At 43.0% G+C, this 144,179-nt stretch overlaps 1 protein-coding gene across 1 annotated transcript; it reads left to right on the plus strand.

Moving 5' to 3' along the window:
* Positions 1–20,533: 20,533 nt before the first annotated feature.
* Positions 20,534–81,302, plus strand: LOC147621451 (uncharacterized). Its single transcript, XM_086824189.1, has 7 exons — positions 20,534–20,876; positions 34,968–35,067; positions 35,209–35,304; positions 35,455–35,507; positions 80,655–80,703; positions 80,822–80,869; positions 80,984–81,302. Exons 1-7 carry the CDS (start codon positions 20,608–20,610, stop codon positions 81,077–81,079), a joined length of 711 nt encoding a protein of 236 aa, XP_086680315.1. The 5' UTR covers positions 20,534–20,607; the 3' UTR covers positions 81,080–81,302.
* Positions 81,303–144,179: the final 62,877 nt, after the last annotated feature.

Consider the following 144,179-nt stretch of genomic DNA (forward strand, 5'->3'; position numbering starts at 1 on the left):
GAGAGAGAGAGAGAGAGAAAGAGAGAGAGAGAGAGAGAGAGAGAGAGAGAGAGAGAGAAGAAATCTCTATGTCAGTGCTATGTCTGGAATGGTAATTTTTTAAAACTTAAGCTTAATGTTCAATTTTTGAGCCTATCCAACACGGTTTTGACATGGCATATTGTCATGTTTCTCTTTGTTATTGTAGATCTTCTACCCATGGGAGAGGCAAGCATGGAAGGGGTTCTCGTTGGTTGAGGATCTACCTTGGGTGAGAATATTGACCAAGTAAGTGTTGTCGTGGAGATCGATATGCAAGTAGACTCTCACACATAGGCAGATGAGGCTCAAAGTCAGGATATGAGGATAGGAGCAATTCATGAGGTGGATAATACTCTAGGCCCTCAAGAGGCTTGCTTACATATTATCTCATTTTTTGTTCAGCCAGAGATACCTCCGAGATTTGATGCCGAGGATGAAAACAAGATTTACATGGATGGGGGAGAAGACCTATTTCATAAAACTAGGATGTTTAGCTGTTTTGAATATCCTCCCATCCCATTGTGCAAGCTCATCCTATATGCTAAAGTTCGTGGATCGCATGATGATGTCTTGGGATTGAAGACAGCTTTTGGAAAAGAGGGTTATGTCGACACCCTATTTGGCTAAAGTTCGAGGATCGCATGATGATGTCTCGAGATTGAAGACACCCTATTTGGCAAGAGCCACACGGAGTTTGAAGCGGAGATAGAGGAAAGACCAGAACTCCATGTGTTATCAAATAGGAGGGCAACCATAGGATAGTTGCATGATGGCAATCCGCAATAAGGGAAAGGTTCTCTCAAAAAAAAGACAAGCATTGCAGAGTTTTGTGTACCGTGATCGACCCAACAAGAGTACCTCAGATTGCTTTGCTATCAAGTCTGCAACAAATAAACTTGTGAGTGCTTTTTGGGAAATAATTAAGTCTACACATTGCGTATGTCTATCTAGTTAAAAATTAAAAATGAATGCACTTGTTTTGTTTTCTTTTGTTTCAAGTTTTAACACCCATGCACTACTAGCCACTAGCCTAAGAGATGAGATTATAAAGTGTGCCAACATTTGTGTGGCAAGCTATAGTGACTACATGGATGGTTTGCTAGAGAGGGACATGAGGTTGATTGCTCAAATTAGAAAGAAGTATACAAAAGGGTCAAAGCCATGGTAACCTCTTACAAGGAGGTATTTGGACAAACTAGTTTATAATGTAAGTTTACGTGGTACGAACATTGATGCATAACAATGTTTTCTATTGTTTCCATGATAAAAGTAGTTGATTGTTGTCAATTTTTTACTTGGACTTTTTATGCCAGGTTCAAATGACTCAAGCTCTTAATAAGAAGCTTGAGCAAGAAAGGCACAGTATGTCAGAGGAGGAGTTGAAAATGTTAGAGGACAAGGAGCTCGGCAAGCTTGCATCTAGGTTTGGTGACCATATTGGGAAGGTATGTAACTATTAGCTCTTGCAAAATATAAGCATGACTATGTGATATGAGAATGTGTCATAATTATGTAGACATGGTTTGTAGATACTCAACATTATTGATCCTAAGCTTGGTGATGAATGGTGGATGAAAGTTTGGGCTTTGAAATGGGGACACGATAGATTCACGACTTTGGAGAAGCTAAATATGTTGGCCTTGTGTGATGCTTCAATTGAAATAAAGGTGTTTTGGTTGTCTCTTTTAGAGGCTAATAAGGTAACAAAGGCAACTTATAGGCTTACTCGTGGAGATCATGTATTTAGAAAGTAAGTATCTTAATCATTAAAGTGTGTTTGAAAATCATTGCTTGACTTATAAATTGTCAATTTCTCAATGAGATTCTGCATTTGATGTAGTTGGTTATACGAAGGGAGGTATTGCTTAACAAAGTGTATCAAAGAGCACAACATGTTGGTGATTATGTCAATGTGCTTAAAGGAATTATTATTCCACAAGATTGCCCTATGTTTGGCTATTTTGAAGAGGTGAAGCTTGAGGCTAGGAACCACATTTTTCCTATTAAGGGTAGAATTGAGATAAAGGAAAAGAGCCTTGAATTGAGAGCTCTTAAGAAGCTTGACCTCATTCAAATGGCAGCTCAAAGGCTAGTTTATAGGTACTTTTTTTGCTATGGTAACCTAATGAGTCATGTGCATCTTTATGGCAACTCAGTGGATTGTTTCGCATATTGTGTAGATTCTTTTTGTGGTTGAAAGAAAAGAGCCACATTTCCTCAGTTCCTGTTAGAGAAAGAAAATGGATCTTTCTCAATAACGAGGAGTGTATGTATCCACCACCCATGCACAACCTCTCTCATTTTGGGAGTGGATAACTGCCCATGGTGGATAAATATGGTGCTGGGGCATGTGCTTGAGAGAGAGAGGGAGCTTCATGACCAAATGAAGCACAATAACTCCATTGAAGAGCCTACTACAAGGATACATACTCCTCAAGATACAAGTTTTATAAATTCTTATTTCATGAGGTTTCTTATTTCATGAGGTTTCTTATTTCTTGTTTTGGTGTTGGTTGTATGTTTAAAAGGATGATGTGTGTGATTTCAAGGTCTTGGGGGCAAGGTGAAGCTCGCCCGTCTCTTCGTCTTTTGCAGAGCATCACGTTCGATGATGTGCCACCTCCAGATGGTATTGCTATCATGATTTATCGTATTGCTATGTGTTTATGTGATTGTGTTTCAATTCTTTTTGGGGTCTTGCCCTTCTTGTAAGATTCCTCCCCAGCCTCTCAGGAATGTCCAGTATCTTCCCCTATAGTCAAATCTCTCTTCAGAAATATAAAAGATCTTATTTCTACCAGTTTTAGCCTAGAGAGAGAAAATCTTCTAGAGAGTGGTAATTCAGTTTTTAAATATTTTTGGATAGAAAAATATCTCATCTTATTAAAATAAGTTTCCCTGAAACAGAAGTTCAAAAAGAATTTCAGAAGGTGCATTAGAAATTAAGTATAATCTGTTCAAGAGGCATTATCCTAGGGGTGAAGATTTTTTCGAAATTTTAAATTAAGGTTCCTATGGACCAATAAGATTCATCCAAATGTAGGGAGGAGATAAATGAAGAAATAAAAGGAAAATCCCTCAAAAATGAGTAAATACTTACATAAGATGAAGAGTTGACTAAGGACAAGGTTAATAGTTAAAAAAGAGATATTTGGAAGTAATGATGCATTTTTGACACCTCTACATGGGGGAATTACCCTCATGAAGGAGACGTCTATTTCACATGCTTGAATGAGTTTTAAACTCCTAAATAATGAGATATTTTTATCTCTCCTCTCTTCTGTTTCAACTAGATCCAAAAAGTGAGCAAAACTGACCTAAAAATGGTCAAAAAATGACCAAACTGATCTGAAAAATTCTAGAATCAGTTGGCTTGGTTAGAAGCTCACTTTTTCCTATAAATAGAAGCTTCCCCTTTGTTGAAACTTAATAGTGTTTTGCACTATTACCATGTCTCTCCCAAGTGCCAAAAATAGTGAATTGTATTCATAATTCATTAGTTTTTGACCTTCCTTCTTCTAGAAGATTGGTGGCCACTCTTGCCTCAAACAAGAGTTGAACCCTCAAACCATCAAGCCAAAGGAAAGCTCTCAAATTATCAATGTAAGTTGGAGATTCTTCTCTTTTATATTCTTTTTATGGTTTTCTTTATGATTTTTGTCTTCTCTACATTACAAATGATGTTATGCCTCATTGCAAAAGGCATTCCCCTCTCTTCTCTAGTAAATCCAACCATTCTTTATCCTAGGTGAATTATTAATGAATAAAATCAAGTTTTCATAATGTTTCTCTTAAATAAGTAGAAAAATGTTACTTTAGAATGATTTAAATACTCTTGATGCATTTCTAATTATTTTTAGAGACTTAAAATTAAAAAATGGTCAAGGTTATGGTGAAATTTTTAAAAAAAATAAAAATAAGTATTATCTTTCATTATTCTAAAAGAGTAATCCTTATGATTTCTATATTTTAAAATTTGATTTTCATGCATAGAAGTATGCATAAAAGATTATTTTTTTAGTGTTACTTTTATCATATTTGATTTTCATGCATAGAAGTATGCATAAAAGATTATGTTTTGTTATAAAAGTGTTACTTTTATCATAATTGATTTTCATGCATAGAAGTATGCATAAAAGATTATTTTTTTATTATAAAAGTGTTACTTTTATCATATTTGATTTTCATGCATAGAAGTATTCATAAAAGATTATTTTTTTATTATAAAAGTGTTACTTTTATCATATTTGATTTTCATGCATAGAAGTATGCATAAAAGATTATTTTTTTATTATAAAAGTGTTACTTTTATCATAAATGATTTTATGCATAAATTAGATGGATAAAAGAAATTCTTTTATATTAAAAGAGTGATTTTCATCCATAAATGATTGTATGCATAATCATATACATAGAAGATATTTTTTTATATTGAAAGTGTGATTTTTATCATAAAAGATTTTTATGCATAAACATATGCATAGAAGATATTTTTATATATATTAAAAGTGTGATTTTCATCATAAAAGATTTTTATGCATAAACATATGCATAGAAGATATTTTTTTATATTAAAAGTGTGATTTTCATCATAAAAGATTTTTATGCATAAACATATGCATAGAAGATATTTTTATATATATTAAAAGTGTGATTTTTATCATAAAAGATTTTTATGCATAAACATATGCATAGAAGATATTTTTTTATATTAAAAGTGTGATTTTCATCATAAATGATTTTTATGCATAAATGGGTGCATAGAAGATATTTTTTTTAATTTAAAAAATATGATTTTCATCATAAATGGATTTTATGCATAAATTAGATGCATAAGAGAAATTCTTTTATTCTAAAAGTGTAATTCCTACTAAATTGGATTTATGCATGGAAAGATGCATAAAGAATTTATTTTAATCCAAAAGTGTCATTCTCATTTAAAATGAATTTATGTATAGGAAGATGCATAAAAGATTGATTTTTATTTCGAAAGTGTTATTCTCCTTAAAATGGAATTTATGCATAAATAGATGCGTAAAGAAATCTTAAATCAAAAATAAGAATTCTCTTGTATTCTATAAATAGATATGAGGATGTGAAACGAATCAGATAGATGAAAATGAACAAGGAATAGATGGAGATGTATGAATGTGGATGTGGATGTGGATGTATGAACGTGAACACGAATGTGAATGTATGATATAGATGTATGGATGTGAATGTGGATGTGGCTGTGTGGATGTACGAATGTGAACGCGGATGTGAATGTATGATATAGATGTATGGATGTGAATGTGGATGTGGATGTGGATGTATGGATGTGGATGTATGAATGTGAACGCGGATGTGAATGTATGATATAGATGTATGGATGTGAATGTGGATGTGGATGTGGATGTGGATGTATGGATGTAGATATATGAATGTGAATGTGGATGTGAATGTGAATGTGGATGTAAATGTGAATGTGGATGTAGATGCGGATGTGGATGTATGAATGAAGATGTGAAAATGGATGTATGAATGTGAATGTGGATGTGGATATATGAATGTGGAATGTGGATATGGATGTATGAATGTGAATGTGGATGTGGATGTGTGAATGTGTGAATGTGGAATGTGGAATGTTGATATGGATGTATGAATGTGGAATGTGGATATGGATACATGGGTGTGAATGTGAATGAATGTGGATATGGATATATGGGTGTGAATGTGAATGTGGATGTATAGATGTAGATGTGAATGCGGATGTACAAATGTGGATGTGTAGGTGGAATAATGAATACAAATATGTATGTGAATGGATATGAAGTCGATATGAGCGAATGGATGAGATGAGATGTCATGTGAATCAGAATGTGAATGAATAGTGAATGAATAATATAAGATCTGAACGAATGAGACGTAATGTAAATTAAGAAAGATAGGAATGGATGTTATGTGAAGTGAATGAATCTGATCTGATGGGATGGAAAATGATGTATCTGGTCAAGAATGGATACACATATGATTTGGATTTGGATTAAGTAATATGGATTGATTTGGAACAATCTAGAAAGATGTGAGTTCATTATAGAAACTGTATTTGTGAGTTGTTTGTAAATGACTGTTTTATGTCAAGAATGCTGGGAAAGCATTTTGACTGTCTTGAGAATGTGGTCGTGGAGACCTACCTAATAAAGTTGCAATAGCTGACAGAGAGTCAACGGAGGATGTCTCACGTAGCAAGGTCGGCCGAGGTCTTGACCAGCCTCGGTTCGATTTAAATGGTGAGCTTCCGGTACGGTGGATGAGGGACCAAGGAAGCGGCCTATGAGTGAAGCGCTAGGTGACCTGCGAAGGGTCCTAGACGGTACTGACCATACGGTACTCGGGCTCTGGGTCGCCGAAGATACCCACACGTTTATGATCAGTAACACTATGATTTCATAAAATGACTGAATTAAATACATTTGAATCTAGGAAAAAGGCAATTTCATATTGGGTGTGTAAGTGGTGTGACTGGAGTTAAATTTGCTTGAAAATCCGACTAGGGGACCTGGGAACTCTTTTCCCTGGTACCCGGGACAAAACCTAACCAAATTCCTAATTGGATCCCATCACTACAGTGGTTGGGTGGTTAGCTAACCCATGGGACTGGATGGGGTTAGGCTGGACTAATGGATCCGTAAATCGAGACTCAAATTTTATTTAGTTCGATAGATGAAGTAAATCCCGGACAAAAATTGTTCTATTGAAAAGAATCAACGGCTGTGCCTCTCAATGAGGAAAAAAGCGTTAGTCTCTATGATCCAAGTACAGTCTTTTTCCCTGATCTGACTATGGGACTTACGGGTTCGGTCAGATGAGCTCAGTTAGTTAAGGCTTTTGACTACGTTAGGGAAAAGTTATCCTGGTGGAATCGCCCGTGCTTTCCGGGCAAGAGAAGTTTTTCCGAGTTTGGTTTGGAAGAATCGAGGAATTAGTCACCTATCCGGATATCCATGGGCGAGGCCCCGAGTGTGGGACCCTGCCCCATACAAGATGTACTACTTCCGCTGCTAGCACCCCGAATCCATTGCGCGGTGGGGACAGGGATCTTACACTTCTAGGTTATTTTGTTTTTATGTAGGCCTTAAAGGTAGCATCGTTAATTCTAGGTTATTGCCCCATCGTTGTTAAAAAGTGTTCTTATTTTATATTTGTCGAAGCTTCCATATGGTGATCTACAAGTACTTGAAGATGCCAAGTGCATAGCGAGCCAACTACATTGCTACAAGTCGTGATTTTGTGTTCAGTGCGTGAGAAACCTTGGATGGGCGCCGATACATAAGCATATGATCAAAACTAAGCCAAAAGGCATAGAGTACATTAGGAAGGGGAGGCCGATGGGTTGGGTTGTAGATTTCATCTTCTTGGACCTCCTATTTAGAGGGGTGCATCATGCACCAACCACACACCCTATTTGGGATGTATGTACAGAGGCCTTTTTTGTTTTGACACTATCAAACTCTAGTTGGTTGCTTATTATGGAATCATTGGGAGTTTGTTTTGACACTATCAAACTCTAGTTGGTTGCTTATTATGGAATCATTGGGAGATACGTCTATAAATTTTGTTTGGAAATTGAGTGTATTTGATATTGTGTCCACATGAATCATCGCTCCTCTCACTTTGCCATAGGAGATTCGATAGGGTGGGTGGAGAGGTTCTGTCGAGTTTCAGACTTGGTGATAGTATGTCACGTTGTTGTGCTTCACCACAATGCATATGGCTACATTGAGACTGTTGGGCTACGTACCAAGGCAAGATTGGTGTGTGCTTGTTTGCATGTTGTGTTAAAAATGTGTTAGTTGGAATCATGCTAATATTCATTATGTTGCTTGATATTTCAGTGTGACACTTATGTGCTTTTGATGGTGCATCATCATGGGATGCATCTGACATCTTACATTGGTGATATTTTGCCCTACTTTGATTGCTTACGCATGTAGCCTACAGACATGGTGTTGCATCACTACATGCCGGATGCATATATGGCATTGGCCCCCTCAAGAGAGCCATGTTGATGGAGTCTTGAGAGGAGCCAGATCTTTCTTGCTTGTTTTCTGGAGTTGTTGTGCCGACGAGGAGGTATTTGCCTTGAGTTGACACCAGCTAAGCTGAGGGACTAACAAGATTATATATGCTATCCCAAATAAAACTATTGAAGCTACACACAATGCATAGACATAATAGAAGTTACTAGTAGCTTTAAGTGGGAGCCTACAAGATATAAGGTAGCAGTTAACCATTCAACTTGACCACTATAGATTAAATACAACAATTTCAATGTATAGGAATAACAAGATTATATATGCTATCCCAAATAAAGCTATTGAAGCTTCACACAATGCATAGAAATAATAGAAGTTACTAGTAGCTTTAAGTGGGAGCCTACAAGATATAAGGTGGCAGTTAACACGCAGCACCATTCAACTTGACCTCTATAGATTAAATACAACAATTTCAATGTATAGGAATAACAAAACTTACCAGTAGCTTTAAGTGGGCCAATACAATAGCCTACACAAGGTACAATGTAGCAATTAACACAACACCATTCAACTTAACCTCTATGGATTAAATACAACAATGCCTATGCATAGGAATAATAAAAGTTATCAATAGCTTTAAGTGGGCCAATGAAACAACCTACAAGGTTTAAGGTAGCTGTTTACACAACATCATTCAACTTGACCTCTATAGATTAAATGTAATAATGATCATGGAATTCTTAGTACCAAGCCTAAGAATCATGGTCAAGGAAGGCTTATTAGAACCGTCTTAATCGAGCATCTCTTTGAGTTAGAGAATCATGAAGAAGCCAAAGTCCCAACTAGCTCAAAGACAAAGATGTGGAGGAAGGAGACATAAAGAAGCACAATGAAGCTAGACTCTGAGCAGTCTTGAATTATTATGGAGAAACTAAAGTGCAAGCAGTGGTTTGACAACTAGCTCAAAGATAAATGCATTAAGGAAGGAGACATGGTCATCATGTATATAACTTAAAATAAAAATTTAAACTCAAATACATAGGACTAGGCCCAAATACATAGGACTAGGCCCTATAAATTTTTTAAATTACCTCCCAAGGTGTGGTGTGCATTAAAACGCTAGATGTTGTGGAGGTCGAGGGGTAATTTCAATGCTAGCAAGCTACAATGTGCTACTATGGACCCTAATAACAAAACATTCCCTAAGGGCTATCCACCTCAAGAAAGAGGAGAAAAAGATAGAAACTGAGATAAAACAGGTAGGCCAGTGAGAACTAGTAAGAATCCAAAGAGAAACAAAAGAAGCTCCAAAAATGTGGCATCTCCACCCGAGTGCCATAGAATTTGCCAAAAGATGAGAAGAATGTCAACATTTCACTATCCCACAACAAAGGGAAAAGATGCTGCTAGCCCCCATCATTGTAAGACAACCGTTCGAGAAATGGGAGGTAGATTTTGTGGGACCTATTAGTCCAGCGGCACATCCATCCCAAGCTCGATATATAATCGTATAGCCACTGACTATTTCACAAAATGGGTAGAAGCCAGAGCCTCAAAGAGAGCTGATGCACAAACAACAGCAAGATTTACATACGAGCAAATCATCTCAAGGTTTGGATGTCCGTTAGAATTAGTCAGTGATCGCGGCTCACATTTTATCAATGAGGTGATTGATCATTTACTTGTAGGGTTCCTAGTAATCCATCGAAAATCGTCACCTTGTATTACCCACAGGCCAATGGTCAAGCAGAGAGTACAAACAAGATTTTGTGTACTATCTTGACAAAAACATTGGAAGCAAATCAAACAAACTGGGAGCATAAACTGACAGTAGCCCTTTGGGCCTATCGCACATCATATAAGGTAGTGAGGGGATATACTCCCTTTCGTCTAGCTTATGGGGTTGAAGCAATTGTGCCCATGGAATACCTAGTCCCAAGCTTAAGGATTGCCATACAAGAGCGTCTAACGAAGAATGCATTAGCCAAAAGACTAACTGACTTGGAAAAGCTAGATGAGACCAGGTTGATGGCATCACATGGGCTCATGGTTAAAAAACTACGCGCAAGAAACATTGGTTCGACAAAAACCTTAAGCAAAAAGAACTAGAAACGGGGGACCTTGTCCTCATGTATGGTTTCAGTAGTGCCAGAAAAAAGAAACTTAAATACCGAGGCCTGGGACCGTTCCGAGTGTCATAAATCACACGTCAAGGGTTTGTCTGAATTGAAACAATTGACGGCATCCAAATGGAGGGTTATGTCACTGGAAGTAAACTAAAAAAATATTTTGGACCACTGACCCAAGAGATGCTCTTCCAAGAACATCTCCTAAAACAATAGAAACAGCTTGCAAAAGAAAAAATCCAGTTCGCGTAAGAAGAGGCTAAGGCTAGGGAGGCCAAGGCCAAACAATTAATGCACAAAAGACTGATACATGTCAACATGGCATCGATGACCCTTTTGGACGAAGGGGAACTGAATATTGGGCCAGCGCGCACTTATTGGTAAGCACAAGGCTACTATCGAGGCAATGCAACAATATGGGTAAACCCAATCCAGTGGCTAATACCATAAACAGTTCGAATCATCAACAAGAGGGTGGTAATAGTATGCAACATCAGTTCCCAGTCGCCCAAGCTAGCACCACACCAACTCTTGTGTGGAGGAAGAAGAAAAATCAGCCAATTGGGATGAGGAGGGACAAAGCAACAGAAGAACCTACCCTAGCTATAGAGATGAACAAAGAATCCAAAGATAAAGGCAAGGAAGTTCAACATGGAGATATAGATAGAAGCCCAGAAGTTCAACAGGGAGATGCAAATAGATGCCCTCCACAACCAGAAACAGTGACAACATTGTTCAGTTGGGTGGAAGGATCAATAAAAAACTCCCACATGGAACTAGAATGATTGTATATCAAACAATGAATGCCCATGTGCATGATTGATTACTTGAGCATAACGAAAAAAAGAGAAAAATTTGATCTTATGCACTTCCACGTGAAATTGCAGAAAATGGTTCACGCCATGAAAAAATTCTGACGTGAAACTGCAGAAAATGGTTTCACGCTGTGAAAAAGTCCAACGTGAAACTGTAGAAAATGGTTTCACGCCGTGAAAAAAAGTTCAAAATAATTCACGCCGTGAAATGGTAATTTTTACAAATCCACTCACGTAGCGCCATGTGGCTTTCTTTCATTAAGGTAGCCACCCTGTTGTCCGACGACTGTGTTATGAAATCGATTTTTCTTTCTTCTTTCGTCATTTCACAATCGTTTACGATAATCGATCCTCTACATTTCTTGCCCATCCTCCTTTACGACCTTCTCGACCATTTCCTTCAAGGTGGGAGCTTGACTTTCTTATTTTCTTTTCTTTTCTTTTTTGTCGTCTTTATTCTTTGTTGTTAAGGAATCATAGGCATAAAGGAAAATTGTGGAAATCATCATTAATTGCTTCTCACTCTTTCACGAACGCATCACATATGCACAAGACAAAATCACACAAGTATAAATACACTATCTGTAGATTCACGAACATCGAATCTGTGGTTTCATGATAGTTATGACCCCTTTTCATAGGTCTGCACTTTCATGGGTTTGCGCTTTCACGACCCCACCATTTCACGCCCTAACCAGTTCACAGCCCCACCATTTCATGGCCTATCCATTCATGGCCGGAACCATCTCACGACCTAAGGGTTTCACGGGTCTGCACTTTCACGACCCCACCATTTCTTGGGTCAACCAGTTCACGGCCCCACCATTTCACGGCCTATCCAGTTCACGGCCAAACCATCTCATAACCTAAGGGTTTCACGGGTCTGCACTTTCACAGGTCTGCGCTTTGACGACCCCACCATTTCATGGGTCAACCATTTCACGGCCCCACCATTGCACAGCCTATCCAGTTCACAGAGCTGAACCATCTCACGACCTAAGTGTTTCACGACTCTGCACTTTCACGGGTCTGCGCTTTCATGACCCCACCATTTCACGGCCCCACCATTTCATGGCCTAAACCAGTTCATGGCCCCACCAGTTCACGGCGTAAAGGTTTCACGGGTCTGCACTTTCACGGGTCAACCCTCATCCTCCCCTCTTCGCACCCTGCTGATTCACGCCATATGCTGACTACTAACATACAATTACTTCTACACTAACGAACTCTCTAACCTCTTCCCCATTACAATATATATAAAAATATATGTATATACAAAAAAAAAAAGGTGGTATCAAGCCCCACCAGTCATGAGAGTGATCCCTTGTGTGACTGATATAGATGTCAGCCTCGGAGTCCAAAGCACACGAGACCCCAGCCGCGCAACACAAGCTAGAAGTGCTACGGGATCCCCAGCCAGCCAAAGAAAAAAGACATCGTATCGACCAAACCGAAATTTCTTGGGTCCCTATTCCCAAGCTTTCTAGGGGACCATCATCACCAGCGAAATTCATACGCCCCATGGAAAGGTAGCTCTCTACTACCACAGCCTCGAATGTCTGTAGATACTGGAGGAAGCTGAAGTTCAGGCAAAGCTAGAAAAAGTTAGCCTAAGTGTGATGGCACAAGTACTCCCCTGAACAATCGACACAGAATTATGTGCAGAGTACCTAAAGACCTACAACAAGGGGACCAAGAGAGGGAGAATCACAAAGGCAAATGGCACCACTAAAGAGCTCCTCATCACCAAGGACTTGATAAGAGAAGCCCTGCACCTTCTAGAGCTGCTGCAACTAGACACCATCCACATAGCATTGACAAGATGCCATTGGAGGCCATGCTCAAGAAGACATCATACAATTCAAATGGTGCTGAGTATGAGAATATTAGAGATAAGGCAACAGTGAAAGCTTGCATAGAAATATCTTTGATGCTGCAAATAAAGCCAGTAGACAGATACAACGAGGTAAACCTCAACAGAATTGCCAGGGTATATGAGGAGAAAGAGGATGATTAGGCATATTACCTACACAAGGAGATGGAGAACTATTTAAAAGCCCACCAGTCAAAGATAAGTAACCCATACCTCCTCACACAAGTCCTCAACCTTGTAGCAAAAAGGCCTCTCAAGGAGCCCAAGCCAGAAGAACGAATGCAGTTAGCACTACTACAGGACCAGCCCTAAGTAACAACTCGAACTAAAGAAGAAGGGCAAGCCATCTTGATGGTGGAGACACAGGACATCATCAAGCAGATCAAGAAATACCACAAAAAGAAAACATATAAAAAGATGAGGGGGTACTCTTTGATGTTGCAGCAGAGTCACAAAGACTAGAGGAGGAAGTAGCCACCGATCTAGACTTACCAGGAGAGGCACTGAAGGAAAATCTATTCACTCAGATATAACACACGATCCCCAGCAATAACTTACTCCCCCAGCAAGCCCCGCCCAACTTATATTTACTGCCTTATCTCCTCTCAAGGATTCCACATTGGCAGACACACCAATTGAAATAGCTCCAGAACCAGCAACACTCATACAAGTTGAAGAAACAAGAATTGAAGAGGTAGCAGCCCACAACCCAAGCACCAGAATCTGAGGTACCCACCATGAAAGCAAGCAAACGACAAAGAACTCCAGAGTCGTGAAGTCCAAGCAGGAGGAGACGACTAGAAGAGGAAAAAGGGCTACCACAGCTTGCCTCCTTGCACAATATTGATTACCAATAATTTGTGCAAGAGACTGTTGAGGGACTCGACGAGCTACTCAATCAACCACTAACTGGGCTGGAGACAAAATCAGGAACCGATACGCTGAGGGAGCAAGAGCAGAAAGTTTGGCGATGCCATCTCCTAACAACCCATATGCTCCATGACCGCAACAATGCACTTTGGAAGCAAGTCAAAGATACATCAGCACAAGTGCAAAAGTTAAAGGCAAACCTAGAAGCAATAGAGTCAACACACAAGGAAGTCATTATGAAGCGTTTGAAGGCTACAGAAGAGCAGGAAAAAAGGTACAACTCCCTGGAAAATAATAACCTTGTGTTAAGCCAGACAATAGTCCAAAAGATCAAAGAGAATGCTGATCTCAAAGCCAAGCTGGAACAAGCAAAGGAACAACTCTAGTAAGAAGTAAACTATACAAAAGAAATCACAACACTACATGAGCAACAAACACAGGTCTTCCAAAACAATGCCAGGGCCAAGGAAGAAGCGCTGCAAAACCAAATCATGCAGCTAACAACATAGCTCAAAGCAGAGGAGGAGAGGGCAAATCATCTACAACAAGAAAGGGAACAAACCAATAAGGCTCATGCAGAGAAGATTCGAGCCCTTAATGAAGCCATAAGCGCAAGATAGGCAGAAGCACACACAAAAGAGTTGGCACACCAAGAGACAGTGACATTGCTCACTCAACAACTCCAAGACGCTTAGAGGCTGGCATCCCAAAGACTCCAAGAGATTACCGAAGCTCAGGAAAGGGAAGCAATCACCCGACGGGCCCAAGAAGCTGCCATAAGGTGATTCGAAGACTTAGATGCTGCAAGGATGGTCATAGAAACGGCCATTTCAAACCTCCTTAGCAACATGGACTCCTACCTGTAAGAGCTCGAACACTAGCAGCAATCCAAGAAAGGCATCAAAGGCAGGAGCCGAGCGATGATCTTCATCTCCTCCTCCTTGAGCGTGCCTCCGAGTTGGGTCAGCTCTGCCAGTAACTCCTCGGGTCCTTCCTCAGACTCTTTCTTTACTTCAGTATGATATAAACCCTCTCTTTACTTCAGTATGATATAAACCTCACTGAAGATATAGGCCTCGGTGAACTAACATTAATCAAACAAAATACTGAAAGAGATACTCACCCCACCGTAATCATGGGAGTTTTGCGAGGTGACTTAGTATTGACTAACCCTCAAGATAATTTTCTATCCCCTCCACCCTATCGTCTTAAACCTTCGTAGTTGGTGTCGTGTGCTCCAAAACTCAAAAATTCTGGACAACAATGTCGAAAAATTAGACTTGTTTGTCCTAGATGACACCCAGAGACGCCCGCCAACTATAAAGTCGTAACACAAAGTTACCAGTGGGTCATAAGTCTGGTTAGAGGTCTATAATACTCACCATCATCTAAACCTCTGTGAGTCCACTCTATATAACCCTTATGGTATTCTAAAACTCTACAGTAATATTTACAAATATTTAGAAGCCATGATGACAATTGTACAGTACAATCTTGATGCTACCCATATAGAGTATCCAACTCTAAACGAAGAGGAAATTCTAGACTTGAGGGAATTTATTAAATCTCATAAGCCTAGCCACCCACCGCCTAGCACAGAACAGGGTCAAGAAGAAACCTCTTCATTCTTAAAATCCACTTACCCTGTCTACGCTAATGTCACCAGTAAACTACTTAACCCCTATCATCCTACCTTGCAACCTACTAACACCTCTCAGGTAGAATGCATCTTCTCATCTATTTATCCTCGAGACTGATTTTCCCACTAACACTCTTGCCCCCGAGGAGGTACGGGCAACTACCCCATCTCCAACACGGCACGCTCAAGAGGTAAGACAAACTACACCACAAGATAATCTTCAGCCATTTACTAATGAAACAGTCTTGGATGATTTGTCAGCTTGCAGAATACGAGGGACTTATAAGAGCAGGCAATCCGCTTTTGAAGCCCAAACTGATGTTCAAAGCACTAATGCAGACTATTCCCTTTGAGCCTACCCGACGGATCATGCCGGCGGAAGCATACTCAGAGGTCACTCCACAAAGCAACATAATGTACCATACACTCTCCGCGCACCACGACCTGATCTCGATGAACTGCTTCCATTGGCGTGGGAGAGGGTACTTTATGGGCAAATGTGGCCAAGCACACAAAGCTCGCCAACCCACAATTTGATGACTTACTGGAGATCTGAATAGTCACATTTATGATCAGCTATTGTTTCCATAGGTGGCGAAAAGCAAACCCCGTACACACCAGAGGTGGCTACACCACCATCACCACTACTAAAGAGCACCCCCGCCTGGAGGATTTTGGAATTCAACCCGATGGAGGAAGGAGTACCTTTTGATTCTAGAATATAGCCAGGTGTACATGACTGCGCCACCCACATTGCGGGTCGATCCATTGTACATGCCAATCAAGAGAAGATGGACTTCGTTCGAGTGTCACGAAGCCAAAAGACATGACTCTCATGTGTGCTACAACTTCCCAATCTTTGTACCAATGACTTTTGGACACATATAGAAACAAAGACAACTATTATTAACATGGATCCGGGCATGGCCCAACATTCCTGACCCCACCATGGTAGCCAATGTCAAATTTTTGAAGCTAGTGGTGGTCCTCATAGACCAACCAAAGGAACATTATGATGGCCATGACGCGGACAACTTGAGGTTTGACATGAACCAAGGCCCATTAGATAGAGGGATCATGCTTTATTACCATTGTCTTTCAGGCTACATGCACATCACGTTTGAAGATATGGTAGATATTGGTTTTTGGAGGTCCCATTCAGCTTTCAGATGAACACTTAAAAAGCTTCAATCTAGAAGAGATTTTTATCGACATGAGTTCAGTGACTAGGTCTTCCGACCTAGGTAGCAAGTTTTGAGGACAGAGCCTACATGAGAAAGGGGGGGATGTTAATCCCATTTTGGATTAACAAACATGATCCTCAATTGAGGACATTAATAAGTGTCATGAAATGGCACTATAAAAGTCGTACATTATGAGATATTGGCCACCCAAGGCCTTGCAAGTAAGTTTTGGGTGCCCAAGTGTGAATAAGGGCCAATTGTCTATAAGGCATTTTCTCATAATGAAGAGACACAATCCCCTTTGTGCTATTAAGAGTTCTCCCTTTGTATCTTGAGAGAGATTGAAGGAGTGAGAGCATTCTAGCATTGTGCCTCTTTTATGCTTGTATGATTCATGCTTGTGTGAGAGAGTGAGAGAGAGAGTGATTATCCTATGCAAGGGTGTGAGCGACTCCATGGTGATAGCATGGAGGTGGAGCTTGGAGTTTGGAGCTTAATGAGCAAGCTTGGAGGCCTCAAGGGACTCAAGATCGAAGCATTGGTAAGTACCCTACGATAGTTTGTGATCTATTGCTTACCCATTAGGTGAATGTGTAGAGTTCCCTCTTGGAGGTGTGGTAGCCCATAACAGTGCCTATGCAAAATAAGTGGGATATATCTCCTATATTTCTTTAACTATATAATCATAGTGATGGGTTGTATATTCATTATATCTCAACCTATCTCAATAGGGTATCCAGCTTGGTATCCAGCTTGAGTAGACTTGTGTACAACATGATCACTATCCTCAAAATAGCCCTGGGTTCTCCATGCATATAGAGAATAACCATCGATGGAATGCCAAGCTCCTCATCAAGGCCTTTCTTCGATCCACTATAGTCACTACCCTATAAGAGTGGCCTGCTCATAGATTAGGCACAAAAGGTTAATCTACCTTTTTTTCCCCTTTACATGATATATGTGTACTAGCACTTGTAGTACCACGAGATGATGCATCTACATTCCTTGCATCTATCCTCAACTTTCTTGACCATGGACTAAAAATGGGTCCACTACTAAAGGACTCTCTAAGTTCACTAAGCACTTGTGATTGCTATAACTCTATATGTGGGACATCATCATTACTTCTTACATCTGCATCTTTAGTATACTAGCCACTCATCTCATCAACAAAGCTAATATCTCTACTTACCTGCATCTCACGCAAGCGGTAGGGTTATAGCATATATAACCTTTATACTCGAAAACATAACCAATGAAGATGCATTTCTTTGCCTTTGGATCCAACTTGGTTCTTACTTTATTAGGAACATGCACATATACAATACATTCACACACTTTCAAGTGAGACACATCTGGGTTTATGCCTGTAAACTTCTATTCAACCGTCATGCCATGAACATTGGTAGTGTGGGTCTTGTTCATAATATAAACTGTAGTTGCTATTACTTCAGTCCCAAAAAAAATCTGACAAATTCATTTCATACATCAAGGCATGAGCAACTTCTGTAATGTCTGTTTTCCTTTCTGCAACACCATTCTATTACGAAGTACCTGTATGTAAATTGCCTCTTGATTTCATGATTTCTTATGAAATCTCTAAACTCATTGGAAAAATATTCTCTCCCCACCATCCAATCTTTAGGCATTTGATTTGTATATCTTTTTCCTTATCAAGTAAGGCTTTAAATCTCTGAAAGTGAGTAAACACCTCACTTAGCTCCTTCATGAAGTAAACCCACACTTTCTTAGTGTGATCATCAAAGTGAATGTAACATAGTACTTGCTACAACCTATAATTGTTGCAATCTTGGTTGGTTCCCATATATTAGAATGTATAACATCCAATGACGTTGCATGGATGTGCTTTTTCATGTGGGAAATCATGTTTGACCTGCTTACTAAGCTGGCATGCTTTAAATACTTTCTACATACAATCTATCTTAAACTTTAACAAACGTATGACAATATTTTGGGCTTGCATAGACTTCAACCTTGTATCCTCACAGGATCTGCTTCTCAGTTGGTCATTCATGTTCAATCTTAGCTTTCACAGTAGTTTGAGATGACTGATCTTGGATTACTTCATTACTTTCTTGGTCTTGAAGTATGGCAACTTGATGATTGCAATTTTATTTCTCAGGAGAAGTAAGTGCACAAATTTCTTTCTCTTTATGGTTTGATAGATTGTACTTCGCTCTCTTGTCCCACGGATCCTAGTTCCAAGCTTTCAAAGGATGATGATTCTCCTTTGGTTGATTCTAGTGAGTACTTGCAGTTGGTTGGTTCATTGCTCTACCTTAACAACACTCGTCTGGATATCTCTATGCCTTGAGTATTCTCAGTCAATTCTCCTCTGTGGCTCGATGGTCTCACTGGAAAGCTGCTTTGCGGGTTCTTTGGTATTTTTGTGGCACATCCAGTTTATTCTAGTGGTTCTGATTTGGTGGGATTCAGGGATGCTAATTGGGCCGATTGTGTTGATTCTCGGCGATCTACTTCTGGATATTGTTTTCTGCTTGGATTTGGAATGGTTTCTTGGAAGTCTCAGAAACAGAGGACTATTGCTACATCATCTACTAAGGCTGAGTATAAGTCCTACCTTCTCTCCATAATTGAAGCTTTGTGGATTCATTAGATTTTGGAACATTTATGCTGCGCACAAGATTCTCCGGTCACAATTTTCTCGGACTCCCAGAGTGCTATTGCTTTGGCATAGAACTCAGTGATTCATGGTTGATCCAAACATATCGAAGTGCATTATCATGTTGTTTGAGATTGGATCAAGCTTGGTCTTTTTGACTTGGTATATTGTTCTACCACCACAGACAACCTTACAGACCTCTTCACCAAACCACTTCCTCGTGCGTCTTTGTAGGTCTTACTTTAGCATGCTAGCGTTGGTTTGCCCATCTGCCACTAAAGAGGAGGTGTTGGAAATATTGTTTATCCCTAGATGGACTTTCTACATTCTTGTATCTGGCCCATTTATACAAGGCCCTTACATTGCATATTTTGTCTGCTATTTTTGCACCATTTATTATAGGTGCCCTTTTTTAAAAGCATTTTATGGATTTTTGTCCATTTCGGCCTATAGGACTTGGTCGATTAGCTCATCAGGACCTATATAAATAGGTGCCTCATTCGCACGTCATTTCATCTCTGATTTCAGCCCTTACCAACACTCACGGGCCTCCTTCATGCTTTACCTTGATTCATATTTAGGTTTTTGATCATCTATAGTCTACTGTCTACATATATATGCTGTTTTATTCTCTGTTTTTAGATTTACAGCAATAGCACAGATTTCTCACAGGAATTAACATAAGCTTTTTAATATGTGATGTTCTGATCATTTCTTGAATGGTAGAGCAAGAATCTCATTCTAGTGAAATACTGATTGATTTGACTTAGATCACATATCCTTGCATTGAGAAACTCTTACTCAGAAAACTCCATGTCATCATCACAACGAAGCCAACCCATTCTGTTAAGATAACCAATTTTGCTACTAGTCTCATACCCCAATCAACTTCTTGTCCCTCTGGTGCCCCTTGTAAGATCTTCAAAGATGGCTTGCTATTTTTGGGTAGTGACATTGGTTTGTCACCATTCATTTAGAATTCCTGAAAATCCGAATGTGATCAACTTGGCACAATCTAAGTTGGTCCTCTTGTAGTATAGTTATTGATACACACTCCAAGGGTAAAAATAGGTTTTACTATTTTCTCGGTACTGGCTGTGTCAAAATTGTAATTAATGAAGGATCCATTTTGGAAATAGTGGATGGCTCTGGATCATGGCACTTGTTCCAAGCTCCTCCTTGACCTTAGTTGATGTGTTGTATATGTATGCTCTCTCTCTCTCTCTCACACACACACACACACACACACACACACACACACAAGTTTAGCTTCTCCTCCTCCTCCTCCACCCTAGACATTGAGATTGAGGTAAGACTTTCATCAATAGCTCGACCCTTATATTTTCTTTTACACCATTTTGTAGACAAGTGAGCATAGCGACACGTGGAGGTTCGGAAATTGGTTTGATTAAGGTGCATGATGATGATGATGTGTGCCTCCTCAGCTATGGCAATGGTGGCTTCTCATCACAATACAGCAACACAACCAAGCTTTGCCATCGCCCACCTCCCTTGTGCACGCCCTTCTTCGTGTCTCAAGACGCACCTCTCGCCTGCAAAGACGTCCTCTTCATTCCATTTCCCATCTTTTGTTCCCGTGGGCTTCCGAAGTTTCCAGAAGGGCAGACCTGCCTGCCTTATCTCCAATGGTACCCGTTGGACTGCTGGCCAGTGGCTTGATAGCACGTATGGTCTTTCCCTTTCACCTTCAATTTGTAGCATTTCAGATGTTCATTGTGTTTTGCCGTACCATGATGTGTCTGCCATGCTAAATGTCATGAAGATTTCTCCATAAGGTTCTACCTTATGCCATGCCAAATTCACATGAAGGTCATAATCTTGCTTCTTTTGCCTTACGTGAAGCTCATAATCTTGCTTCTTTTGCCCATTTTCATGCCATGCCACACCTGTTTTGTTACATGATCTAATACCACTGTTAAGGTGTATGATTAGCTGCTTTGGTGCATTAACTGAAGAGAAGAGAGGATGAGTGAGTGTATATATGATGAAATCCAGTACAAGAGCTTAGTGTGAGACTCTGAAGGAGCAGAACGGCCGAGCCTTCAAAGCTTAAAGTTCTATCACAATGGCCTCTTCCTTGCGAGCACTAGCAGCCCGTGTTGGGGGCAAGGGTTCAAATTGGTCTTGGGGGAAGAGGTGAATGCCTAGAGACCAGGAAGTGGGGGAGGTTCACGTTAATGGCGCTGCAAGTTATGCCCATACACATGAACAAGTGGGGCAAACAAGGTGAGAGCTCACCTTCTCCATGAGTCTGGGCATGAGATGCAGTTTTGCCCAAATGTAAGCCAAGAGAAGAGGACAGAGCTCTTAGAGCGGGCTGTAGCACAAGCATCTCTCTTTACAGCAAGGAGGGCGGCACGTCCTATGGCAGTTGACCCTGCAGCATTTGTGAGGCCACCTGTATCGGAGGCATGTAGTAGAGGCTCTAGAGTTTCTGCATTAGCATCAGCTAGCCATACATCGTCCACACCACATCATGCGTCCTTTAGCATGCCATCCACAGTTCCTGCACGTCGACAGAGCACCCTTGATAAAAAATGGGATCCCAACAGAAGGGAGGATGTTGATACGGCAGTGGCTTGCTTCTTTTTTCATGATCATATTGCCTTCCATGCTGCCAGATCTGAGTACTTCAAGGTTATGGTGAGGAAGATTGGCGAGTATGGTCCATCTTACCATAGTTGTTACGAGGCGTGCCTCTAACAGTTCGAGGCGTACGAGGCGTACGACTGCCTGATCGAGGCGTCCACAAATTATTATTTTTTTGCTGGTGTGAGTCTTTAGACAGAGGCTTTAAGGGCCCAAGGCAGCCCCTCTCACACACACTCTCTCTCCCTCATTCTCTCCCTCCCTCCCTTAAGCCTTTCTCAAGACCCAAAGTTCAAAGTTCAAACTTCAAACACACTAGGATGATGATGTTTTTTATACCCACTTTTGGAGCTCTCTCTATACTCTACTGGTTCATTTCAATTCATTTCATTTTACTTTGTCTTGAATCTTGATGATATATCCAGATGATGAGGATGGATTATTTTGGTCTCATAGGTCATTTTGGCCTTTTGCAAACGTTTAATACAACTTTCTTTCTTTCACACACACACTCTCTCTCCCTCTCTCATACACACCCTCCCTCAAGGCTCATACATACACACTCTAGTCTCTCTCTCTCTCTCTCTCTCTCTCTCAACTTTCACTATATATATATATATATATATGTAAATATAAGAGACTCTCTAACACGCCTCTAACGTCTCTAAAAAATACGAGTCTTTCGAGGCGCGTACCATACCCGCCTCGTACCAAACGCCTCTGACGCCTCTAACAACCTTGCATCTTACACTCCCCCATCCTCAAAGACTTTGCATACCACTCTTCTTGAGAAAGAGAGGCGTGCTGTAGAGCAAGTTGCAGAGAACACAAAGCATATGTGGAAAAAGAATGGAGTCTCTCTCATCACTGATGGATGGAGCGATACACAAAAGAGGTCTATCCATGGGGTAGTGGCCTATTCTCGAGGAGAGATGTATTTCATTTCATCGCATGATGTATCAGGGACTGGGAAGAGTGCTGATGTGGAGTGGAGAGAGGCAATAGAGTTTGTTGGTAGTGACCTTGTTATGGGATTTGTTGTGGATGGTGAGGCCGCCAACAGGGCAGCAGGTGCCATTGTTGAAGGGATGTATCCACATGTGACAATGTCATTTGCATGGCACATTGCCCCAATAATTTGCTGAAGGATATAGGGAAGTTGCCTTGAATTGCGCCGATCATTGAGAGGGAAAGTCACATGGTCACAGAATGATTGAGCAATTGAAAGAGCTCATGAAAGAGCAAGAGCAATTTGATCATGATGATGAGGATGAGGAGGACACTCTCAAGAGCAAGTATGAGATGGTTCAGGATCTTTGTGTCAAAAGATGGAACTGTTAAAATTTTTTGCATGCATCTCAAGTGAGGTCGGCCAAGTCCATTTGTGGATATATAAGCACCCTAGCTCCATTGTAAAAATTCATCTAATTCATTGCTGTTGTGTTGGTTCGAATACTCTCTCTCTCTCTCTCTCTCTCTCTCTCTCTCTCTCTCTCTCTAGCGTTTGTGAACCCTCTCTCTCCCTTCTCTGCCAGCGTTTTCTCTCATCCTTTCTCCCTTAGCGTTTTCTCACTAACGCAATACTGCTTCCGCATCGCCAACTTTGACATGGTATCAGAGCCAAGGCACGTCAACGCCTAGGGGACCGGAGTGCGAGGAGAAGGCAGATCTCGGCTGTGTTTTTTCAGCTGGCAGGAGAGCGACAAACACGTAACTTGTGCCAGCCAAAAACAAAACCATGTATCATTCTACATATGACAAACATATGCATGACACATATATGCATTCGTAAACAATATGCTCCTCAAGATGCTCTACCTACTCCAAAGTAACAGTCTCAGGGTTGCTCGCAAGCCTTACGCCCATGGGCATCCCGCAGGACCCACGACTGATGGTACAACATGAGCATATGAAAGCACTCAATGCATCCAAAAAATACATCCACTAAGTACTTTCCACATATGTCCCTCTTGATGCTTTACCCACTCTGTTTATGGCCATCCCGCAGGAGCCACACTCAGTGATGCATCCATGAACATAATAAAGTACTTAATGTATCATACCAATATACATGCATCTCATCCTGACACATCCAGAGTATTACCCATGTATTCTCAAGGGTACAGGGATCCAATGGCACCAGAATACAATAATACCTCAAAAAGTGTATAAATACATGCACAGATAGAGTTCGATCCATATATCCATGAACCAAACCAACTCTAGGATTGCTCACAAGACTTATGCCCTTCATAGAGTCTCGAAGTGTTATCTCAGGTTGCTGCAGACTTTGAACTAAACCAAACCATGCCATTCCAAAGGAAACCAACTCCAGAAATAGCATCATCTCATGTGACTAGTACACAATATCATAGAAGTCCCGTAAGCAGATGTACTGTCAGCCTCAGTACCTCGGGTGAATACAAAGATGTCACCAAGCGACTCCTAGATGAAAAACTGAGCCTGTCTGTAACAAGGGAGTGGAGGTGCTACCCCCCTCTTGAGCATCAGGCAATGCTCCAGACCCATGCTCTGCTGAACCTGAATGAGCCGTCACAAGAGTCGGCTCCAACTCAAAGGCATCAAGATAAAGCTGCAATTCCTGAGGTGAATTTGCTAAGTCACCCTCCTCCATCCACTTCGCATCCATCGGTGAATAGTTCTTTAAACTTCACAAGATGGCGATGGGAAACTTTACCTTGTACCTTTCTTTCCTTATGGGCTAGTATCTGCTCGGGAATAAGAACCTCATCAAGTTTCTCCGCTTCCGTCTGAGCCTCATCTGATACATCCTCGGGCACCCAAATCTCTTTTGCACTCCATCCAAATGGTAAGCACAAGTCCCTAATGAAGCATAGTAGACCACCACTGCTAAACATAGAAAGAAACTGTCTTCCGAATCAATGAAGCCTCCGTGAAGATACCACTGGTGACAAAGTGTGGAAAACCACAGCCTTCAATCCATCTTTTGCACCACAACACTTCAATTGCTTCTTGTTCCTGGCTGACTACTTCCTGTCCTTGGTGTCTTTTCTCCTGAGCTTCGCTTTTGCTCTTCACCTCATATAGACAAAGACACACAATCCTGCATTGTCTCATGTACTTTCTTTCCACTTTCCTCATGTAGAAGCTTTTGATGTGACAACCACGGGCTCGCCTCCTTGAGAAAGTTGACGATATCTTGGCAATGGAACCATGAAACCAGCCTTCAAAAATTTGACGGGTGGTGAAACAAACACTCGCACACAAAACACTACATCACCCATGGGGATCTGGAAAAGGAAACAAACAGGGGGAGCTAGAGTGCTCCTGCAAAAATTACACGGACATCGATTGGCCCCAAAACGCAGTGGCGCCCCTTGTGGTATTTCTTTACTTGATCAAAAATTTGAGTACAAAGTACATCTTGTAGAATCCTCTACCAATAGGATCCCTCGAAGCTTTTCACCCAGGACTTCCAAAAGAAAACTCTCGTTATTACAGCAAAGCATTCCATAGAGAAGGCACACCTGTACAACGCCTCCCTGCTTGAAAAGGTCTTCTCCATTGCTACCATGGATCTCTCAAACCCTTTCCCAAACAGCAGTAGGGCTGAACCAAACCATATGTCCTTTCCTACAGTCACAGCTTGCATGTAACGTGGAGAAAACTACAACCTATTCACATGAATCCAGAGACATGCTTTCCACATGAAACCAAAGACCTGTATGTCTGATAAACCATAGACCTGTATCCCATAAACCATAGGCCTGTTTCCTCGATATTAAAGTCCTGTTTTCCTCTTGAAAAACCAATGTCCTGTTTTCCTCTTGAAAAACCAATGTCCTGTTTTCATGACAGATATACCATCCAAGCATGGTTGCCAAAACCTAGAGAGAGAAAGATAGAGGACGTGTCAAGCAATCCCTAAATACACATAAGTCCCAGACGAAGAGCAACACACATCTCTTCCAAGAACATCATCCTGTGCATCTTAACTTGATCCTTTGTATCCCAATCTCGTAAACAAGGCCTGCAATCCACGATGAGAGGAGAGAGAAAACACAGGGTTGTAACACTTCCCATGATCTAAGCTTCTCCATGAGCCACCAATGGGCAATAGTGTCTTTCATGCACATGCTTACATGCCGGATCATGGATTTTTGAGTGAAATCCTCATCACTAAAAGCAATATCAAACTGGGCAATAAAAGTAGGTGCGTTTGAAGTATCATATTCCCCATGATATGCATCAAACTTCACAGATTTGTCTCCGGCTTTGAAATCACGAGACTTTGATGCATTAGCCTGCATTGTAACAAGCGTTGCTGAAGTGTGTTCATGATTAACGCTAATCCAATGTTTAGCAAAGACACAGAACAGAAGGAGAGAGAGACCTAATCTACTGTATATTGCCAAAATATGCTATATATACAATGATCTTGCTGATTCACAGCTTCATGATGCATACCAAAGATCCCTGCAACCCTCTGCTTGCAATCGGACAAGAGAAGCTCATGTTGATCCACCACTGTGTCCTTGCTGCCTCATAGACTCTGACAAATGGATCCTCTTGATCTTTGAATGATGATTCTAATGAATGCCTAATAATCCTATTTATAGGAAAAAGATATGAATTCGTAATCAAGTCGGTTTTGTCTATTTTACCCACAAAACATTGTCCGAAAAGTCATATTTTGTGTCCAAACTATGCCCAAAAGGTGTCCCAACCAGTGAGCTATGTCTTGGGAACTTCCCAGAGCCTGTAGGAGGACTGCAAAATCTGCCCCTAAATCTGCCCATATATTTGCTAATGAGAATATCCATGTCTATGAGCATCGGGATTAACAGATCCACATGATAATCCCTCCCTGCTAAGCTTGGAGCACTAGGGTTGCCCATACACCTTTGCTCCGATTCCGTTCTGGTCCAATTGAAGATTGCACTTCATATCCATCGGCTCAATCCCCAAGCTCTTTGACTTGGTCTTCAAGTTCTCTGGCTCAGTCTCTAGATCTTCTGAAAACTCCTCTGAAAATGTCGTGAGTGACGACCTCATCCTCCTCCAAATAGGATTTGGAGAGATCCACCTTCTTGGGAACTATCGGGTTGACCTCATCCTCCTCCAAATAAGATTTGGAAAGATCCACCTACTCGATCTGCGGTTCTGGTTCTAGTTTGGCTTGAGGCTTTAGCTTTGGCTCTGGCTCTAGTTTTGATTTTGGTTCTGACACGTGCATCCCGGGTAATGGCACCTCCTCAGAAACACCTTCTCCCGAGAACTCGTCTTAGAAGCTCTCTTTTCGTTGGGTAAACGCGCTCGATCATGGGCTGCTTCACAACCCTAGGTGATTCCTTCTTGGCCTTTGTTGATGCTGCCATGAACTGTGCCCATGTCTCCTCGACTTGTGCCCATCTTTGCTCGTCCAGAAGTTGGCCTTGACGCGCCTCTTCCTGAAGCTTTACTTTATGTGCTTCTTTCTCACGCTGCCGACGGTCCTCTTCTATGAGTTGTTGCCTAAACCCGGCCCCAGCGATGATTTGTGCATACTGGGCATAGCATTCTTGTTCCCTTTTGTATCGTTCTTCATCTTCACGTCTCCAACAACTCTGCGAAGTCTTGAGAAAGGCATCGTCCATTGCCTTTGGACTCATGATATCGTTTTGCTATTTTTTTTGTTGTAATCAGAAACCCAAAAACCTTAACTCTAGAGTTCTACATGCTTTCTAAACTCCCTAGGATCATGCTAGGCTGAAATCTAGACTTTCTAACACTATAGTATGCTGAAAATGAGCAAAACGCGGATTTAACGCAAAAACGCAAACCCTTATTCAACATGCACAAAACATAAGCTAATGACTTTCCTATGATGACCTAAGCTCTGATACCAATGTAACATGCGTTGCGGATGCATGTTTATGATTAACGCTAAGCAAAGAAGATTAACACTAATCCTATGTTTTGCAATGACACTGTATATTGCCAAAACATGCTATATATACAATGATCTTGCTGATTCATAGCTTCATGATGCAGACCAAAGATTCCTGCCCTCTACTTGCAATTGAATAAGAGAAGCTCTTGCTGATCCACCACTATGTCCTTGCTGCCTTGCAAGCTCTGACAAATGGATCCTCTTGATCTTTGAATGATGATTCTAATGAATGCCTAATGATCCTATTTACAAGAAAAAGGTATGAATTCGTATCAAGTCGGTTTTGTCTATTTTACCCATAAAACATTGTCCAAAAAGTCATATTTTGTGTCCAAACTATGCCCAAAAGGTGTCCCAACCATTGAGCTATGTCTTGGGCACTTCCTAGAGCCTGTAGGGCTGCAAAATTTGCCCCTAAATCTGCCCATATATTTACTAATGAGAATATCCATGTCTATGAGCATCGAGATTAACGGATGCACATGACATCCCCTCCTGCTAAGCTTGGAGCACTGGGGTAATCCATACACCTTTGCTCCGATTCCGTTCTGGTCCAATTGAAGATTGGATTTCATATCCATCGGCTGAATCCCCAATTCAAGTTCTCTAGCTCGGTCTCTTGATCTTCTGAAAACTCCTCGGAAAATGTCGAGACAACCTCATTCTCCTCCAAATAGGATTTCGAGAGATCCACCTCCTTGGGAACTATCGGGTTGACCTCATTCTCCTCCAAATAGGATTTGGAAAGATCCACCTCCTCAATCTGTGGTTCTGGTTCTGGTTTGGCTTCAGACTCTAGCTTTGGCTCTAGTTCTTGTTTTGGTTCTGGTTTTGGCACGTGCATCCAGGTAATGGCATCTCCTTGAAAACACCTTCTCCCGAGAACTCGTCTTAGAAGCTCTCTTTTCGTTGGGTAAACACTCTCAGTCATGGATTGCTTCACAACCCTAGGTGATTCCTTCTTGGTCTTTGTTGATGCTGCCATGAACTGTGCCTATGTCTCCTTGAGTTATGCCCATCTTTGCTCGTACAGAAGAGAAGCTGGCCTTGACACGCCTCTTCCTGAAGCTTTACTTGATGTGCTTCTTTCTCACATTGCGGATGGTCCTCTTCTATGAGTTATTGCCTAAACCCGACCCCGGCGATGATTTATTCATACTGGGCATAGCGTTCTTGTTCCCTTTTGTATCGTTCTTCATCTTCTCGTCCCCAACGACTCTGCAAAGTTTTGAGAAAGGCATCGTCCATTGCCTTTAAACCCATGCTATTGTTTTGTTGTTTTTTCTGTTGTAATCAAAAACCCCAAAACCCTAACTCTAGAGTTCTACATGCTTTCTAAACTACCTAGGATCATGCTAGGCTGAAATCTAGACTTTCTAGCACTATACTATGCTAAAAATGAGAAAAATGCGGATTTAACGCAAAAAGGCAAACCCTAATTTTGCTTGTAAATCCTAAAACACAAATCCTAATTTCAAAAAACCTAATTCAGCATGCACAAAACATAAGCTAAGGGTTGTCCTAAGATGACCTAAGCTTTGATACCAATGTAACAAGCGTTGCGGAAGCGTGTTGATGATTAACGCTAAGCAAAGAAGATTAACGCTAAGCAAAGAAGATTAACACTAATCCTATGTTTAGCAAAGACGCAGAAGAGAAGAAGAGAAGAGACCTAATCTACTCCATATTGCCAAAACATGCTATATATACAATGATCTTGCTGATTCACAGCTTCATGATGCATACCAAAGATCCTTGCAACCCTCTACTTGCAATCGGGCAAGAGAAGCTCCTGCTGATCACCACTGTGTCCTTGCTGTGTTTTGATGAAACCACCAGGTGGTATTGAGTTGTATGGAATCTATAAAAGGGTACTTGCCGAGTGTGATTTTTGAGAAAGCTTGGTGAAAGGAGCTTTTCTTGGTTGTCTTCTCTCTCTACTTGAACAATCTCTCTCTAACTATTGTCACTACCATCCCCGCCCACCACCGCCTAGCCCACACCACCCTCTCTCTCCTTCTCCCACCCTCTTCCCTCCCCCTCTCTCTCTTCTCTCTCTTTCACTCTCCCACCCTCCCTCTCTCACTCTCTCTCTTCTCTCCCTTTCACTCTCCCACCCTCCCTCTCTCGCTTCAGAGCACACCCAGGCATGTTCTTCAGGGAGCTATGGACACCCCCTTCACTGATGTATACCATTTTATACCCCCAGTATGGTACAGGATGGAGCTAGCTAGGTTGCATATCATGATTGTATACTCCATGCATATAGCTTTGCATTCTCCTAGTAGTAGAGCTCCATCCCCTGCACACCCAGATTCAGCTTTTTTTTTTTGTTCAGTACTTTTTCATTTTGTTGGGATGACAGAGGATACCCCATACAGGTACTCCGATTTGTCTCATAGGCCGAGTTCGGTCTTTTGGAAGACGTTAATAAAATCTTTCTTTCTTTCTTTCTTTCTTTCTATCCTTGTCTCTCTTTGCTAACTCTCTCTATCCTCCCCCTGTCACTCTTGGCTAACTCTCTCTATTCTCGTCTCTCGTTGCTAACTCTCTCTATCCTTCTCTTTCCTAACTCTCTCTATCCTTCGCTCTCTTTGGTAGCTCTCTCTATCCTCCCTCTCTCTCTCTCTCTCCTTCATTTCCCTCTCCCTCCCTCCCTCCCTTTTACTCTCCCATCCTCCCTCTCTCTTCTTCTCCCACCCTTCCTCTCTCTCCTCTCCCTCCCTCCCTTTCACTCTCTCGCCCTCCCTCTCTCTCCTCTCCCACCCCTCTCTCCTTGTCCTACCACCGCTAGGTCCACAACCCAGCCTAACTCAGCCGAGCCGAGCCCAGCCCACATCACTCTCTCTCTCTCTCTCTCTCTCTCTCTCTCTCTCTCTCTCTCTGGTCGCAAAGAGCAGATGAGGAGGCAAGCAGGTCGCACATCGAACAAGCGAACACATCACAAAGACTCATGCGAGCAAGTCGCAGGCGAACAGAGATGCAGGCGAACAGAGATGAAGGTGAGTAGGTCGCAGGCGATCAGGCGAGCAGAATCGCAAACAAGCAAGCGAGCTAAGACACACGTGAGCAGGGTCGAAGGCGTGTAGAGTCGCTGAGTCACTGGCCAACAGATTGAAAAGTCACAGGACGCAGGTCACATGTTTGCAGATCGCAGGCGTCTTCCCTCTCTCTCTCTCCCCTTGCAAACAGTCAGGCGCAGGAGGTGCAGTCGGGCAGAACTCTCTCTCTTGCTCCACATTGAATCCTCTCTCACGCTCTTGTGAAGGGTGCGGCAGGAGACAGAGGCACACAGGCGGCTTACTGATCCACTCCTTGGGCACACAGTCGGGCTGCAGCATACGTGGGTGGTTTTTGTTTGAAAAGCTGGTCGGGGCTGGGCACACAGGATAGAAATGATCTTCTCTGTCTGGCCCCTTTTCCCACCCACCCTTGCTCAGCCCCCCAAGGCAGCAACTAGTAGGGGAAAACATGTCTCAACCCCTGGAGGGGGAACAGGATGGTGAGACAACCTTTCACACCCCCACGAAGGCACCAAATGCCTACCGCAGAAGACTGAGGGAAGGAATCATGTTCCCTGGCTCACGAAGGATTGCGAAGATGGCCCGACGAGATGAGGCCCTTTATGAGGAGCTACAGCTTCACATAAGGACAGAGATGAACACCATGCGACATGAGCTTGAAAAGGAATGGACCGAGCAGATGCATGCCCAAAGGAAAGTGATATACGAAACACTGAAGGAAGAGATATATGTCCAATTGAAGGGAGAAATGCAAGCCCAAGTACGGGTTGAGATGGAATTAGCCCAAGCCTTGATGCACACGGAAATGGAAAAAGAGATGCAGAAATGGAAGGATGACATGCTCCGAGAGATTGGCACAATAGTTGCATCGTACGAAGGCACTTTGAAGACATGTATGGCTGACCACAAAAAGACATCACAAAAATGCAAAACACTTTGGAATCATGTAAGGCAAAAGTGGCTGCAGATGAGAAGGAAATGCATTCATGCGCTGAAATTGCCAGTGCCACAAAGAAACAAATTGAGGAAGTCAACCCATGGATTGAAGTAGTAAAAAAACAGAAGTATACACCTGTCAATAAAGTAGAGGTGATGAATGCTACATTGGAAGAGGAAGCCAAGAGACGGGCACGTACCTTACATGTATGTGTAGTTGGGTGGGAAGATAAGGGCCCCTTTCAGACTGGGAAATGTCCAAGCTAGTGACATCGAGCAGTGTGATGCCTCTTTGACTCAGAAGCAGAATGGTTCATTGATCTGGTTGATGGACACCAGATTGGACGGGAGCGTCATGATGAGGCAGTTTAGCTCATAGTTGCGGATGACTCTTTGGGAGGCAGGATTGCGTTTCCTGTGGTTTCTGCGGCATGCGAAGGATCATGGACTCTTTATACACAGGAGGGGGATTGTTGGATGGAGTCCGACTCCACGGTTGGAGTGACTCAGTTTGGGGAGGAGATCCGGACACAAGGAGATCTACTTCAGGCCCAGGAGCAGTTTTACGGAGCAGTAAGAGACAGTCATCTTTTGCCTTGTCGAGGACAGAGGCAGAGTACCGGGCTGTTTGTGATGCTGCTTGTGAGGTGGTGAGGATGCAGAGGTTGCATTGCAAGTTTGGGCTTCCACTGGAGGAACCCATGGTCATCCAGAGGCACTTTGTTCGTGAACAGATCGTTGCTGATGACATCTTGCTAGAGTTCTGTTCGACGGAGGACAGTACGGTGGACCACTTCACGAAGTCGCTATCTCAGGATTTGCTCAGGCGGCACCCCAACTCCCTGTGGTTGGTTTCACAGCCAGGAGCTGAGAGGTGGTGTTAGAAGTCATCTCCTGTCTATTTTTATACACCAGGGCCTTTGTTGTGGGTGTACCCGCCCTTATGAGGTGTTTTACCATTTTTCCTCACTCCCCGCATTTTTCCCCTATTTTTCCCCATTTTTCCGTGGTGTGGATGGATGCCAGATGTTGGCAGGAGTCTCTGGTAGCTGGCTGACTGCCCATTCAGCAGTCGTGTGGCTGGCCGACTGCCTAATCAGTAGTCGTGGAGTTTTCTCTGCTGGCCGACTGCTTCATGCAGTCGTGGAGTTTTCTCTGCTGGCCGACTGCTTCATGCAGTCATGGAGAGCCACTAGTGCTGGCCGACTGCATGCATGGGGCATATAAATAGGCCCCATACTCCCCACCACTTTTGTATCAACTCCGGGATCTTCTTGTGTATATAGAGTAGAGTTACACACCTCTTATCTCTCTCTCTCTCTCTCTCTCTTGTGCTGTGATTTTCTGCACTGCGTTTTGCTCTTGTGTTCCCAGATCTGGTCATCATCTCCGCTGCGTATTCTGACATAGTCCTCGTATTGCACTATAACCAACATAACATGCCTCACTTAATCCCAACTCTTTTGCCACCACTGAATGAATTCCATCACATCCAACAAGAACCTGAATACATTCAACAATTTTTAGGACATGAATAAAGGAAATCCGTATTCTCTTATCAGTCTGCAACACCCCATTCTTTAGATTACATGGTCAGACATGGTTCTTTATAGAGAGCAAGAGAGAGACCTCTGGAGACCAGAACATGGACGTCTATGGAACTATTCAATAAGTACACACGTGCATAAGCAATGTTGTGCACTGGTGTGCTCTATGTGTGTGTGTTTTTTGAGAGAGAGAAAGAGAGGCCTTTGTTTGTATGGAAGAGCTACTTGTCAACTCAACTCAAGTGTAACCTGCATCCACATTGTGTATCTTCTTCATCGAGAGCCATAACAAACAGTACCGGATGGGAGTGCATTTACAAGGGTTTCAAGCAGCACACTTCTATCCACCCCACGAATCTCAATATCCCTATGCCAATACATCAAGATTTCAGTTGGCAGACTCAATTGAATCAAAAAGTTTGAAGATGAACGCGAAGTTCCACTCCCGAAAAATGCCAACCTACCTATTTTCACTCAATAAGTCATAGCTGTCATCAAGTGTGTGAAACATGCACCTAGACAAAGGCAGAGAACAAGATTTAGAGTTACACGTTCCTTGGCTAAGTGAGTAACGAAATAAGCATAAGATGGGGTAGGACATGCGGCGTGTATGTACCCACAAAGCTGCACAAATCTCTTTCTCAGACTATCTACAACTCTGAGGGCTTCAAGAGCATGCAAACCATTTGTCCACACGGCAATAGCCATCCCTACTACCTCAACGTATGGGCCTGCTCCAACACTCTGGACTTGATTCCCAATCTGTACATTTATTATTGTAGCAACACCTCACCTATCAATAGATCCGGCATGCATGTTGAGATATAGAATGTAAAGCTTATGCGATATGATGCTAGCGCTGTGCAGCATAGCATTTACACTTGTATACATTTGTGGATACATCACAGAGACATGTATGAGATGCTTACTTGAGAATGGCTGTGCTAGGCATGTGTGTATGCATAGGTATAAACATCTTGAAAAGGTTTCAACATGGCCCATGTATGCATGGGTGCATTGCTTGCACGGCAATCGAAAAAGACTGTAAGGGATCTTCGTGCATACTTGTGGACGCCTCACTCTCTACCACAGCACGAACTCTCTCGCTCAGCCCTATTGTAGGCCGTCTTAAAAAAATTAGTCCTAATCACACTATTGTAATAGCAATCATACCAATGTAATGTAAATCAAAGGTAGAAAGGGTGAAAGTACATGTAAGAAAGATGATTGATCCTATATAATTAAGTGAAGGTAATGGCAAATGTATATTTAGGTGTACACCATTGCCGACCCAGGCCCTCAACGCCCACTCCACACGCTTTCTACTACTACACCCCATGCTGTGTGGCAGACGGTGACAACATCTTGCACACTTCGGAGGGAGCAGTCCAAGAAGACTTGCCTGTGGAGGAAGCACGAGAGCCCACACAGTCGAGTTGCAGCAAAGATGAATTGCATGAGCACCTCATTTTCTTCTATAGTGTGAGACCATGACCATGAAGAATAAGAGCCGAGACCATTGTTTACAAAACGAACGGGAGGTCGGTCGTCAAGAGTGGATATAATCTGAGGCCTTGGTGGCGTTGAGAATAATATGATTCCCAGCAGGACAGAGGGGGGTGAGACCGACGGGATGGCATGGGGTGGCTAATGGCACACACGCAGTGCATGGGGGTGGGGGACTGGCAAGGCCGTATGGAGACGAGTAGCCGGGATGCTTTACGAAATAAGAGTTTCCGTTGTGCAGGGCTCAGATTGAAGTACCGGTGCCTCTCTCTTTGGCATGGGATCTCTGGACTGATCGAGAACGAGTCAATCGGTGGATGCCTTGGATTCACTCTATCAAGGTTCGCACTAGCTCTTTGCTTATCACTTATACATTTGGTTTCGGGGGTTAATTTGCATGCATAAACCTATCAGCAAGTGTGCATAGACGCATTAGGGCCTGTACAATCTGGATCCTAAAACTGGTTGTCATAATATAACAGGTTTTGAAGGATAGACCGGAGTTATCTGAATGGTTATTGAAGTACAATGCATTTGGACAAGACTTTGAGTTCAAGTGGACTGCAAAGAATTTACAGGTATTTTTAGAGGGAGAAGAGGATGGGCTTTGTTGGCAGGTTTCATTACTTTGATTTGCTATTTGTTTTGCTTTGCATGAATCAATGATGGTAGTTTGGAGCTTATCAACGGTGTATTTAATCCTTGTAATTTTTTCCTTCTTTCGACAGCCAATTCATCTCCAAAAGATCCATTGGCGTTCTGTTGATGGCCTTCCTAACAGGTTTGTACTGTGCTATAAACTTTTTGAGCCATTTTTCAACTGTTGATTTGCAGCGTGAAAACATGACATATACGGGTCAGAGTAGCATGTAATGTATGTATATGTTTTTGATGTTTTGTGAATGTTCCTTCCATTTCATTAGATATTGTACTTTGTATGACAAATATACCTCTATAAATCTTTTGTAATCAATACCTTTATGGTTTATGTAAAAACTAGGTAATTCAATAGATTCAAACTAGGGCTTTAGTCTTTAACAGTGCCAAGTTGTCTTCTTAATCAACTGATACAAAATAGTGCATGTACTCTACATTCGCCAAGGTTCTAGGTTGTCTCCATTGCTAAGGGGATGACTGTCCTGCCAAGTTAATGATGTATCTTGTGAAATGCGTTAGCAGAGTCAATCAAAAGTCAGATGGCACTCTCAAGGTTGGAATGCCTCAGCACAGACCAATCAGTATTTGCAGGCTCTGATTTATGATGTGCGGCTTGACGTCAGTTCCCCAGCAACCTTATGACAGTGAAACTACCTTTATAGGATACCTGAAGCTAGGGTGGTTTGGCCTCAAGCACTTACAGTAAAAATATTCATTTTTTGCCTCAGGTGCATGTGTCTTGGCTTGTTGGGCACTGTACAGGGTAGTTGAGAACAGATTCAGGCCATTGGGAACCCTATTTTAGAAATGAAGAAGGCCATTGAGTGTAAAGACAGGTAGGCATGCACTAGGGTACAGCTGGTGCACTACTAGGACTAGGGTGCCATGCATAACAAAGGAACAAAAAAGCAGAAATGGACAACCATATTAGGATTAACAAGCTTACAGATTTCTGGGATAAATTTAAGGCAGTCTCGGAAAAGCTTTGGCAACCCTAGGGCGCCCTGGTGCTGTCACGTGCATCCTCTATGTGAGTGCCACGTAAACATGGTTAGCAGGCGTAAGGGCAAGACAAGAGAGAAGGCAAAATGACCCTTTCGAATGAATGAATGAATATTTACAAAGATTTGGGCTCTTGAATGATGTGCCTTAACTACTCATGCATTTTATTGACTTTAACAGCTGCTCCAAATCTGTATAGGGCGGAAACCTGTGGTTCTATGGCTGTAAACTGCCAATCCAACTCTTGCCTCTGCTGTTGCTAGCTTGAACTGTGCATTTCGCTCAGCCGCCTCGTTATTAGCATCTGTAGGGCTGGTCGGCTGGTCGGCCAGCACACAATTCAACAGTTGGCACTTCCAACTGGCCAACTGCTAATCGTGGCCGATTACTAGTTGAATCCACACTTGTGTGCCTCAAACATATTTTGGGCACCTATCCGGCATAGTAAATAGGAAACGGTTGTTACCCAGCCAAAATTGCGGAAACACTGTTTCTGTGGAGGTGCCATTTTCATTTCCCTTTTCCTAATCTTACCTAAGGATTTCCCCCATGCTTTCCCCCCTCAGTGTCATGATTTTCACCATTTTTCCTTGTTATCTATTTCAAACTATGATCTATCGCAAGTTTCTCCACTACTTCGCTCAACTTTTTCATCATTTTTGTTTACATCTACCATATAATGTTAATGACGTGCTGCTTCCTAGCCATTTCCATTTCCTAGTTTCAGGCTGTTTCTGTTGCGGAGACATCATCCATTGTTTCAGTGCCGTTTCTGTTGCATGCAACTATACTATCCATATTCTTATCTTGCCCTTGAGCTTACTGACCATGTCGACGTGGCACTCATGAACGTGGTACACTTTGACATCCCCTCCTACCAAACTTGGAGCACCAGGGAACATCGTTCTCCTTTGCTTCACTTCTACTTGCGGAAAACTAGTCGGTGTAACTTGGACATGCGTCTCTAGCTTCCAAAAAACTGACTTACAAATTGGAGGAAACGACTCCCTCCTTGTGGTCAAGCTATAGGCAGGTCTTGCATGTCCTGAATCCATTGTAACTGTGGACATGGAGAATACTGCTGGACGCACCTCATCCTCCAATGAAGTGAACTTGGAAGAATGAACTTAGATGGCTTTGGACTAATGGTGCTGCCACCAACTTTCGGTTCTGTTGATTAGTTCCAAATCTCGCGTTAGCTCTACAAGAATTGACGAGAGTTGCACAACTCCCTGGTTGTCCCCTACTCTAAACTCCAGGATAGCTTCATGTTCTAGAAGCTGTCCGTCTCTTAAGGGAACTACATCCTGTTGATTTTTGACCCCTCACGGTGCCTTTGTTAACTTTGCCTGGGTTTGCCAAAACTGCCTGTCGGACTTGGATCTCTTTTTGACATTTTGCCAACTTGGAGTCCCAATACATACACAAACAGTCAGCTGACTTGAATCCTTGCTTATCCATCTGGCGCATCTCATAGATCATATCCTTGATCCTTCTCTCCCAAATCTCTAATTCATTCTTGGATATAGCCTTGAATTCTGCTTTCATGTCTGCTGCCATGAAGAAAAGCACAGATCTTGCTGCCTACTACCTAGACCTAGACTTGAGCAAGCTGCATGCAAGACTCCTACATGCAAACCTAATGCACGAATCTATTGCAAAACCCTATGCAGACTAATGCACAAGCAAACTGCTGGCCAATAGGTGCCAAAAATACTGTCAAAAAAGGAGAGTTGGACCATTCTTTACATTAAGACTGCTAGCTGGCCTGATGAATGTGGTTGTGGGGATTTTTTGCAGCCTTTAAAAGGGCCTTCCATCCCCCATATCTCATAATCCACAACATCTCCTTTGTCATCCAACGCATTAGAAGGGGGACATTGGGACCTAATGAGAGTGTTGCTATATTGTGAGATGATACTGTCCATGGTGTTCTTTGCATCCAAAAGCATAATTGATTTACTTAGAGCTTTTGACATTGGTGCAAAGTGTTTTTTTCTTCTTTTGGTGGTGTATTTGGGAGCATTTCTTTTGTAAATCACGGTAAAATATTAGGACCCGAGTGATGGATGGACATGGATGCCTTGGATTTGAAAGATCAAACTCCATACTTTGAGTAGCAAGACCTTGGGAGGAGATTTTGTGGACCAATTCATGCGGGGGCTAGTGCAGTGCACCTGGAACATAGAATCCGATTGGCCAACTTCTGACTTCGTGATGGAGATGCAAAGCCAATAGCAATGCATCTTGTTGACGTAGGTTTTTTTTAAATAATCAATGGCTAGTTTGTGACAGTGAGCTTGCACACTTTGAACTCCCGCTGTGGAATGCTGTCAATGGAACTACTGGCTCAATTTTTAGAGCGATAGGCAAAACCCTTTTTTTCTGTTAGAAGGGGGTCTTTTGATGCTTTATATTCTCATTTTTTTGAAGTTATCGTCGTTGTTGTAACAAGACAGGGACCCGGAGCAATAGACAAACACTTCAGATACCAAACAGAGCTATGAGAACACGGCGGAAGAACCACAAACAATATCAAAAACACAGCACTGAGCAGCCGGCCCCCCTAGGAACTTCTCTATTCATAATAGAAGCTTTTACAAGAAACCAAGGTGTGGGTGCAATCTTGCACTGGATTTTCCACAAAGCGTCAGAAGGACCCTTGCTCAGATCTCAGTCTAGAGCCAAGATAAAAACAGCACTGAAACCACACGTGTGAGTACTGTATGGCTGTACGGATGCTGAACAGCCAGCAGGCGATTTCTTTCCAGGTGGATAGCAGTAGGAGGGAGAAGAAAACTCCTATACGGACAGCTCTGAGAGAGATCAGCAGGCCAGTGTACGACCAGTGCTGAAAGTAGCCTGCAGCCCCCCCCTTGTACAACCAGTGCACAACAGAAAGAGAGGTACTGCTGTACGGCCAGCGCTGAAAGGAGAGAGGGAGAGAGTTGCTGCTGGCCAGAAGGTGTGAGCACCAGATCATCAGAACACAGGCCCCTCCTTGCTTTTATAAAGTCGACCAACTCTATATTTGATGTGCTTTTCCCTTTTTGCTAAAAGTAGCTGAACTTGCCCAAAATATCAACTTTTGTGCTTTTTTCCCAGCTTGTAGCCCAAGTTTTCTCTAGGCGCCTCCTTCTGTCCACTTGTCCATGCCCAAAATAATAATATGTCCAGCCCATCATTAATGATGTGTGAACACACATACTTATAAACATTATAAGTTGCATTTATGAATAAAGTTCCACAGTGCTCATGCTATTTGGCCATCTTTCACGCCAATCCATGCCACTGAATGCTTCAGCTTTCTTTTGTGGAAAATCCCCGTTCACACCTTGGCTCTGCTCAGTGTTGGTCAAGATTGGTGAAGGCACCAAATAGTGACATCCCCTCCGTCTTATAAGACAGTTGTCTGCAATTGTATAAGCCCGATACCAGTGGAAATAGTCTTCAATTATTGCAGATTGACTGCCATTCGATGTTACCAAGCATTAGAAGCATAAGTCCAGTTCCACTGTAACCGAAGTCAGATAACATGTTTAGGGATCTAGAATCCATCCGGAATCTTTCCAAAACATAAATACAAAATGAACACTAGGATGTCCTGGGGAAAACAGTCAGGCTCCATATGCCATACATGTACTGTCATGTCAGACTCCACAGGCCACACATGTATTGTCATGTCAAGATCCATGTCACACATGCACAATAGGAAAACACACCATGTCAGGCTCCATAGGCCACACATATTGTTATGTCAGACTACTTATGCCATACATATATTGTCATGTCAGGCTTCCTAGGCCACACATGTATTGTCATGTCAAGCTCCATGCACCATACATGTACTGTCATGTCAGTCTCCCTAGGCTACACATGTACAGTATGAATAGAAGCAATGAGGGTTTTTGTGACATTTGAAATACCCACCAGACAGAATTTGTCGATTCATGAGATATTGATAAATCAACTGCATCCCATAAAACATGGAGGCAAAAACATACTCCAATCCAGTAAAGAGAGACATAGAACTATATATAAAGCCCAAGAATCACCGAGCCAACGACAACCGTATAGATGCGCCAAACCATCATTTATTTATAAATCCTTGAGCAAAGATATGCTAAAAATATAGTCCATAGTCCTTGGTCATATCCATATGAAAAACCATGTAAATCAGGCTTTTTTTTTTTCCGAGAAAAGATCCTTTCATTAGTTATATAAAAACGCCCGTAGGGCTACAAAAGATCTCTCCTGCTCATAAGAGAAACAGAGCAGTGAATACAGCAAGGCAGCCCGGGAGTCTCTCCCTAGGTGTTGCAAAATACAAGCATCAGTACAAAGGACTGAGGGGCTAAATCATACAATAGGGGGGGGGGGGGAAGCCAAACAGGTGGCCTGTAATGCCAACGGGGGGATCCCGTGTGTAAGGTGTAGAAGGGGCCTCTGCGCGCGCCAGGTGGTGTGAAAAGCCTGGCGCCACAAGATCGCCTCATCCGAGTCGCCCCGGATGCGGTTATACTGTCCTCGCAGGGTGTGGATCAACTCCTGCCAAATCCCCCGTACAGTCTCTGCTGGTGGCTCCAGTCTCCCCTCAAAGGCCGTGAAACACCGGGCCCTCCAGGTGAACCAGATGGTGAGGCTGCTGAGGAGCTCCCATCGTAAATCCCCTCTCCTGTGTCTAGCTGGCGGACGAGAAATCCGGTGCAGGAACCAGGCGAGGTTGGCCCCTAATGAATCTGATGGCCTGACTGTCCTGCTCCATCTCATAGCCCATAGGCAGGCCCTGACGAAGTCGACCAAGAAGCGGCACCCCACGTAAACGTACCCTTTGGAGAGAGGGGGACCAGAATACGCAGCATCCGTAGCCAAATCTGCTGCGCCTGAGGGAAATCCCAAAGGCAATGTCTCTGTGTCTCCATAGGGTGGCCGCATCGGACGCAGGCCGCCGGAAGACCGCTGTAAACAAGCCAGGTGCCAATTGCTGAGCCCCTGTGGGCGACCAGCCACTGGAAAGTCGAGATCCTGCGGGCCTGTCGACTAGCCCAGAGCCGAGCCCAAAAATCCTCTAGGAACTCCTGTGAGAGTCCCTGTAGCCGCCAATGCCCCGCTGCAGCTGGAGAGACCACCCTTGTCACTATTTGGGCATTCTCTGCGCTTCAGGCCTATGGACGAGTTCTGTAGGATGGACTGGCATCTTATGGTTGGGGACTTATGTCTACACCGAGAGCCAGTAGGCTGGATATATGGGTTGGGATTGTGTATCTGCGCCCAAATCCAGAGTGTGGTACCACGACTACAAGCTAAATGAATAGGGAGACTGTTCAATGCATCCTTGCATAACATGTTTGCAAGTTAAAAATCCTGTCTTTGCATGAACTATTTGATTGCATGCAAGATTTGTTTGTGTAGTTCACATGTAGGGGACGCCCTCTTGTGAACCGTGCGAGTGAAACTGTATTCTGACCTCGTTTGTGGGCTGTAGACAGGTGGTAAGTACACCACTTTACTCTTTTATGAGTTAAAGCAATGTATTCTTTGTTTTGCAGGTCCACACTTTAATAAGTGTGTCCGCCCAAGTTATAAGTGAGATTGGGCGTCCACACTTCATTAAAGCTCGGGCGGACAAACTATAAGTAAGAATAGACTAGAATTCCCTTCCGGTCGGCTAGGCGAGTGTCCAGGCACCCTTCCCACTAAATTTGTGTGGAAAAGGGATGGTTATGGACTGGGTGGCAGTATGAGGACCTGCCACCATGCTATTACTCATTTTGAAAATTACCTCTCTCTACACTCTCTCTCTAGAAATAGGCGCCCCCCCTTCAAGAGAGCCTATTTTTGTTATTCTCTTTAACTTTTTGCTTGGTGAGAGTGCTGATTTTCATTCCTTCTTGCTCCCAACTCCAATGGAAAGCTTGAAGATTCTTCCTTTCACAGTTAAGCCTCCAGTTGCTCACCTTTTCACTCTATCTCTCTCTTCTAAATGAATATGGAGTCTCCTAACCATTCTACCGCCCCCAAATTCTGCTGAAACCCTAATTTTCAGAAACCCTAATTCTGCAGAAACCCTAATTTCAGAAACCCTAATTTTGGAGGAAACCATACCAAGCTGTGCCCCTTACTCATAGGCATCTAAAGAGCCCAAAATGCCCAATTTTGGACTCATATAACCTGCTTAAAACCCTAAAAATCAAAAACCCTAATTTCAGCCGGAAGTGGAAAACGGTCACATTCAAGCTGTAGTTCGTCCGCACGGAGGTGGAGCTCGACATTGATCGTCCAATACTTGGTAAGAGCATTTTGCAAGCAATTTTCAATTTGAGATTCGAATGTTTTGTCAATATGGTCTCCTATGTCTCGGTCCTGGCACACACATGTGTATGTGTATGGATGCCAGTGGAGCATAGCTGCGTTTGACAAGCTTCAAGGAATCAAGGAACGAAGCTACTCTCAAGTGAAGCTATGGATTCCATCGTCTACGACAAATTTGTTTGCAATGCTGTTTTCATGATCATGGATGCACTTGAACAGTTTGGCATGTGAATGCCCGTGAGGCTTGTAACAGTTTTCCTTGATAATAAAATCTATTACAAGGGGGGTCGGCCCTTTCCGGCCCTAGTGCAGTGTGCAAAAATAAAATTCAGCTTCTTACTCTATTGTGTTGCGCCATTTAAAATTGTTTAATTATGTTAATAGCTTAAGTGTTTGCCAAGATTGTGCTCAACCCCGACCGGGGGAATCTCATTGGTATCAGAGCCTAGGATCTTCCTCCTTTCTGTGTGGAAGACGGTCCTAATCTAGCTTACACTAGCTGTTAGCATTCTTAAGCATTATGGCGAGCCAAACAGGTACTTCACGGGATGTAAATCCAAGGAAGAGTACATATGTGAAGCCAAGAGGAGACAATGTGCATGATGATACTCAAATGCATGAACAATACACTGCTGAAAATGTTTTTCTTGGGTCACATGATGGTATTGCACATGCCGGACAGCCATCTTATGTTAGAAGGGAAGGAAATGCAACTCATGTATATATGGGACAGCCATCCCGAGGTAAGGAGAAGGCTATACAGAGTGATGCACATGATGCTATGCAGGCTGAAATTGCAGACCTCAAAAGGCAATTATGTATGATGCAAAAACAACTCAAGGATATGCATGAAGACTCACAGTCAAGGCATGTATCTCGTGTGTCAAAGCATTCTCCTTTTGTGAATGATGCATTGGAAAATGTTGCCATGGAATTGGGGGTTCAACCAAGAGATATGGCTGTCTCTTACCTCATGGGACAAGGTGATGTAGTTACTCGAAAGGAAGGAGGGCTTAGGTTTAAAAAGCCTCCTCTTATGAATCAACATGCAGCTGAAACATCAAAGCTTAAATCTATTGTGCGACAGGAAAGAGAAGAGGCGTCTGCTACCTCTCATCATGCCTCTACCGCACATGTTTCTCCTCCCCACAGGTCATCTATTAAAGCTCATGAAAGTCTTCTCAAGGAACCGACTCATAAATCAGCCCCTCCTCATGATGGAATTGAGCGATATGTTCCTACTAATGAAGCAAATAAGCAACCAATCGAGAGAGATGAAGAGGAAACGCATCAACATAAGAAGAAGAAGACTAAAGAGTTTACTGCAGGTGACAAAACAGTTAAGTTTGAGTATTTTCATGGAGAATATGATTCTACCAAAGCTCTATCTTTTATCTCCCAATTTGAAATTGCTTTTCATGAGGGAGAATTTTCAGAATCATCAAAACTCAGACATGTGGGCATGTACATGAAAGGCACTGCTGCTCATTGGTGGTTGGCCGAGAAGCTTTCCGGCAACACCATTTCTACATGGGCTGAATTCAAACAAAAGTTTTATGATCAATTTTTGCCTCCAAATTTTACTCAAGATATATGCAGGAAGTGGGACAGGTTGGAGCAAAAAGAAGGGCAATCCATTACCTCTTACGTCTCCAAATTTTGGGAGGTATTAATGGAAGTGTTACCCTTCATGACCGTTACTGAAGAAGAAAAGAAGAGGAAATTTGAGTCAGGATTGCAACCCATCTTCCAAAGAGGACTACAAATCTATCCAAACCAAACTCTTCGTCAACTCATAAACTCGGTCTTGGCTTCCGAAGAGCTTAATGTCAAATGGGTGCAATCTAGAATTGACCAAAGCTTGGGCAAGGGTAAGGAGAAAGCTGGTTTTAATGTACAAAAGGGTGGACAGCCCTTTAGAAGAGATTTCAAAGCCATGCACAAAGCTGAAAATTCAGATTTGAAGGATGTAAAGCCCCCTCAAAGAGCTGAAAATGCAAAAGAAAAGAAACCGTGGCAGAAAAAGGGTGTTTATGGCTTGACTCCTCAACAAAGGGTACAATACATTCGTGAAGGCAAATGCTTTAAATGTGGTAGTAAAGATCACATCTCTCCACAATGCCCTAACAAGAATAAGAAGCCAGAAGAGCCTAAAGTGCATGTCAATATGGTATATGATGTACAGGGCAACACGGGACATGCAAACATGCATAGAATGGTATGCAAAGCATGGGGACAACTAAAAGACCAGCCAGCTTTATTCATGTTTGATGACTGCTCCACTGACAACTTCATCTCCACTGATATGGCTGCTGCCTTGGGGATTGAAGTAGGTGACATGGGACCCGAAATTCATGCATGTTCAGCTTTTCTTGAAAAAGATGTGAAGGTTACACCCCTTATTGGAAAGCTGCGAATGCATATCCAAGGATACCTCGACCACGAGAACTTTCTCGTTGCCCCTCTTAGTGGATGTGATGTATTACTGGGAAAACCTTGGCATGCACGCCTTGAGCCTACCAAGAATTACAAGACCAACAAAATCACTTTTATGTATAAAGGTATAGAGCATCATTTAGATGCAGGTGTGTCGGGTGATACTATCCCCGTTGTATCTCATATACAAATCAATAAAGCAATGAAAAAGAGTGTTTCTTCGTACTTGGTTTTTGTACGTGATAATGTGGAACACAGTAATGTACATGTGGACACTCTTACTAAAGAGAGGCTGAAATTTTTAAGCGAATTCGGGGATTGTTTTGCTGACTCTTTACCTAATGTAATGCCTCCTTCACGGCCAGAAGATCACCGCATTGAATTAGTTCCAGGGAATTCACCTCCAAATAGGCCAGCATATCGTGTTAGTGCTTGCCAACAAGAAGAGATTATGAAACAAGTGGGTGAACTACTTGAGAAAGGCTTGGTGCGGCCTAGTTCTTCGCCATTTTGTTCACCCGTTCTTCTTGTACAAAAGAAAGACGGTTCATTCCGTATGTGTGTGGATTACAGGGCATTAAATAAGATTACCATCAAGAATCGGTTTCCCATACCGAGGATTGATGATATCTTGGACAAGCTGGATGGATCATCTTGTTTTAGTCGCATTGATCTTAAAAGCGGCTATCATCAAGTGCGAGTGATGCCACAGGATGTACATAAGACAGCATTTCGCACTTCTTTTGGTCTCTATGAGTATTTGGTTATGCCATTCGGTCTTACAAATGCCCCGGCTACTTTCAATCGCATGATGGACCGAATTTTCAGAAACCATAGAACTTTTACAGGTGTGTTCTTTGATGACATTCTTGTATTCTCCAAGAATGAGGAGGATCACAAAAAGCACTTAAGAGTGGTCTTTGAAGAACTAAGGCAGCATAAGCTTATGATCAACGCCAAAAAGAGTGAATTTTTCCTTTCAGAGATTCACTACTTGGGACACATAGTATCAAAGGATGGTGTACGAATGGATCCTGCAAAGATCCAAACCATCAAAGATTGGCCAGAACTTAAATCTATTCATGAAGTCCGAAGCTTTCTTGGTCTATGTTCATATTACAGGAGATTTATCTTTCACTTTGCAATGATTGCTTCGCCATTGCATGAACTCACCAAGAAACGTCCTATGTTTAAATGGACAGAGGTTGAGATTAATGCTTTCAATAAGCTCAAAAATGCCATTATCACAGGGCCAGTCTTAATCATTCCAGACTTGCAAAAGCCATTTGTGGTAGAATGTGATGCTTGTGGCAATTGCATTGGAGCCGTCTTAAATCAAGAAGGACATGCCATTGCATTTGAAAGCAGGAGATTGCAAAATGCTGAACTTACTCTTGATGTTTATCAGAAGGAATTATTGGCCGTCATTCATGCTCTCACAGTATGGAAACATTACTTATTGGGAGCTGAATTTGTTGTCAAAACTGATCACCAAAGTTTGCGGTACTTTCTTACGCAAACTAAACTCTCTGAGAAACAAATGAGAATGGCCAATTTTCTCTCAATGTTTCATTTTCAGATTTTGCATACTCCCGGCAAGAAAAATGTGGTAGCAGATGCATTGTCCAGAAAACCATATGTGGCTGCAATTTCGGTTGCTTCTCATCAAGACTTGTCTACTATGCGAGAAATGTACCATTTGGATGCTGATTTTTCAGATTTATGGGCTGATTTAATGACTGGTCATACACATGCTTCTTATGTGGTCAAAGATGGTTATATCATGAAGGATAACTGCTTATGTGTGGTTTCAAACATGAGACAAAAAGTTTTGGATGAATGTCATGCACCACCTTATGCAGGGCATAGAGGGATACTCCCTACTACTCAAATGATTGAGAGATACTTCTTTTGGCCAGGTATGAGGAAAGATATAGAAGCCTATGTACGTGCATGTGTCACCTGCCAAAAGGTAAAATTTGATAGGCAAAAGACTCCTGGTTTGCTTCAGCCTTTGCCTATTCCGGACCAGCCATGGGAAAGCATTGCAATGGATTTTATTATGGATTTGCCCCGCACCCCAAATGGCAATGATGCAATATGGACAATTGTGGACAGGTTTAGTAAACAAGCACATTTTCTACCTGTCAAAAAGACCATAAAACCAGAACATATGGTCAAAATTTTTGTGTCACAGGTATTTAAACACCATGGTATGCCCAAATCAATTGTGGGAGACAGGGATCCCCGAACAACAAGCCTCTTTTGGAGAGCTCTTTTTGATAACATGGGCACAAAGCTGAATTTTTCTTCAGCTTATCATCCTCAAACGGATGGACAAAGTGAAGCTGCAAATTCAGCTGTGTTGGATTTGCTTAAATGCTATGTGACAGATCAGAAATCTTCTTGGGAAAAGTATCTACCGCTTGTAGAATTTGCATACAATAATACGGTACATGCTTCTACAGGCAAGGCCCCATTTGAGATCATTTATGGCAAAGTGGTATTGCCACCTATCTTACGCACAAAAGATGAGATATTTGCTGCTGATGACTTTGTCAGGGACCTTGATATTGCCTTTTCACAAGTTCGGACAGCCATTGCACGCTCTCAAGCAAAGCATAAGAAAGCTGCCGACAAGCATAGAAGGCAATTGGACATTAAAGAGAATGACTTGGTATTGCTAAAATTTGAGAAAGCTAGACTCAGGAAGAGGTCTGGCAAGGAGAGAGCATGCCCAAAACTCTCTACCAGGTATTATGGACCCTTCAAGGTGATCAAGAAGATCAATGATGTGGCTTTTCGACTTGCTTTACCGGATCATTGGAAGATTCATAATGCATTCCATGTGAGCCTCTTGCGCAAATATGTGGGACCGGAACCTTTGGAACCGGTTATGGAAGATCCACCAGAGGTGGAAGAGCTGGAAGAGGTATTGCAGCCAGAGCAAATTGTGTTTCATAAGGAGCGAAAGTTTGCAGGTGGCAAACTCCAGAGGCGCTACCTTGTGAAATTCAAGAACTATTCTCCTATGGATGCAAAATGGATGGATGAAACATACTTCCAGGAGTATCCGCAGCTCCTTCAAGCATATTTAGAAGCATTTCAGTTGCGGTCAACTGTTTAGAAGCAGGGGAGGATGTCACTATTTGGGCATTCTCTGCGCTTCAGGCCTATGGACGAGTTCTGTAGGATGGACTGGCATCTTATGGTTGGGGACTTATGTCTACACCGAGAGCCAGTAGGCTGGATATATGGGTTGGGATTGTGTATCTGCGCCCAAATCCAGAGTGTGGTACCACGGACTACAAGCTAAATGAATAGGGAGACTGTTCAATGCATCCTTGCATAACATGTTTGCAAGTTAAAAATCCTGTCTTTGCATGAACTATTTGATTGCATGCAAGATTTGTTTGTGTAGTTCACATGTAGGGGACGCCCTCTTGTGAACCGTGCGAGTGAAACTGTATTCTGACCTCGTTTGTGGGCTGTAGACAGGTGGTAAGTACACCACTTTACTCTTTTATGAGTTAAAGCAATGTATTCTTTGTTTTGCAGGTCCACACTTTAATAAGTGTGTCCGCCCAAGTTATAAGTGAGATTGGGCGTCCACACTTCATTAAAGCTCGGGCGGACAAACTATAAGTAAAAATAGACTAGAATTCCCTTCCGGTCGGCTAGGCGAGTGTCCAGGCACCCTTCCCACTAAATTTGTGTGGAAAAGGGATGGTTATGGACTGGGTGGCAGTATGAGGACCTGCCACCATGCTATTACTCATTTTGAAAATTACCTCTCTCTACACTCTCTCTCTAGAAATAGGCGCCCCCCCTTCAAGAGAGCCTATTTTTGTTATTCTCTTTAACTTTTTGCTTGGTGAGAGTGCTGATTTTCATTCCCTCTTGCTCCCAACTCCAATGGAAAGCTTGAAGATTCTTCCTTTCACAGTTAAGCCTCCAGTTGCTCACCTTTTCACTCTATCTCTCTCTTCTAAATGAATATGGAGTCTCCTAACCATTCTACCGCCCCCAAATTCTGCTGAAACCCTAATTTTCAGAAACCCTAATTCTGCAGAAACCCTAATTTCAGAAACCCTAATTTCAGAAACCCTAATTTTGGAGGAAACCATACCAAGCTGTGCCCCTTACTCATAGGCATCTAAAGAGCCCAAAATGCCCAATTTTGGACTCATATAACCTGCTTAAAACCCTAAAAATCAAAAACCCTAATTTCAGCCGGAAGTGGAAAACGGTCACATTCAAGCTGTAGTTCGTCCGCACGGAGGTGGAGCTCGACATTGATCGTCCAATACTTGGTAAGAGCATTTTGCAAGCAATTTTCAATTTGAGATTCGAATGTTTTGTCAATATGGTCTCCTATGTCTCGGTCCTGGCACACACATGTGTATGTGTATGGATGCCAGTGGAGCATAGCTGCGTTTGACAAGCTTCAAGGAATCAAGGAACGAAGCTACTCTCAAGTGAAGCTATGGATTCCATCGTCTACGACAAATTTGTTTGCAATGCTGTTTTCATGATCATGGATGCACTTGAACAGTTTGGCATGTGAATGCCCGTGAGGCTTGTAACAGTTTTCCTTGATAATAAAATCTATTACAAGGGGGGTCGGCCCTTTCCGGCCCTAGTGCAGTGTGCAAAAATAAAATTCAGCTTCTTACTCTATTGTGTTGCGCCATTTAAAATTGTTTAATTATGTTAATAGCTTAAGTGTTTGCCAAGATTGTGCTCAACCCCGACCGGGGGAATCTCACCCTCCTCGCCGTCAAAATATGCCGCCCCAGCCGAACAGTATACTGGAAAAAGGTGATCTTTGTGGCCTCAAGGGATGCATAAGGATCATGCCACTCGTACTCCCCAGGGTCCCACTGTAGCCGGGCCAAGGGGCGTGCTGCATATGCCCATATGCGCCAATCCGGGAGCACATCAGCAGGGTCGGAGTCAATATGCCACTTCCGAGAAGCGGCGGCCAGAACTCGTATCCTCTGAAAGGTGCACTCTGCAACCAAAGGCGACTCCACCTCCACTCTTTGAAGTCTGCCCTCATCGTGAATCTCATAGTAGAGGCATCTGCCATCCTCAATGCAAGCTCTGACAGCAATCAGGATCTCCAACTGTGTAAAGGCTCCCATTCACCGTGGGGCCACTGGCTCGAAAGACGTGAACCACTCCTCTGTGAGTGCCTCCTAATACATGCACGTACATGTGCCTCTATGTCCTTCCGCATACCTGGCCGAAAGAAATACATCTCAACTATGTGCATAGTAGGCATTATGCCTCTATGACCAGCATATGGAGGAGCATGGCACTCATCCAAAACCTTTTGCCTCATGTCAGACACCACACATAGGCAATTATCTTTCATGAGATAACCCTCTTTGATCACATATGAGGCATGTGCATGACCAGCCATCAAATCATCCCAAATAGTGGCAAAATCAGCATCCGTATGATACAAATCACGCATGGTAGACAAGTCCGCATGAGAGGCAACCAAGATAGGTGCTACATACGGCTTTTGTGACAACGCATCGGCCACTACATTCTTCTTTCTCGGGGTGTGCAAGATCTGAAAATGAAACATAGAGAGGAAATTGGCCATCCTCGTATACTTCTCTGACAACTTAGTTTGGGTAAGAAAATACCTCAAACTGTGGTGATCTGTCTTCACAGTGAAATTAGCCCCAAGAAGGTAATGTTTCCATATAGTAAGTGCATGAATTACAGCCAAGAGCTCTCTCTCATAAATGCCAAGAGATAGCTCTGCATCATGCAATCTACGGCTCTCATAAGCCACAGCATGTCCCTCTTGATTAAGGACAGCTCCTATGCAATTTCCAGATGCATCACATTCCACACTAAAAGGCTTTTGCAAATCCGGAATGATCAACACTGGACCATGAGTAGTTGCATCTTTCAATTTGAGGAATGCATCCCTCTCTACATTAGTCCATTTGAACACGGCCTTCTTCTTTGTCAAATCATGCAAAGGAGAATTAATCCATGCAAAGTGCCGAATGAACCTGCGGTAGTAAGAGCATAATCCAAGAAAACTACGGATCTCATGCACCGAACTCAATTCGGGCCAATTCCGAATTGCATCAATCTTTGCAGGATCCATCCGCACTCCATCTTTGGACACAATATGCCCAAGATAATGTATCTTTGACAAGAAGAACTCACTCTTCTTTGCATTTATGAGGAGTTTATGTTTACAGAGTTCTTCAAAAACAATGGCCAAATGAGCTCTATGCTCTTCTTCTGTCTTCGAGAAGACTAGGATGTCATCAAAGAAGACACTTGTAAATTTCCTGTACCCACGGAATATGCGATCCATCATTCTATTGAATGTACCCGGGACATTTGTAAGACCAAAAGGCATAACAAGATACTGATAAAGCCCAAATGTTGTCTTGAAAGCAGTTTTGTGTACATCCTCAGGTACTACACGCACTTGATGATACCCACTCTTGAGATCAATTCGGCTAAAGCATGCCGATCCATCCAACTTGTCAAGGATGTCGTCTATGCGTGGAATCGGAAACCGATTTTTGATGGTAAGCTTATTCAAAGCTCTATAATCCACACACATACGAAAGGATCCATCCTTCTTTTGAACCAAGAGGACGGGTGAACAATATGGGGAAGAGCTTGGTTGAACCAAACCCTTCTCAAGAAGCTCATTCCACTGCTTCATGATCTCCTCTTTTTGGGATGCACTTTCACGTTAGGCTGGCCTATTAGGTGGTGAGCTACCCGGCACGAGATCAATGCGATGATCTTTCGGTCGTACAAGTGGCAACTCATTTGGTAACTCATCAGCAAAACAATCATTGTGCTCTTGCAAAAATTTCAGCCTATCATTACTAAGAGTGTTTACATGTACATTATTTTCCTCAACATGATCTCGTACAAAAATCAACTACGCAAAAACACTCTTTTTCATTACTTTCTTAATTTGTACATGAGATATAAGGGGAATGGTATCACCCTCTTCGCCAGCATCAATTACATGCTCTCGGCCTTTATGCATGAAGGTGATCCTATTGGTCTTGTAAGCCTTGCACGGATCAATACGTGCATGCCAAGGCTTTTCACATCACAGCTATTCAAAGGCGCCACAAGAAAATCCTCATGATCCACATAGCCTTGAATGTGTATGCGCAACTCGCCAAAAATAGGCATGACCTGCACTTCTCTACCAACAAAGGCAGCCCCTGCTTCAATTTGAGGACCCATGTCCTCCACTTCAATACCCAAAGCAGCTGCCATCTGTGTGGATATGAAATTCTCAGATGCACAATCATCAAACATGAACAAAGCAGACTGATCCTTGAGCTGTCCCCAAGCTTTACATACAACCTTGTCTTTGCTATCATGTGAAGTGTTGCCCTGCACATCCGGGACCATATGCACATTAGGCTTTGATGCATTTGCATTATCACGCTTCTTCTTGTTTGGGCATGCCTTTGCAATATGCTCGGTGCTACCACAAGTAAAGCATTTCCCCTCGCTCATATATTGCTTTTTCTGCTCCAGAGTGAGACCATAGTTTCTCAATTTGAAGGGACGCTTCTTGGTAGTGTTATTTTCAGCCTTTGGACCATTTTTATCTTGGTTTTGGTCCTTTTTAGGTGGTTGTCTATCATTTTGTAGGTTTTGGACAGCCCTCTCTTTGCCTTGAAATGAGGGTTTAGCTTTATTGGATCGACTCAATTTGAGTTCCAATTGCTCGGTGGCGGTGGCGGCTGCGATTAGTTGGTGTAAGGTATGACCAGGATACATTTGTAGTCCTGCTTTGTACACGGGTTGCAATCCCGATTAAAATCTTCTCTTCCTTTCCGCCTCGGTGACATGCATAGATAGAGACACCTCCAAAAGCACTTTCCAAAACTTTTGTACATATTCATTTACCGATTCCCCCTCATTTTGCTTCACCCAATCCCACTTCATTGTTATCTCATTCAATGCATTGGGAGGCAAGAATTGAGCATAGAACCTCTCCTTGAACTCTTCCCATGATCTAACAGGATTCGGTGAGAGCTTCTCCGTGAGCCACCAATGGGCAGCAATGCCTTTCATGAACATGCTTACATGCCGGATCATGGATTTCTGAGTGAAATCCTCATCACTGAAAGCAATATCAAACTGGGCAATAAAAGCAAGTGCCTTTGATGCATCATATTCCCCATGATATATGTCAAACTTCACAGATTTGTCTCTGGCTTTGAAGTCACGAGACTTTGATGCATGTACCTACATCTCAACATGTTTTACCCCATGTTTGTCCATTGGGACAATCCCTGTGATTGGCATCATTTTAGGACCAAATGTGATGCGTAAGGCATAGATACATGTGCCCTGTAGTAAGCATGAGGCATGGCTGGCCCCTCAACATGCATTGATACATTTTCAGCCATAGCTTCTCTCTCACAAGCACACTCGAAGGCATAAGTGGCATGAGAGATACGCGGAATACCTGCACCAACAGAAAATTGCAGCCCATGTTGCATGTGTTGTGCATGCACATTTTCAGCCGGCAATGGCATTTGACATACATTTTGACCACTGCCATAAACATTGTATCCTTCACGGGCTACATAAGGTATTCCTGCATGGCGTGAAGTCACTGATTGTTTCTCTCCCATAGCACGGAGATACATCCTCTTAGACATAAGTTCTTGTTCGGGCACCTGTGGAGATTCCAAGACATGTGGGATGGTTGCCTTTTCTGCATAGGCATCCTCGGTACAATCCAAGTATGCACGTGCTGCATCCCTTGGTTGCATGTGCAACTCTTGAGCAATCATTGCCATTGCATGATCCATATAAGATTCAGCTTTCTTGGCCTTCAAACGGTCATGTACCAATGGATCCTCGTGGCGGTAGAGATTCAATTCTTCTTGTTGTGCATGAAGAAGAGCCTGCATACGAGGAAGTTCAGCCCTCAAGACTATGGACTCTTCTTCCTGCATCTTCTCTTTGCCACGGGACGGCTGTCCCACATATTCATGTTTCCTATTGTGCACCACATGAGTTTGCTCATCCTGTAAAGCATTGGAGGCATGCATTTCATTGTCCCTACTATTAGCATCTTCAACATTCATTGTATGGTTGTTCATAATGTTCTAAGTGTAGAGATAGCTAGTGTTCACGGTGATCGTCTCTCAATATAGAAGTGAAAGAGAACCGTATGCTCTGATAACAATGTAACTTGGTTGACCACAATGCTAATCAATACACTTAAATACACTAAGATTTGATGGACACTTGCTCAAATACAAGAAGTAATTTGCTGAATTGACAAGAGACACACAATGAGTCAGAACGGCCGACCCCTCCCTCAAATAAAGTATATTGATCTTGGGAGAATCAAGTACATAGTGTCATGGGCATTTATGACCAGATTTCCATATCAATGCATATGAGTACAGTATTGCAAACAAGTGGTTGTGTAGACTTGCAATCCACACTACCCTCTCAAGTGCCCATGTTCCCTACCATCTGCTCTCTATTGTTCCACCAACACATGGTAGCAACAATCTGCAAGAGACCACGTAGGACAAGAGAACACTACACAGGGTATGTGATCTTGTAATCTGGTTCCTCCCTCCTGCTACTTGCTTCCATATTTAAGCATTAAAGCTTACCAATTGCAAGTAGAGTCGATGACAGCGGAAGTCTTCGCGATGGAAGTCCTTGGAGTGAAGAGATCTTTGATTTGTCGCATTTCTTCGCGATAAAAGTCTTCAAGAGGATGAAGGGAACCTTGGGAAAGCTTCCCCTATGGTTCAACTTGAGAAAGGAGGGTTGAAATTAGGGTTTTTAGCAAAAAGACCAGAAATTACAGCAATAAAGAGAGCTGTTTTGCTGAATTTCAGTTATTGGAAGTGTGTAGGAGAGTGATTAGCATCCGGAAACACTCTTGGAAGCTTGAGAAACACCTTAGCAAGCTTGGAAATGGAGTTGGGAAGGAGAAAGTGCAGAAAATGCAGCCCAACAGCTCTCATTAAGGAGGCTCCCATCTCTAGAGAGAGGAGGAGTGAGGTGGTGAGTTGTCCAGTGTATATAGTCTGGGCGGTGGACATTGGGTTATGTCCGCCTCGGGACATCAGTGCGTGTGAACACCGGGCTGGTCATAATTTATAAGTGAGTTTTGGTCGCCCAAAACTTAATGAAGTGTGTACACACTCACTTATAAATTAGTGCTAACTCCTAAGGCTAGGTTTATGACCAATACCACCTGTCACATATCACATAACCATGTCAGCAGACAGTTTCACACACATGGTTTGCGGGTGGCGTCCCCTTACCTGGAACTACACATTGGTCAAGCAAGCATGAAAATAGCATGCAATTTCAATTGCAAGCAAGCACATAAAGATGCTATGCAATGTAGCATTGGTATGGACAATCCTCATTCATGAGACTATACCAAAATAGACGTGCTCCAGGCAAGTACATGAGGTACCAGACCCAATGGAACACCAATCCACCAAGCATTTTCGGGCATGTACATGGAGGCACAAGTCCCAACGGAAAGCCAAGTCCACAGTATCACATGAGTGGCATCAATCCCCGGCATATACAACTGCCATGGACACTAGTCCAATATTCATACATGATAAGACAGCACGGGTGGACCAATTGGGTGGCCAAATGGTGACAGGTACTGCTGTATGGCCAGTGTTGAAAGGAGAGAGGGGGAGAGCTGCTGTCAACCAGAAGGTGTGAGTGCCAGATCATCAGAATATAGATCCTTCCCTGCTTTATAAAGTCCACCAACTGTATATTTGATGTGCTTTTCCCCTTTTTGCTAAAAGAAGCTAAACTTGCCCAAAATATCAACTTTTGTGCTTTTCGCAGCTTGTAGTCCAAGTTTTCTCTAGGTGCCTCCTTCTGTCCACTTGTCCATGCCCAAAATAATAATATGTCCAACCCATCATTATTGATGTGTGAACACACCGACTTATAAACATTATAAGTCGCTTTTATGAATAAACTCCCATGGTGCTCATGCAGTGTGGCCATCTTTCACACCAATCCATGCCAGTGAATGCTTCAGCTTTCTTCTGTGGAAAATCCCCGTTCACACCTTGGTTCCGTTCAGTGTGTGAAACACTGGTCAAGATTGGTGAAGGGATCAAATAGTGACACTTGTGCTATCTACACGTTCTCACTTGTGCGCTTGTAAGCACAACAGATTGTGTGGAATACTTAAAGAATCTTCACTCAATTAGGACATACACATGATGCAAATGGAGCATGGATGCAACTAACAGTTCTATGTGTATGTGTAGCATGTGATGTGTCATGTGCTCTGTACAGCACATTGAGGGGCCAATAGAGAGCCCACCCCATTCCCCTTCCTCCTCCTCCAACTTCTCTCTCTCACTCTCTTTTTTTCGTGAAATGGTGTTTTATATTATATGTAAAAATGTACATCATGCACATGGCTCACACAGAACCTATGGCCCCCCCCCAAAACCCCCCCCCCCCCCCCCCCCCCCCCAAAAGATCCTCTAAAGGATCATGACCATGCAAACCTGTACACTAATAAGAAAGCCTCCTAGCCAAATAAGCATCCCAGATAAAAGCATCAAACATGAGCCAGCCGAGCCGCCGTAGACCATAAGGAAATAACATCTGCATCCAGTAGCTGAGCTGAGAGAAGAGAAGAAAACTGCCAAAGTAGCAAACCGTGGATATGTAGAATGTACCCATGTATTCCAGACAAGGAATCAAAGATGAACCCATTCCGTGTAGTCCAAATATGCCAAAGTCCTGTCCATCTAAGGAAATGGAATATCACAAGGTGACTGTCCGAAGTAATGACTTGAGGACAAATCCCAAATATCCATCGATGAGCCGCAACAATAGACCTCTCTATTGCCTCCCAAACGCGAGAGAGAAGACCAAATCTGACGGGCCACTGGACAACTCATGAACAGATGCATAACTGTTTCAGTGCATGTCGTGCAGAAGAAGCAAGAGACCAATGTAATTTTACGACGGCTGAGCTGATCCCGTGTAGGTAACCCTCCCACCAACATCCTCCAAATGAAAACCTTACCTTGGTAAGGGAGTTTAGACTGCCAACCACGCATAAGAGTTTTTTGCCACCATGATTTAGACTTGTGCAATTCCCACACCTTATTGGCCTTGGTTGAAACCCAATCTTTCTCTGATACGAGCTTATGATAGACCTGGTTAGCTGAAAGTGATATCAAGTCACCAAATTTACATAGTGCCCAATCAAGCCAAGGCTGATCTGTAGATGGCCGAGGCAATGGAGTAAAAGGCTCAACTGCATGCATGATGTCAACCCGTAGTGGCTGAAATGTCCGAGGAACCTTAAAGTGCTGCCGAATACGACGAAACGAATATGGCGTGTCACGACCAGGTAACACAGCATCTCGGATTCTAACCAAGCCTAACTTGACCATGCGGTTGAGTCGTATGCGTGAAGCATCTCTGTCTGGCCAAACAATGACACGCAACTCCACAAATGTTTCGAACTGCAAAGAGTTCAAAAGTAGTCTTTCATGACGAGGATCCCACTGAGTCAATAGTAGAACTTCATGCCAAGAAAGGAGAATATGTGATAAAATGTGAGATGAGCGAATACGGACAGGATGAGCCGCATTCACAATGTCCCACCATGAAGCCTGCACACGTGTCCACCCATGTGACAATCCCTCCAACTCAATCAAGTCACGAGCCATGAATTGCTCCTGCAAACACATATCCTGAAAAAGCGCCCACCTACGTGCCACCATATGCAAGCGAACATCCAGTAAAACAGCCCCACCCATTCTTTTGGGCGTTGTAATGTGATTCCAAGCTATCCATGTTTGACCCATAATATTTCCTTGCCTCTTCCACAACATAAACCGAATGGGAGCAACCAAACGGAGAGGAGATTTGTGCGTCCAAGGTAGCAAAGGCAAAAAATAGGAAATCATGCTAAGCATAATAACCTGAGCTACCTTAACCCTCACGTGCATAGGCCACCCTTGAGCTTTCCAATACACAAATTTATCCGAGATCCGAGCATAAATCCAACCAAGAAGCGCTTGGGGGTCCACATCCACACCCACCCACCGGATACCCAAGATGACGAACAATGTCTCCTGTATGCACCACACGGCCTTGCCACTCTAATGCCTCGAGATCAAATTCCGTGCATACAATGAGGGCTGATAGCTTCTGGCTATCACGAGTTGCATCCCAACAAAGCAAATATATATACAGCGCTGTCAGCACTAGTCGGTTTTCCTGGAGTTAGTGCCACCCTTGCCTTCTTTCTAGAGTTGATGTGCTCTTTTCTTGTTTCGATGCAGTCGACACTGCCACCACCCTCACCTGGCTTAACTGCAGTGACGTTTTCCTTCCTTTACTCTGCTTACTGCACTCCTCCCTCCTTTTTGCTTACTCTCTCTTAACCATAAACTGGCTGCCACACGCTGGCTTTCCTCTTGCTCCTCCATCTGTAAACTGAGCGATGGCGACCCGACCTCTTGAATCTTGCCTCTTCCTCTCTGCTCTCGCTGGTTGCACAAGATATGGCTTACTACTCTTCTCTCCACTCTTTGCTGTCCTAGCGTAAGAGTTCCCTCTCCTTCTTTGCTGCTGATGCTCACCGTCTCTTTAACTCTGCTGTCAACGCTTCCTCTTCTTCTCTCTCCTTTGCAGTCGACGTGTTAAGAGGGCCCCTCTGCTTCGTTGCAGTTGGCACCACCTCTTCACTACTCAACTGCGCTCAACACCAGCCTCTTCTTCTTCCTGCAAACGGCATCCTCTTCAGTTTTACTGCCCACGCTGCAGTTGACGACTTCGCCCCCCCTCCTGTCACCACCAGTTCGCCATCCTTTTTACCAGCCGCCATGAGGCATCCATGTGCTTACTAATTTTAGCCCAAGAATCTTTTTGCTATGACCGGTGACCATAGTTATTACCTCACACTTGGTATACATGTCCACCGAGAGCACCGCCTATCATAAGGCCGTTTCCCGCTGGTAGCCATACACACTTATGGCATACACGTCCGTAATAGCATTACCCATCTCAATGTTATTCGGCAACAATCCTTGCTTTGTAATCTCGTTGGATTGCTTTTTCCATCATTTTTCTCTAATCTACACATTACCTATTGTCCATTATCTTGATTAATGGTTTCCCATGAAGAAGATGTGGATTTGATGCTGATTTGGTGTAGAATAGCTCTCCTTTTTGTTTTTGTAAAGAATGCTTTTTGCTTAGTTTTTAGCTTAATTGATTAATTTTGTTGTTGTTAATGTGGTTTTTCATGTTCTTAGGACTTGCATATAGAGTGTATTAGGTTTAGTTTGTATCCATTACATCAAACAATGCAATAGAATGTAATTTTTAGTGAATGTTAGCTCTCTTTAGTGTTAGACATAGAACTGAAATCATTAATTTTAGCTTAATTTGTGTGTTTTTTGTTGAAATTATTTACATTAGAGTGTTATCAACTGCTCTTAATGAATCAAGCATTGTTCTTTGAGAGGCAATGTCAAGGTATGTGCAGTCTATGTTCCCCTTTCACATAAATAACCAAGTAAGGTTCCCCTTGACGCCTACTCCGCTTATGACAAATGCTTTTAAGATGCAGCTTATTGCATCTAGAGGGATGCCCTCATGCTACATATGTTTGAAGTTGTCCAGAGCCTATTGGCCCTGCCCTTCTTGCACATAACTTGTTATTAGTGCATTCCATGGCACAACACAGGTGCTGTTATGTATGTCAAGTAATTCTTTTGCCCTTCCAAGCTCACCGCATTCCGCGTACATGATCACTAGAGCATATGAGCACTTTCCAAGCATCCCCTTGACACAATATCATTGTGTATGCTAGTGCCTCTTGCAAGACCTTTGTTCCGGGTACAGGCCACCATAAGTGAGGCCACAAAGGCATCTATTTGAGACTTTGATAAGGTAGCACCATGTCATGGGTCTCCTATAAATACTTGTCTTGTGAGCTCTTCAATAATCCAAGATGGAGTATTCCTGCTATCCATCCACTTCAGGCCATCCTCCTGCTTTTCCAAATGTCCTGCCAAGATTTCACTTATACCACATGCATCCCGGGGGAATCCAGACCATAAATAAGCCCGTGAAGCCATACAGGGCAATGTCCACAAATAGAGCCTCTGGGCATCCTTTCAAAGCAACCTTTGCCGGCTAAAAGAAATAGAGAAATCACCAACTATTTACACTGTACACGTCGGTGGGCTAAAAGCTCGCACTTCATGTGCCAAAGAATCTCCATCCATCCTATGCTAGGAGGGTTTCCTTTGGCAAAAAACGCCCAACAAGTGGCAATGGCAAAGAAAAGAGGGCTAAGAGGACAGCCCTGCCGGAGAGAACGGGTGAGAGAAATACCATCCGAAAGTCCCCCATTGAGCATAATCCGTGTGATAGAGCCAGAGCCAAGTAAATGCACCAAATTAGCCATTTTGGGACCAAAGTCCATGGCTGTCATTAACTGAGAAAGGAAAGACCAGCTAACATGATCAAAAGCTTTTTCAAGATCCAGCTGCACCATCACAATCTCTTGCTTCTTTGCCTTGGCATAATGCACTCCAATTTGAACATTAAGAATATTATGCAAAATATTCTCGCCATGCACAAATCCATATTGATATGGATGAATAAGAGTAGGAAGCACCTTCTGCAAGCGATTGGCAAAAATCTTTGTAAAGATTTTATACATGATACCCTTAAGTGAGATCGGGTGCCATTGAGCCAAAGAAGTAGGCGAAGGGACTTTGGGCAACAAACGAAGTATGCCCAACTTCCAATCGGCAGGAATATATCCCTCATCCCAAACCCTTTGACAAATAAGCGTCAAAGGCTCTGCAAGCTGATCAGCATATTTTCGGAAAAACTCATTTGTCAAACCATCCCAACCAGGGCTCTTTAAGTTTGGAGAGAACAACTTCCACTTCCCCTTGAGTAACAGGAGCATCAAGCTGAACCGCCACATGAGGGTCAACTTGATATCGTACTTCAGGCGCGAAGAAATACCCTTTACATTCCATTGTACAATTTTCATAAGCCTTCCCAGAAAAGGAATCAACAAGGCCATGTACTAGGCCCAGGACAATCTACCAAATCACGAACCTTTTGAAGCATTGCATTTTTAGACATGGTATTTGTGATCTCAGACTGCCCTTGGAGTTCCCGAGCACGTGCCAAAGGGTAATGACCATCCCATGGCGAGATGACCTCACCCTTCGAACCAAACACAAGAGGCAATTGTTGTTGTGCTTCTTTTGTTAGGCGACTTCTAATAGGATAGCGTTCTACTCTATCCACCCCAAGAGCCCCTGTACTCTGCGAAAGTTGGCCTCCTGGCCTCTCAATCCTGGTCTGTTGCTGGGCACCTGAACCCAAAGGGCGACGAGCATATGTATGTAAGGACCCCTGATGAGTACGCAAAGGCCCCCGCCAAACAGCATCTGAGAAATCCCCCCGCGGGGCAACAAATCGTGTCTTTTTACCACGTACTTCCACCCATGGCTGCTCAACCTCATTCTGAACATCCACATGTACATCCATGTGCTGGGCATCATGTAAAGGAGCATCATGCTCATCTTCCACGGGCAACTGCCCCCATCAACGATATCCTTGGTAGCAACAACTTGTTCTTTCTTAGGACATTCGGAGACAAAGTGGCCCATCTCACCACATTTGAAACAGTGGCCAGCAAATGTATCCCACCTCAATTCATACATTAAAGGTTGCAGCCCAGCCATATTGACACGCAAATGTGTCGGCCTAGGTCTCCCAATATCCCACAACATGCATAGACGATTTCGGTTTCTAGATGTCATTCGAGGCTCCACCAAGACATCACCGATACCTCGCATGAGACCTGGTAAAACACGCCAAAACATTGGTGGGAATTGTTTCACTTCAACCCAAACTGGGCAAGCCTGGCGCAACATATCTTGGTACTCTGCCATAGGCTTCCACGGAACCACATGAACCAACTGCCCATCCAAAAAGAGTGGCACCTGCTCCAAGACTGCCCTACGGGCTTCCGAAGTGCGAAAATGTATTTCATAAAAGCCTCTCGGACCATCATAAATCTCCTCAAGTGCCTCAGGCGACACCAAGCTGCCTAACCATGCTCTAAGACTAGGCAACAACGGAATACGCCCAGTAAAGAAGAAGATAGCAGCACGATCATGAAAATCTGCTAGCTGTTGTAGCAACAAAGGAGTCTCCATGCATACATCAGCCACACCACCATTATCTACTGCAGCCATTTGCACGCTATTTGCCTTCACATATTCTTGCAGAAGCTCACCAGTGATCAAACGTGCAAACTCCGGAGAAGGTACTTGAGAACTTTCCTCTGCATTCTCTACAACATTCACCGGAGTGGAGCTTGCATCAACATCAAGCCTTTGACGCTTTTGTTGCTCCGAGGCATCTGAAGCATAACCCACATCCTTTTTGATCATCTCCTCAATAAGATCCATGTTAAGGCTATTGGCAGCCATGTCACCAACAGCAGCAGCCGGGTCATCCAAATCCATGTACAAAAGCAAAGAAAACCCGTCCTCTCAAACCCTAATTCAGCACCTGAAAACCCTAATTCAGCACCTGAAAACCCTAATTCAGCACCTGCAAACCCTAATTCAGCACCTACAAACCCTAATTCAGCAGCTTAATTTGGCAGACACGATGAGCGTAATACTGTCTGTGCAAGCTGTATCTTCCCGCCGCCCAATTCCTCCTGCCATGGTGCGTTGCAATTGCGTCGTCTGCTTACTGGCGGCCTGCTTGTGTTGACTGGCTCCTTTGCCTTGTGTGTGGGCGTGCACAGATTCTTGGTCTCTCTCTCTCTCTCCCTCTCTCTCTCTCTCTCACACACACACACCTTCGTGCAGCACTCCCTCCCCCCTGTACAGTCGCACTCTCTCTCTCTCTCAGAGATGAAGGCGAGTAGGTCGCAGGCGATCTCTCTCTCTCTCTCTCTCTCTTCTCTCTCTCTCTCTCTCATTGATGTATACCATTTCAGGGAGCTATGGACACCCCCTTCATTGATGTATACCATTTTATACCCCCAGTATGGTACAGGATGGAGCTAGCTAGGTTGCATATCATGATTGTATACTCCATGCATATAGCTTTGCATTCTCCTAGTAGTAGAGCTCCATCACCTTCACCACTCACTGTACTTATTGCACACCCAGATTCAGCTTTTTAGTTCAGTACTTTTTCATTTTGTTGGGATGACAGAGGATACCCCATACAGGTACACCGATTTGTCTCATAGGCCGAGTTCGGTCTTTTGGAAGACGTTAATAAAAACTTTCTTTCTTTCTTTCTTTCTCTCTCGCACGCACGCACGCACACATAATTGTTTTTGTAAAAACCACTGTTCCTATTAGGTCAAATGTTCAGAGAGAGACCCCCTCAAAGCAATAGAGGTCTCAAAGATGTTGAAAACTAAAAACAGTGGAAAAGCAAATGCAAATGAGACTGATCTAACTGTTGTAGCTGATAGTAATCGTGTAGAGGTTGTTGCAACGATTGACGGAAATACGGATACTTGTGAGCCAGGGTTGACTGGAAACCAAGTGATTATGAGCAATCCAAACTATCCAGAGAGCCCAAAATGGCGTCCATTGGAAAAATGGAGTTATAAGTGCAAATCTCTACTCATATCTATCAAATATCCAAAAATGCTAAGAGAAAGGTGGACTTGGAAATCTAGCATTCAAGCATCTAGATAAATGATGAAAGAAATCCTGTGTGTCAAGGTGGCTCTGCAAGTAGTGATGAATGGTCTCATGCAAGAAAGAACATCTTGGACAATGAGTAGAAGCAATCTTTCTTTTTACCAAAATGATACCAACATGAAGCACTCTTGCAATGCATCACCAAAAGAAGACTCTCTGTTTGTGAGGTAACTTTCTTTACCATAGCCTCTGCAAAGTTTTTTTCCACCATATCGTTGTCTTATTTATATTCCATAGCATATTTCCATGCTTTGAAAACCAAGGTGGTGGCATAATCAATTAGTAGATCCTTGCTACTGTGATATGTGAAAAAGGAAATTTCCCAGAAACAAAAGTTTCTTGTCTATGGAATATCCAATCTTCTAGTCTATCTTGGCTAGGGTCCAGTACACGACATTCTAGAAGGGCTGTAATTGTGTTTGGATTTTCTGCCATGTAGGCCTATAATGGATACCCAAACGCCATGTTTGTTGAGCTTGCAGGAAAGATAAAACTCGTCCCTCAAGGGATATGGCATCTTGCACAGTGCATATGCCTTTGATAGATAGAAAGTAAGCTAGTCTAGGAACTGTAATTGCCAATGGAGCAGCAGAAGCACAACTCCAATGTATGTTTTCCTACATGAGGAGGTCTTCCAGACCAGTATACATATTGCAATATTGCTTTCCAATCAGCAATCAGCCGGCTTGTGTATGGGAACCCAGGAATCCTGCCTTTGACGTGTCCAAATAGTATATCCTAGTCGTGTAGCTTCCATTTACCAAAGGAGAAAGTTTGATAGGTTGTCAACATTGCGGCAATCATGAGAGTCCAAGGTTGTTGAGCCAATTAAGTTTGTGTAGCAGGGTTGCTTTCCGTGCTAACATATGATAATGAATATCAAGAACATTGAGATCACCATACAGCTTAGGTGAGCTGATTCTTTCAAATCTTAGAAGGCGCAATGCTTTTTGATGATGTTTTGTTCGCCATAAGACCTCCATGGTCTTTGACATAAAGCTGGAAATCTGTTGTTTTGACCATATTAAAAGGGGGCAAGAAGAAGTGAATGTAAGCCAGAAGAATGGATTGAACAATTCTAAGTTGCACATGAAGAGGCCAAATAGATAAGTGCCAGTAATCCAATTTGGTTTGTAGTCTTTGCATGACCTAGTTAGTAGTAGTTTGATGAGACATATTCCACCGTAGTGGATATCCCAGGTGTCGAACAATGTTAGTGGGCTGAATAATTTGTCCTGGCCACAAAATGCTATGCCAATTCATCTCCTTCAATGGCAGTAATCTTGATTTTCTGAAATTTATGAACAGGCCTGCCTCTCCAAAGAGCTCAAGAGCTTGCATAAGTACTTTAAGATCATTTGATGTCTTCTAGGGAAGAAAAAAAGAGTCATCAGCATAAGATTGAGCACCCAAAGTACACCCATTTGCTAATTGCAACCCATGTAACTGCCCAGTATTAGTAGGTTTATCCATCTGGAGTAGCAAAGGATGAGTGGCGATTGCATACAATAAAGCACTTAAGGGGCAGCCTTGTCTAACAGATTTCCCCAATACCCATTGAGAGGACAGTCCTTTGCCCAACATACAGTGTGCCATAATGTCTTCATAAAGCTTGTAAATAACATTAGACAGTTAACATGCCACTGGAAAACATCGCTCGCTGAAGCTCTCACGCCCCCCCCCCCCCGGCTCGCGCTGCTGCCTGCGCACACTCCCCCCCTTCTCGCCCACGCGTCTGCGCCTTCGCGCCCCTCCTCCCTTCATCAGCGCCCCGCCCCCCCCTCCGCCAGCTGTCGCCCTCTCTTCCCCCCCACCCACCCCTCTGCACGCTACTTCCGCCCCCCCCGGGTTTTTTTTCTCTGTCCTCGCCACCTTATCCCCCCCTCCCCTTCTTTCTGTGTTTTTTCGTCCCCTAGGTTTTTTTTTTTTTTTTGCCTTCCGCCATCCCCCCTCCGCCCTTTGTGTGCAGCTCGGTTCTTGCAGGACTCTCCGCATTCGCTTCGCCTTCGACATAGCTTCAGACTCTGATGGAGGCTCCTCCCGCCCCACCTCAGAGGGACTCTCGCGTAGCCCCCTCGCCCGCCCCTGAGGATACTCCCATCAGGCTTTCTCTTTCGCCAGAAGAGGAAGCGAGCCTCGCCACAAAGGTGGAACGCCTCCAGGCACATTCCACCGTCTGCCGTATAGTCGGCACTCGCCCCAGCAGAGGGGAGATTCGGGATCTTCTCCAGGCCCGCCTTCTTGCAGATGTGGGCAAGATCCTGGACGCTCAGCTACTGGGCCGTGGACACTACCAGATCGAGTTCAAGACAGCCCAGAGCGTGGCCAAGGTCCTTGCCATGAGTCCCCTTGACATCAGGGGTGCTCGGGCATTCTTCAGACCTTGGCAACATGGCTTTGACCCAGCAGCGGCGGCCAAGCAGGGAGAGCGTCTTTTCCATGTTACAGTTTGCTTCCCTGGACTTCGTCGTGAGTACCTCCCGCTCCTTTCTAGGCTAGGAGCATTGGTGGGTTCGGTGCTTGAGGCTGGCCCCACAGCAGCTTCAGTGGTGGCCAGAGCAGCTGGACTACCTTCGGTCAGAGTTTTGGCTCCAGACATCTCCTCCCTTCCAAAGGTCATTCAGCTACCTAGGATAGGGGGGGGATGGATTGATCAGAGAGTGGAGTTTTCGAGGCTCCCGAACCAGTGCTTTATTTGCAGGCAGGTCGGCCACCTAGCCAAGGCCTGCCCTCGCAGGAGACCCCGACCTTCACCGCAGCAGCAGGCCCCCGATGGTCCGCCCACAGATGCGACTCGGCAGGCAGCCTCCGGGACACCTGCTCAGCCCACAGAGTTCTAGAGTGGCAGCCTGGTCAGGGGCGCCGTCGAGGGAGACAGCCCCAGTAGCATGCCCAGAGACCGATGCAGCAGCAGCCACAGTCTCAGCATCACTGGGTTCCCGTGAGGAACAGCTTTGCTCCCCTTCAGGAGGAGACCCCAGCGCCGATTGAGGACCAAAAGATGCCAGCACCCCCTCCATCGCCCCCACCCCCACCTCCCCCTCCCCCGTCCCCTCCTCAGGCCTCGCTTCCACCTTCGCCTCCTCCTGTCCCCGCTCCGATTTTGGCAGCGGCTCCTTCTTCACCCCCTTCTCCCCCCCCTCCCCCCCCCCCCTCGTCTCAGCGCCCCGGGAGGCCCTGGCAGTTCCCTGGCGCTCACCTGCAGTCCGGCGGACACTGAGCACCGACCTTGCTCGAGCACCGCAGAGGAGACTTACCATGCCGATTCGGGCTTCACGGATATCCTCTATCCGCAGTCGGCTGAGTCTTCTCGACACTAGACAGCGCTCGGAGGCTTTTGATTATTCCTTCACACGGCTTTTTGGAGCGGAGGGCCCCCATGAGCCAACACCCATCAGAGTTCATGTAGTGATGCCTCCGGCCCGAGGGGAGGAGGCACTTGATTCAGCGGTGGCCTTCTCATTCCCTCTCTGTGGCCCTAGCGACCGGGAGTGGACTACGGATCTCGCTCTTAGCACTTTGAAGACTTAGGCAGTTGAGTTTTCCCACCATGTGAGCGATCTGGAGGTGACAGATGTGATAGGCCGACTATGGGAGTTGGCTCATTTTTTCTTTGATCTCGGGAGTGTGGATGCCTCCGGAATTCAACATTTGGTGGTTCGCATAGTGGCAGACTTAGCACACGACCCTGGATATGTATGCATACACGAGGTTGCTCTGTCTGAGCGGGAGGCAGTCGCCATGGGACACAGCCACTGGCGCCTGGTCCGAGATTCTTGTAGCACACCGGGTGGGCAGATTCGTAGCCGCTCGGATGGGGACTATTCTCCATCCAAGCCGCTTGCGAAGGCCCGCCGTACGGCTGAGACAGCATCCACCTCAACAGGTCATCCATGAGGATCATCTCATGGAATGTACAGGGCCTTGGCGGCGCACACTATATACTTTACCGTGGTTGCTTGAGACAGGAGCTTCAGAGATGCCTGGTTGGGGGCAGTATTGACATTTTGATGATGCAGGAGCACCATTTGGGTGAGATCAAGATCCGGAGATACGGTTCGGTGATGCCTGGTAGATGGGACACCTTTTGGTCTGCAGGGTTTGGCCCCTTGGGTGGGCAGGGAGGAGTATGTATGGTCATTGCGGATGTATGGCGGCAGGCCATTGTGGATCGTGGGATCATTGTGCCTGGTAGAGCACAGTATGTCATTCTGAGGATGCATGATGAGCTCTTTGGCGTGCTCAATGTCTATGCGCCCAACCATGCTAGTGCCAGAGCAGAGTTCTAGACCCAGGTTACGGATGCATTGCTAGAGGCCGCACATTGGTGTGTCGGGGGAGACCTCAACATGCTTGAGGACCCGGCCGATAGGGTGGGAGGCAGTCATGTTACAGTGCACGGCACGGAGCTTGCAGCTTGGGAGTGATTTTGCATGACACTGAGGATCACTGATGCATGGCAGCATGAGGCTTTCTCCCGCTCTCAGGACAGTCTTAGTTTCTCTCGGTCGGATCACCGGCAAGGAGGGACTAATCTATCACGGATTGATCGCTTCTATGTGGGCGACAGGTTAGGGGAGCGAGGGGGCTCCGTTGGCATTCTCGCTGGCACCTCTTTTTCAGACCATGCGCCAGTTATTTTGACACTTGAGGAGAGGACACGGGAGACCAGCTTGCAGTTGAGGATCCCAGAAAGGATACTTATAGATCCTAGTCTCGCTGAGGACATTGAGAGGATATGGCATGATAGCCAAAGCTCTGACCAGGATGCAGCAGGCCAGTGTGCCCAGGGACTCATCGAGCTCAGCTCTTTTTTGCACGCTGCAGCCTTGACACGGTTGGGAGAGACACGCGAGCGGGAGCGGCGGTTGAGACGTAGCCTTGCTTCGCTTCAGCGCCTACAGGAGCAGCAGCCTACATGTGAGTGGGTGGCGTCCCAGCTGAGCCAGGCACGCCAGGAGGTTAGAGAGGCAGAGGAGCAGAGACATGAGTTTTACTATCACCTCCAGGCCTCTCAGTGGACGCAGCTTGGAGATAGAGTGACTGTGGAGTTTTTTGAGATTACTGGAGCTCGCCATGCTCGAGCACGAGTCCGCCAGCTCAGGAGGCAGGACGGATCGGTAGCCACTGAGCCCGAGGAGATCAGAGCCATTGCCACTGAGTTCTATAGAGACCTGCTTTCAGCGGAGCCAGCCACTGAGGCTCGGGATGCTTGCAGACAGACTATGTGGGCCCATGTGCAAAGGAGGGTCACAGATCGTATGCGTACAGTTCTGGGTGAGCCTCTTTCAGAGGTTGAGCTTGCTGAGGCCTTGAGAGTCCTTCCGCGCCACAGTTGCCCTGGGGAGGACGGATTGACGCCTGCCTTTTTTATGCGCTATTGGGACCTTTTGGGGCCAAGCCGCCGTAGGGGCTTTCAGTATGTTTTGGACACTGGGGTGATGCCACAGAGCTTTTCAGAGGGCTTGATCTTTCTTATCCCCAAGGGGGAGGGAGAATCAGATGAAATTCGGCATTGGAGACCTACTACGATCTTCAATACTGTCTACAAGGTCTTAGCAAAGGCCTTGAGTTTGAGGATCCAGCCCTTCCTGGGGGAGTTGATTCATGCTACCCAGACAGGATTCGTCAAGGAGCGTAGTATCCTTGACAACATTTTCACCTTCTAGGAGGTGACGGCCCGAGCTAGGTTTCTCGGTGAGGACCTGGTCGTGATGCTTCTCGATTTTGAGAAGGCATACGATCGAGTCGATTGGAGTTTCTTAGAGGGCACGATGCTTCGCTTGGGCTTTGAGCGAGTTTGGATTCGAGGAGTGGCGGTTCTATATTCCACAGCTCGTAGCCAGGTGCTGATGGCAGGCGAACGGGGGCCGAGTTTTGAGTTGACCAGATCAGTCCGTCAGGGGTGTCCTCTCGCCCCGTTTCTTTTTCTCTTCTTTGCTGAGGCTATGAGCATGTATCTGACGGCAGAGGAGGTTGGTTTGAGAGGACTCTGAAGGCAATGAAGGGTTAGGGTTAGGGTTTACAGAAGCTCAAGCAAGCGTGGAAAACCAACAGAGAGAGAACACGACTTTAGTGTATTGCTTAATTAGAAAAGTGAAGTACAATAGCCACATAATAGTGACCCTAAAGATAAGTGTTCACATGTCCGGCCATAAAATGTGCCGGGTGGACCAAAACACTTATAAACTGCATATAAGTGAAACTGAACTAAACTGGGGGAAAAAACCTCCACTAACTGAAGTAAAAAGTGCCCCAGTAATCTACTGATGATCACTAGCACTCCTCTGGGTGCATACACAGCATAAAACCCAACAAACCTCCCTGGAGTGATATGTGATCACTGTACATCATCCACCAAAAGGAAACAAATTTAAAGCATTGCGGAATGCTTCAAATTTCGGACGTGGTAATGCCTTGGTGAAGATGTCAAAGAGTGCAAGATGGTGGACACAAGCTGTGTCTCAGGAATAATCTCATCCACATTGATTAGTTGTTCTCTCAAATCCTGCAGCTTGTTTAAGTGGCTAGACATATCATCTCCTTCATTCATTTTCTGATTTTCCAGCTCTCTTTTTAAAAATGAGATCCTAGCCTCATTACGAGCAGCATACATCTGCTCCAAAGTCACCCATGCATTCTGTGAAGAGCCAGCTGAACGAATATGAGGTATAATGGACCTCTGTACTGACAATGCAATGAGTGACAAAGCTTGTGCATCCCTGGCATCCCATGTCTTTTGAGCATTTGTTCTTTGAACAGGCAATGGCTGTCCTGGAGCCTGTACCTGTTGTCCTCGTCCACGAGCACCCCCTTGGGGAGGAGTCTCTGGAGCCAATGGACCTGGACGTGGTTCATCACCACTAACAAAATCCCAAAGACCTTTTGCCACAAGCACATTTTTCAGCATAAAACTCCACAAGGAGTAGTTCGTGCCATCCAATTTGTCTTCCTTAGACAAATATGTGAATACATCACTTTGCTGTTGATTTGCCATTATGCTTACGCACAATGTTGTACCTGTTTATCAAAAAACCCAATAGCAGAAACCCTGATAATAACTGTACTCCACTGAATACAGTTCACCCAAATATGCCTGCACTCTCAATCCTCTGAATGTGCAGCTCAATGCACCAATGACTGAGTAGAGCAGCAAATGGCGTACACAATGCCAAAATGCCCCAAAAATGCCCAAATTTGCTGCACCCAAACTGTGCAAAAAACCTGTATAGTTCTTTGCTAGAAAATCTGCCTGTATTTGCCTGTAGATTTTCACAGAGAAAATAAAATGCCCAAAAACAGAATTTTTTAATGCTTACCACTGAATGACTGAGTAGCATGTGGTATTTCTGCAGGTACAGTCCACCAAAGAGCAAGTACACTTGACTGTACTTCAAAGGACTGATGATGTGGAAGTACTGTGCAGGTACTGTGATCGACGCCTGAAGGTACGGAAGCTGCACAGTGTTGAGCTGCACAGTTTTGAGCAAGGCGAACAGGTACAGAAGGCGGCGCTTACTGTATACGGGCAGGTACAGTACTTTGAAGGCGGCGCTTACTGTACGGAAGCAAACCCACGCCTGTTGCACAGTGTGGAGCAAGGCGACGCCTGGTGCAGCACACGACTGAGTCAGCGTTGACAAGTACAGTCGACGCTGACTGTACGGAGCAGGTAGTACGGGTGCTGACTGCAACGAACAGGTACGGCAGCTGCTTCAGGCGAGCAGCTGTACGAATATTGCAGGCGGCGCTCAGGTGTACGGGCAGTGATGTACGGGTGCTGTACGGGCAGCAGCAACAAAAGCTTGGCAGTGTACGGGCAGGGCAAGACAAGCTTCAATGCTCTGATACCAAATGAAGGCAATGAAGGGTTAGGGTTAGGGTTTACAGAAGCTCAAGCAGGCGTGGAAAACCAACAGAGAGAGAACACGACTTTAGTCTATTGCTTAATTAGAAAAGTGAAGTACAATAGCCACATAATAGTGACCCTAAAGATAAGTGTTCACATGTCCGGCCATAAAATGTGCCGGGTGGACCAAAACACTTATAAACTGCATATAAGTGAAACTGAACTAAACTGGGGGAAAAAACCTCCACTAACTGAAGTAAAAAGTGCCCCAGTAATCTACTGATGATCACTAGCACTCCTCTGGGTGCATACACAGCATAAAACCCAACAGACTCCAGCTCCCAGTCCGGGGGGAGGACTTGCTCGATGCTGAGTTTGCTGATGACACGGGTTTATTTTGCATGGCCAGGAGGCCAATCTCCAGAGGGTAGAGCAGTCGCTTCAGGTTTTTAGTGCAGCTTCGGGAGCATTGATCAATTGGCGCAAGACAGTGGCCTTTTGGATCAGTAGCGCTCCCACTCCGGCATGGAGCCCAGACCCGGGCTTTCGATGGATTCCTCCTGGCACAGCAGTGCGGTATTTGGGATGCTAGATTGGATTAGATTTGTCACCTGAGCAGCAGATTGCCCCGCTTCTTCTGAGCATTCGGAGGAAGCTTTTGTATTGGAGTACAGCTCGGCTATCCTTGGCTGGGAGGGTGGCCATGGGCCTTCTTGTTCACTTCATGAGAGAGGCCATAGCAGAGTTACGCGTTTCTCCTTCCATCGACAAGGAGAAGCGTGATGGTATGTTGGCCATTGTGGAGAAGAGATGGAAGTGGATGCGAAGACCTATCCATGGTCTTGCCGCTTTATTGCATCCGGCTTACAAATCACCCGCCCTCTTCACCAACGTGGAGCTACTTGAAGCCCGAGATGCTTACTTGCCCAAAGCATTGCCGGAGGATCGCCATGGGAAGTTCCTTGAGGAGCTCATAAGCTACAATGACCAAAGGGGAGGAGCCGCGTTTGCATCTACTACCTGTTGGAAGAGGGAATCCCTTGTGAAGCCCCTCTTTTGGTGGGAGACATTTGGGTATGCGCTCTCAAGCCTCCAAAAGGTGGCTTTGAGAATCCTAGCTCAGGATTGCTCTTCAGGTGCATGTGAGAGGAACTGGAGTTCCTACTCACTTGTACACACGAAGTTACGTAATCGCTTGAGCACGCAACAGTTAGAGTGGCTAGTGTATTGCCGCGCTAACTTGCGCATGCTGCGCGCAATGCAAAAGATGGAATCGGCGAGACAGGTATAAGTTACAACTTATAAGTTATAAGTTATAAGCATTCAAATTTCAAACTTCAATGTTTATTGAAATTTGGAACCAAATTCTAATACATTGCTTGTCACTTGATCATTGTACAATGTAGGTGAATGTGGATGCATTCAAGCTCACAGGGGGCACTCTTCAGAGTGTAAACAAAGTGCAGGATGAGGAGAAGGAGAGGATCTATGCAGAGATCTATCGAGAGCTCGAGTCGTTTGATCGACGACCTACTTGCACTCGTCGTGGGCGTGGAGGGAGTGGCAGAGGAGTGCAAGTAGGAAGCCGTGGATGCACGGTTCGTGGTGCTCCCAGGGACATAGTGCATACCTATGTGCGGCGTGGATCGGGTAGCTCCACACTCGCTCTTGCAGATGAGGATGCTCCCTTTGGCTTCTCACATGAGCTTAGAGAGCCTGAGTTCGATGATGAGGGCAACCTTCTTAGCGATGGCGACTTCGGCGAGGCCACTGATGTGTCCTCTTCTCATGAGGATGATTTCAGTGAGAGCTCTGATAGTGATGCCTTTGTCTAGTCTCTCCTTGGGCCTTGGCTCTAGCCTCTCTTTTTGTACTCGCGCCTAGCGCGCATGATCGCATCGCACCTCTATACTTTATGTACTTTTGTTTGTCACTTCAAACTTGTTTAGTTATTTTTAATGATATTTTGGTTTGAAACAACCCCCGTATCCCAAAATTTCATATCGTACCGAATATTCCCGTACGGTATCGTACCGTACGGTATCATATTTTCGTACCGTGACAACTATGCTAATAATGATGGTGGGTGAAGTAAATTTCATGGGCTTTAAGTCTTCAAAGACTTTAGCTTCAGCTCTTCTTATAGCTTCATCTCTAGCTTTAGCTCCTCTTCATCAAATCTTGAATCTTTGGATTTGCTTTGAGTTCTTTGTACCTTTGAATCTTCTCATAGTCTGAAAAAGACACTGTCAAAGAATGTGGAGAACCTCTAGATTGTTGATGAATACTCTTCTCTCCTTCACTTGACATGGTGAATGTAATCTGTGGGATGGCAAAAAATTCTCACGCCGGGAAAGTTCTCACAAGAGAAGACTTAGCTCTGATACCATGTAGTGCAAGGACACGTGAAAGTGACAAAATTGATGAACTACTTATAACAAACCCACTTAATCAACAATTATAAATAATGAAAGAAAGTAGGATTCAAAGAAAAGAGAAATAAGACCTGAGAGAGGAACAAGCCCCTCCCATGGGCACAAAGTGCTTGAACCTTTTACAATAAATGAGAATTGCCTTCCAAATAAAGAGGGAGTGCTCCAGTTTATAGATTTGAGGCTTCAATGTTCTAGAATGGAAAAAATAAGCTCCAAATGATAAGTAGCTACCTTAGTTGACAAGTGTTCTCTAAATTGACAAGTGTAGGGACACTTGTCTCATTCTAGATGCCACATGTCTTAATTTAAGAGGTGATTCTTTCATAACCTTCTATGCTAAAAATATCCCAACTCGTAAAGAATTTGACAAAGGTGCTTTAGTAAGTCTTGATCGTTGTGAAAATCCAGAGGTTTTGACACAAACAGAATTTCCATCGAAGTCTGTCAAAAATAGCAACTCTCCTAGATTCTAGGAGTTGCATGCTTTGGGTCCAAGAAGGCTTCGTTGTAAAGCTTCACCTATTCAAGGTTTGTTCAAATGATTTAAGCATCTAGTTTCGCTTTCAAAACCACTCATCTCGGCGTTTTGGTCAATTTGACCGCCCGAGTGCTAAATCGAGTTATCTGGGCATCTCGGCTATGACCACCTGACTAACAACTTTGGGTGTTCTGGCCAATGGCCACCCATGAATAGAAATGAGCATCCCAGCTGCATTAGCTACTCAAAAGATATACAAATCACAATTCATGCTCCATGAGCTATCTGGTTACCAACTCACATATGGAATAGTTACGAGCAAGAGATTGATCAATTTGAAGAACAAAGTAGAAGGCTAGTTACAATGCGACTGGAAAGTCTGCACTCATCCTCTTTATTTGCATAACTGCTAGCTATGCAAGAACCACGAAAAGCATGCTTTTTGGCATCCTTGGGTATACGCATGCTACAGGATGTTGTGGATGATATAGGGAATGTGCGTGCAATGAGCATAACTTGGGTTTGCATCATAGACCGATTTCGAGGAAGATTAAAAGGTTATTGTAGCCATATGAACCATTGCTTCCACTTGTTGAAAATGACAGGTTGCATGACTGGAAAGTGAAAGGGAAAACTGACAGGTTGCATGATTGGAAAGTGAAAGGGAAAACTGACATTGCTCGAGAATTACATTTGGATAAGATAACTATAGCTAGAAGGTAGAACCAGTTGCTTCCACCACCTTGGATTCACGCACATGGAAACACTCTATGGGGTATGCAAAAGAGTGAAAGATGGTGGAAAAAAACACCTTTGGGATATATGGAAAAAAAAGTTGTCTTTAAAGCAAAGATTGTTTCTTTGGCGCTGTTTAGTGGGTGTCCTCCCTATTGCGGAGATACTTGCTAAAGGAGGGATAGCTAGAGCCACGTGCGGGCGGCAGATGTGGAGCTCATTTAGAATCTATACCACATCTGTTCTGGCATTGTTTGGAAACAAGGGAATTTCTTCGACGATTGGTTGATGATATCACAAACGCTTTCCAGGCAAGCGATATAGAAAGCAATTTTGGATATTTGGGACTGGTGTGCCCAATTCTCCTAATTTTGATGTTTTCTTTCTATGGACTAGATATTGGGCTCTATGGACAATATGGAAATGACAAACAATGCTATGTTTGGGCAGACCTCTAGAGGCATATGCTTACTTTAAGATGAATTTGTGACAATTCCTCCATGACTGATTACAGTTGGAGGACATTGCTTTTACACAGTTTGAGGTGTTTTTCCACTACTTCTAAAGTTCTTTGAAGATGGACTTACCTTGAGTCCATCTCCTATATTGTACATAAGTCATCGTTAATAGAAGCATAGTTTTCACCAAAAAAAAATGTGTGAGAGAGAAGAAAAATTCTGTGTATGTTCCTGTGCGTGGGAGAAATGAAATGAAATGATATATTAACGTCTCTTAGAGGCCATAATGGCCTATGAGACCAAAACTGAGAGTATATATGAAGTTGGTGTCTCATCAAAGAGAACAACCAAATGAAACTGAAAAGTACAATAAAATGACTATCTTACAGTTATAAGAACTGTAAGTAAGACTCCGATACTGAGTAGAAAATACTGGAAATGTATATCAAGTAGATCCGTGTATGCTGATCAGTTGAAGTGTTGCCCTCTCCTCAAATCAAATATCTCTGCCATGGGGCTGTCTAGAATGGAGAGGTCGTAGAAGCGAGGTAGGCGCCTCCGATGCCGAGCAATAATGGCTTTGATCTGGCAATGGTGAGGATGTCGTGGTCAGGATCCTGGTGGGCGTGGCCGATGAGCACGACATAAGACGACTGCTCTATCAAATGTGACTCCCTGTTGGGAGCGTGGCTTGTGTCCTAATGGCCCGATGGAGGAGGTATCAGGAGGTGTGTGGGCTAGGGTGCTGGTGCTGGTGCTACAGAAATTTGTTAGGATCCTCTGTCTAGGTACATCATGGCTCGGTCTCTTGTCTGCCAAGAGGGTCTCTATGTGTCTCCTGAGCTCAAGTAGGAACAATCCCAGGCATCTCTGATCCTCAAACTCCATGACCCTGCGTAATGGCCCGAAACCCTTTCGGAAGAGGCAGTGATATCCCACTTGGATCTCATAATAGACGCAAATGTAGTGCTCCTCTGTCTTTGCCTCCTGGTAGCATAAGAGACAAATGCGGTCATCCGAGATCTGATGCACATATCGCCCTGTCTCAATCTACAGTTGCTATGATGACGTCTAGTCAACCATCTTCCCGTTCCCATTCCCGTCCCATGTCACTCTATAGTCACAGGGAATGGCCATTCTCAATCTTTTCCGTCCCCGTTCCCCGTCCCCATTTCGCGTCCCATGTGACTATGCACTAGCTAGCCTAGCTCGACAGTTAGGCACTGTTATTTGTGCCCCGCGCGTGATGGGAAATTGCAATCGTTTCTATATACTTCGGGGCACCGACAAACCCACCCCTCCATTTGTTGTTGTGGAAATTGATGATGTACAGATGGGGGGAAAAATGCTTTGAACTCAAAGAGTTTTTGGAGGAGCTTGTTTTACATGTCACAAGTCCGAGCATCTGGCCTCTGAATGCCCCACACTAACATTGCCTCCTCTAGTTGATTCAGTTCCTCCTACTCCAATCATGAATGATTCTATGGCTCAAACCAAACCCCCTTCCCTTAAGACAACTAATCCACCTCCTGTGGTTAATAGGGGTGTCTGGACTAGAAATAAAGTTGGATTGCATGCACAAGTGCGTCTTGAGCCACCTCAGAAACCTATTGTTGCAAAAGAGAAAAGCATGCCAAATGCAGAGCGATGTTATAAATGCTGATCATGTTGATCCTCATGCATGTTTTATGTGGATTGACTATTCCTTGGGACTCTCCGATTATGCACCCTTATGGCTGGGTCTTTATTTGGATGCTCCCATTGATGATATACAGTGGCCCACCAAATGACTTTGTATAGTAAATAATAGTTATCTCACTCACCCCCTGTTTCAAGAAATGGTGTGCGCTATTGTGGATTCCCTAAAAGCTTAAATGTATGAGGGTGGAGACATTGCTTCTTTTCATTTTGCAACGCGAATACAAGGGGTAATAACAGATTATGGAAAATGGTACTTTGGGGAAGAAAGACATTGAATCATTGGGCTGAAAAATCAATGGCAAGCTCTTGAAGAGCTTATCCATATTCATTTGTTATTGCCCCATGAAGAAATGCAGATGAATTATGCCCAGCATGTTTTGGATAAAAATGATTAACAAAAGCTACAAAAATGGCAAATTCGACCACGACAAAAACCCCTGCTGGATAAGGGTTGTTCCTCCAAAGCTTTCTTCAAAGTTTGCATTCAACACGGCAAAAGCAATGCATTTCACGAGTTCAAATGCAAACTGGTGAATGGACGCAAAATCTTATGCAATTAGAACAAGAATGCATTGCTTACTTTCAACCTTCTTTTTCTTCACCTTCTCCGTTGACAGCTAGTCTTTCTAGTGCTCATCTTGAACTCCTCTCTGAGGTGGTGTCAATTATGGATGCATAGGAAGCATGAGACCTTGAACTTCCTTTTTTCAGCTTTAGAGCTCAATGGTGCTCTTAAATCTTTAGGCCGATGGAAATCTGGAGGTTGTGACGGTTTGACTATTGAATTCTTTCTCCAATTTTGGGAAATACTTGCATAGCCCTTGTTGCTTATGATAAATCAATCATGGTTGCAAGGAATTATGCAATCCTCTTGGCAAGTGGGGCTCATCAAACTGGTGCCCAAAAAAACAACTATGCCCAAATTTATATGATTGGCAACCCATTATTTGATGCGAGTAATTTATAAAATGATGACAAAAACGCTCACTGTCAGACTCAAAAAGATTTTGGATAGAGGCCTCCATCGTGCACACTATGGCTTTGTTCCTAGACGAAGTATTAGATAATATCTGTAATGCCTATGTGGGAATAGAATATTCAAAATATACAAAGCAAGATTTGTTCCTGCAAGTTGATGTAGCAAAGGCATTTGACACTGTTCAATGGGGGCAAAAACTGTCTAATGTTTTTTTTTTTCCAAAAAAGATCCTTTCATTAGTTATATAAAAACGCCCGTAAGGCTACAAAAGATCCCCTCTTGCTCATAAGAAAACAGAGCAGAGATCCAAGCAAGGCAGCTAGGGAGACTCTCCCTAGGTGCAGCGAAATACAAATATCATTACACAGACTGAGGGGCTATATCATACAATAGGAGTAGGGAAAAGCCAAACAGGTGGCGTGTAGTGCCAGCGGGGGGAGCCCGCGTGTAGGGTATAGAGTGAAGAGAGCTGATATGTAGAGAAGCCCCAATTTTTGCGAATGCAAGGACTTTAATTTGATGATTTTACCATTGATTTTAAAAAGCCCTAATTTTTTGTTGTTGCAGGTACAGGTTGTCAATGTGTTGATGAAGAAGGGCGTCTGTAGATGGGCAGGACTTGGATGAAGGCAGAGGGAGACGAGGCTAGGTTGTGGAGAGCACTCAAGGAATGGGCAGCAAGTTAGAGGGATGCTATGTGCAGGTGAGCAGAGAACTCAAGTACAGGCGGGAAAGCACTCCAGAGAGGAGGCGCCCTGCACACAGCCAGTCGGGTGTTAGTGAGGTCAGGTCAGGGCAGGGCCTCGAGACAGCAAGCTGGGTGCGGCTGATGGTGGACACAGTGAAGAGTTCCCCGGTGTGGCTGCTTGGTGTGACGATGCATGGGAGAACTTTGCAGGAGACGGGTGCGAGAAGCCGTGGTTCATGAAGGTCAAGACAGGGCTAGGCTCTGATAATAATGGCGACAGGAAGATGTGCAGCAAAGGGCAGCCCAACGTATAGAAGACTGGTAGGAGATGACCTGCAGGACAAGTGAGGAGGGCGGTGCAGAAACCCTAGTGAGAAGAAAACCTAGCTCTGATACCATTTCTTAGTTTTAGGGTTTCACAGGTGCAACTATGGAGGATGGAAGATGTCCATCATGGGTGTGTTGTAGTAGAGAGAGAGAGAGAGAGAGAGAACAAAACTCAGTAGAGAGAGCAAATGATTGCATGTACAATGATAAGCTTAGATTGATTGTTTTGAATCTATAAAGTACAATGCTTTTTTTAGGCTCAGAGCCTTATTTATCTTTTGACTCATTCAAATACACTAAGCCAATGACACATGTCACTCTAGATGACATCACTTCTTATGTCGAACTCACACATAATATCTACACATAAGAGTAGGTTCACACATAATATGTACTAATAAGATGTCACTTACACACTAACACTCATAAGGTGTGTTCACACACTCATGGACACACGAAACTCCGAATACTCAACATGTATGCCCTATTTAGTGTGGCCCATGGTGGCCCACTAGCAAAGGGTCATAGGCTGGCCTAGAGCCTTAATCCCTTTGCTAATCATGCTTCTAAATGCTATTTATGCTAGGGTAACCTATATGCTTGACCGTTCTCTAGGTGGGTTAAGTGAGAAACTCCGACACCTAAGGAGGCTTGGAAAGACCTATGTAGCTCGTGCCTGACATGTCCTTGGACTAGGGCTCACAATGGAGTCACGGTGTATTCTTAAAAAGGTACTACTTCTGTACAAGTATGGCAATGATGATGAGCCAGTGTGTCACACTGCACCTCAGTGCATGGGTGCATGTGACACCCTTAGACAAATGCATAGGAGAATGCAGAGTAGAGCACTAGAAGGATTGGATAGGGTGAAAATCAGGGGACCATGAATGTCTGCGGAAGGCTGGTATGGCCTATGAGGCTGAATGTGAATCCATAAAAAGTGGAGGATACCTTAAGCAACCTCTGAGGTACTAGCCTCAAAGCAATGTGTATGAGTTTTATTGGAGGCTTGTTCTTTGTTATATGAATCATAAACATTTATTTATGGTGTAAGCTCGTTGAGGCTTGTTTTTGCAGGGGCACAGTCCGCTTCTACCCACGAAGTCCATCATCCGTTGGAGTTCAGGTAAGCTCTTGGCAGGGTCTTCTAGAGCTTCCAAACCCCTTGTTTTGGTGCTTTTCTTGATGAAAAAAAAAGAAAACTTTCATTGTTTATCAACTGAATAATGGATTATGGTCGGCAGCTTACTATCTCCTATGAGGTCCCAGATGTGTTGGTGCCATTAATTGTGGTATGTACATGCCTCGATCATTTTTAGCAGCTTTATCCACACATTGAATAATGTTGCTTGCTTTTGAAAAAAATTAGTCTCATATGTGCACATCATTATTTTTGTGATTTCCAGTCAGTTTCGCCATTAGTTGAAAGCATTCTCCAGAAGGATCTTGATCGATTTGCAGTTTTTGCTAAGGACTACAGCCTGAAGGCATCAGCAAAGTAGCTCAAGGAATCGATGATGTTTTATTTTGCCTTATGGTTGTAAAGCCAAAGCAGAAGCAGCTGGAGACTTTTGTAAATACTTTCTAGTCAATTGTATTACTGACGAAAGTGGTAAGCCTCCAAGATGTGCTTGGTTGATTCTTTTTCCTCGCAACAAAAAGGCTTGCTCCGTAGTTGAATTCTCATGTACAATTTCTTGCAATACAAAATTGATTCATTGTCAATGTTAACTTCATCTGTAGTTGAATTCTCACGTACAATTTCTTGCAATACAAAATTGATTCATTGTCAATGTTAACTTCAAGTGAAATTGTCAAATTGAGGTAATCTTGACTCCGCATGTTGAGAAGATATGTCAGAAAGTCTAGAAGAGGGAAAATATCTAGTTACTAAACCAAGGTCACAATGGAAGTGACTGATAAGGTATTTGAAAGATGTGTATAAGCATTAAAGTATATAACCTTTTTTTTTTCCCAGGAAATAGCTATTAGTTATATGAAAAACCAGCCAACAAGCTAAATTACATGCTCAAGCTGAAGTACATGCTCAAAACTTCCAAAAGAGGAAAAACATTGGTGAGGGTAGTCCCTCCATGGCTGGCCGCTCTTGGAGGGAACTCCCTTATACAAGAGAGAGGAGGGGGAGGGGAGGGGAGGGGAGGGGAGGGGAGGGCAGAAAGCAAAGCCGGTGGTCTGTAGTGGCAAGTGAGGTCACCGGCATGGTTGAGAGGAAGGGGCCCTCCTGCCAGATGTGTAGGAAGGCCTCTCGACATCTCCGCATGCGGTCCGAATCTCCCTATAGCTTCCCCATTGGCCATTGAGGGTATGAATGATATCTGTCCATATGACATGGATGGACTTTGTTAGGGGGGTGAGGGTGCGATTTGTTGCACCGTGCCCGCCAAATGTGCCATGTTGCAATGCTGATGATGATCTCCCACCTCTAACGAGTGCCGGGGGACTAGGCCTCTACTAAAGAGTCGGGAGTGGGGATAGACTCTTATCGTGCAATGGTGAGTTTGAGGGCCTGAACAATAGCTGTATGTATATAGGCTTTTAAGCTCTACTTGCAATGTTAATTAGGCACATATGTAATGCAGCTATATGTTGCAAAAATGGATGGATGCTGCAATGGTTCAAATGTTTTGGCACCCCTTCTAGGTGCTGTGCGCCATGACTTTTGATGAATCTGTGCAGGCGCTTCAGTTCGACTTGTGCCATGTACATAGCATTAATGTGAGCGAGTGACACTGATGGCTATATTGTATTTGTAATGTTGCATTTTGGTATATTGGGGTGAGTTGAAACTAGATGGCATGTTTATGACTCAACATGCCATCCTCAACTTAGAAGAAATTAAAAATAATTTGCCCACTTGTATATCATAATCATAATGGCTCCTTTTGATATATAGCTTATTTTTATCCGGCTCATGAATAATGGTTTAGATTAATAGAATCATTATTTTGATTAGCTTAGATTGGTAGCCATTAGCTGGAATTAGGGTTTTTTCTCCTCTCCAATCTTCTCTAGAATTTATTGTTTCTCTCATTGGCATTTAAAAGCGTTAGAACAATAGAATAAGGGGAAGACAAGCTCAACAAAGAGAGCATCAAGCAAGTCCTCATGCCCCTGAAGACTGCCCATCACCCTGCAAATCTAGGTGGATGTGAAAGCTAGCTGGAATTTGAAGCTGGCTCGGTCAATCTCCAGTAGATCTGTGGCAGTAACAAGGCTAGTACAATTAATCTGCCCAACAAGGAAGAGCTCCAAAGAGCAAGAAAAAGGTATGCAGCTCAACGCATAAGCAATAGTCTTCAAACCATTCTTGTAAATATTAACGTGCATAGTTGCTTTTTGATGGGTGTCAAACCCATTTTTGAGCATTTTGGCCGTAAAATACTTCAAAATTTTTCAAAATGCCTGTCAAAAATTACACTAAAATACAAAAAAACTATGTTTTCTATGTAAAATTTTAGCTCTCAAGACTCTTGGGTTCAAATCAACCCACTCCCATTGAGACAGGGAGAAGCAATGACATCTAATTTCAGAACCAATTCTCTCATCAAGATCAAAAAGAAAGAAGAAAAAAAGACTCTTGGTCACGTATTTTATAATTTCAACGTAGCCATTCTTAAAGAAAAAAGCTACGGAATGGAGATTGTGTGGTGCTAGGGTCTCTCATAATACACTACGTAAGAGAGAGAGATCATGAGAACGACAGAGGAGACAAAGTCGCTCTACGCTACAAAAATTAATATTGCTACGTCTTTTGCTATCCTTACGAGAAATTTTTTAAGATCATACTTTAGTCTCCATCCAAATTATCTTTATATTATATGAAGGAGGAGTTTCACAGGGCTGCTACTTGGTAGGAATTGGGAGGCTCGAGCAAGCACTTTGAAGGTTCGAGGAGGGGTAGGCTCCTACTCGTCGAAGACAGGTGAGGTTACTTGTACAAGAAATATTCTCTAGTTTTTATTGGATTAATATCACATCACCCATTAACACCCATTAATGTATCTTTTGCATCTGAGATAGAAATCAGAAGAAATTGTACCGTTCTACAAAAAAATTATCTAGAAAAAAAAAACGTATGGATTTACTATTAGACTAAGAAGGCTGCAATGGAACATGATTTGTAGGAGAGAGAGAGAGAGAGAGAGCCCACATAAAATTTGCCAAGAATATTCCCTATTTATTAATGGAATAAACCGTAAAATCATGGTACCCCAAATAATCGTATCATTTGTAGAAATGACATGTTTCTTGTAGTGAAGCTACAAAAATATGGAGTCAAAATATTATTGACACAACTTAAAACCGCCCTAATTTACTTCTTGATGGGTTGATTTCCATAGCATTGGTTCACTTTTATTGTCTAAGTAGGTTCAATTTCTATCATGCTATAATTCTATGCTACTTATGTGTGAACTTGGAGATTCTAGATAAAAATCACTACATCTAACAATGGCTACACTCTGTGTACATGATCTAGAAGTTTTTTTTCTCTACAAAATAATAAAAAGAAAAACTAGAAAAAGAAACAAGGAGAGGATTTTTTAAAAACAAAGGAGTAAAGAGTAAGGAGAGAGGGTGTGGTGGGTTAGGCTATCGAGAAAAGAAGGGGGGGGGGGGTGCGCTTGGTGGGAAGAGAGAGGGAAAGAGAAGGCGGGGGTGGAGGGGGAGAGAGAGAAGACAACTAGAGAGAAGGGGAAGGCCGGGTGCAACCGTGTTGATGTCCATTGATTCCTCATGTCGAATATAATCATAGGCTTGATGTTCATGCTCATTCAAGCTCTATAAGTTATTCATATAAACTTGAGAAAGACTCGCATACGAAGAAGACGTGATACATAAATAGTATAGGTTACACTGTCCATCTTCATTCAAGCACTTCAAGATGTTTATACGTGAATGGAAAGACACATTCTTTCAAAGTACGTGGACAACACATAGGTACAAGCAATCAAGAGGATAAGGATACCCAAGCATTCTAGTTTATTTTTACATCGTACAGAACCTAAGCCTATGCTCATGTGGGTGCCCATGAACCTCCATGATGGGAGTGCCTTGGTGGATTATCTTGCTGTAGGCTCCAGTCCTTCTATCCTAGAGGAGATTCTTCCCCAAATTTGTTCCTACCGCTGCAGGCACCCATGCTCCACCAACTATCCTCCTCTTGCAACATTGAAGGGGGGCCCTTGCTCAATTTTGCAGCAGCACCCTTATCATCTAGGGTCTCTCCACCCAACCCTGCTCTCATCTGTGCAGTTGAAGGAGAGCAACCCCTTTGTGCCCAGTCGCAGGCACTCTCCATGGCCCCTGCAGTAACCATCCCAGTCAACGAAGGGGACCCTTCAAATATCTCTACTGAAATCGCCCCCAACAAAGGGGAGCTCTTGCTCCAATGACAAGGTGGGCCTCTGTAGCGTCCATCCTTGTCCACGAAGGCGGGCATTTTTGCCCCAACGAAAGGGGGCCTTCTGCAGATCCCATCTCCTTTTCAAGGGGATCTCTGCCCACCTCTGCTGAAGCAAACCATGCAGGGGTCTCGGGTCTACAAAAGCTGCCACCTTCTCTCCTGGGGGCCCTCACCTTTGCCTTTGGAGCTCCCACCCATGCCCGCCTTACACTAGCCTCATCTCCACCGGCACTTCCTTTTGAGCATCGTCTCTCCAAGAGGCCCCTCCTGCTGGCAACAGCCCAGATCTCCAACAACTCAATGGCCCAGATCCTTCTCTGGCCTTTAATGGCCATGATTCAGCTCTCATGCATGCTGCTAGCACGACTAATGCTGTAGCTCAAGTTGTGGTCTCCTCCTCGGCTATCATTCCACTAGCACCTACCATGGTGCATGTCAACATTGAGGCGTCTCCCCTGGTCAATCCTGCAGCACCCGCTGGTGGTCCCCTTCACCTCCCCAGCTTCCTGGCCTCCCTCTCAACGAAGCAGCTCTGCATGCCAATCATTGTGATTCCGATGGTCACTGTCGGTCTCTCTCTCCTGTGTCGCCTCTACAAGTAAAGGCACCTCTCTGCTCGGCCTCCAGTGCACATGAAGGCCCTGATGCACACAAAACTAACTCAATGGTCTGTACTCTGCTCTACAACACGCCTCTACCTTCTACAGTCAGCGTTGCCCACTTTGCTGACTCCAAAGAGGAGGATTTCTTAGGCTCTACTCTTGTTGCATCACACTCCTCATGCACCTCTGACATCCTTACCGGCAGCCCTTGTGGGCGTTTTGTATGTCATTGGTGCCGCACTATCCCATGCTGATGATATCACTCTTGCCCACTTCTAGCATCCTCAACCCTGGTGATCTACATGCAATTCCGCCTTCCAAACAAGCCCGGCACGATCATGATGAATATGTGGTCTTTGCCTCGATTGACGTTGCCCTGGTCCTTGCAAATGTATTTACCCCATTTCAGTATGTGGTTTCAGCCGTCCATGCAACTTCAGAAGCAGTTCACAGCCATCTCTTTAGGCCTTTGGACTATCTGCAACAACACTCATTGCCACCTAGCAACGGATTTCCTACTGATTATGGGCCTTCCCGCTTTCATTGGAGGCTCACTATCATCAGAGGGTGTAGAAAAATACAAACTGTGTGTGCTCACAAGGTGTTTTCAGAGACACTTGAGATACAAAACAAAATGCGTGTTTACTTTGCTCAATCGGCAGGATACATAGCGACAGTTCGTCGCTTCAGTATGTCGTTTCAAATCACGACGTTTGAATGTTTTAATTTCTTAATAACTAAAATGTCCAGGTGTTATATTTCTTTACACCCCTTTAACACTGGTCATTTTGTTATGTACTCTTTTTAGTCCAACACTGCTGCAACACAGGTCATGCTTTTGTGTGACGACAGTGGCTTTGTTAGAAAGTCCGCCCACATTGTCTCTGTTGATGTGTGTTCCAGCTCCAGCTTGTTTTCTTCGATCATTTCACGAATGAAGTGATATTTAAGATCAACGTGCTTTGTCTTCTCCGAATGTTTGGGATTACTTGCAAGATAAATGCAAGAAAGATTGTCACAGAATATCTTCAATCGAGGCTTTGGTAGCAGCCTTAATTCCTCAATTAACATCTGAATCCATAGACCTTCTTTTGCTGCTAATGCAACTGCAACAAACTCAGCTTCAGCAGATGAAAGTGTGACTGAAACTTGCTTCTTTGACTGCCATGTGACTGCTGCTCCTGCAAGAAGGAAGGTAAACCCAGCAGTAGATCTCACCCCCCCCAATCGGAGTCAGACCATCCGAGGAGTGAGGTGAGCTGACTCAGACTGGAGGACCGAGAATAATGTAAACCAAGATTACGTGTGAATTTAAGGTATCGTACAATTCTTTGAAGTGCTTTCCAGTGTTTATAGCCCGGGTTATGCATAAAGCGAGATAGAAAATTTACACTGTGACACAGGTCTATGCAGGTGCTTGTGACCAAGTAGCGCAATTTTCCCAGAAGTTGTTTGTAAGGGAATTGCAACATATATTGTTTATCACGGTCAGACGCGGGGCAGTCAGCGAGAGACAGTTTATTGGTAATTGGGAGAGGGGATGAAGCCGGCTTAATGTGGCTCATCCCAAACTGATGAAGTATCTCATCTATAAATTTTGTTTGATGTAGGGAGAGTGTGCCTTCAGATCTGTTACATGTGACTTGAAGACCCAAGAAATAAGTGAGTGGTCCTAAATCTTTGATGGCGAAAGCGGTGGACAACTCTTTCTTAGCAAGTTGAACTATTGCATCAGATGAGCCTAATAGAGGTATATCATCAACATATAATGCAACAACAAGGAATTCTTGAGAAGTATGACGTATATATATATTAGGCTCAGAGAGAAGACGTGTGTACCCGTGTTGTAGCATGAAATTGTTGAACCGCTGGAACCATAAGCGAGGAGACTGTTTAAGTCCATATAGAGATCGTTGCAGCTTGCAGACATAATGGGGAGTATGTTGATTGACGAAGTATGGTGGTTGCTCCATGTATAGCTCCTCCGGAAGGTCTCCATGTAAGAATGCTGTCTGCACATCAAGATGATGTAATTCCAAATCAAGTAAAGTGGCAAGTGCAAGCAATATCCGGAAGGAAGCCATACGAAGGACAGGAGAAAATGTTCCATGGTAATCAAGTCCAGGGACTTGACTGAAACCACGCGCCACCAATCGGGCCTTGTAACGGGCGATCGTGCCATCTGGATTGAGTTTATGGCGAAGAAGCCATTTGCAGCTGATGGGATGACGATCAGGTGGAGGCGGTAGTAGGTACGAGTGTCCAGGTCCTGGTTTGAACCAATGAATCATATTCAGACTGCATGGCAGACCACCATTGGGAAGAGTCAGGTCCGTCAAGTGCAGATGCAACTGAGATGGGATCCTCCGTAAGTGAAAAGGTCGATGCCTCAGAGATGGCTGAGAAAGCATATTCCGATGCAAGGTCGTGCTGAGCCAAGAGTGCATCGAGTCGTGTAGTAGTATTATAAAGATCTGTGAGGGCTCTAGTGCGGTTCGCAGGAGCAGATGTAGGGGAAGGAGGAGGAATGAGGGAGGAATCGCTGGATGGTGAGGGTGTATCGGAGGCAGCAGGTGCAGACGGAGGGGATGGACCATACATGGCACAGTTGGCATGTAGATTGGCAGTTATGGACCGACGCGTGTGCGAAGAATGCCCCGTGGGATTCCACGGTGGACGTTGGGTGACTGCAAGTGGGCTGACGTGTTCTGTCGAGCGATGCAGGACACGGACAGCAGGTGTTCGCGGAGTTGTTTGAATCACTAGGGATGGTGGAGCGACTGCTGCTGGGATCGGTGGTGGAGGCACCACAGGAATCAGTGGATCAGAAAATGCAAGGAAGGCATCCTCAACCGAAGATGTATCGGATACCACCGAATTATCATCCTCTTCTATCACTTTCTCAGATTCCGTCCCTGAATCAGAGACATAGTTGGCTTGACCTGAGTGATAGGGTGTTTTCCCTTTGTTCGCTTTATTATGCCAACAGTCACGTGAATTATGGCCAATCCGATTGCATATGCGGCAATGTGGTTTGGCAAGGCGAAGATTAGAATTATTATGTGGCTTGGAACCATAACGACGTGTAGAGGAGGAACGAAAACGTTCCATATTGGATCGTGATGAAGATGAGTTTCGATTGGATCGACCCTGTGTGGGGCGAAAACGTGATTGTGGTGTAGAATACATCGCAAGAGTGGTGGTAGATCCTGATGACGTTGAAGCCATAGTGGTGCGCATAGCCTGTTCTTGAATAATGGTGGGTACTAGAGAAGGAATAGTGAGATTGGCTTGATTCGCCTTCGTTGCGATGAAGGGTTGCCAGGACGGGGGCAAGGCGGCTAGCAGGCAAATGGCTTGAACATTCTGAGGAAGGATGAGTCCGGACAATGTTAAATCATCCATAGATGTCCGCCAAGACTGGATGAACTTGGAGACATCATCAGACTCGGTCATAGAGAGTTTCATTAATTTTTTTTGAGTTCGCTACTTGTGAGGAGACATCTGTGTGCTCATACGTTTCACGAAGTTGTGTCCAGATTTGGTGGGATGTTGTTAGTGTTCGCACGGCCTGTTTTTGACTGTCTTCCATGTGAAGAAACAGTTCTAATCGTGCATTCAGATCTTTGGTCCTCCAATCCGTGACGGCTTGCACATTGGCTGCAACCATTGGATCGGGCATAACTTGGGTTCCGTTGACAACGGTAAGCAGGTCCATTTTCTGCAGAAGAAGCTCCATGGTCATTTTCCATGGCTGATAATTAGTGTCGGTCAATTTATCGACTTTATAAGTTCGAGAGGCTGCTGCGGCTTGGGCCATGGGTGACTACTGTCCGGATCAGTGTCAACGTGCAGCGCTCCGTGTATGTTCTTGGCGTTGATTGGCTTCCTAGCCTGTGCGAGATACCATGTAGAAAAATACAAACTGTGTGTGCTCACTGGGTGTTTTCAGAGACACTTGAGATACAAAACAAAATGCATGTTTACTTTGCTCAATCGGCAGGATACATAGCGACAGTTCGTCGCTTCAGTATGTCGTTTCAAATCATGACATTTGAATGTTTTAATTTCTTAATAACTAAAATGTCCAGGTATTATATTTCTTTAGAGGGTGTGACAGATATTACAAGCAATGATTAATTCTTCCAAGTCTCTAATTATCGTTGTCGAGGAGACTATTATGCGATCAAAATAACATTAAATCAAAGCTGAAATGTTCTCTCTCTAATCTTGCGTGGTGCAAAGGGCATCTCATGTATCTTGCAACATTGAAGGGGGTCCCTTGCTCAATTCTGCAGCAGCACCCTTATCATCTAGGGTCTCTCCACCCAACCCTGCTCTCATCTGTGCAGTTGAAGGACTCCTTTGTGCCCAGTCGCAGGCACTCTCCATGGCCCCTGCAGTAACCATCCCAGTCAACGAAGGGGACCCTTCAAATATCTCTACCGAAATCGCACAAAGGGGAGCTCTTGCTCCAATGACAAGGTGGGCCTCTGTAGCGTCCATCCTTGTCCACGAAGGCGGGCATTTTTGCCCCAACGAAAGGGGGCCTTCTGCAGATCCCATCTCCTTTTCAAGGGGATCTCTGCCCACCTCTGCTGAAGCAAACCATGCAGGGCTCTCGGGTCTACAAAAGCTGCCACCTTCTCTCCTGGGGGCCCTCACATTTGCCTTTGGAGCTCCCACCCCTGCCCGCATAAGGGGCCCTTACACTAGCCTCATCTCCACCGGCACTTCCTTTTGAGCATCGTCTCTCCAAGAGGCCCCTCCTGCTGGCAACAGCCCGGATCTCCAACAACTCAATGGCCCAGATCCTTCTCTAGCCTTTAATGGCCATGATTCAGCTCTCATGCATGCTGCTAGCACCACTAATGCTGTAGCTCAAGTTGTGGTCTCCTCCTCGGCTCTCATTCCTCAACATTGAGGCATCCCCCCTGGTCAATCCTGCAGCACCCGCTAGTGGTGCCCTTCACCTCCCCAGCTACCTGGCCTCCCCCAATCAACCCCTTTAACACGGTATTAGGCTTCTCCTGTGTCGCCTCTACAAGTAAAGGCACCTCTCTGCTCGGCCTCCCGTCCACATGACAGCCCTGATGCACACAAAACTAACTCAATGATCTGTGCAGGTACCACTCTGCTCTACAACACGCCTCTACCTTGTACAGTCAGCGTTGCCCACTCTGCTGACTCCAAAGAGGAGGATTTCTTAGGCTCTACTCTTGTTGCATCACACTCCTCATGCACCTCTGACATCCTTACCTGCAGCCCTTGTGGGCGTTTTGTATGTCATTGGTGCCGCACTATCCCATGCTGATGATATCACTCTTGACCACTTGTAGCATCCTCAACCCTGGTGATCTATATGCAATTCGGCCTTCCAAACAAGCCTGGTCCTTGCAAATGTATTTACCCCATTTCAGTATGTGGTTTCAGCCGTCCATGCAACTTCAGAAGCAGTTCACAGCCATCTCTTTAGGCCTTTGGACCATCTGCAACAACACTCATTGCCACCTTGCAATGGATTTCCTACTGATTATGGGCCTTCCCGCTTTCATTGGAGGCCCACTATCATCAGAGACAGATATTACAAGCAATGATTGATTCTTCCAAGTCTCTAACTAGTGTTGTCAAGGAGACTATTATGCGATCATCATTCCATCAAATCACGTTAAATCAAAGCTGAAATGTTCTCTCTCCAATCTTGATGCGTGCAAAGAGCATCTCATGTATCTTTCTTTTGAGCTTGGGCAAGCACATCTCACAAATAATTACTATGTTTGCTCAAAATGTACAAGCAGCAAAATTGGATATATTAGTCATTTCAAAGGTTGGAGCATATAAGCTGACTGCATTGGGAGGTAATATACAATGAAAGAGATGTAATATATAATGAAAGAGAGGTGGCTTGCAATTTGTAACCTTACACAATTTATGAGACATGGGACCGTTCTTGCACGGCCAAATTGTTATGGTTAGGATGGTCATCATGATGACTATGGCCTCCCCTTTGTGATCCATCATGATCGTTGCCTCCCCTCTGTGATCCATCATGATCATCATTAACTCTATTTGAGCGTTTACTTAATGATCCCAAGCCTAATTCTCCTCCTTTAATTATAGGAGGACTGCCCTCAACATGGGCATCATTAAAAATATGAGCACACCTTCCATTGCGAAGGACCTTTGTTAATAAGCGTCAGATTATGCAAATGAAATATACGGATCCAAGGATACTGAAGAGCCTTCCAAAGCTTCTCAACCTTAAACGAGAGGGCTCATCAGTTGAGCTGTAGTCGTCTCCGCATTATTCCCATCAATCCATCCATTCTTCAGTGATAGTATACCCTTTGATATCTCGTCAGTTATAGTACTTAAGTTCTTCCTGAAGGCCATCACAGACCAATTTTGCAATCATTATATACTCTCATTCAGTTTAGCTATCGTTGTGACACACATTCTCTCTCTCTCTCTCTCTCTCTCTCTCTCTCTCTCTCTCTCTCTCTCTCTCTCTCCTACAACATGCAAAGAGAAACTTTAAAAGACGATATGATGCAGTGTCTATCGGATTAAGGAAAAGCTTTAATAGCCCTTAATACAGTACTGACCATCATAAAATTTACACACTAAAAGGGTCCACATAGGGGACATCATATGAAATAATGCTTGCAAAGAGATTGAAGAAAGGTACTTATGAATTCGAATCCAACGAGGTAAGCACGCTGGTCATCACTACTGGTAAAGTCACATTATGATTGGAGCAAAATTTGAGTGTAGGGGAGGTCATCTGGGATAGCTCCAATCCCACCTTGCTTAGGCCCTTTCCTAAGGGCTTCTGCATAGTCTTGCTCCGAAGCAAAACTCTTTAGCCTTTTTAACAGAAATTGCATATTATTCGTCAAATTTTTTTCCATAAAAGAGCCCTCTTGGTATCGGGTGAAAGCATGTATAGGTGGTACCAAAAAGGAGTGTCTTGGATACTCCTTTTAGCCACCCCTTCGGGAGGAGAAAGAGGCTTAAATTTGAAATAGAGGTGGGCTTGAAAATGCAACTGAGCATTCATTAAGGGAATGGCGTGCCCATTAAACGCTTCTGAATATTCTCTCTCCTCCACTCAGTCTGCACTCGTCCTGCAATCCATTGGCCTGCCGTGACTCTCTCTCTCTCACTCTCTCTCACTCTCCGCCTCTCTCTCTCTCTGCCATAGCCTCTGCTTCCCGCCTACACAGAAGGGCCTCTCTTCCCGCCTGAGCGCAAGCTGTATTCATGTGTGCTATCTCCCTCTCTCCCTCTCTCCCTCTCTCTCTCTCTCTCTCCATGAAGACTACAGTTGTGCTTTAATGGTCTTCTTTGCAATAACCTCAGCCTCCTAGCTCCCTCATAACTGGCTCCACATGGAGTCTCATAGTGTACAGAATGGCAAGACAGGCTCCGTATATCTTCCCCCATTGTCTATCACACAACACATCCCGAGAGCACTTCTGCCAGGTCTTCGAAACTATTGGGTTGCAAAGAAGAGGGAACAAAGAAGCATTGAGAAGAGGATGGCATGTACGAGCGAGGATGGTGACATTGATGAGCGAGAGGCAAAGAAAATTTGCAGAGCAGTTTCTCAGTGCTGGCGCAAAGAAACAAACGGGCTTTCCGAGGGCCTTCAAACAAAGATTCTACAATAGCTCCTCCGTCATCCAACGTTCTCAGTGTTGCAGCACACGTCAAAGACAGTTGAGAGGCTCATTTTCTCTAACATTTGTTATACATTATCTCAGGTGAAGACATTCCATTCAAATAACGAGTTGTTTTTAAAGCGGGCTACTGTCGTGGCATGCCTCAATGGCGCATCTGGTGTTGACAATCAAATGAGTGGTAGAAAAGTTGCCAAGGCTTTAGGAGTTCATCGAAGGAATGTCATTGCGGCCAATTTTTGGCTGCAACATGAAGCGGAGGAAGCCTTGGATTCTTGTCACCGTCAATTGCATAGGGCAAGCACCATCACCAGTGAAATCAGGGAAATCGTGTTTTAGTTTTGGTCGGTGGAAACTCGCATCTCCCCAAACAAGAAAGATGTTGTTCGAAAGAGGATAGGCAAGAGTGCGCATGTACTGCATCCAGTGCATCTACTCGATTTCCCTCAGGCATATCACTGTGTTGAGAGTGTGTTGTAAGAGCTACACAGTTGCTCACATATGATTGATAGTGTATCCGGATATGCTCTTCTATACGATACTGATTTCTAAATGTCAGTGGTTTAGAGTGCTTGACAGTACTAAAATTTTGTATGATAGGGCATTAGAGTGTTTTACCATGCTTGCAAATGTTTGCAAGTGCCTCACTATGCACTATAGTGCTTTACGAAGCTTTACAATTGATTTCAGATGCTTCTGAGTGCTTCATGGTGATTTCAAGAAATTCCAAGTCATGAGTGCATCTTAGTGCTTCTGAGCATTTTCAGACCACTTCTGAGTGCCCGACAGTGCACTATATTGTTGAACCATGCTTTATAGTGCTTGACATACTTCTTCAAGTGATCACAAGTGCTTCTAAGTGGTTCATAGTGGTTCCAAGTAATTTTATGTCATTCCAAGTGCATCTAAATGTTTCTGTGTGCTTCTAAGTGCCTTTTGTTGCTTCTGAGTGCTTAATGGTGCTTCAAAAAGCTGCTAGGTGCCTGAGAGTTCTTCCAAATGCTCCCAAGTGCTTATGCTCATAATGGCTTAACAGAGCTTCAGAAGTGATAATAGGAGCTTCTAACTGCTTTCAAGTGCTTCCAAGTGCATCTAATTGTTTATGTGTGCTTCTAAGTGCCTTTTGTTGCTTCTGAGTGCTTAATAGTGCTTCAAAAAGCTGCCAGGTACTTGAGAGTTCTTCCAAATGCTTCCAAGTGCTTATGCTCGTAATGGCTTAACAGAGCTTCAGAAGTGATAACAGGAGCTTCTAACTGCTTCCAAGTGCTTGTAAGTGCTTCCAAGTGCATCTAAATGTTTCTGTGTGCTTCTAAGTGTCTTTTGTTGCTTCTGACTGCTTAATAGTGCTTCAAAAAGCTGCCAGGTGCCTGAGAGTTCTTCCAAATGCTTCCAAGTGCTTATGCTCGTAATGGCTTAACAGAGCTTCAGAAGTGATAACAGGAGCTTCTAACTACTTCCAAGTGCTTGTAAGTGCTTGTAAGTGCTTGTAAATGCTTGCTAGGGCTTATAAATGCTTACTAAGTGCTTGCTAGTGCTTCCAAGTGCTTCTAAGTGCTTACTAGTGCTTCCATGTGCTTCTAAGTGCTTCCAAGTGCTTCTAAGTGCTTGCTAGTGGTTCCAAGTGTTTGTTAGTGGTTCTAAGTGCTTGCTAGTGATTCCATGTGCTTCTAAGTGCTTCCATGTGCTTCTAAGTGCTTCCACATGCTTTACTTGCTTCTAAGTGTTTGCTAGTGTTTCCAAGTGCTTCTAAGTGCTTCCAAGAAATTCCATGCTATTCCAAGTTCATCTAAATGGATCCTCAGGCTTCTAAGTGCTTGCAGGTGCCTGAGAGTATTTTATAGTGCTTTACAACCATTTACAAGTGCTGCCAGGTGCAGAAAGTGCTACTAAGTGCGTCTAAGAGCTTTACCCAATGAGTGTCATAGCTTTACACTGATTGAAAGTGCGTCATAATGCTTACCAATGCTATAGGTTTCTTCATTTATAATGCTTGATAGTGTGTCTAAATTTGTCTTCTTTGTCACAGAGGGACTTCTATATGCGGTTCCAAGTGGCTCATCCTAACATAAGGATCTCCCTCAGATGTTTTGAGGGTCTAAAGCCATACTTCGTATGCAAGTTGAAGGACCGCAACACTTGTTGCTGTGAATACCATGTGCAGCTTGTCTACTTCAAGAAAGCTCTTAATCAGATGTGCCAGGGAAGATATGGGCTATATGGCCGGCCATGCAGTTTGCAGGTGCCTTGTTTGCAGTTCTCATGATGGAACAGCGTAGTGCGCGGCCTCCAATGCCACATTTCCAAGCTTAACAGACCTGTGGGAGTCTGTATTGTGCCCAAAACCCATTGATTGTGCTTATCAGCATAGACAATGTCTTTTGGGTATATGCCAACATTGTGGCATTAAACAGATCTCCTTGTGTCCACATGAAAAAAGCGATGACATCTCTATGATGACTGTACGTGATGCATTGGTATTCAACTCAGGTGGCAATCTTGGTCCGCATTTCGTACCTACGTGATGTGCTTGGTACCATTCGGAAGACAACCTACTTCTACATCTCTGATGACAAAATCCACGACACTTTGTTTGTGCAGCACTGCTTTCTTTTGCACAATGAGTGGCTGAAAGCTCAAGGATGCAGTGTCAAGCGACGCTGGGTGTGGTTTGATGGCGCTGCTTCACAATTCAAAGCAAGGCGCCCTTTCTATTTTGTAGCCCGATACTTCAATATGACAGGTATTGAGATGATGCACAGTTTCTTCGCATCTGGCCATGGGAAGGGCGAGCACGATGGGGTTGGTGTGGTGCTCAAAAGAGCTCTCACACAGGAGTAGCTGAAATCTGACAGATGGGTGTTACATAATGTTCAAGTGTGGTGGCATTCCTCAACGCAACCCTCAGGAACGAATGTCCATTGACAGGGAAGAAAGTTGATCGTAGATTCTGGGAGGTCAAGCTCGGTGATGTAGACAGAGATAGAGAGTGGGATTGCATGCGGATCAAAGGGTCTCGATCCTTCCACTGTGTCAATGGCTACAGTCAATCAGATATGCACGGGCTATGGTGCAGACCATTGTCCTGCTTTTGCCATGTGTGCATGAAAGGCCAATGGAGGAGGAGATGTGTAAACAAGGACCACGTTGAGAGGTGGCAGTACTTGCGAATACAACTGACTGTCAATGTTCAAAACGATGGAGAAGCATCCAGTGATGATGAGTTACCAGGAGCCCCCATGTATGCTGGCCACCATGACGACCTAAGTGATGCCTTGATGGTTGGCCAGAACTTCGCAGTGAATGCAGAAGAGCCAGGTGTAGACTTCTACATCTTGAAGTGCACTAAAACCAAGCGCTTGACCATCAAATCTGAAATGTATGTATGGCATAACCGTATTCAAAAGAACTCATTTGTCGTTGAGGGACTCTTCTACGACAAGGTAAATGACCAAGATGATACCTACGTTCTTTTGGATGACAAGCCCCCTGCTTTTATCTACTCCCACCTGGTGCGATGCATCAGGTTTCTGATGTGCTCGGTAGAAGGTGAGCCTAATGTATATGAATTGTCAAATGATGTATTTGAACAAGTCTATAATAGCATGCCCGCCCCCAGAGGAGAACTTGTAAGTTCTAACTTTCAAGCTAGCACAATGCGTCCTCCTAAGAAGCACTATTTCGCACGTTCAACTCTTTGACAGCACTTTCAGTAGTAGACAAGCACTTTAAGACCACTTGACAAGCACTTCTAGTACCTACACAAGCACTTCTAGGATCTACACAAGCCCTTTCAGATTACTTGAAAAGCACTTTAAGTACCTAGACAAGCACTTTCAGACCACTTGACCAGCACTTCCCAAACAATTGAAGTACCTACACAAGCACTTGACAAGCACTTGGAGGCCACATGGTAAGCACTTGTCAGGTACTTTTAGTACCTAGACAAGCATTCTAGACCACTTGACAAGCGCTTTAAGCACCTTGACAAGCACTTTCAGATTACTTGACCAGCAGTTAGCTAGCACTTTCTAGTACCTAGACAAGCACATGTTTAGTACTTTCAGACCACTTGAGAAATTCTTGTCAAGCACTTCAGTACCTGGACAAGCACTTTTAGTATACCAGCCAGTGGAGGGTCTCTAGCACCTTGCACACATAGAATTAGGGCAAAAGCTTCTAACCATAGCTAGCTAACACACTTGGCTACAAGCCCATCCAAACGGCGCAGCAAACCGCCAAGCAACGAAGGAGCATTTCGTGTTTTTTCCAGCGCAGATTTTTCTGAGTGATTTGCACATCTTGAGCTCATCAAGTCAAATCCTTCTAATTCCTCTTAGCCCAAGGGGTAATCAAGCATGCTCTACAAGCTGGTGAAGACAGAATTGAGTTTCATCAAGTCTACAGTGAGATCCAAGCTCTTCATCAAATCTGTAGGTGACTTTGGTAAAACAGAGATTAAGCTTTCAATATTTGGTCAAATCTTGTGTTTCTTGGCTTAATCCTCTACTAGACTCATTGCTATTGATGCCTTTGAAAGCATTTGAGCTCATTTGAAGTGGAAGGCACCAGATCTAGACTCCCCGCATACTCTGTTTTTTGCACACAAAACAGAGCATTAATTTACTAATCAGTGATTAATCAGTACTAATCACTATATTTTGGTGCAATTGAGGGTTCAAATTAACCATTAGGTATCTGATACAGATCCCTATAACTTCAGATTGCAATTCAGAGTTGGTTTGATACTCCAACCATCCCGTACAAATTGGTTACCCTTGATTTAATGTAATTTCTGGTAAATTTGTACTAATAAATTTGTGAAAATCATCATTTTGCATTTAACCCTTGGTTAATGCCTGTAAATCTCACTCAAATTCAAGATTATTCACAGCCAGAGTTGCATTTGGAATGTGCATAAGAATGAATGCTATACGCATTATGTATTGGACACATTACATCAGTGTAAAAATGGGAACAGACACTGTCCTTGTCCAGAATAAGACAAGAGCTAAGACCTCCCACATAAATTTGGGTTTGCATTGCATAATGACAAAAGATAAACATAAAAAGCCCAAAGGAACTGTCAGCAAAACATTGAAACATGTTGCTCACATGGAGCAAAAAGACCTGACGGACGAGCTCATGGCCCCAGCCATGAAAGAAGAAGAATATCTCTTTCCAAGAAGAGGATCCACACCGAGAAGAAGATCTAAAGGAAGACATGGACACGAGAAGAGAAGCTCCACAAGAAGAGAAGCTGCCCCGAGAAGACTGAAAGAAGAGACGGACGCGTGGAGAGATGCTGCCACGAGAAGAAGACTGAAGAAAAGAGAAGATGTGAGGCTCCAAAGAGTGAGGAGCCATGTGAAAATCTGAGAGAGAGAGAGAGAGAGAGAGAGAGAGAGAGAGAGAGAGAGAGAGAGAGAGAGAGAGAGAGACGCCACAACCCAATGTAACCTGTCCCAATAAAGTAAAACCACCTCTGAGCCACCGATGATGTAGGCCACGTGGTAGATGTATGTGTGAGCACTTTAGTCAAGGTCGCGGGCACTTATAGTAGCCTTGGACAGATAGAGAGAGAGAGAGAGAGTGTGTCAAGGACTATGGAGTTTAGGGACTTGAGGCACTGGTCGCGGACTGTCAAGCAAGAGAGAAACTTGATACAGGGTCCAGGTGTGCTGAGATAACTTGAGGGGAGGAGTAGACACTGGTCGCGGACTACCAAGTAAGGGGAGGCAAACTTGGTATAGGGTCTAGGTGCACTAGGATTATTCACTTGAGGGGAGGTGTTGAAATATACAAGTGAATAGGGTGTGTGTGGGAACAAGCTCTTGGATAGAGGCTGTAAAAGAGGAGATGTAATTGTGAAAGAACCTGTGAAAAGGTGAGAAGAATCTACTGGGAGAGAATAAAGGATAGCATGAGAGAATTTAGGAGTGTGGAGATATTCTGGGAGATATTCAGGGAAAAGAGAAGAGGTGGAGAGAATCAGGCAAGAGGTGGAGATATTCTGGGAGTGAATCATGGAGAAATCAATGGGATTTGATGCTTGATGTAAACTCTATAAATTGAGGCATAGCTCTAATGAGAATTTATTGGTTTTTGAGTATCCATGCCTACATTAATCTATTTGCTAATTATTCACTAATTACATCTTAATCATTTACTAATCACTTTGTTAATGATGTTGATTCTAGTGTATGATCCACCATAGCTCATCATTATGCTCAAATTTCAACAGAAGGCCTGTCTCCTCAGCTCACATAACACATGCTCCATTTCCTCAACCGAAGCCTGCACATAATGAAAAACAACCAGCCATCAGAACTTTCAAGCATGTGTAAGCATGGTTTGAGCACCTGTCACAGTGGTCTGTGCAGTGCCCTAAGGTCTAAGCACCAGTGAGTGGCCTAAGCACCAGTGAGTGGCCTAAGCACTTGAAAGTGAGTGGCCTAAGCACTTGAAAGTGGTCTAAGCACTTGCAAATGATGCAACCACTTGCAAGTGGCTCTTCCAAGTGTTCTAAGCACCTGTTAAAGGTCTTAGAAATTGTATGTGCTTTGTGCTTTTGCTAGTATTTTAAGCACTTGCAAGTGGTATGAGCACTTGAAAGTGGTATGAACACTTGCAAGTGGTCTTGAACTTCACTAGTGGCCTAGGCACTTGCAAGTGGTATGAACACTTGCAAGTGGTCTTAGAACTTGCAAAAGGCATGAACACTTACAAGTGGCCTTAGCACTTGCAAGTGGTATGACCACTTGCAAAAGGTATGACCACTTTTTGCAAGTGGTCTTAGCACCTTCAAGTGGTCTAAGCACTTGTTAAACTTCTAAGAACTTGCATGATTTCTATGCACTTGCTAGTGATGTAAGTACTTACAGTGGTATAACACTTGCAAGTGGTCACAGCACTTGCAAGTGGTCTGAATACTTATGAGTGGTCTATGAACTCGATGACCTCTAAGCACTTGCAAGTGATGCAAGTGAAACAAGCACTTGCAAGTGGTGTAAATGCTACACCACTTTCAGGATAGAAAAATGCTTGAGTTTTCAAAAGTACCTGCATAGTGGACAGCTCCTCCTTCATCTCTGCAACAGACGTCACAGCACCAGAAGCCACTGAGACCACCCTCTCTAGCACTCCTATCTCAGCTTCCTTCTTCAGAATGAGAGCTTCATTTTCTAGGGGACATGCTTTTAATATCTCCATGTCTGCTCTAAGTCTCTCCATCTCTACTATAATCGGGGCACCAGAAGCCACTGAGACCACCCTCTCTAGCACCAGAAGCCACTGAGACCACCCTCTCTAGCACTCCTATCTCAGCTTCCTTCTTCAGAATGAGAGCTTCATTTTCTAGGGGACATGCTTTTAATATCTCCATGTTTGCTCTAAGTCTCTCCATCTCTACTATAATCGGGGCATAGGCCGACTAGGCCACCCTCTCTAGCACTCCTATCTCAGCTTCCTTCTTCAGAATGACAGCTTCATTTTCTAGGGGACATGCTTTTAATATCTCCATGTCTGCTCTAAGTCTCTCCATCTCTACTATAATCGGGGCATAGGCCGACTAGGTGCCTTCGTTGTGTAGCCACAAATCCCTCTTCTCTCTAAGACCAATTTAGCAGAGCCATGGGCCTGCCCATCAAGATCTTCAACAATTCTACCTAACCATTCTATGTATAGGGGCTGGGATGCAACCTCAGTCAGTTTTGCAGGGTGATTAGACACTGTCAAGGCATAGGAGTCAACAGCATGCTCTGTTTGTCCATATAAGACAGAAACACCGTAATCGGACATGAACTTGCTCACTTTGCGATTCAAACCTCCCCGTTGAGCCTTCACATTCTCCAAGACCATACCACCCACCACAGCCTATGCAATCTTGTGACTTTTGGGTTGAGCTTTAGCAACTGCACAATCTCAAAGGCAAACCCCCTAGCAAACTTTGTCATTAGTTTCCCATTAGGGGGCAGCCTGGTACACTTTCTGATACAAAAGATGGCAAGCGTCGTATAGGTGATCCTCCACCATATGCAAGAAGGCCTTTGTCTTCTTCTTTTTGGGAACTTTGAAGACAGTTAGCCACTCCTCAGGTGGCAAATCCTCGACAGTAAGGTCTTTGGGCACAGCTTGCCCTCCATGCTCAAGCTGTACTCAGCATGCAACTCAACTGTCTGAGTAGCAAAAACGGGAGAGCTTGGGGTATTCAGATGACGCTGTCAATAAGAGAACAAGCAAACGTTAATTCTCAAGGGGAGCATACATTGACAGGGAAACAATGTGCAAACAAAAGCCAATGGAGGAGATATGTAAGAAGGATATGTGCATGCAGCAGACATGGAAGAGGAGCACAATACCTTTCCGAGCGGACTTTTATGTTGGGGGGGCGTATGTTGTCTGGGAAGCTTCACCTTGCTCTGGCATCGGTGAAGGGGTCTACACGACTGAGTCAGCATCTGCAAAGGGTCTCTTGCACTTCCTAGGGGGAGTGTTCTTCTTGGGGGTCGGATCACTCATCTCTGCGCACACGACTATGAAACGGTGAAACCGTGAGTGATGCGAGGCAGGGATGAATGGGCAGAAAGCTCGCTTGGTGAGAGGGAATGCAGGAACAGAGCAGAGGGAGAAGAGGAGTAGAGGGAGAAGGGGGGCCGCGCGCGACAGGCCAAATCAATGCATGCTTTAAAGAGGGTGGCCCAATCCTTTTCATGATGGCCCACTATTTTCCATATTACGAGAAGGGGGGCGCCAAATCATTGCATGCTTTGAAGAGGGTGGCCCAATCCTTTTCATGATGGCCCACTATTTTACATATTACGAGAAGGGGGGCGGCCAAATCAATGCATGCTTTGAAGAGGGGGGCCCAATTAATTTTATGATGGCCCACTATTTTCCATATTACTAATTTTAAAAACACTAAACTTCCCTCCTTTTAGGGGTTATTGGTGGTACCACCAAAAGGTGGAAAAAGTGGTACCACCTATACATGCTTTCACCCTATCCGACTGTAATGTTACTCTTAAGTAACGCATCAAACCCCTCTATTGTTAGATACCTTTGCTGGTCTGAAAGGAGGGAGGCCAAACTAGTTGTGTAGCTTGAATTGAATATAAGCATCACAAATAGCCATGCCACTATCACAATTCACCCTCCTACGCGAGTCCTCATTGATTCTTCAGCCATACATGAAAGGCAATAATATATAAACAAATCTTGTATTAGTATTCAAATCTTGTATTAGTATTCAAAACTGCTCTTAGGATAGTTTGTATTAGAATTGCATTAAGATAACTTTTATTTGATATAACCAACACATTTGATTGATTGTTTACAAATAAGTGGGTTCATGGGTTTACATTGAGCAGCAAAGACGCAAAGAGAAGTGAACCTACAAGCATTTATTAGTTCAATAGCACAAAATGCATTTCATGCATAATAAACACTAATAATAATTTGTCAAGGTACACTGATGTATACACACTCTTACACATGCGTTGTTGACATTACACTTAATTTTTCGCACACTTAAACCTAAGAGATGTGTAGTACTAAGATTGTGGGTTGGGAAAAAAACTACAATCAGTTTTATCCTCATACTTAGAAAAATTCTAAGTGAGTGTAAATATGTGTGCCAAATTTTTCGTGGCATTAATTAATAACTTGAGAGAAGAGAACCTTAGAAAAAAACTAGAGTGGATATGGTAGAGTGAATATTGGTTTGATGTGTGGCAGTGAATGAATTATCTGGAATGAATGCCATGCAAAATGTGTAAGAGAGGGAGAGAGTGCAAAAGAGAGATGCAAGTTTTAAGAGAGGGGAGATGAGCACGGAGGGAGAGATGGTGTGTGAGGCTGAGAGAGGGAAGAGCATGGAGGGAGAGCTCGTGGTGTAAGCCTACGAGAGAGGGACAGAGCGCACAAACTTGAGATGCTGGGTGAGATTGAGACAGGGGTAGTTGGCAACAGAGAGAGCATGGAGAGATGAGCCAGACAGGCACGATTGAGAGAGAGGAGGACAGATGATGGCCCAATGTGCTTGAGAGAGGGGGAGTGAAGACACGCCAAAGAGAGTGAGAAGTGAAGGTTTCGTGAGAACTAAAGGTCAAAACCTTCCCTTCTCGTATTCATTAATTAATTTGATTAATTAATTAATATGTATGGTGCCTGAATAAGTATCCAAAACGTTTTTTTGGGTTTCATTAATTAATTAGAGAGGTATATGTCAGAAAATCTTGGTTCATTTAACCTTGGAAAAAAAGTCAGAAGTTTGCAATATTCATACCCTTTTTATTTTAGAAACTTAAAATAGTAAACGGATGCTTCGAATGCACGTGGACATGCATGCTTCTGTATTGTGCTCTCTCTAGAGTCCCTCTTCATGGGCTGACGCCTCTCTTTCTCTCCCGCTCCTTGGGACAGTCGTGAGGGAGGTAGCTGAGCAGGCGAGGGGAATGGAGTGAGGGAGGTAGCTGAGCAGGCGAGGGAGGCAACTACGCCGGTGGTGGACAAGGGAGAGAGATTGCCATGGCTGCTTGAGGACTGAGCTGGGCAAGGGAGGGAGGCGAGTAGGCGCGGACATGCGACCATGCGAGAGGAGGTGAGCAGATGAGTAGCCGAGAAGGCGGGTGAGGAGACGATGAGTAAACGTACCCTTGATTAAGGGTACGTTTAAACGTTCGATTTATTAATGCTGTGTCAGCAACATTAATAAATGCCACCTACAAAATTTGAGTGAATATATACACCTACAAAATTTGAGTGAATATGTATGTATGGTGCCTGAATATGTAAATGTGTGGTGGGAAAATACTCTGATGGGCTTAAGAAAGTAATGTTGTGGGTGTGCCAACCTACAAAGTAACAAAAGAGGGGGGTGGAGAGAACGCACGTACCAATAAGCATTGAGGATGCAGCATTTGTGAGAGGCTTGGGGGACCAGGGCGCTGCAAGGAGGAAGGGTCGTTGATAGGTTGGGAAGGATGGGCCTCTGCTGCTGGCGGCGGGGCGCCGCTTGTTGATTGACGTGGTGGCGAAGTCGGGGTTCTTGTTCTCTAGGAGAGGTAGAGGACACCGCCGGTGGCTACGAAGGAGATCAACAAAACCACCCACAGCTGCCGTGAGAAGGGTCTCAGAAAATCCCACAGGGCTCCTGTGCTCCCATACCTGCAGCAATAATTGTAGCTCGTTTTTGCAATTGGTTCTTTTACTTCATGTCAAAAACATTACAATCTTCACCTGAAGGTCGTCACCATCACCAGCGTTGAGTCCAGATATGGCATCGTGAAGTCCACGCTGTCCATGTGTTTCCTTGTTATCGTCAGATCTGCATCTGCTTCCTACGTGCGTATGTGTGATTACGAATCAATTAGCTAATACACAAATTATGATTGTTAATCTCTACATTAATCATCTGCCTGCTAGCATATATTGGGCGAAATGCAGGTGTAATGAAGACTGTACATAAATCTCCATCAATTCATGAACATGGTGGAAATTGCATATTATTTGTCAAAAAGTCTTTCATAAAAGAACCCTCTTGTTGGTATCCCACTGTTATGTTACTCTTAAGTAAAGCATCAAACCCCTCTATTGTTGGATAGCTCTGCTGGGCTGAAAGGAGGGAGGCCATACTAGCTGTGTAGCTTGAATTGAATATAAGCATCACAAATAGCCATGCCACTGCCCTAAGTGGGTCCTCAATGATTCTTCTGCCATACATGAAAGGCAATAATATATAAACAAATCTTGTATTAGTATTCAAAACCGCTCTTAGGATAGTTTGTATGGAATTGCATTAAGACCACTTTTATTTTATTTAACTAGCACATTTGATTGATTGTTTACAAATGAGTGGGTTCATGGGCTTACGTTGAGCAGCAAAGACTCAAAGAGAAGTGAACCTACAAGCATTTCTTATTAGCTGAATAGCACAAAAATGCCTTTCATGCATAATGAACACTTAATAATAATTTCTCAAGATACATGGATGTATACGCACTCTTACACATGTGTTGTTGACATTCCATGCAATTTTTTGCACTTCATACACTGATTGTGGGCTAGGAAAAAAACTACGATCGACTTTATCTTCACTTATACTTTTAAAAATTCTAAGTGTTTCCATAGCATTAATTAATTACTTGAGAGAAGAGAACCTTAGAAAAAAAAAACTAACGTAGACCTTAAAAATTAGAGTGAATATTGGTTTGACTTGTGGTAGTGGAGGTGAATGTTGTGCAAAACGTGTAAGAGAGGGAGAGAGTGCGAAGAAAGAGAGACGCAAGTTTTGAGAGAGGGGGGAGATGAGCGCGGAGGGAGAGATGGTGTGTGAGGCTGAGAGAGAGGGAAGAGCATGGAGGGAGAGCTCTCGTGTGTAAGCCTGAGAGAGAGAGAGAGAGAGGGACAGAGCACGCGAACTTGAGATGATGGGAGAGATGCTATTAGTCGTACTTGCAGCCCATGACCGCCATCAACAAGCGCACCTCTCTCTCTCTCTCTCTCTCTCTCTATGTGTGTGGTTCTACCTAGAGAGAATAGAGAGTCGAGACCCCCCCTCTTCTAAAGGTGCAGCCTGCAGGGTCCCACCCTTCTCTCTCTCTCTCTATAGTTGTGCGTGTGTGTGTATGTGTGAGAGCATAAGCTCGCGAGTCGCAGGGAGAGATGGCAGCCTCACGATTTTCATTTTTTTAATTTTTCTTTCTAAAATTTGTCCCGAATTAGAAATTACAAGTCACACACCCCATCTTTATATAAGGCACCGGCCTACTGGTTTGAACCTGCAATGCCATCATGTATGGACTCCAAACACCACCAAGCACATAGCCCAGATCAACACGTTTTTTCAAAGATGAGCTCCACCTTTTTCAATGCTCTCAAAAAAACAAATTCTTAGCCAATGAGGGACAAGGTTGGCGTGTGGCCGGATTTACTTAATCAAATGTTTTTGAGACTGATCGGGTTTATAACTAAAAATTGTAAAATTCAATCCGTTTTCTTCAAGACAAGGTGAAAGTTATGTCGTTTAAAAAAAAATAGTTGGTGCAAAATAGACTTAAGGTTGGTTAGCACTCGTCCTAATGCTGAAATTCGAAGGCCTTTAGCCTTCAAAAGAGAAGCCCAACCAAAAGATTGGTTTCAAAAGAAGGGAAATTAAAGTAAATTATGTTGAATAATGGATTTGATATATGCTTAAAATTGATATTTTAAATGCTTGAATGAACTTTGATGAAGTCCATTTCTAAGCCTTCAAGTTAAGACATTCCTTCAAATTTCAGCCTAGGCAATGACCTTCAACTTAGAAGGTTGTTGCTCTATCCGACTCCACGTATCCACTGAAAGGAAAGTCTTTTCATAATGAGTGACCCTTGGTCCCAGAATGGAGTAAATTGGGATGTCGTTTAGTCTCTTGTCGGACATAGATCTATGATGGATTGCTGCCTATGAAAGACTAGCACGCCCCCGTCAATTCCTTTGAGTTTCAGTCTTGCAACCATACTCCCCATCCAGAGTACAAGAATATGGTCGATTGGAACAACCTACGATGACTAGGGCTGTTGTATTCTTGAAATGCGCGTCCGTGCTTCGTGGGCAATCAGCTTACCCAACCACTTAGCACTTTATTTCTATTGAATAATGGATTTTATAAATGCACAAAATCAATATTACATATTCTTGAATGAATTTTAATGAAGGCCATCTCTTAATGTCTAAGGAGGCTGCCACCTTCAAATTTCAACCCTAGCCTTGACCGTCAACTTAGTTGAATGAGTTTTGATGAAGGCCATCTCTAAGCCTTCAAGTCAAAGTCTAAGGGTGCCACCTTCAAATTTCAACCCTACCATCAACTTACCGTACCACCTAGCACTTTATGTCACTTGTAATCATGCTTCGTTGTATAAAGCTATTTAAAGTCATCTTCATCCGGAATGATGTATATATTGTATATGTGAAAAGGTGTATAAAGAATAGATTCCCTAGTATGTGGACATCTATTAAGTTTTAATTACAAAGATGTACACATCACGTATTATACACTTTTATGGGACAATAAGACAATAAATAGCATAATAATGAAAAGGTAGCTAAGAGATGTTCATGGCTAATACACTTTATGGGACAATAAGACAATGAATAACATAATAATGAAAAGTATAAGACCCATTTTATAGGTCTATTGATACAATATAAGATGGGTCAAACTAGGCCCATCTTAAAGGTTTATGAAGAGGTCAATGGAGTATTCCATTTATCAATGGAATACTCCATTGACAAATAGAATATTATGAAGAGGTCATTTAGCTACAAGCTATACTAGAAAATTTTTCTAGTGTCCCTTTAACCTGAAGGTCCAATTATATTTATTTTAAACCAATTAAATTAAATGTTAGAATTTTGCATTCAAGTTGGGGTCCAATCTCATTCAAATTGCACAACCTAGACATAAAAGAGCTAATTTTGACATCTTTGGGCAAATACGAGAACCTTCCCACTTGGTCCATGTAAGTTCTTGCCCACATTAAGGTGTTTCTTAGCCTTCGAGTGCCTAATAAGAAGCTAGTGCGGGTACTACTACATGCTAATAGCTTAATTTTCAAAAATGAAGTTTTCCTGCATCTTGATGGTGAATATGGGCAAGGATTACCTTAGCATTAAATAATTTTTGTAAGAACACTATCTTAGTATTTTGTGATGTCGATTGTTTTCTTGATATTGGTTTCTATAAAAAATGATATCAACTACCATAAATTGTGAGGCCCCACCTAGTTTCCCCCTCTTGGGACCGCCCTCGTGGTTAACTGGGTGTCTCTTGCTTGGAATTTGGACGGTTCTTTCCTTCGAACCAAAGGGGATCTAACAAAATTAGGGTCAATTTAAAATTAAGTCCTAAAGCTTACTTCTTCCATTAGGGAAATAGAGGAGGAGACTCGAGTCTGGATTTGAACTCGCCATAATCCAGCCTCCACCTTACCACTTGCTCTTTAGGGATGGATTTAAATTGATTTTCTTTAAGATCATCTTTCTATTCAAGAGTCAATAAACAATTTTGAATTTATAATTCCAATCTACCAAATATCTTATGATAAGAATTCTTGAGGCCCATCCTCATAACTGTGCAAGTTCATTATTGGTTGCCCAACACCGAAGTTCTGGAGTTCTGCAAATACCTTGGCCAACGACCAAGGTACCTTGGCCAACGACCTCGGTACATCCCCATGAGCCCAATACCTAAATGATCCCTCAGTATTTTTATTACTCCACTTCCAAACTCTTCCAAGATTCATGGGTCACAGCCTGCCACATCACTAGACCTCTTTCTAGTCACCTACTAGTGGGGACCTCAGGAGGGAGTTGGGTCACGATCGCTCTGCTCCTCACCTTTCCTTGTATGACCATGTTTGAGGCATTAATTGAGACCATGTTTGAGGCATCAATTGAGACACCATCCCCACACATGGAGAGATTAGAGCCCGCCGTCCCTTAAATAAGAAGCCAACCCCATCTAAAAATAGTGTATTTATACAAAGAATACAAATCACTTACTTTCCACGTCTTATAAGTTATTTGTGTCTCCATCCCCTAGGATGGAGTCTCCATTGGGGATTCATTTTTTTGTATCCTTATTCCACCTTCCCCATTTCTCTTAACTTAAGCTAGTGCGATAATAGAAAATGAAGGTCTTACTCCCCAAATTAGGCATGAGAGTGGCCAAGGGTATGGGAGGTGCCATCATTCCCATCATGAGGGAAAGGGGGACACTTGTCAGCTCCCTACTCACCTTCCCAAAAAGATAACTATCATTTTATTTAGTTTTCCTTCTTAGTTTCCCAACCAGGGTGTCAACCTTAATACTTACTTTAATTCTTTTCATTTTTTCAAGATATAATGCCAAATAATCTTCTGAATTTAAATCAAGATCAAGGGTCTCCTTAGTTGAACAAACTCTACCTTATCTACATTAGCTAGGTTTATGGGCATGAGCTGAGATTTTTTCAATTTCCAAGGAAGAGGAGATATGTAAATTTATTTTTGGATCCCTTTTTCAAATTCATTCTAGGTAAAGCATACCTATAAATTTATAAGGGGCTCAAAAGATTTCCAAAATTACTATTTATAGATTGAACAAGACTATATACCTTAACATACTAATTTTCTCAGTTAGTTTACATTAGCTAAAACATAGCAACTGAGCTAGCTAACTTTGCTCAAAATTTTAACAAAAAAGGTATTTCAACCATAGTTTCTTATACACACAATTTTTTTTAAATATCTTCTTCTTGCAATTTCACACACACACATATTCTCAATTATTTACAAGAACAAACCCTATTATGATAGCCGGTTGAAGATGGAGTCAATCTCAAGGGTTGCAGTCCTCTTCGGTGAGCCTTGTAAGAAGCTTTAAATTTTCATTTAGGCTAGTTAGCTTTTTCAAAATTAAAATTTATACTTTTAAATTCACCTTTTACTTTCACATTACTAAGAGAATTACCACAATCATAGGTTAGGGTAAGAGCACTTACAGACTCCCCCACTAAAAAAAATCGAGCTGTCCTTAGCTTTGTCCTTAGCTTGACAAAGAAGGAAAGTTTCGGCAGATCTCGTCCAACCGTTCCCAAGTAGCATCCTCACAAACTAGGTAAGGCTTCCACTAAATAAGAGCTTTGCGGATGGTCTGGTTCCTTGAGGCTTCTCTCATATCCAATTTCCTCTGAGGTTTAGTGTGAAATGCAATTTCACTACTAAGCTCAATATGCTCATGACTGAATACATGAGTTTCTTCAAGAATATAATTTTTTAGTAGATTAACATGGAACACATTAAAGGTTCAGAGATGAGGAGTTAGTAAAATTTTGTGTACATGTTCTCCTACTTTTCTTATTACCACATATGGGCCACAATATTTGATTGTTGCCAACCTCTTCAATTTGCTTAATACTAAGGTACTTTGCTTGGGCTGGATTCTGAGAAATGCCATGACTCCCTCTTCAAAAGTTTTGATGCGGATCTCTTTAGATTAGCGTAACTCTTCTGATGGTCTTGAGTTGTCTTAAAGATCCATTTATGCTTTTATGATCACTGACCAAGTGACATTTGTTCCCCAATAGATAATGTCTCCAAAGTTTGAGAGCATGATGATAGCTACCCCAAATCATGGGTTGGGTAGTTGATGTATGGGGTCCTGCACAAAACCCATCCATTAAAGGTAGCTTATATTATGTGACATACATTGATGATTTCAGCAGAATGACTTGGATTTACTTTCTCAGAGAGAAAAGTGAAGTGTTGGAAAAGTTTATGGACTTCAAAGCTTTTGCAAAGAAGCAACATGGCTCTTGGATAAAATGTTTGAGGACAGATGGAGGTGGTGAATACACCTCACATGTTTTTGAGCATTTCTTGAGAAAGCATGGCATAAGAAGGCAGTTAACTTGCAGGTATACACCTCAGCAAAATGGTGTTGCTGAGAGGAAGAATAGAGTCATTTGTGAAGTGGCCAGGGCGATGCTCAATGAAAAGAGCATGCCAGATTATTATTGGGGAGAAGCGTGTGCCATTGCAATGTATATACTTAATAAGACACCCACAGCAGCCATACATGGAAGTACACCAGAGATGCGACTTACAGGTTTTAGGCCAAACATTGGACACCTCAAAGTGTTTGGTTGCATAGCTTATGTACATGTGCCTGACAAGAGAAGGAGGAAGTTGGATCCTAAGGTAGAAAAGTGTGTGATTGTTGGATATGCACAGGATCGCAAGGCATATAAATGTTACAATCCACAAACTAGGCAAGTGGTTATCTCACGAGATGTGGTGTTTGATGAACTTGCTAGTTGGTACAAAGCAAAGGATGAGGGTGTCATTGATTCTCTTGATGCTGATGTGCATGTGAACTTGCCACAAGCAAGTTCTATCTCTATGTTTGGGCCATTAGAGTTTGAGAGTAGCACTATACATCCATGGTCAGGATGTTTGAGACATGAGAGTGTGAGCACTGGGAGTAGTGCTGTGGATAAAGGGAAAAAGAAAGTTGAAGGAATTGGGCATTACAGGTTATGAGTCGTCAAGTTCAAAGAATTTGGATGAGAAACTTAGCATACCCATTTTATGCACACCTAGTGCAAGGTAGGATAGATATGTGCCTCCACATGCTAGAGTGACAGGTGTTCAGAGTGATCCGCATGCATTGCGGAGATCTTAAAGATTGTGACAACATGAGCAGCATACAATTGGCCAAGAATCCAGTTTTTCATACGCGGACCAAACACATAGAGGTCCACTATCATTTTGTTAGAGAGAACGTGTTGGATGGTACAGTGGATCTGCAGTATGTGAAGACTGAAGAGCAGGTGGCCGACATCTTTACAAAGCCACTTAGCAGGGAGAACATAAAAAACCAAAAAAATTTGACCTTACACACTTGCGGTCGGGACGTCTTATAGATTCTGCCATAGGGCCTGGGGCACCTTCTAGAGTACCTACGCAGGAAAGTGGGACCCAATTGGTAGGAAATTTGGCAGATATTGTTGAAACCTTTTCCGAATCCCAATCCGACACCCTTTCCTCCAGAACAACTAGTTCATTGTCCATGGACAATCTAGGGCCGTCAAATAGTCATCCCTTAGCCCCAAATAGGACACCCACAAGATCTTTTAATCCATTTGAAGCCGACACCATGGGGTTAACACTCAATGTGAGACTCCAATATGTCTACACGAATGCTCAAGGAGCTGAGATCTTTAGGGATCCACAACAACGGTATCTTGTTAAGATCACAGACATTTTCTCAGAACTTGATAGAGCACCTCTAGTCAATGACCAGGGTAACATGTACATGGGTGGAGATGGTGTTCGCTACGAAGTCACCTACCATCCAGAAAATGTAGACAAATTAGAGGAGCTCTCTAAAACCGAGTTCTTAGACTTATCGAAGCTTTCCAGAGCAAGGGAGTCTAGAGATGATTGTCTCATTGAGCTGGACATGCCAGGACCATCCAATGCCCAGTCCTCAAAGCCATCCATAGATGATTTACTTCTTGTAGATCTAAATTTGGAAAGGGATAGGAAAGGCAAGAGCAAAATGGATCAGGGGGCTGAGAACCAATGGGAGTTTGTACAACAAATTCCAGTGACAAAGGTCTTTCAGGACGACCCACTTCAAGAGGTCTATAAGGACTCTTTAGAGGGATATTATGCCACAACTAGATTGCTAGAGCTAGATCTTCCTCTAGCACTTGTGGTGGTAGTTGAGAAGCTTGCAGGACACATGAACCGAATCGTTGATAAATGGGCCAATGAATACCGAACCTTAGATTGGAAGGAGATTCAGGAGCTCACGTGGAAAGGACAACCATTATTAATGGAAGTGTTCTCAACAAATACAGCTAAACCAGGAGAGAGAGCCTTTCTTGGAGAAACTGTTGCTCCTCCCCTACGAGAGTTCATTAGAGAGGGACCCTCAACATCAAAGTGGACCACTGCTAGTAGCCCAACTCTAGCACCAAGTCATTATCCTACACCAAAAGTGCACCCACAGATCATACCACAACAACATTCCTCTCACTATAGCAATCGGAGGGTAGGGGAGCCAACTCGGCCTCCCATAAATGCACCTCCTGAAATGCGGGTAACAAGGTCTTTGGAGGGGGTTGGTGAGGCTGGTAATAGGGGACCCACACCAATTTGGGATGCATGTGGACCATCTTACCAAAGAGAGGAACAATTCCCACTGAGAGTGAGAGGCCGTAGGCCCTATGACAAGTATTCAAGACAAGTAAGGCCATCAACTCTTCAGAAACTGGTAAAGAAGTATGAAGGGTCGGGAGATCCATATGACCATGTAGCAGCATTTAGGCAAGTAGTTCGAGCTGAGTAAGTGGCTGACAAGCATACTCAAATTGAAGGATTTGGGCTCACTCTTGAGGGAAAGGCCCTTGCTTGGTTTCAGGCACTAGAGGCTTCAGACAAATCTTCTTTACGAGTTCTGGAAGAGAGATTCATTGCTGCTTTTTCCTTGATGGGGATTCAACATGACACAGTAGCACACATCTACTCTTTCAAGCAAGGCGAGAACAAGAGTGTTAGAGACTGTGTAAATAGAATGAAGCAGTATATTAATCATTGCCTAGAAGATGAGAAGCCCGCCCAAAGTCGATTAATTTCTCTCTTCTTAAAAGGACTCAAAAATTCAACACTGCATACACATCTCTATGCAAAGAAGCATACAAATTTCAATGAATGTTGCCATGATGCTATGGATTTCACCGATAACTTCAAATTCCAAGATGGTACTGGCCCTGAGGTGAAACCTAGAGATTAGTGGGGTGATGACCAAAGTTCAGGGTCTAGCGCGCTAGTAAATCCAGACCAGATAGCTAACCTAGTACTAAGGAGATTGGGACAGACCTATCGCCCACCCATGCAGCCACAACAACAGCAGCAACGAATGTAGAGTGTACTACCTACAGGTCCTCATCTTTGTGGAGCATGTGGCGGTGACCATAAAACTGAAGAATGTAATACCTTTTCTCCTCTAGTCACAAACCAACCCACAAAGAAGTGGTGCCAGGCCTGTGCTTGGAACTTTACCCATACCACACAGGAATGTACTCGCATTGCAAGAATGAGACAGGAGCGTGAGCAGCAAAGGGGTGGAGTGGCTCCACAAATGCATCAACAGTATAATAATTTTGAACGTAAGCCACCGATGGCACAAGCGCAAACACGACGTGTTCTTGGTGCTCAACCTCCTGCTCCTGGGACTGCTCCTGTGAGGGTTGTTGACTACGACAATTCAAATATGTGTAGAGACTTGGTAAACCCAGGCTATCTGGAGGAGGAATACGCATCATATTCATCCAAGGAAAATCTCTTTGAAAGTCCCGCATACCCAAGCCAAGCACTGGTGGAGACTCAACCAGGGGAACAAAATTCTTTAATGTTGCTAGGCGGCTACCAACCTAGGACTCCAGGCCCCTCAGGTCAATGGCAGCAAAGGAAAGTAGAAGCCAAACTAATGGGCCCCTGTTATGAGTGCGGAGAACCCCATTGGGCTCGTGATTGTCCACATCGCTCAAGGCAAACAGCTCGATCCAATACAACAGTACCACAGTTTCCACCAATTGAAAGATATTGTCTAGGGTGTTGTGTAGAACACTTCCCAAAGGATTGTCTGCTGAAACCACATGAGGAAGGCACCTCTTAAACCAAAGGTCTCACTCAACCTTGTAGGGGCAGTTCCATCACCACCTTCATCTGAGAATGAGGATGTCGTGCCACTTAGAGTCATGACTAGATCACAGACACGAAATGCCGAAATACAGACTGATGAGACACCTTGAACTAGGGATGCAAAGGCAAATCTAGTGGACAAGACCCTACATTCCAATAGAAAAAGGACCACTAGGAGGAAAAAGAACCGCAACAAGCGAACTAAAAGTGCATCCACTAGTTCTCAAGAAGCCTCTAAACAAAACATGAAGGATCAAACTTTTACATCCCAAGAAGTGCATAAGGAGCTTCAACCTCAACCTGGGCCTAGTGCTAAACAAGATGAGGCTAGTACGACTGAGGATAGTTCTGGGGGTTCTGTTTTTGTGGATAAAGTGAATGAGACTCTAGATGCCATCATTGATGCTCATAGAAGTCGCATTGCAGCTTTATCTGAGCTACCCAAGAAGCTTCAAGAATACCCAAACCCTCATGAGGAGAAGATCAATCTAGTTGTACATCAGCAACTCATTAGGGAAGCTCAGTCAATACTTGAGGGACCATCACCACCTATTCCTCGGGGCCCAACCTCTCTTAAGCCAACATTAGAAACCATACCAGAAGTGTCATCAAGTCAGGAAATGAGAAGTGAGCTCATCTCACAAGCTCATAGCGAGAGGTCTGCACCAATTGACACCCCATTGAAAGAAGGAATTTTGCCACCACCTAGCCTTGTCTTCCCTTGCAATGATGAAGTTATTGATGCTAAGAGGACATGGCAAATGAGATGTGGGCAGCAGTTCATGAGAAAGTTAATGAGAACATGTCCTCTATTAGTTCACCTCCATTCTCTGAGGTGGATTTTACCAAGGGCACGGAAAACAACTTTAGACGCCCAAGCATCTAGGAGGAAGTTCAAACAATTGTTTCTCCTAGAAGTTAGCATACAATGAAAACCTTACCATCATATTTTGGAGAATATGAGAACTGTTCTCAAACCTTGAGGATACCTTCCATGCATAAAAGGTTGACAAAGGAGATGGATATGGGTATCGTGCAAGCTATTTTGTCAGCACCAGTGGCTTGTACCTTACCTTTGCTTGATGTGATAAAGCTTCGACCTGAGTTGTGGAATGATATTGCCACATGTTTGTCAGAGCAGGTATTGCTACAAAAGGGTCACCATGAGTGTACTATACACCCTGAGACAAAGAATGTTTTGCCAGTTCCTATCAACAAAGTAGGAAAATTTTGTGAGGACGATCAGGGAAATGCTACCCTCCCATTAGAAGTGCGAAAAGTAGCTTCAACTGCAATACTTGATAGTGGTGCAGGAGTGGGCATTGTGACAAGGTCCATTTGGGAAAAGTTACCAGCTATTAGGAGTACCAGGATGCGCTTGCAGCTAGCAGATGGAAGCTTAGAACATCCCCTCGGGCTGCTTGAGAACATATTGGTCACCACATGTGGGATTGAATATGAGCACACCTTTGCAGTGGTGGATTTTGGAAAACATCCAAACTATGAAGTGATATTGGGTAGACCATTCATGCGACAATTTCAAATGATTCAAGATTGGGGATACAATTATTTGTACCTCCGACATGATTCTGTCATCACAAGGGTCAACCTAAGGAATCACTCATATCGTGATGTAACAAGGTCTCCAATAGATGAGTTTGATTCTGCTTCATCTGAGGGCTCAAGAGTTACATTGTCAGACGGGCGAGAAGATATGTGGATGTGTGGAGCCTCATGTAGGGATTTCAACACTGAGAGACTTAAGGGTAATCGAAGTGTATCAGACGAGGCATATATTCCACAACCCTTCCCTGAGCATTTAATTGATCCACTAGAATGGAGTCATGTCCTTGCAACATTATCGACCTGTGCTTTACCTAAGCCAATTCAATTTTGTGACTCAGATGGATATGATATTATTCCTATACGAATGGTACAACCACGTGACCTTCTAGATGATTTGTACTATAGGAATGCATCCACAATAGCTCTGCAGGTAGAGGAAGTCTCAGTGGAGGATTTAACACTCGAATCTGCTAATGATGCTGATAAGGAAGATGGATGGGACTCTGATTTTGATAATGATGTGATAATCCCTGAGGAAGAGTTAGGAAAGGCACGCCTACTCTTGAGAGGAAGGGAGGTTCAAGTAGAGATCCCTCGAAGCCGACCCAAACGTAAATGCTGTAAGAGCCATAAGAGAATCCGTAAACAAGATAAAAGGAGGAGTCTAAGAGTGAACACTCTCGACCACCACCTCACTTCTCAGGAAAGAATGGATATCTATACTATGTCCAAGCACAAGATAGTATCAAAGACCAAGTAAAACGATCAGATGGATTCCAAGCAGGAGAAAAGCTAAAAATTGTTAGCAAAAATCGTAAAAAAATGAAGAAACAAAAACCAAAACTCAAGTCTAAAACCGATTTAAAAGAGAGTGTCAGAAGTGCAAAGACAACGGTTGAACAAAAAAATCCGATGCAAGATGGCAAAGGAGAGCTCAAAACCACATGGTCTTCAATGAGTGACGACTCAAGTGGACAAGAACAAGGTCTCAATGTTCCCCCCAACTTCACACAGTACACTCTTCAAGATTGGAAGATTGTTCTTCAACAGCCCATGCGACAAAAACCAAGCGTGCCAAGGGTTTCATATGATGGTCCAGAAGATGCAAAAAGAATTGATATTGCTAAGCCAGGAGAGGAGCCTCGCTATGTGTGGATTGCCACAGACTTGTCCTTAGATGAGGAGAAGTTATTAATTCAAACAATAAAGGAGTATCGCGATGTTTTTGCTTGGAGTTATAAAGACCTCATCCATTTTTGGACATTATATGTCTTGAGATGACTTTGTGTTTAACCTAGAATTGGCGTTTAAATGGGTTCAGAGATAGGCGATGAAGCCTACATCGCCGACAGTAGCTGCAGGTATGGCCAACAGAAGCTGCAGGAATGGAGTGAAGCGCAACCTGTAGAGGATGAAGCGCCAGCAGCAGCAGAAGGTATTAAGTGATACGCAGCCTGTAGATGAAGAAACACCAGCAGCAGCAACTGGAAAATAGGCCGGCGCAGCCTGTGCAGAATGTGAATAGGCTGGTCCTACAAGCTGAGCGCAGCGTCCTTATACTTACAATGGGAATTTTGCATGGAAGATAAAGGAAGAAATAGACAAGCTCTTAGAGGCAGAATTTATCTATGAGATTGAACACACTGAATGGGTCTCCCCTATTGTAGTGGTGCCCAAGAAAAATGGAAAACTTCGAGTATGTGTAAGCCTCAAAAAGGTAAATGCAGCTATTGTGCGTGATCATTACCCACTTCCAATCACGGATCATGTTCTGGAACGAGTTGCAGGGAAAAAGGCATATAGTTTCTTGGATGGATTCTCCGGTTACAATCAAGTGTCAATTGATCCAAAGGATCAACACAAGACAGCCTTTGCTACTGAAGATGGCATTTTTGCCTATCGTGTTATGCCATTTGGTCTAACAAATGCACCAGCAACCTTTCAGCGGTTAATGAGTCATGTATTCAAGGAGTACCTTAGGCAATTTCTTGAGATCTTCATGGATGATTTATGTGTTCACTCACAAGAGCGTGATGATCATATAGAACACCTCAGACTTGTGTTTCAAAAGTGTCAACTTTATCGTATATGCTTAAATCCTGACAAGTGCAAATTCATGGTAAGACAAGGGAAAATCTTGGGCCATATTGTTTCTCGCAATGGGATTTCAACAGATATGGATAAAATTGATGTCATTGTCTCATTACCTCGGCCTATCAACCCTAAAGGGGTACAAACATTCATGGGACATTGTGGCTATTATCGTCGATTCATCTACATGTACGCCATCCTAGCCAGACCATTATATGCTCTTCTTGTAAAGTTTAATTGGACTGATGAGTGTGAGGAATCCTTTGAAAAGTTGAAGCAAGCATTAGTGAAGTCCTGCACCCATCTTACGGGCACCAGATTGGAACCAAATCTTTCATGTCCATATTGATGCTTCAAACTTTGCAATTGGATGTATTTTGGCTCAATCGGGAGAACATAATAAGGATTTCCCAATCTCATATGCTAGTCGACAGTTGAACAGTGCTGAGAAGAATTACACCACAACAGAAAGAGAAGGATTGTCCATGATATATGCGGTGAAAAAGTTTCGCCATTACCTTTTGGCAAACAAATTCATATTTTTTGTGGACCATCAAGCATTGCTATATTTGGTCAATAAGCCTTGTGCAACTGGAAGGATTGTGCGGTGGTTTATCATCCTTCTTGAGTTTGATTTTGAAGTGGCAGTCCGAAAAGGAACAACTCATTTGTCTCGAATCACCTCTGGCGAAGCTCCTGTGGGTGTGGATGATGATATGTTAGATTCAACACTTTTCCTTGTAGAGACAGCTCCTAGATGGTCTGAATCCATCTTAGAAATTTTGACAAGTGGGCAGATACAACTAGCGGGTCCTAATGTGGACCTATGGCGACCATTCAAGTTAATCTCAGGGAGATTATATCATCAGGGTAATGATGGAGTGTTACGGCTCATACCTAACCCTGACCAATATGAGGAAATCTTGGAATGGGCACATGCAGGTATCGATGGAATCCATGCATCAGCTACTACTTGTGGGCGACGTATATCTCAGGATGGGCAATGGTGGCTTACCATGCATGCAGATGCTGAAACATTTGTTTGTAACTGTGCTTCATGTCAAATTCAACAGCCAATTCATAATGTCACATTATTCTAAATTTCAACTACACCAAGTTGGAGTAAGTATATTGTGGACTATCTTCAGCATGGTCATACAGATCAAAAAATTCCTAAACATCGAAAGAGTGCTATTAAAGTTGAAGCGGCAAACTATATGCTGATAGAGAACCAACTCTACAAGAGGGGCAAGGATGGCAACTTACGCATGTGTGTATGTGAAGCTGACTATTTGAAAATCTTGACTCATGCACATGCAGGTGTTGGGGGTGGACACTTTTCAGGCAATACCACAGCTAAGTTGATTAGGTGGTCTGGGCTTTGGTGGCCAACCTTACAAATGGATGCCGACGAATATGTGAAACGTTGTAACGATTGTCAAAGGACCAAACCTCCCATCACAAAGGACAATATGCCATTGCGGCCTATGTTAAGCACACGTGCTTTTGCAAAATAGGGTATTGATTTTGTCGGTCCCATTAAACCTCCAGCTTGTCACACGCATGTAGAATATATTATAGTCGCAACTGACTATTTGACCAAATGGGTAGAGGCAAAGGCTACAGTCAAAAATGATGCCAGAACCACAACCAAGTTCTTGTATGAGTATGTGTTTACACGCTATGGCTTACCTATTGAGATCATTAGTGATCAAGGTGTGCACTTTGTGAATGAGATCATAGAGTTTTTGCTTCAAGAATTTATGGTAATTCACAAGCGTTCTGCACCCTATCATCCCCAAACCAATGGACAAGCTGAGAGTACTAACAAGATTCTCTGCACAGCACTCACCAAGATTGTTGAGGGACATAGGACTGATTGGGAGCAAAAGTTACACTCAGTTCTTTGGGTATATAGGATAGCCTATAAAACATCTGTGGGCACAACCCTATTTGAGCTTGCTTTTGGGCTAGATGCAATTCTTCCCATTGAATTTCTTGTACCTACTCTACGAGTTGCTAAACAATTGGATTGGACTAGTCATGAGCTTTCACAACGCATTGATGAATTGGAAAAGCTTGATGAGACCCGCTTATTGGCGGTAATGGGGATGTATGCCGAGAAGAGGAGACAGAAGCAATGGTATGATAGAAATGTAACAACTGGCCGATTCAAAAAAGGGGACCTTGTGCTCTTGTACACACTTAAGAAGCATAAGAGAAAGCTCAAGAAATGTGGCCTAGGACCGTTTGTGATTAATGAGCTTACTCCAAGTGGTGCAGTGCGTTTAGAGACACTAGAAGGTGAGCAAATGCCTAACTTCATTAATGGAAGTCGTCTCAAGAAATACAATGAACCATTAACTGAAGCCATGCTTCAACAAATGCATGCTGCACAAACACGGAAAGAAGCACTTGACCTACTTAAACGTCAAGCTCAAGAAGAGGCTAAATCTAGAGTTGCAAAAGCTAAGGAGCGTCGCAAAGCTTCTATGTTGGCCTTACAGTTGGCTACTGATGAACCATATGTCGATCCTTTCAATATTCAAGTGTGCCTTCATCTTCATGTGACTACCTATACTTTGTCTCTGCTTTAATTGACTCTGGTGCAGACTATAATGTTCTCTCGTTTGACACATGGAAAGCCTTGGGACAACCAACACTTGTGCACATTCCTGTTGACTTACGAAGCTTCTCAGGTGACGATAACCCTATAGAGGGAAAATGTGTCATTATGATGTCCATTCAGGATCACCAGATGTCAGTACCCTTTTATGTGGCAAGTAAGTCCAAGGCAGTGGTAGAGGCTATTCTCGATCGATCGTGGTTAAGTGCTACCAATTGCTCATTAGATTGGAAGAATAGACAATACAAGTTGCAAATTGATTCTGATTGCATCTTGGGATCTGCTACTCCACGAGCTTTATCATGTCAAAAGGGTGGTGTTTCTACCCTACACAACCCACTTTCAAAATCTGCTCTTGCAGCTCCAACACAAATGATGTGGATAATTGATGAGTACTCAAGTAAGGGCCATGGCTGGCATGTTCCAACTACTCTAGTTGCTGCTCAAAGAAGGCCAGGCAAGAAGGAATTATCAATTTGGCTACCCAAAGATGCGTACAAACTTGTACCATCTAGCAAAGTTGCTTAGCCTCCTAAAAAGCACATCTTTTCCAAGCCTAAAACTCGGATTGTTACTCGTTGGGTCCCAAAGCATGTTCTTAAAGCACAAGGCTATTATGAGGGTGCAACAGCAATTTGGCTTCCTAAATGCCATGGTTTGCTAAGGGTAAAAGAGTGTATCAATAAGATTCCAAAAGCCACCCTCAGTTTTCCATATCAGTGGGTGCAAAAGAAATCAACACAACCTCTTCAAGATAGGATAGGTGGCTGTGATAACACCTACAAATCTACTTGTGTTGATCTTCCTAAAACATGTATTGAAACACCAGTTGTCCCAATTTCTCCTTGTTACACAATTCCACCATCAACTTGTGTACCTAAGACAAGTCCAAATGAGTCTCATTTGAGCATAGATTCTAGCACTTCAATGCCTAAATCCTCTTATCTTGCTCAAATTCCAAGACAATTTCTAAAATTCTCACCTCTTAAGAAGGACATACCCAAAACCAAAGATAAGGCATTAACACTACAATTGAAGCTCTTTGGTAGATCAGTGTTTGCATAATGTGGTTCCTTATGCCTTTAGAGGATTGTGTTCTTTTTGAGATAATCTTGTTTTTGATTGGAATTGTAATGATGGATATGTGTGTTCTAAATTTCATTGTTCTACGTCCAGATAACTCCTGATGGATATTTGGCGAGATACATGTCCACCATGCATTGACCCTTATAGTACTCGACCTGATCTCCGTTTCAAACTCATTCTAGGTACTTCTATGCTCCCTTAGGTGAAAATTGCTGTGGGCATCACTTTGTCACGTTATTCTATCAACAGCATCACCCATTTCCACATTGTCAAGAGTGTGCACGACTCGTATTAGGAGAAGCTTCACATATTTGTTGAATATGCCGCTCTTACTTTAGACGATATGGCACGGGCTTAATGAAACAAATTGTGGGAATTACACCCCAACGCCATAATCTTCTTAATGTGAGAATACCAGAGAGAGGACCAAATCAACGTAGATTACCTGAGGAGGTTCAAGCACAACAATGGAGGGATACATGCTTAAATGACTTGCAACCACCTATCTTGCAAGCCCTCCTTCCCCAAGCCTCAACATGTCAATATTGGATCAATATGAGTACCTATATTGCGTAGCTCCAAAATCAAAATTGTCTGCTGAACCTTCCCATAGAACCAATGCCATATTTAAGCGAGGAAGCACTCCTTCCTCTACCACCTTCTCCAGAGGCCGATTTTTGTGAAGGGTTGTCCCTGCATCTTGAAGAAATCGATACCATCTTTCCAGCAGACGAGGACACGGATCCACCACCAACGCAGGGGTAAGCTCAGCGACTCCACAATAAGATCGACAAGCCAGGGCACTTTTCTCCCATTGGGTTTTTCCCCTCGGCTATATTCGGTCACCAATAGCAAATTTTATTCCTTTCTTTTCTTTTCTTGTTTAAGGAAGGGGGGAGACATGCAATGCCTACAAGAAGCAAAAAGAAGCAATCAGCATCAGCAATGAATCAATGCAAACACACAACATCAACGGGCACTACAACAGGTGTATTCAAATCATAATCTTTTGTTCTTTATGTGCTTTTATCTTTTGGATATATGGTTTGCATGTTCACACAATGTTGGCTGGTTTAAGTTTTTGATTAGTTGTTAAAATATGGTGAGTGAATTCTAGATTCTTAGAGGACTTAGTAGAAGATATTTCTATTCAAAGACAGTGTAGGATATATACCAATGGAGTATACCAAGTTCTTATGCTCTCAAGGTATATTAGTTATCCCTAGTGGTAGCTACCTCTTAGATATGAGCTAGGTGCTAGGATTAATAAAAAATTTACGAAAATATACCCTAAATAAATATATAAAGTGAATCGAGACATGACGTGTCTACAGCCATGTGGAATGCTTGGTAGGACCTGGGGTTGTCTTAGCACCTTGGGGCCGATGCCTTGGTTTCCATGGGGTGAACACTGACATCTAAAAACTTCAGAAAAAGACCTTCAAGGAATCTATCGCCTTGATAGATGTTGGTAGGACTCTGGGGTACACTATGGGCCCTTGAGACCGATGCCCTCATCTTCATGGGGTACTCCTTATGTCATAAAAGAAAGAAAAGGGTCTGTCGCCCTTGAGATACTTAGCGGCCTTTAGATTCTCTTGGCAGAGGTCTCTTGGCCATTGCTTGGGTCTCATTGGGATGGAACCTTAATATTTATCATCCTCTACACACACATCAAAAAAAAAGAGGTCCAATCACCATTGCTCATATTTAGGAGTAGGTTTGCCACTTAGGAATAACTTAAATACTTGTAGGACATTGAGACTACGGTCATAACATGTGGTGTGCAAGCACGCTTGCCTTTGAATAGCACTATCTACCACTTAGTCTCACTTTGACTAGTCTTTACTCACCTATTTTAGTACTCTTTAAAACTCTAATCAGCCTTTCACTTGTATGTTCACGTCTGAAATTATCATTGCTGGTTTTTTTTCTTTCCTTTTTTTTTTTTCAATAAAAGGCTTTACTTGTATCCATTGTTTTGCAGCTCTTGCTTCTACCGCGCTCGAGGACGTGCGCAAAATAGGAAGGAGGGAGTGTTGCGTGATGAGTGAAGATCAATGCAAGGATGCAACAAAAAGATACTTAGGGCTCTTGTAAAGAGTTCCAAGTTGTAGGTGAATGTGGGAGTGGGCTTGACAATAATCCTACATGGGAACTTTTGGGAGTTTTAGAGTTTTTGTATAAAAAGTGGCTCATTTGAGAGGTAAGGGACACATTGGGCAAACTCATGTTTGAGCTCTCTTGAGACTAGCTCTCCCTCTTTTCCCATAGAGGTGCAAGCTCTTCTCTCTCCCCATCTACATTGTTGTAAGTTCTATTTTTTGTTAATTCAATGCAATGAGTTGATATTTGTCTCTCTTCTCATGTCAATTCTCTAGTGTGCATGTTTCTTATTGATAGCTTCAAGGTTTGTGTGCATGCTAGGGAAATGAGTATTTGAGAATGAAGAATGCTTTGATCTTGTGCATGCAATAGCTAAGCTTTCTTCTTGTTTGGATGCATGGATGAGTGGAATGTGGAGTTGAGTGAGCAATAGCAAGATTGAGCTTGTGTGTATGTTAAGTCTATGTCAATAGTAGTAGTATTCCTAGCATTCTCTCCATCAAATGGATAAGCTTTTGTGCATCGGTACGGGTTGAATCCCTAGCTCCGAAAGGGATGCAAATCCCATTGGATTGAGCTACGTGTGGATCATACTACTCTTGCTACAAGTGAGAGAGTTTTCCATCTCTCTAGCCCTATACACCTCAGCAAAACGGTGTAGTTGAATGTAAAACATGTCTCTCATGGAGATGGCACATTATATGGTCAAAAGTCAGGAGTTACCTCGAGGTTTTTGGCTAGAAGTAATCATATATGTAATATATGTTTTAAATAGGTGTCCTACAAAGGCTTTGCATACAATTACACCTTTTGAAGCTTGGAATGGCAGAAATCCCTCTATGGATCACTTACGCATTTTTTATTATCTTGCTTATGCACTTGTGGTTGAGAAACTTCCCCAGCAAGCTTGACGATCAAGCTGTTAAATGTATTTTTGTGGGGTATAGCTCGAAAAGAAAAGGTTACCATCTCTATCATCCTGCTACCAAGTAGATTCTTGTGAGTAGAGATGTTGTATTTGTGAAGGATGCAATTCAACCCTTGCTTTCATATAAAAAATAGCAAAATGTATGTTCGCATGACATATTCGACACTCTTCTTCCATTGTTCAATGTAGGACACATTGATATAGAGAGTATTTGGGTAGCATTTGAGCAAGTAAAGGAATGTTGAAAATCAGCCCTCATAGGTTACAAAAATCAGCATGTTTTTGAGCCCACAAATCAGTCTATTGATGAGGTAAATGTGGATGATGCGGGAAGAAGGAAAATTGAGGAGTCAAAAATTATGCCAAAACGGTTGGTGCAAACACTACGTGATAGAAAATTGGCCACTCCTTTGCCTACCAGAACACATGTAGGTTCTCATCATGTATCTCATGATGTTGATGCAGGTTATGCTCTTATTACCAATTTATGTGATGAAGAGGAACTTGTCTCCTTTGGTGAAGCAAAGGAATCTGAAAATTGAATGAGTGCTATGCAATCTGAGTATGATTTGATACTAAAAAATGATACATAGGGTTTGGGAAACTTGACTCCTCTTGGAAAGAAGGCCATTGGTACAAAATAGGTTTACAGGCTTAAATGTAGAGTAGATGGCAGTGTTAAGAAATACAAAGCTAGGCTTGTTGCAAAGGGTTATGCGCAAGAGAAAGGCATTGACTATGGTGAAACCTTTACACCCACATGTTGTATGACTACCATGCGGAGTAGCATTGCATTAGCATCACATAAGCGTTAGAATGTATGTCAGTTACATGCTTTCTTGAATAGAGATTTGCATGAGGAGGTCTATGTATCTCAGCCTCATGGTTTTGTTCAGAAAAGTCAAGAATAAAAAATGTGCAAAATAAAGAAAGCTTTATATGGTCTTAAGCAAGCTCCCAGGGCATGGTATTTTATTTTCTCATTAAGAGGAAAACTTTTGATCATATGCTTTTAGGATAGAAACTTGGTGATTTCCTCTGTTCCTATTCTGTGAACCATCCCCCCTAGTTATCTGACAAAAAAAGGAATATAGATCTTCATGTCCTTCCCTGTTTATGAATACTAAGTAAGATTAATGATTGTGGCTACTACCATTGCTTTGCTACACAACTTATCGCTACCTATCCATCCTTACTTATCTATCCTTTATAGCCATTTGTATATTACCATGCTTTTTGGTTTACGCAGGTGCCTTATTGCTCATTTGGGCAGCTCATTTGGGCATTGGCGAGTTCTCAACCACTACCATCTTCACACTGACATTCAAAGCACTATGGGTCAGTTACAAGGAATCTAGTTTTTCATTCTCACATAAAGCGCTCACCCCATGTTCACATCATCACTCGCGGGGGGATTTGTAGCCATATTTGGTAGTGATGTGTGTGAACACACTAAGACCAGCCCGGGGCACTTCTTTCCTCTTTAGGAGTTTTTTTCCCATGTGCTAGTTTACGTCTATCTTGGGCTATACTTATCATCTTTATATAGCACACATTCATTATCTATCTATCATCACATTGTGTGCTCCCTTGAGCTTCTCCACTCTATGTGTGTGTGTGCACATGTGTGCATTCCTGCAACCCTATTTCCAACAAAGTATATCACTTTTATTTTCTCAAATCCTCAATCAAAAGGGGATTCATCATCTACTCTCTCGAAAAAGTCATCAAGTGGTTTTCATGCAAATACTACTGTACTTAAGTACCCTATGGTGTATGGTAAGGGTCAAAAAGGAAATTTTAAATTTGATGGCACTACTTAGAAGTCAAATCATGATCATAAGCCTTCAAATGTGGTTAACCAGAGCACGGTTCTCAAGGAAGACAAGATCGATGACTTAAAAAGAAAGAACATATGCTACAAATATGGTGAGAAGTGGAATAAGGAGCACTTTAAGGTTTTCAAGGCAAAGAAAATGTCATTGAGCCTGATTCTCACTGAATTCAATCATGAAGATACAGGGGAAGATGTCAAAATCTTTGATGATTGCTATGAGACGGTGGAGGAAGATGATGGCTATGAGCCTAAGGATGAGTTTCCTTTTGATCCGGGTGGCAAATGCAATGAAAAATCGGATTATGATGATGGATATCCAATAATGTGTGTTGTGGAATGTTTAAATGAAGATGCCAAGTTATGTGCCTTATCCTATGAAGCATTTGCGGGATGCAAAAGTAATAAAACTATGTGTCTTAAGGGAAGCATTGATGGAAGAGTGCCACATGTACTTGTTAATAGAATGTGATCCACAAGAAGCAAACATGTACTGGGGCGACAGAATAAAGGGTCATCCTAGTCAACCCCCCATCGACCACATCCACCCATTCATCAAACCTTTCGATCCACCTCTCCTATAGCTGGTGCAGAGTCACTGAGCATGCTAGGTGTTGAGCATTCGATAGGACCTGATTGGTGGGACCTGAAGAACTGGCTGAAGGACACAAGCTTCTGACAGTAAAAGGCTAGCACACTAACATTCGTGCACAAACAACAGCACACACGCACACCCATTGTAATCATACGTACATTATTGTAATAGTTTGTTAACATAATGAGTCTTGTAATAATAGTAGGGCATGACTGGATGGGACAAGAAGAAGGTCCTTCCAAGATAGCAAAGAAGGAAACAATTAGAAGTTTGGAAATAGATATATAGAGAGATAGAAGAGACAATAGGATAGAGTTAGTCTAGAGCACATAGCATTGTACAAGTTTGACAAGTTAGTCTCTCTTAGGACTGCATCAATATACCTCTTCCTAGTCACCTAGTTAGACCCAAGGAGGGGGCTAGGTCACAACCCCTCTGCTTCTCACCTTTCCTTCTTTGACCATGTTTGAGGCATCATATGAAAAGATGCAGGGGAGAAGAGAGCTTGAGCTCTTGCAAGCACACCCACACTCACAAAACCTAAAAGAGAACACACAAGGTGAGAGGCAGAAAATCTTCTTCTTCTTCACACAACACTCAACACATACAAAGATAAGAGTACACACTATGAAAAAGGTACCCAACCAAATACATACTAGGGTTCTCTATAGTGTGAACCCAACTAAATGAGCTGGCGCTATAACTATGCTAGTCTCTAGAATGGCTCACACAGCCTATCATCCCACTAGCTGCATATCACCCATGATCTCACCAACCATGCCAGTGGTGTAAGTGTGGGGCCTATCCCCCAGGCGGGTCATCAGTGTCCACCGCCTCACTAGATGAGCTCGATATCTCAACACTCCCCCTCGAGCTCAACTCCATCTCATGTACACCAAGCGAAGCCATGAATCTGTGGAGCTTCTCTGTATCCAATGCTTTGGTGAAGATGTGTCAGCGGGCGTGATCCTATGTGCTGACATAAACAACCTTCTCTCTCACAAAATGATAGTGGACCTCTATATGCTTCGTGCGAGCATGAAAAATTGGGTTCCTGGCCAACTGTATACTGCTAATGTTGTCACAGAAAATGACAACTTGTCTATCCACTGATAGACCCAAATCTGCAAGTAGCTTTCTCAACCAAGCTATCTCACATGCTGCCATAGCAGCTCCTCTGTACTCAGCCTCTGTAGTACTGGATAGAGGAACCGTAGGCTGCTTCTTGCTGCTCCAAGTCACAGAAGCACTCCCCAAAGAAAACATGAAGCCACTAGTAGATCTTCTATCTGAGATACTACCAGCCCAATCAGCATCTGAGTACCCATGTACACATATCTCTGTCCTAGTTTCATAAAATAGTCCACAATGCAAAGTAGACCTCACATACCTCAATATGCGTCTCAATGCATCCAGATGCGACTTCCGAGGAACCTGCATAAACTGACTCACCAACCCAACAGCATAGCTCAAATCTGGCCTAGTGATCGTCATGTAGATCAAGCTTCCTACTATGCACCTATACATAGTAGGATCCTCCAAAATCTCTCCTGAATCTGCACTTAACTTGCCATTCTGATCTAATGGCACTCAGATAGGCTTACAGCCTGTCATACCATACTTAGACAATATGTCCAAGAAGCCATATTGTCTCTGCAGTAATCTAATACCACGTGGTGACCTAATCACCTCAATGCCCAAGAAATATCTGAGCTCACCCAGATCCTTCATCTCAAACTTTTGTCTAAGCAAGATCTTTACATCAAAGATCTCTGCATCATAGTCTCCCGTAATGATCAGGTCATCTACATAGATGACAACAAGCACAATCCCTCTATCACTGTGTCTCACATACAGCAAGAAATCTGCATTGGCTACATGAAAGCCAATAGTGACAAGATATTCAAAAATCTTGTCAGACCATGCTCCTGGTGCTTGTTTTAAGCCATACAAGGCTTTCTTCAACCTACAAACATGCACGGGGTGACTCACATCCTCATAACCAGGTGGCTGCAACATATACACCTCTTCCTGTAAATCCCCATGCAAGAATGCATTCTTTACATCCATCTGATGTAAAGACCATTGCTTTGATGTAGCCACTGCTATCACAACTCTCACTGTTGCCATCTTGGCAACTGGGCTGAAAGTTTGCTCATAATCAATGCCATATGTCTGCGCATATCCTTTGGCTACCAATCTAGCCTTGTACCTGCTTATGCTTCCATCACTGTTATGTTTTACTTTGTATACTTTGTACACCCACTTGCATCCAATGGCTTTCTTGCCTTCAAGCAATTGCACTAAATCCCAAGTCTCATTTCCATATAGTGCATCCATCTCCTCATCCATAGCTTTCTCCCAACACACATTTCCAACAGCCTCATCAATGCATGTAGGCTCTACAACCTGCACAACTTTTGCCATATGTATGCATAGTGATGTGCCACATAACTATCATAGGTGAACCTCTGCATAGGATTCTTCACTCTCCCAAATCTTCGTAGCTTTGCATTCATGGCTTCTATAGCCTTCTTTACACCAGGTGTTCTCATAGCTGGTATCCCAAGATCCTCATCAAGGCTCATCTTTGAGCCACTAGACTCTCCATCAACATGAGAATGCCCTACAAATATGTTAGGCATACTAAGGGGCTCAACCACTTTCTCTTTGCCTTTATGTGATGTACTAATCACATTTGTAGGATTGGTATTATGATGCAGCCTGCCACTCCATGGTCTATCAACTGAACCACTAGATGAGGACTCTCTTGGTCCACTCAAAGACTATGATTGCTGACTTGCATTCTATGCAACCACATTTCCACTCACATCAGCCCCAATAGCTTGCATTCTATGCAACCACATTTCCACTCACATTAGCCCCAACAGCTTGTGTTTCAACAGCATATCAGCTGCTCATCTCATCAAAAACAACACCCCTGCTTACCCTCAACTCATGTGTAGCACGGTTATAACATCTGTATCCCTTTTGCTCAAGGGAATACCCAATAAACACACATTTTTCAGCTTTTGGATCCAGCTTAGTTCTTAGCTCATCTGGCACATGCACATACGCAATGCATCCAAAGACTCTCAGATGAGACAAATCAAGTTTTTTGCCAGTAAACCCCTCCTCTGTGGAGTTACATCATGTATGGCTGCAGTTGGATTCCTGTTCATGATGTAAACTGGTGTAAAAATAGCCTCAGCCCACTAGCTATGCGGCATATTCTTCTCTCCCATCAATGCTCATGCAATCTTAGCAATGTGTCTGTTTTTTCGCTCTCAGCAACTCCATTTTGCTGCAGAGTGTATCTGCATGTAAACTGTCTCCGAATACCATTCTTCTTCAAAAATTCATAGAACATATTGGAGAAGTACTCTCCCCCTCCATCTGGCACTTTACATATTTCCCTGTTTGCTTTTCAACCATAGCTCTGAAATTTTAAAAATGAGTGAACACCTCACTCTTCTCCTTCATGAAGGATACCCACACTTTCCTTGTGTGGTCATCAATAAATGTCACATAATACCTGCAGCCTCCCATAGACATGGTCTTCGTAGGACCCCATACATCTGAATGCACAACATCTAGTGCATTTCTGCTCACATTTCTATTACATGGAAATACATGCTTTGTTTGCTTTCCAAATTGGCATGCTTCACATATTTTCTGCATACCTTCAACTTTAAACTTTGGCAGCCCTGTCACAATTCCTTTAGTCTCTGCATAGACTTCATTCTCTGCACATTCACATGTCCAATTCTTTTATGCCAAATATCTGTGTCTGCAACAATTCCTGAACCATTTGCAAACATCGTAGCACTCACTTCAGGCATGTTTACATTCAATGTAAACATTCTGCCCACTCTATTGCCTTTTGCAACCAACCTGCACTTGTCTTTAAAGTCTTCAATATAACAACCATCAGGGTTAAACCGAACCTGCAAACCCTGCTCAATCATCTGGCCAACTGAAACCATATTCTTTGTTATGTTCGGAACATGAAGTACATCTACAAGGTACTTCACTTTGCCATCCTGCATAGACAATGGCACATCTCCAACATGGGCAATTGGATGAGCAGTGTCATCCCCTGTTTCCACAAAACTTGATCTTTCAAGGTTTTTCATCTCCTTGAACCACTCCCCATGACTTGTCATGTGATTCGAAGCACCTGAAAACATACCGTACATCATCTTTATTCAACATTTTCAGACATGGCATTAATGACATGCTGCATAACAAACATCCTTTCATTATCCTCATTGTTTCTGCTCGAGGATGCATAGTTGTTTTGCTGCAATTTTCCATTTTGCATGTCAGTCTGCTTCTTATAACAATATGCTTACACATGTCCAGGCTTACCATAATAAAAGCATCCACGTGTATCATTATACTGCCTTTGCCAATTTCCACGACCTCTTTGACTCCCCCTGCCTCTGAATTGGCCTCTTCCACCTGTGTGTTGTTGTTGTTGTGAATTCTGGGACTATTGTTGTTGCTGCTACTACTGACCATAATTCTGATTACCTATTCAGCCACCTCCTTGGCCGCGTCCATGGCCTCCTCTACCTCGTCCTCTTCTTGAACTTGTGTAGAAGGCATGTTGCTCTGAACTGTTTTTGTTTTGTGAGGACTGTTGGTCTTCACCCAAGCTCTTCACTTCTATAATCAACATAGACACCAAATCTGTGAAATTGGGAATGTTTTCCCGAGTTTGAATAGACGTCTTGAACGCCTTGTATTGTGGACCAAGACCACATAGACAGACTTCTACCTTATCATCGTCATCCTCCTGAAACGCCAATAGATGCAAGGGATTCCACAATACCCTTGATCTTCAAAGCATAGTCATTCACAGACATACTCTTTTTCTCCACAGTATGAAGTTTATTCTTCAACTGTATCTTTCATGCCTTGGTATTCGTTTCATAGAGTTTTACCAAGGTGTCCCATGCCTCTTTGGGGGACTTGGCATCCTGTATGTGCCCAATCATGGTGTCTTGTATACTGATAGAGAGCCAATACATAACTTTTCTAGCTCCTTGGTTCCAATCCTTGAACTCTTTCATATCTGCAGTAGTCGGATTGATCTCCGGTATCTCTGGTGCCTCTTCATGCTCACCTTCTATATAGTCCCAGTAACCCTTTTCCATCAGGAAATTTGTCAGCCTGAATCTCCAAGCATGGAAGTTGTTCTTATCAAGCTTCTTAGCAACAATCTGGTTTATGCCATCATTTGACATCTTGTCAGACACACAAATTTACCAGAAATAGCACTCTGGTTTATCGTGCACAAACTGCTGTATTTTCTGCAGCAGTACTGTACTACACTCAAATGTCACAACCAGTGACCTCAATGTGAATACATACACCCAATGGCAACTGTTGACCTCCTTGCAGCACACACAATGTCTGCACAACCAACCTATCTTCCTGCAGTTCTTAAAACAAAGTTCTGTAGAGAATCGATGACTTACCCGTAGTGCTTGAAATTGCCTGCTTTTCAAAAACGGAGGTCCTAACGTACCCGAAAGGCATTTTCGGCCCGAAAAAATTATGTCCAATAGGACAATATAGTTGCCCTATAGCTTTACTCCCGCGAAGAAAGCTCCTCAATCAGAGATCATTTGCCGGTGCCTCCCATGGAGCTCCCGACAAGGGTGTAGTCGCCAACACAAATAGGGAAGAGTAGTTGAAGCTCTTACCCTCAGACCGCTTCCTGTGCTTCTCTTGCTTGTAGCTCAGCCCTTAGCAGGAACGCTCTGATACCATGAAAAGATGCAGGGGAGAAGAGAGCTTGAGCTCTTGCAAGCACACACACACTCACAAAACCCTAAAAGAGAACACACAAGGTGAGAGGCTGAAAATCTTCTTCTTCTTCACACAACACTCAACACACCATATACAAAGATAAGAAGAGTACACACTATGAAAAAGGTACTCAACCAAATACATACTAGGGTTCTCTATAGTGTGAACCCAACTAAATGAGCTGGCGCTATAACTATGCCAGTCTCTAGAATGGCTGTCACACAGCCTGTCATCCCATTGGTCACCCATGATCAAACCAACCATGCCAGTGGTGTATGTGTGGGGCCTATCCCCCAGGCGGGTGATCAGTGTCCACCGCCTCACTAGATGAGCTTGATATCTCAACATCATAGAGACAACATTCCCACACATAGGGACTAAAGCATGTCCCTCAGATAGGAGGACAACCCCATTTAAAAATGATGTATTTAGATAGAGAATACAAATCATTGAACTTAACCATTTTATTACTTACTTTCCATGTCATAATTTTTTTGTGGCTCCATTCCTAGGACCAAGTCTCCATTGGGGATTTATTTTTTTTGGATCCTTAATTCCTTTTCCAACACTTGTAGACACCAGGAAAATTGCCTATGAAGTATATGTATAATGTTTATATGTCTAAATAGATGGGTCCTCCAAGTGTTGAAATGTCTAAATTTGATTCTTTAAAAATTAAATTCTACTTCCCAAGGGATTAGTTTGTTATTTAACTCACACACTCTATTCATTCCTTCACTAGTTTTCAAAATCTACGAAAGAAAGATGATGATCTAATATGCATCGTAAAAGCCAAGTAAAATAATTTATACAAGTAAGCATGACTTTGGCTTGGAAGACTAACTCCAAAAAGAAAGAAAGTTCATAGCAATCTTTCTCGACAATCATTGAGTCTAAACCTCATAAATATTCTAGTATATTAAATTTAAGCTAACCCTAGCTAATGTTCACACACTATGACCAGCTGGACGCGGTCATTTATGTCTCACACATGTTCCTACCTAACATGCCAGCACATAGTGCAGCTGGCACAAGCTGACATCGAGCTTGAATCTCAAAAACTCCTCTCAAGCTCATGATGTACTGCCATAGATACAGATGTAGATGAGCTTGGGGGCTATCAAAGCTCTCAACACTCCCCCTCAAGCTCATCCCACGTACTCCCAACGTAGTACGGAAGTACTCAAACTTCTCCCTGCTAAGTGGCTTTGTAAAGATGTCGGCCACCTGCGCTTATTATCACCTACTATGCTTCATGACATCTAAATTCAAAACATAAGAGCTTTATAAATAAGCATACCCTTATACTCATACATAATTATAACATACCTTGCATGCTTTCAAATCTTAAATTTCATGAACATGAGTAATCCTTGAAACTATGTGCATAAACTTATTTTTGACATACATGAATGGGTGTACTTTTTATCTATATACTTGAGACATATCTATTCTACTAATCTCTTGGTAAGAATGTAAAACCACATTGTCTAAGTGAATACATAAACTCAATTATGAAAGTCAAACACTTCAAGACCTCAACATGCTAATTTTTTAAGTTAGTTTATATTAACTAACCATAGCACAGCTAAGCTAGCCAAATCTACTCAAATTTTTAACAAAAAATAATTTCAATCATAGTTTCTTGTACATACATAAATTTCTAAATACCTACTTCTTATAATTTCACACACACATATTCTCAAATTATTTATAAGAACAAACCCTATCATGATATCTAATGAAGCTCAAGGGTTCAAGTCTTCTCCAATGAGCCTCATCCACATAAAAGAAGATTTAAATTTTCATTTGATCTGGTTAGCTTTTTCAAAATTAAAATTTCTAGTTTTAAATTTACCTTTTATTTTCTTAAAACTAGGAGAATTACCACACTCATAGGTTAGGGTAAGGGCACCTTACATAAATAATATTAGTTCCGATCAAAATCCCAATTAAAAGAAATGGAAGTATAGAAAATGTGTAAAGGTGTAATGTGTCAAGGCCATGAAGAGTTTTGGAGTGTGTTGACATAAAAAACTTCATATATGAATGAGCCCATGGCCCTAAGGTGACTTTGTATATAGGTGTGATTTCTCTCATAATCAAGGTAAAATTACTCATTTTTATTTATGTTTCCATCCATTAAACTATGTTTGCACTTTGGAGATCTTATATATTGTAGGTCTATAGCATCTCAAAGGATTAAGTTTTGAATCCATCTCTAGAAGCTCATCCATCCTTCTCCAAAAAACACCCAACAATAACTCACACACCTAGGGAGAAAATGTATGTTAGCACGGATAATTATTGATTTAATATAGTCAAATGAAGTGAAAAAATCTATTTACACCATACTTGTCATCACTATCACGCACACAACTTGCATCACAAATCAAGGTATATATGCAATAAATTTTGAAGGAAAATCTATTGGCATGGTTATAAAGAGAATGGGGGGGAGAGACGGAGCTTGAGTTCCTTGCAAGCAAACACACACATAAGAGCGAGTAAGACACAAGAGAGAGATGGATAGCTGAATTTTCTTCTATCTTATTCTCTTCTCTACAACCATATAACTAAAAGATAAGAGTATATACATAAAGGGAAAGTACTCTCCTACAATAACATACAATGGTCAGTCATAGTGTGAACCCGACTATATAAGTTGGTGCTATAGCTATGCCATAACTGTAGTACTCCAAAGTGGCTGTCACACAGCCTATCATCCCCACTGGCCACATATCAACCATAATCTCACCAACAATGCCAGTGGCATAGATATAGTACTCCAAAGTGACGGCCTGTCATCCACTGGCCGCATATCAACCATAATCTCACCAATAATGCCAGTGGCATAAGTGTGGAAGCTATCACCCGGGCGGGCCATCAATGTCCATTGTAGCACTAGTTAAGAATGATATCTCAACACTCCCTCTCAAGCTCAACTCTGCACACTACACTCCAAGTAAACCCCTAAACCAATGGAGCTTCTGTGTGCCCAATGCCTTCGTAAAGATGTCAACCGCCTGTTCCTCTGTGCTGACATATGCCATATCTACATCGCCTGCTAGAACCTTCTCCCTCACAAAGTGATAATGCACCTCAATGTGCTTCTTTCTAGCATGGTATACTGGGTTATTGGCCAGCTTGATGGTACTCATGCTATCACAATAAATGACAACTGCCCAATCCACAGGCTCACCCATGCTTCTGAAACCAAGCTACCTCACAAGCTCCATAGCAACACCCCTATACTCTATCTCTGTCGTCCTGCTCAACAATGCAACTGTTGGCTACTTCTTACTGGTCCAACTCATAATAGTACTCCCAAATGAGAACATAAAATCACTCATAGATCTCCTGTCCGCAACACTACCAGCCCAATCAGCATCTGTGTATCCATGAGGATGTATCTCTATACTAGCCTCATAGAAAAGTCCATAATCAACAATGGACTTTATGTACCTGAGAATCTGTCTAGCCACATCCAAGTGTAGCTTCCTAGGGGCCTACATAAACTAACTCACAAGTCCAACAACATAGCTCAAATCTAGTTTAGTAATGGTCATGTAGATCAAGCTACCCCTATGTGCTTGTACGTAATGGGGTCCTCCCAAAAGCTCACCTATATCTGTCGAAAGCTTTATAACTTGATTCAATGGCACTGAAATAGGCTTACGGCCTGTCATACCATACTTGGAGAACATGTTGAAGCCATGTTGCCTCTGCAAACAAAAAGCCATGAGGTGATCTCACCACTATGCCCAAGAAATATCGCATCTCACCCAAATCCTTCATCTCAAACTTCTGCTTCAAAAGCCTCCTGACATCATGTATGTCAATATTACTATCACCAGTGATAATCAAGTCATCCACATAGATGACTAATAGAATGATCCCTTGATCTGTCTTTTTTACATAAAGTGAAAAATTTACATTGGATATCTGAAATCCAATGGTAAAATAAGATACTTCCCAATCTTATTTGATCATGCTATGGTGAGTGCTTGCTTCAAGCCATACAAGGCTTTACGTAACCTGTACACAAAATCTGGGTTTGCATCACTCTCATAACCTGGTGGCTGCATCATGTATACTTCTTCTTGCAAATCACCATGCAAGAAGGCATTCTTTGCATACATCTTATGTAAAGACCAACCCTTTGCTACAGCCATAGCAATGAAAGCTCTCATGGTTGCCATTCTTGCAACCGGGTTGAATGTCTCCTCATAGTCAATGCCATAAGTCTGTGTAGTATAACCCTTGGCAACCAATCTTGCCTTTACTTTCTCATTGAACCATGAGTGTTATGCTTGACCTTAAACACCCACTTACGTCCAATTTCCTTCTTTTCCTTAGGCAAAGGCACTAACTCCCATGTTGCATTTGCATCCAATGTTGCCATCTCCTAATTCATGGAACTTCCCACTTCTTATTTTCAAGTGCTTGCTTAAAACAAGTGGGCTCCAACTCCTATATTGCTTTAACCATGTAAGCATAATGATGGGATGTATATCCATCATATCTCAACCTATCAATAGGGCAGCTAACCCTCGTAGACCTGTATACGAAGAATACTGCCACGTGTCCTCAAAACAGCCATAATTCTCCTTACACCAAGAGTAACTAGATGAAATGCCAAGATCCTTCTCAAGGTTCTGTTGCTCAGAGCCGCTAGAGTCACCATCCACATACGAGTGACCTGCTGATAGATCAGGCACAAAAGGTTGATTTAACTTTTCCTTCCCTTTGCATGATACATGTGTACCTATCTCTATATCTGTCCTCAACCTGCCTGACCATGGACTGACATTGGATCCACTGCTAGAGGACTCTCCAGGTCCGCTAAGCACCTATGGATTGCTGCACTATAGGTGCTTAGTACTACCAGCTACTCATCTTCTATTGCCTTTACTGCACTATTGCATACCAGCTACTCATCGTCAAAGACAAATCTCTACTTACTCACGTCTCACGAGTGGTAGGGTTATAACATTTATAGCCTTTCTAGTCCATAGAATAACAAAAAAAGATGCATTTCTCTGCCTTTGGATCTAACTTTTTTCTTACTTCATCAGGAACATGCACATGTGCAATCCACCCAAACACTTTCAAGTGAGACACATCTGGTCTTATGCCTGGAAACTTTTGTTCAGGTGTCATACCATGAACAATTGTAGTGGGTGTCCTATTTATAATGTACACGGAAGTTTCAACTGCTTTAGCCCAAAAATAATGTGGCATATTCTTTTCAGCCATCAAGGCACGTGCCACTTTTGCAATGTGCCTATTTTTTCTTTCTATAATCTCATTCTATTTACGGACTATACCTGCATATAAATTGTCTCTTGATTCCCTACTTTCTCAGGAAATCACTGAACTCATTGGGAGAAACATTCTCCCCCACCATCTAATCTCAGGAATTTTATTTGCATGCCTTTTTCCTTCTTGACCAAGGCTTTAAATCTTTAAAAGTGAGCAAACATCTCACTTTTTTCCTTCATGAAATAAACCCATACTTTTGTAGTATGGTCATCAATGAATGTAACATAATAATACTTGCAACTTGTAATTGTTATAGTCTTGGTCTCGGTCCCCATACATCTAAATGTATAACATCTAATGACCTTGCACTGACATGCTTTTCATGTGGAAAATCATGTTTGGCATGCTTACCAAGCTAGCATGCTTCACATACTTTCTTTATACCATCAACCTTAAGCTTTAGCAAACCTACACAATATTTTGGGCATGCATAGACTTCAGCCAACTATATATTCACATGACCATTGCACTTGTGCTATATGTCAATATCTACAAATGATACATATCCCATGTGCAAACATGGATTCCTTCACCTTAGGTATGTTCACATTTAAAGTAAACATCCTACCATTTCAGTTACCCTTTGCAACCAAGAAACACTAATTTTTGAAGTCTTCCACAAAACATCCTTGAGGATTAAACCTCACTTGCAGACCTTGCTCAACCATATGTCCAATAGAAAGCAGGTTCTTTGTAATATTTGGAACGTGAAGTATATCTGCCAAGTACTTTATTTTGCCATCCTGCATAGACAATGGCACTTTACCTACATACACAATAGGATACACAATATCCTCACCTATTTCTACATAACCTAGTTTTTTCATTTTCTACATGTCTAAACCACTCACGAGATGACTAGTCATATGGTTAGAGGCATCAGAATCCACATACCATATATCTTGAGATCTAAACACATTTCCTAATGTGGAACTGAGCATGTGCTGCATCACAAACAGATGCTCACTTCTGTCATCACCACCCTATTTACTAGATGATGCAACTGACACATCTCCTGTTGTGGAACTGAGCGTGTGCTGCATCACAAACAGCTGCTCACTTCTATCTCATCACCACCCTGTTTATTAGATGATGCAAGTGACACATCTCTTGTTGTGGAATTGAGCATGTGCTACATAACAAATAGCTACTCACGTATGTCATCACCTCCATGTTTACTAGATGATGCATAGTTGCCTTGCTCAACTTTCCACTTGTAATGGCATTCTTCTTTTTATGGCAGTCCTTTCCCATGTGCCTTGGTTTGCCCACAATAATAACACTTTATGCTATCTGCACTCTGATCTCCTTGCCAACCACCTTGGCCTTTTTGGCCCTCTGTCTCTAGATTAGCCTCTTCCACCTGTGATTGATTGCTGCGAATCATTGGATTGTTGTTGTCCAAAATTCTGATTTTCTTGTCGGCCACCACTTTGGCCTTGACCACCACGACCTCTACTTGAATTAGAGAAGAAGTCCGCCTATTCTGATGTGTTCTTTCTTTGTGAAGAAGAGTCCTCACCTAGAGACTTTTCTTCTATTATCAGCATATAAACTCCAAGTCCCAAAAGTTGGGAATATTCTCTCTGACTGCACAATGGAGGTCTTGAATGGCTTATACTCTTTGCCAAGCCCATTCAAACAGACACTCAATAAATCATCATCTTCCCACCCACACATTGATGGACCCAAAGGATTCAACAATGCCCTCTTGCTTTAGCTACATTTTTCTTGCCTTTGTGTTGGTTTGTAACATCTGCACGAGATTCTGCCACACGCAAACTGCTCGAGTGTTGGCATCTTGTATGTGTCTTATCATCATGTCTGTGACACTGATTAAAAGACAGTACATAACTTTCCTTGCACCCTAATTCCAATCCTTGAATGCCTTTATATATGCTGGAGTGGCATTCTCTTTAAAAAACTCTCGAGGCTCCTCATTGTCTCCTTCGACATAGTCCCAAAATCCTTTACTCCCATTAGGAAATCGATCATTCTATATTCTTTTCCAGGCATGGAAGTTATTCTTATCTAGCTTCTCACTATAATAATCTAATTGAGTCCAAACTTATTAGCCTACAACAATCAGAAACCTACAAACAGAAAGTTTTTGTATGCAACATGTAATGTAGCAATATCTTCTATGACTATAAGCTGTACTTCAGCATTACCTGTATGTCACCAAATCTTACTAGAGTACATGTACATACACCCAATATCAAAAATACATGTGCAAACACTACCTGCACTCCTAAAATGCACTACTTCACTGCAAAAACTGGATTTTAACTAGAGACAGTTCTCTACCAAAACTTCCCGAAACTGTTGAAAATATCTTGTAGTGACAAAATGGAGACCGAAACATGCCCAAAACGTGTTTCTAGCCATAAAACTGTAGTACAATGTACTACGCACCACACAAGCACCTCTAATGTGTAGCTTCCGAGGGGGTGTTAAACCAAGAAGGGAAAGCTATGATGATGCTCTTACCCGTGTACCGCTTCCTTGCTTTTTTCTTCTTTCCCCTTGCTTGCCTCCTCAGCTCTCACACAAACTGGAGCTCTGATACCATAACGAGAATGTTGGGGGGAGAGAGAGAACTTGAGTTCCTTTGCAAGAAAACACACACACACAAGAGAGAGCAAGACACAAGAAAGAGATGGATGGCTAAATTTTCTTCTGTCTTCTTAACTTCTGTACAACCATATAACTAAAAAATAAGAGTACATACATAAAGGGAAAGTACTCTCTCCTATAATAACATACAATGGTTGGTCCATAGTGTGAACCCGACTATATGAGCTGGCATTATAACTATGTCATAACTCTGTTACTCCAAAGTGGTTGTCACACATAACCTATCATCCAGTGGTCATATATCAACCTGTGACACAACCTATCATCCAACTAGTTCCATATCAACCATAATCTCACCAACAATGCTGGTGGTATAAGTGTGGAAACTATCACGCAAGTGGGTCATCAATGACTGCCACCGTAGCACTAGTTGAGCTCAATATCTTAATAGGTTATATACCATAGGCCAATGATCAAACATAGTACATGTGATGAACCAACCCTTGTCTATACAGTGAATGACAAAGCTAACTTTTCCCCACCACTACCAAAGAAATATCATAGGAGAAGGGATTCCATTGAGGAATTTCACTGGATCAAGGAACTCCACATGTAATTCTATGCAAAAATGGGCCCACACTAAAAGTGGGCCACTTTCACAAAAGGAGTCCCTTTGTGAGAGAAATCATTTGCTTTCACCTTGCATAGAAATTTATTAATCCTACAACATGTGCATGAAGTTGAAGATGAAAACATATATTAAGAGTGCATCATGAAAATATCTAAGATTGGGATAAGTATTTATAATTCACATGTCTAGCTCATCTTGCTAGTCTAGTACACTATCAACCCCACCACCATCACATCCACAAATGTGATCTCTATAACTTCACGGCATGCACTACCTCCAAGTAATTCCAAATTGTGGATAAAATAATTTCTCATACTCATGTGGTCTGAGTTTTTGGGATTCATATGACACATTATGTCCTTCTTACATAAGGACTCCTGCTGCCACAACAAATCCACTAGCTTTTGTAACCACCTCAAATGGCTTGCCAAATTTAGGTAGCTAAAGAAAATGATTGATCACTAAGGAAAATTTCAGCTTGTCAAAAGCACTTTGACACATTGATAGGGTATCCTTCTTTAGAAGTGCACTTTGGGGTCCACTAAAATGGGGTATCCTTGTTTAGAAGTGTAGTCAATAGGGAGAGGTTATCTTAGGATACCGGGTATCCTTCTTTATAAGTGCACTTTGGGGTCCTGAAGCGGGGTATCCTTTTTTAGAAGGGCACTAGTGCAATCAATAGGGAGAGGCTATCTTAGCATACCGTGTACAAAACTTTGATAGCATCTAGTTAACCCTAAGAATCCCCAAATTTCCTTAACTAACTTTGGCTCTAGCCAATCTATGTCTGTTTGTGTTGATTGGGTCCACAAATATCCCGTCCTTAGATACTATAAACCCTATGGTCACACTACTCACCCTAACAATGTGTCTTAATTTTATACTCCAATACATGTGTTTCCTTATGGTGTTACAATTTTAGGGAAATTTTGAGCAACGGTCAATTTTTAACTGAGCACATCCATTATAGTATAACTTACACCCACAATGTCATTAGGGCAATATAAATTTTTTCCATAATATCATGTTTTAAAATTTACTCCTTTAATCAACTAGGATACACTATAGGGACATCATGTTGCAATGTTAAAGTATTCATGTATTCTAGAAATTATTATCATTATTATCTTTATAAAGACAGTCCTATTAATCACTATAGAGAGGAGGTATGTAGTATGACTCATGTTAATGGTCAAGTATTTTAAATCAATCTACTACCCCCTCCCTACCTCAATCTCTCTATTGTGTACATTCTGATAACAAAGTTGTATCACGGAGTAATCTTAAAAGAGATACTTGTTTTAAAAATAATATTACAGGAAATACTTACTAGTTTTAAGGTGAGAATGACTTCTTACATGAGTGTAAATCCTTTATGATTTAGTAAAAATTTTGAGTTCAAATACAATAGCATTATCATACTTAGCATGAAGTCTTAGCACTAGATACCTGATATACAAGTATCAACGTTTTGAGTGGAAGAGGACTATAGACATGAGTCGAGCCAACAAGCCTCTCACCTATTGCCATTTCTAAGGATGTTTTAAAGTTATTGATTAACAATTTCTAGAACAAATCTAGATCAATTCAACTCAACCAACTACTCAAATAATAAACTAAAGGAATTACAAACATAATTTAAATAATAGATGAAGCGATAGATAATGTTGATGAACAAGACTCAAAATTCTTATATTACTATAATATAGAGAGATGATTGTAGTACAATAGTTTATGACTTTTGATTTATATTTCTTTTTCTCTATAAGTCAACCTCAAACAAAATGGTAGAAGGAATTACAAACATAATTTAAAAAATATACAAAATAATTAATTAAAAGAATTACAAACATAATTTAAACAATAGACAAAGTGATAGATAATGTTGAAAAAGACTCAAAATTCTTTTACTACTATATTATAGAGAGATGATTGTAGTATAACAGTTTATGGCTCTCTCGATTTATATTTTTTTCTGTCTATAAGTTAACCTTAGACCATGACTCATAAGTGAATTACATCTACTAGTAAACAACATTATATTTACCTTTGAATTACTACTTTTGTTCAAGTTCTATAGATGGCAATACATAGCAAGAGTAACAATCCTCAACTACATTTATGTAGGATTTAATCTTTCTCTCTCTCTCTCTCTCTCTCTCTCTCTCTCTATCTTTATCTCTCTCCTTTTTCTATGTAGAGATTCTCTCTCTCTTCCACTACCCTTTGAACCACACATAGAGCGAGAGAGAGAGAGAGAGAGAGAGAGAGAGAGAGAGAGAGAGAGAGAGAGAGAGAGAGAGAGAGATGCACACTAGTAAGAGTAGTCCACATCTATTTGAGAAACACTCAACACTCTAGCTCAACACTCAAAGAAGAGAGAGAGAGAGAGAGAGAGAAGGTATTATCACATGCTTCGTAGTAGCCTCCAATGCCTCATAGTAGCACACTTCCAACACATTGTAGAGAGGTTTTTG

The sequence above is a fragment of the Cibotium barometz genome, chromosome 30 (genome assembly GCF_041138505.1).
Source record: "Cibotium barometz isolate CiBa-2024 chromosome 30, ASM4113850v1, whole genome shotgun sequence".
Lineage (NCBI taxonomy): Eukaryota > Viridiplantae > Streptophyta > Polypodiopsida > Cyatheales > Cibotiaceae > Cibotium > Cibotium barometz.

Excerpts from the sequence above, each read along its gene's own strand:
- LOC147621451 (XM_086824189.1), top strand. The coding sequence starts at position 20,608 with ATGATGATGATGATGTGTGCCTCCTCAGCTATGGCAATGGTGGCTTCT. Across the intron at positions 20,877-34,967 it reads GGCCAGTGGCTTGATAGCAC|GGCTCAGATTGAAGTACCGG; the intron begins GTATGGTCTTTC and ends TCCGTTGTGCAG. Across the intron at positions 35,305-35,454 it reads GGACTGCAAAGAATTTACAG|CCAATTCATCTCCAAAAGAT; the intron begins GTATTTTTAGAG and ends TTCTTTCGACAG.